This window comes from Leptosomus discolor, chromosome 19 (genome assembly GCF_034619465.1).
Source record: "Leptosomus discolor isolate bLepDis1 chromosome 19, bLepDis1.hap2, whole genome shotgun sequence".
Classification (NCBI taxonomy): Eukaryota; Metazoa; Chordata; class Aves; order Leptosomiformes; family Leptosomidae; genus Leptosomus; species Leptosomus discolor.
In genome coordinates, this window is record NC_141409.1 from 3,672,118 (window position 1) to 3,790,603 (window position 118,486).

General features: G+C 48.9%; 5 protein-coding genes across 5 annotated transcripts; 3 read left to right on the plus strand and 2 right to left on the minus strand.

Moving 5' to 3' along the window:
• The first annotated feature begins 20,843 nt into the window (after positions 1 to 20,843).
• Positions 20,844 to 51,828, plus strand: LOC104341373 (discoidin domain-containing receptor 2). The gene is made up of 16 exons (XM_009956822.2): positions 20,844 to 20,907; positions 25,220 to 25,322; positions 27,509 to 27,737; positions 31,491 to 31,638; positions 31,849 to 31,954; positions 34,645 to 34,831; positions 38,131 to 38,377; positions 39,329 to 39,421; positions 39,942 to 40,099; positions 40,331 to 40,526; positions 41,731 to 41,975; positions 44,393 to 44,514; positions 44,881 to 45,078; positions 47,874 to 48,108; positions 50,304 to 50,453; positions 51,688 to 51,828. The coding sequence occupies exons 1-16, from the start codon at positions 20,844 to 20,846 to the stop codon at positions 51,826 to 51,828; spliced, it is 2,622 nt and encodes an 873-aa protein (XP_009955124.1).
• Positions 51,829 to 55,823: 3,995 nt separating this feature from the next.
• Positions 55,824 to 71,049, plus strand: CIMIP2A (ciliary microtubule inner protein 2A). Its single transcript, XM_086475921.1, has 10 exons — positions 55,824 to 55,879; positions 59,217 to 59,410; positions 59,533 to 59,610; positions 60,021 to 60,162; positions 60,610 to 60,716; positions 62,976 to 63,262; positions 64,815 to 64,932; positions 66,103 to 66,197; positions 68,323 to 68,440; positions 70,961 to 71,049. Exons 1-10 carry the CDS (start codon positions 55,824 to 55,826, stop codon positions 71,047 to 71,049), a joined length of 1,284 nt encoding a protein of 427 aa, XP_086332047.1.
• On the minus strand, positions 71,037 to 73,247 carry TUBB4B (tubulin beta 4B class IVb). Its single transcript, XM_086475804.1, has 4 exons — positions 73,134 to 73,247; positions 72,930 to 73,038; positions 72,742 to 72,852; positions 71,037 to 72,249 (listed from the first exon to the last, which is right to left on the minus strand). Exons 1-4 carry the CDS (start codon positions 73,188 to 73,190, stop codon positions 71,189 to 71,191), a joined length of 1,338 nt encoding a protein of 445 aa, XP_086331930.1. The 5' UTR covers positions 73,191 to 73,247; the 3' UTR covers positions 71,037 to 71,188.
• A 10,423-nt stretch (positions 73,248 to 83,670) lies between these two features.
• Positions 83,671 to 94,938, minus strand: LOC104343424 (ectonucleoside triphosphate diphosphohydrolase 2). Its single transcript, XM_009947315.2, has 9 exons — positions 94,825 to 94,938; positions 92,492 to 92,609; positions 90,677 to 90,827; positions 89,798 to 89,957; positions 88,260 to 88,487; positions 86,911 to 87,183; positions 85,994 to 86,089; positions 84,921 to 85,055; positions 83,671 to 83,901 (listed from the first exon to the last, which is right to left on the minus strand). The coding sequence occupies exons 1-9, from the start codon at positions 94,936 to 94,938 to the stop codon at positions 83,671 to 83,673; spliced, it is 1,506 nt and encodes a 501-aa protein (XP_009945617.1).
• Positions 94,939 to 98,461: 3,523 nt separating this feature from the next.
• Positions 98,462 to 110,939, plus strand: NELFB (negative elongation factor complex member B). The gene is made up of 13 exons (XM_086475698.1): positions 98,462 to 98,563; positions 98,771 to 98,934; positions 99,125 to 99,224; positions 99,923 to 100,153; positions 102,269 to 102,454; positions 103,799 to 103,911; positions 104,588 to 104,690; positions 105,670 to 105,765; positions 107,009 to 107,151; positions 108,124 to 108,230; positions 109,189 to 109,330; positions 110,134 to 110,242; positions 110,496 to 110,939. Exons 1-13 carry the CDS (start codon positions 98,462 to 98,464, stop codon positions 110,631 to 110,633), a joined length of 1,734 nt encoding a protein of 577 aa, XP_086331824.1. The 3' UTR covers positions 110,634 to 110,939.
• Positions 110,940 to 118,486: the final 7,547 nt, after the last annotated feature.

A 118,486-nucleotide genomic window follows, 5' to 3' on the forward strand; every position in this document is an offset into this window, starting at 1 on the left:
CAAATGCAGAGCACGCTGTGTTTGCAGCTCTTCTTTTTCCTTGAAGGATGAGATTCTGGGCATGTTTTTTGTCATGTGTATCATTTGGTAGTGGTATCAATCATTTGTGTTGCCGCCTTATGGAGAGCTAAACTAGCCAAGTGTCAGGTTTTGTTGTCCATCTCTATTACTGCTATATTATTTCACTTGTACTTGTTTGTTTCTGCCTGCCAAAAAGTAAAAAACCAAAACAACCAACCCCCCCCCCCACTGTAGCAGACATAGCTGGAGTACCAGTATTCTCCAGTATGAAAATGGCAGCCTATAATGAGGGCTTTTCACTAAGCTCAGGCTGTTTCTGCTGTTCCTGACAAGCTGTCATATCTTCATGCTGGGTAATGTGCTGTTCCAGGAATGTTTATCTTTCATTTTTGTATTTATAGTGGAGCTGAGCTTGGGGTGCTTGTGAGAACATGTGCAGTGCGAGCCTCCAGTGCCATGTTGTTGTTCGGGATGAGGTGTTGGCCATGTGTGCTATGATTCAGCTGCTGAAGAGAACAAATCAGCAGACTAGCAGAGCCAGCCATGCAGTGAGCTTCCTCACTGTTTCCCTGGACAAGGGTCCCAACGCTGTAAATTCGTCTCATGGACTTTGTTTTTAAGTGCATGTGGTTTGCATTTGTCTGGATTGCGATGGATATTATTCAAATAACCCAACTTCCCAAAGTGTCTTTCCTCTTTCCATCAGTTTGACGCCATCCATCCGCATGCTTAGCTAGCAGCAATCTTGCATTTTCTTTGGTATTCTGAGACAACCTGGATTGGGCTTTACTCTGTGAAAATGAGCTTTGCTGGCCAGTGCCATGTGCAGATACCATGGGTCAGTCCTGGCAGCACCATGGGCAGACCTCTGGGAGGACAATACTAATGGCAGTTTCTCTGGTGGCCAGCGACCCTCTTTCCTCTCAGCAGCTGCTTCCCTGCCACCCTCCAGACAGAGCACCTCATGTAGACATGCTGTCTTCTTCCCAAGGACTGAACCCACCAGTGATTAGATGTGGCTCAGTCTCTGCTGCGGCATTTTTTGGCCTCTTCCCAGCACTGGAAGGACACCAAATAACAGCAGGGCTTCTGAGACCTCCCTAGAGTAAAGACTTACAGTGGGAAATTATTTTTCTAGTTGCTTCTAATGTCTTGAGACGTCTATTGGCTGTCTTACTTTTAACCTGTATTCTTGGAATTATTGCAAGCTTTTGTGTTTGAATACATAGCTGAAGTTAGGTGCCAAAAAGAGATCTCTTATGGCGGGTGTTAATTTGTGCAAGGACAGACTGATGCAGTGTACTGACCCTGCTTGAGACCCATGCAGTACATCAAGGCACGGATACTGGTACTCCAGTAGCCCTGCCAGTACAGAATTGGCTCTGATTGTGCCAGTGCTGACATCTTTGTTAACCAAGCTTTTCATATAGTCTAGAAGCATCTCTTCAGAGAAACTCCATGCAAGTCTTTCATAAAGCTGTTGGCAGTAATTATTCTGCCTCTTCTCATTTGCTGTCACAGAATGATAGAAATACTGGTTGGAAAGGACATCTGGAGGTCTTCAGCCTGACCTCCTGCTTGAAGTGGGACTGTCTCCAGCATGCGATCGCCTCGGCTGTGGCTTTGTCTGGCCAGGTCTTGAAAATGTCTGAGAATGGAGCAGTGTACCATGCTGGATCAGTTCTTGTTTGGTTTTGCTTGAGTGTTGGACCTAGTGAACCACCTTATAGCACGGGTTATGCATTTAGGTCTGAATTACCTCATTCTGCAGGTTTAAAAACAGTTAAGTGAACTGTTAGGAAATGTCCCAGTAGGGCTAATAATGTAATGTGTAATGCATCTGAATCCTTCTGTCTTCTGTGCTAGTATGGGAAATATGAGCAGACCCTAGTGCTGTTTCTGTGGGAAAAGGCAGAGATCCTGTTAGATGGTTTTCTCATGTTTGCACAGGGTATTACAGGTGAAGCAGCGCTTATAGGACATGTCACATTGTTGGAATGAGCACATGGGTGTTTTCCCCTTGGTATTAGCCGTGGTGTTTGCCCGGATACAAGCTGGGCTTGTCAGGAGGCACAGGATGAGCACTGTGAGCATCCTTCACCCTGAGGCTGTGTGGGATTGGTGCCGGCCAGCTGTGTGCCCAGGCGGAGGCCACACATACACAAGGCATGCAGTTGCCTTTCATCTGTTCTTCTCAGCCCCTCACAATGGGAGGAGAAGATTTTCCCTAGAGTCTGCTGCGTTTATTTCAGGAAAAATACCAGGTCATGAGATGAGTGTGCCTGTTGGAGTGCACATTGAAGTTGCCCATCATGGTCCTGAGTATTAATGGGAGCAGAAAGTTCTCTACATCTGGGATGTAAACTTGCCTTCAGAAATGCCACAAGCCTCTGGACGCAGTGGGTGTCCATGAATGGCACGTAGTCAGGCCAGACCAGAGGCCTGCTGCTGCGTCTGGGCTGGGCTGGATTTCTTCAGACAAAACTGCAGATTGCAACACCCTTTTGCTTACTTAGGCCAGGAGGCTTTGCTTGGAAGGGAAATGGCTGAGATGCAAGGAGCTGCTGAGGAGGTGGAAGCTTCCCTAGCCAAAGCCTTGCTGCTAGACTCAAATCTGGCTGCATCCCTGGGCTCTGCATCCCCTCCTGTTAATGGGGAGATTCAGCAATTATGTACGTGCTTCCCTGGCACTGAAAATGAGAGCTGCTGTGGGCTGGTCGTGGTCTTGCTTGGCGCTGCCTTCTGCTCTGGAGGTTCATGTTGCATTCCTGTCAGAGTGCAAACCAGCCATTGCGTCAGATGAGTCTGGTGGTGGGGAGCGAGCAGCGGTGTCCTTGGGTGGGTTACGAATTCTCACTTGTGCCGTGCAGAGGGGCCCTTCGGTATCCTGCCTGTCTGAACTGTGCACCCGAGAGCACCCGCTTGCCTTTTGTTTCCGTAGCAGAGCCAGCCAAAAGGGCTGGGAGCTTCTGCAGTCTTCTGGTTGTTTGAAGATAAGTCCTTGCTGAGGAATCGCAGAAATGTGGTGACTGCTGTTGTCAGCTGCTCTCTGCATGCTAGCTTCAGATGAAAGTGCGGAGGTCAGGTCTGGGGTTGTATGGCCGGAGGGTCCTGGAGCAACAGCTGTACTGTCCCTGACTTCAGGGATGTCAGCTAGAGACTGGCTTTGCCTGATAGCTCTTGTTTTACCACCAGTTCTTCCATGCGCCACTTGTTGTTGCAGGGGTCTGTCTTTGTGTGTTGCAGGCAGAGAGGAGCTGTAATGGCATCACTGTCAGAAGCTGAGCTCTGCCCATTGAGTTGTTCAGTTGGTTCGGTGTTGCTTGCTGGGAAAAGCAAATGGCTGGTGCTGAGTCTCTCCCTTCCCAGGTGCTGTTCCTCCTCACTGAAGCTTATATAGCATTGCTTATAGTTTCCTTTGACTTTCTGCTCATATTCTCTGTGTCTCTGGAATAAAATCTCCAGTGAAGGAAGCTGGTTAGCTTTTCTTTGAGCTGGATTTGGAATATTAATACCCAGACGTTGATCTTCTTGGGTCTCCACAGCTTGTAGTTCTTGGGGTGAAATATGCCAACATGGATTCAGCTGGGAAGCTTCTGGGAGAGAGGAGCAGACTTGGGGAAGTATCACTGCAGGTGAGATGGCAGGGCTTTATCCCCAGCAGTCCTGGGACCTGTGCATCTCTGCTTGTCAGAACTCTCCTTATGCCACCTTCCTTGCTCTAAACTCGTTGCAGGGATGGAAGGCAGAAAGAGCTGGCCTGCTGCATGGTGGGGAAGGAACATGTGAAGGACAGTGCTCAGGACATTAGATACTGTAGTGCTTCAAAAAGAAAGGTCAGCTTTGAAAGGGGCCTTGTCTCCTGAACATATCAACTGCTTCTGGGGATTAGATGTCAAAAGTGCAGAGTGGAGGCTTACTAGATGATGGAGTTGAGCCTTTCCTTGGAGTGCCAGCGATTCTCACCTGCAGTGCTTGCAGGACACCAGAGGGTACCTGGCTTATTGTGCAGATGAGAGCAAGGCAGAGAGGCTGGAGACGTCCTGCTTGGGCTGGTCCCAGTGTCCAGGGATAGGGAGGGATGTCTGTTTGCAGATAATGATTTTCTTGGCCCTGCTCTCACAGTTGTGTCAGCAAAGATGGCCAGGGAGAGTGTTTACAAGTGTGTTCTTGCTGAGCGCTGCTCTATGCCAGGAGTTTACTCCTTATCTGGATGACGTTGTTCACTGGGGCTTTGTCTTAACGAAAACTAAAGCTAAATTGATTTTGCTGCACTTGTTCTGACCTGGAGGTATAAGTATTACTTTCCTTCCCTCTACTCTCATCTCCATCTTTGAGGCAGCCCATGATGTAGAAGCTGGGGACTGTGTTGAAAAGACAGGGCAAATGGGAGACTGGTGCTGTTGGGTCTTTCCTGGTAGTATTAAAGCTCTGAGTGAGATTTTGGGGGCTGGGGGAGTTGTCATTCCTCCATTACCACCTCCCCAGCCATTCTCATCCCTGGGTGAGGGAGCCATGGTGGCAAAGCAGTGCTGAGGGCTCCTCTGCTCCCATGTCCCAGCAGGACAGGGTTTCACTGAGCAGCTGCCCGTGCACCTGGAAACAGGCAGCTTGGCTCAGCTACAGACCTTTATCTGTTGAGCTCATGAGGGTGTGTATCCCGTCATTGGACTAGAGGTTGTGCTTGTTTTGGTGATTTAGGAGGTCACTGAGGGGCAAAGGAGACACCATACTGTTGTGGTATCTGCCCTCTTGAGGACTCTCATCATCAATCTTCACAGCAGGAAAGGCTTCCTCGGCCTGGGGTGTGTGGTGGAGTGTGAGTGCTCCCCTTGTGCCCCATGGTCTCTTACACCACTTAAGGATTTGTCCCACATCAGATATCCACATGCTCTATCTTGTCATCTCTGAGCCTTCTTCCATTACCCTGCAGAATAGCTCTAGTCAGCACCTTGTATGTAAGGGTGGGTTGTCAGTATTTCTTGGAGGGTGTCGCACATGGGTCCCAAATTTGCCCTCCCTGCTGTGCAAAGCTCTGCCCCGCTTCCCTCTCTTCCCAGGTTTATGGCTGGAAGTGGATTTATTTGCAGTGGAAGGATGGATACTAGCAGAGCTAGGCTGAGCAGATGGTTCAGCTGGGGTAGGGTGGGAGTGAACATGCTCTCACACTACTGGTGAGGACAGAAGAGGGCTGTAGGTGTAAACAAAGCGCTTTTACAACAGGCTTCTGTGTTGCATCAAAAGTTCCTGGAAAGGTGAAGGTGGGAGCTGGCTTTCACCACCTCTCACTGAAAGAATAAAGAGCTTGAATGTTGTACAGGTCCGGCCTCCTTAGTGGGACTGTCGCGTGTTCTTTAAGTTCTTTGTCCCTGCTTAGTCCAAGGCCACTCAGGTGATGTCCTGGTTCCTGTCTGACATGAGACACTGGTGCTTACTGGGATCACCGGGCCCTGCTGTGGCCTTTTGTGATAAAGGCAGGTGGGGGTCCTGCCATAGGTGGGCTAGGCAGGCGACTGGAAGGTGAGGAGTACGAGCACCATGGAGCAGAGCCACCGTAGAAGGTGGTCTGGCGGTATTGCTGGAGCAGCCTGTTGTGGTGGTGCTGCTGCTGCAGCAGAGGCCTGGCAGAAAAAGCTTTTTGGCACTGTTCTAGGTAGTGTTTTCCTTATTCTCACTCAGACGTGTATTCCCGTCTCACTGCTGGTAGCTGGGGCAGTTCTCTGGCCACAAGTCACAGGTCTGGTGCATGTCCCTCTTGGCATTCCTTTCTGCAATGAGATTATGTGGCTTTTCCTCTGCAAGGGCCTTGTGCTTGGTACAGAGGAGGGCTCTGCTCAGGTGTTCAAGGCCATCAGTCTGTCTTAAGCTGTTTATCTAGTTGCCTTCACCTTGGTGTTCATTCATTTGTATCTCCCAGTGCCACCTGATCAGGCTGTGGCTTTGGGACAGCAAAAGGCAACTTCATAATTTCAGTGTGAACAGCTCACTAGCTCATCATCCACAAATTTCAAATTTCTGCTTTGCTGCTCAGCATACCAGGTTATTTTTAAGCACTGGAAGAAAAAAAGTACTTTTAAGCCCATTGAAACACTTTCGAGGCATTATTTTCTATTTTGTGAGATCACCTTTTATCTCTTGGAATGCTTCTGAAATGCTTCTGGGATTCACAATACCATATAGATGCCTTAGAAACAGCCAAATTGTCCTGCATCAGCTTTTGCGTCTAAATTTGCCTGTGGAATTTAGTATCTGCTAAGGGGTCTTCATCTGTTAATTGGACTGATCTTTTCCAAAGCCAAACACAGTCTGTTTGGAGAAACTATAAAAATACCAGCCGTGGCCTGAGCCGATTCTGCTCCTTTGCTGTTTGGAAACCTGCTCGTGCTGCAGAAAGCTGTTCTGTGCAAAACCAAAACAGGGTCTGTTGATGTTATTTCTCGTCCTTTGAGAAGATGACTTACTGGTCACATGTGCTGCTGTGAGGTCATTAGGAAGTCTCTCAAATACACAATTTGAGAACTGATGATGCTATTGCGGAAGTATGCTCCCTCCGCGATGTGAGATGCAAAACTCTCAAGTACTTTAGTTTGTAATAATTCTGAGTGGGATCTGTTATTGTGCATATTTGGGCTTATTCCAGTGAAAAAAAAAGGGCTGTTTTCTGCTTTGCTTTATCCCTAGATTGATTAGTGAATGTATACCGCGGGATCAAGTTACATTTCAGAGGGCATCCAGCAGCGAGCCTATTTCTGTGTTGAAGTGCTGAAGGCAACAGTGAGTCTAACTGCAAGATCAGCAGTTTTCTAGCAGTGCTTTGTGCTTCCATGGCACCGTCCTTCCCCAGGGAAAGGAGCTCCTCAGATATGTTTGCGTGTTGGGCCATTGGTCTTCCCGGTACCACAGGGGAATGGGGAGCTTTCTCTAGACCCTTGATGTTGCTTCTGTGATGTGCATCTGCTTTGATGCTTTTATTGATGTCCCTCCTGGACTCCCTGTTCCTGGATGTCCAGAGGTACCTTCTGCCACAAACTGCCCTGTGTCCTCCAAAGGGAATTGTTTTGGTCCCAGCTTACCCCAGGGGCCCGTATCCAGCTTAGTCCCCGTGCCCCATTATGTTGACAGGGCAGACATCCTTATTTTGGCAGGAGAGTGCCTTGTAAGTCTGTTATCTCAATCAGTAATACCCTCTTGGAGTAGAGCTTTCCAAGAAGGAAGGGGTCTCAGCTCTTTCCACCTCCACCCTACTGCTGGTCGTGTGTTTCTGTCCCAAACCATATATGAGCCTTAGGGGTTGTTCCATCTCTCTGAGCTGATTAACACACTCAAACATGGAAAAATTCCCCAGGGGGCGGGGGAGAAGTACATCATTTTCTGTTCCCAGTACAGAATTTGTGGCTGAGGTGGGGTACAGAGGCAGGGAGGAAGATGGGAACTGCACACATATCTTAGAGCTCCAGTTGGGACTTAGTGTGGGCAGTGTGGTTTGTGTCCATTTCCTTTTTTTTCTTTTGAATACCCAAAATACCTGCTGCTTCTGTTCATGCTTTGCTGTGATTCCTGTTTGAAGCCTGGTGTGGCATATGGGAGTCTTTGAAGAATGGGCTGAGTTGCTGCCAGCCCAGCTTCTCAGCCTCCTGCTGTGGCAGCCCCATGAAGGTCACTCCTGTACAACACCAGCATCCCCTTCCCACCCCAGCACTGCTGTTGCAGCCCTGCACTGCTGGCCCCAGGAGGATGCTTCCCCATGCTGGGATGTCTGAACGGGACACCGCAGCGCTTCCCTTGCTGAGCAGCCTCCTTGCAGGAGGCAGGCCAGCACCTGCCTTTCCAACGGGCAAGTCAGCAAAGTACTTCTGCTCTTCATTCTCCTTCTGCTGTTGTGTTCCTTGCTGCTGGTCCCCTGACCGGGGCTTTAGGTGATGTTCTTTTCAGATCCCAGTGGCCTTGTCACCCAGGTGAGTGTGATCCCAGCCTGCTGCAGGCTGCCACACTCCAGGGCTCTCCAGTGGCCGCAGCAGTAGCTTTCCAGCAGAGCCTGGCCATGGGCAGGGGCAGCAGCTGGTGCTGGAGGTGGAAGGGCTTTGCAGGGCTGTGCAGCTGAAGCGTGGTTTCACAGCCCTGTGACTGTGCCCTGTGGTGGTGTCTTACTGGCATGTGTGGGTGGTCTCTGCAGGGTGCCCATAGCCTGCTGGCCCCCGTGGCCGTGTCAGTGGGTCCTGTGGCTCCATCTGCTGTGGTCCTGCTCATCCTGTGACCATGGAGGCTAAGCAATGTCACCTGCCCATGCTGTTCCCCCTGTAACCTTTGGTAATTATCTCCCTCCAAGTGCCACGTTCTGGTATTGAGTTTTTATATTTTCCCTCTATTTCTGTATTTTTAAGTGAGAAGGAAATGAATGTGATGTCACGCAGCTGCCTGACAGCTGCAGTAGTGAACTTCACTCCTGCGGGACCCCAACCTGAGGAAAGCAAACAGGGGTGAGGCCGGTGCAGTGAATGTGTGTTGAGTCCTGATGTCGCTGCTGGTCTCTCCCTCATCCAGGAAAGACTTTGGAAATCCAAATGGCTGAGAAGTGGCCCGCTCTGCTCTTTGGTTGCAATAATCCCATCGGCTGGAACTGCTTAGTAAATGACTAGTTCTGTCTTTGCTTTTTACCTTTCCCCCCCGGACGGCACAGGCTGGTGAGGAGCGAACGCGGGGAGCACGGCATGGCGACGCCCTTGCCGGGGTTTTTCCTGCGAGCAGGCAGCCGTGTTAGACAAGAAGGTGCAAGCTGGCTCTGTGGTGCCGTGCCGGGGCCTGGCTTGCCCCTGGGACTACACGGGCCCTGCTTCCTGAGCAGGAGAGCTGCTTTATGTTGTGGTTTTACTAAATGAATTCAAAGCTTGGCCTTCCTCCAGGCGAAGTCTGGGCCAAGTGCCAGCGGAGCAGCCCCTAGGGAGAGCACTGGAGCAAGGAGGGGCCAACAGCAGGGAAGAGCAGAGGAATCCAAGAAGGCAGATTTGCCTAGAGAACAGCTCTGTTTCCATCTGCTGGGTCAGGAGTTGCTATAGGAACTGGGATGATAGAGGCAGGGCCATCTCCTGGGCCTGTCTCTGTGTGCGGAGGGAGGGAGGAGGGAGGAGTTACTCAAGTTTGAACATATCGTGTGTGCTGGTGGAAAGTTGCAAGGAATGTCGAAACTACAGCCTGGCTCAACCTGTGGAGTTCAAAAGAGACAAGGCTGTTGTTCCCTGTGTGCAGCAGGCCCCGGGCAAGGCAGGTAGGGTCCTTCTAGCTTGACTCCGCTCTCAGCTTGCGATCAGCTCTTCCCCCTGTGCGTTTCTGTCATTGGATAAAGCGCAGATGCCTTTGGAGACTTGCTGGAAGTGGAGGGCGGTTTGTAGAGGTGGCAGCGCCGGGAGGTGAAGGCTTTTCTCCCTGGGCTGGTAGGGAGATGGTGGCTCTTTGCACCCTGTTTTTCTTCCTGCGGCTATGGGAGGGTTCACAGACCACGGGTATTCCTGCAGCATTGCATGTCCGCGGCCCTCTGGGACCCGCGAGAGCTTTTGTTGGGTAGAAATGTGAAGCTGTTTGATTCTCCTGGACAGAAGTGGTTTCGGGGGCCGTGGCTCTCCGGGAAAGCCCATGGTGTTTGAGCTCTCGGACATGCTCGCCTGAAATGTTTCAAGGCTAAGGCTGAGTCAGATATGAAAAAACTGGGGCTGGCAGCAAGTCACTGGTGGATGGTGGGACAGTGGGGGGACACACACTCTCCTGCCCCACGAGTTTTGTGGCTGTGCATTGCCTGTGTTCTCACCTCTTCTCCCAAGGAGATGCAGACCTCCCTGTCCCCTCCTGATGCACCCACTGCAATTTTTGTCACTGTCAAACTTTTTCAGATTCACATTTAGCCTAAAACACAGGAGTACAAACATGCAGGAAGCTGCTCCTGAGAATTCTTGTTGTTAGGGTTAACCATGGGGGCTCTCCAGTAGCAGCCCCTTCAGATAAAATCTGATTATTTCCCCAGTAAACCCATTTTTTTCGGGTGCTGAGAACTTTCTAAAATAGCACTGTTTCCGCTGGAGTGTCCCAGGGTTGTGCACTGTTCCTCAGGTATTTACTTAATAGGTTTGGCTGAAATTTCATCTGCCCTTTTTGTGTTACAGAGGATAATCTCTGCTTAAAAAAAAAAAAAAAGGTGGGTAGTGTTGTTTCTCTTTTTGAGAAACTGCACAATAAGCCGCCAAAAACTGAAATGCGATCTCCATACACAGACGCGAAGCTTGCCAAACTGGATTAGATCACAGCCCACCTACTCAGGCACCCATCTTATCTCAGGCGGCGGCTGCTTGGCACATTGCACATGAAAGCCCAAGAGCCTGAATGCAGACAAATGTGGAATAACCTGCCTGCGTAGGAGATAACTTTCTGGTCACGTTAATTACTGATTTGCTAATGCAGTGGATGAAAATTTATGTCCAGTGTACTCTTTCTTTTATTCTGCTAATGGAATCACAGATGTTCTTATTATGTAGATCCACTTCCAATATTTTATTGAATTACTCCCACATTGCTCTGTGGCAATATGTCCCAGAGGCTTAATGCGCATGGTATGCCTTGGAATTTCATTTCCTCAGTTTTAATTTGTTGTTTTTTAATTTCAGTTCATTTTCAGTACGGAGAAGTAGTAAATGGGATCCTTTTTTTTTTTTTTTTGGTCCAGGTGTCATTATTTTACTTTACTTTTTTCTTTTGCATTCATCTCTCTCGTTTCTCTTGTGTTTGCCTCAAACAATTTCCTACAGCTACCTGCCTTGATAAATCTTATTGTTTCTCTGTGGGCTTCTGTTTTCTGGTCTATCTTGAGAAAATTTGATCAGAATCAGCCATTCTGGCTTTCCATAGATATGAAGTCCTGCTAGAGCTTTTTCAGTGTTCCTGTCTTTTCCTTTGGTTATAAGCAAAACATTTGGTTTGATTGCTTGAAATACATTGTGATAAGCAAAGATCTTCTCTGAACTGTCTGTAGTCATGCTAGGTATTTTGCTGGAATAGTTAGTTAATTGAAATTTCATCTGTATACGTGAGAAGTTAACATTTTATCTTGCACAGTTGTACTCGTAAATGGTGAACCCAGCAGAACGTGGTTAGACCTGCCTGGAAATCCCCACTGGAGTCTCCAGGCTTTTCATGCAGCAATTTCAGCTGATCCACAAGTGTTGCCCCTCACTGCTCCCGTCTTTGCTAGGCACTTCATAAATTAAACTTCAAAACTACTTTTTGTGTAGTAAACAAAGTTTGCTCAAGCAGAATGTATCAGCTGTGTGTACCCAGACTTCACTTTCTTGGTTAGGTGCACTGGGGCACATTCTGCTCAGCCTCTGAAGAAGCGATACCCACGGAGGACACAGCCTGCCTTGTCCCCTCTGCTTCAGGCCAGTGTGCTGTGGGAGGGCAGCAACACTCTGCATTTGCTGCCTTTTGGTATCTGGAGTTATTTCAATCTGTGGAATGCAGTACGTGATGGTAATTTTTGCTTCTTTCTGATATTGGAAAAGCTCCTTCAAGTTTGGTATCTTTTTTTGTAGGTGTCTGGCATGGCTTTTCACATTTATAAACGTTGGTAAGACTACAGCAGAGCCAGTAGTGCTCCTCGAGCTGAGGGCAAGGTCTGTGTGCCAGAGACAGGTGCAATGACCTTCATTTTATGAAGAGACATTTTACAAAACTCATAAAATGTAGCTTTTGGTAGTATCAGCATTTCTGTGGTGGTTCAATGGAAACTAGATGGCCAGCTAAATTAGTAGATGTTCCAAAATACTGTTGCTGGTTTGATTTTTTCACTGAACCATCTCCTAGAGTTTGGCTTCCACCCTTGTAAAAACCAGCAGCTTCACAGCTTGGTGCTGGGTGCTACGTGCTGCTGCACGCAACTTTCTTTGCTTCCCTTCTGGTTTCGCAGAGTCTGTCTCAGTAATCATGTTTTATCTTTTAAAAAGAATCCACTAGGAGCAATTTGCAAAAAATGTTGTAGAATAAGTAGCTGTTACTGTAAAGTAGGTATTTTGGAAAGTAGGCAATTAATAAGGAAAGCTAAAGATAACTGAAGAAGCATAGCAAGTATATCAGGGCAGTGAGAAATAGTTAAATATCTTTATAACAAAATAAATTTCATCCATGGTGTTTGTATTATTGGGAAAGGTTAAAAAAACCTGACTGGTTGCTAGTAACAGTGTCAAGAAGTAAAATGTTTCCCTGTGCTTGCGGAGAAGCTGGATAGTGTACTCTCTTTTATGAGGATATGGAAATACCTTCTGTTCCACTGGTAACAAGGGAGGGCGTTAAACACAAGATAACGTTTTAAAGACTTTGAAACTTGAGCAAGATTGGAACCTGTTTGTTTAAAACAAATTGGCAAAGCAGCTTTCTGAATCCTGGCTGATGATGTGTAATAAATCTGGGAAGAGCGAAGGAGTTCCTGAAATTTGGGAAAACACAAATGTTGTAGCAGTGTTTCAAAACAGAGTGGGAGCAGGTAACCAACAGGCCATTGAGACTAGCCTCCATCCAGAATGAGATCTGGAGAAGCTGGTGCATTTGTAAATCAGTGTCAAATTAAAGAAAGAACACGCTTGCTGATCCCTGTGCTCTGATGGAAAGCAGATCACGTCTGAAAAGTCTTCAGATTGTGGTTTTTAATGAGATTCCTGTACCAATTGCCAAAAGTAACTGTGTTGACATCATATACCTGGATCCTGACTAAGTTCCCTGCTGTTGACCAAACGCTGTTGCTCGCAGGAGGCAGAAGCAGCTCCACTTTGGGAGCAGGAGCGTGTCAGGTCCTTGGGGCAGCTCCTGGGCAGAGTGGTGAAGGCAGGTCCCCCTTGCCCCAGGCAGGGTCTGATCTCTGGCATATCCTTCGTGCTCCCCTAGGGTACCTCACCACTGCTGGTAGCTGGTGGGCTCTGAGCTGAGTAGTTTTGTTGGTATCTGGTCTTTATTTGCTGTTAGTGTAACCAGTCCCTGCCCTCTCGCTGTGCTAAGGTGGCGGTATCTCAGTTTCCATTTTGCCAATCAGTACTGTGTTGAATAAGTTGATTTAGAAAGTGCCACCTGATACCTCTTAAAAATAGTTACCAGTGGGAATGTGATCCATGTGGTGCCTGAACAGAGGGCCATGGAGTGCTCCAGCCGTGCTCTGGCGTCAGTGTGGGACGCAGTCAGTTATTCCCTAGATGCCAATGAAGAAGCCGGTGGGAGTCACAGCAAAATCCAACCAGAGCTGTCCCACTGCCTGGATGGAGCCTTGGTCTAATGAGTGATGACTTGGGAGAAAATATTAAGTAACTTAATACTGAAATTTGGTTCACTGAGGAGGTTGATGGAGCTGGGGTGGTTTAGTCAGGACAAGAGAAGGCTTTGAGATACCTAAGAGCAGATTATCAAGAAGGCAGAAACAGGCTCTTTACTGAGGTATGTAGCAGGAGGGTTAACAGTGCTCATTGACTGAAATTACAGGAGGTTCTCTGCCTTGGCGTAAGGAGAGGTGAACTTTTCCCTTGGACAGTCAAGCAGTGGAAGAGGTTGTCCAGAGAGGTGGGGGAGCCTCTGTCCTTGGAGGTCTTTAAGACCCAGCTGGACAAAGTCCTCTGCAGGCTGCTCTGAAATTGGTGCTAACCCTGCTTTGAGCAGGAGGTGGGATTAGGTGCTCTCCTGAGGATCTCCTCCAGCCCAAATAATTTTGTGACTCAGTAACCTGATCTCTTTCTGAATGCAAGTTTGAGTACAGTTAAGTAAAAGGTTATGGTGGAGCCCCTTGAGAATGGGGAGGGAGGAAGGTGGTTTAGATTGAGTGCTCTTAATACTCCATCTGTCATCTGTGCGGTTAACATGTCATATATATGGTTGCTATGTGAGCCTCTCGCAGTGGAAGATTGTAGGTCTTGAGAGAACTATTGCTAACTTGTACTTGATATGTTTTAAGGATAGTTTGAAAAAAACCTAAGCAACCTCATAAAAAAAGAAAAAAGCCGGAGAGAGATGCCAGTGTAAAGAACAGATTGAAAATGTCAGTGAGCCAAGTGCTGTGTGGTGCTTGTTCTGCATGGGAAGGGAGCTCTGGTGAGGGACAGTCACCACTGCTGCTTGGGCAGGGAGAGAGGAGCTAATCAGAACATCATACAGAAACAGTGATACTGGAGCCTGGAGGCTGCCCCTCAGTTGAGGGCTTGCTGATGTGCATGAGGCTCCCCCTGCCCCTGCCGCTGGCATTAGGGTTCCTGGGGGATGATGTGCATTCATGTCCCATGTATGTCTCAGTGTGCCTGGCGGGTCTGCCTGGGTCATGGGAAGTACCTCCAGGTTCCTCAGCTGAGACGAGCACAGAGTACCCCTGCCCTGGGGTCAGTGGGGAAGGTAGCTGTGGCTTTGGATTAGCTGAGCTAAAATCCACACATTGTTAGTACAATGAATTTGCATTTCCTTATCTTTGGCTTTGCATATCTAGTTTTGGCCTGATTACTTTGATGAATGAAATTACATTTGCTCATTTATCCCTAAGTCTGGTTTTGTGACAAAAGTGCTCTGTGCAGTTTCACAACCTGAGGACACCCTGCTCCTGTGGGGCTGGCCAACAGGCAATGGGAAAATGCTGGAGGATTTGTGGGTCTCTTGACTCTTTCACAAAAATACCAGCATCTTTCTCTGGGCTGTCGGTGAGGCACTCCTTCATGCTTGGGTCCATGGGCTGAATCTTCTCCCAGTGTTAAGTGGCTGTGTCATGGGTGACTGGAATGCTGTTTTTCTCCTAAACATAGCAAGAGGTGTCGCTTTTTTCAAAATAGCCCTATTAGATGTTTGGCTACAATGTGGAAAACGAGGTTCAAACCCTCCTCAGGCTTAGGGTGGTCCTATCGCCCACCCCTCTAGAGGGTGACCACAAAGTACACCCAGACCTCAATGTTCCCATTCTGCCACTGCCTCAGACCCAGCTCTGTGGTGTCCCAGTCCCCACCCCAAGTGCCCCTTCTGAATGTTGTGGTCCTTTGCTTAGCCTCACATGTTCTTATTTTGTGTTTCTTGTGGTGACATGTCTCCTAGTGCCACCTCAAAGATCATGCTGGAGCCTGTTCCTGTCTCACTTTTCCCATTGCTGCGTCTTACTTCTCAAATGCATTTTGAGTAACCCAACCCTTTCATCTAAAATCTGGTTGGTTTTATCTGTCCAGCCTTATCGCTGCTCTGGACATCAGTTTATGGTGTCACTGTTCCTGCCGTAGAGTCCACCACCACATTCCTAACATTGCCATGGGTTTTTTCTTTCTGGCCATCTCTGGTGCTTAAATCTAAGATCTCCTTTTGCAGCCTCGTGCTCCATGCCAGCATCTTGCTGTCCTGGTAACTGGACCCATCCATTCACTCTCCAGTGACTCTGCTGGAGTGGGTGGTCGTCTTCTCAGGCCAGCAGCCCTGCTCTGTTTTTTCCACTCTTATGGCAGTTGGCTTCATTAGAAGATACTGCCTTTCCTTAAGATTGTTGCCCCTCACACTCCTAGCATGATGCTAGCAGAGTTGCAAAGGTAGGATCTTTGTTAATGGTAAATAGGAATGTATAAGGAGGAGATGACTGGGGCTTAAAAGCTGTCTCAAAACCCCAAAATTGGTACCAGCAGCACAAAATATTTGAATTGTAAACTAAGCAAAACGTTTGAAGAAGTGATCATAATCCTTTCTGCTAAGCATTTTTATCAGCAAATTCTGTTTGGTCCAAACTGGAACTGCATGGGCTGTAAATGTGTGCCCCACAGGAGGACTGTTGGGTTTGAGGTGTCTTGGATTAATTCTGAGGCAAAGGGAAATGTTCCACCATCATTCTGGAGCCACAAAAATGGAAATCACACCTTCCAGCTTCTATTTCTCCAGGCTTCAGCTATTGTCCCAATTAGTAGCTTTGCTGCTTCTTCCTTGAATTCCTTTAGGAATGCCAGGAGATACCATCTGGTCCTCCTGACTATTCCTGAACCTCTTCTGAGGATACTTTGGTTTAGGATAGGTCCTGCTGTAATACATACAGAGTGCATCATGCACACAGCTATGAGTCTTGACCATGACCGTGGAGTTTCTTGGCACGGTGCTGGGCATCGGTAATGGGATTCCTGCAGCAAACCCTGAGGTCCCACTCCGAGGTAATGATCTGCGAAGGAACCAGTTAAAACAAATGCCTGTTTCAGTTGGGATCTAGAGAGGCTTGCAAACATGCCAGACCTCCGTAATGGATCTCTGGAGGGAGAACAGTACCTGGAGGAGCACCAAGTCCCACCTTCTTCATGCACATCACTAAAGAATAGCTCCCTCCTGTGCGCACTGTGCTCTTGCTTGAAGGCCTCATGCTGTGCCGGGGACAGCGCTGGGTCACAGCGAGCTGTTTCTCTGTGGAGAGATGGATTGACTTTTTAGACCTGATATCTACTGGGTATATTGGGAAAAACTGCCCTCTTTTGCATTTCTTAGTGAGTTCTTCAGCAAGTAGATTTTTTTTTTCCACTCTCACAATGATTGTAACAGGATTTTATTCTCCTGCAGCCAGCTGTTAGCAATTAGCAACTTGATCCATTCAGTCCTGAGAACAGAGTTTAACACTTTCTTGCCTCTGTGAGGATGTTGCTAATCCTGTTTTTGCTGGTTTCGGGCTTGGGCTGTAGTTTTGGCACTTTCTGTGTGTGTGTGGGCAGGTCAGGAAGAAAGGCGTGAGTCCAGCGAGGGACTCTAATGCAGCTGAAAACGCTGCAAAGAAAAGTATTGAGTCGCCTACCCAGAAAAAATCATTAGGAAGATGATTTCCAAGCAGTTCATACAGAGGCTTGGATTTAGTAGTATATTCCAGTGTGTTCTAGCACTGGGAAATGTGCAAATTTGGGAATCCGATCTACTACTAGCTGAGGTTTAGACTCAGCAGAAATCAACATCAGTAGTTCCTCAAACAGCAATTTCTGGCAGTACGAGCTCCTGAGAGGAGCTGGGGCTCCTCTAAATGACGAGACGGGTGAAAAACACTTTTGGTGACCTTGCTTGAGATAACAAGAGCTGCTGTAGAGCACTAGAAGATGAGAAATGATGCCATTTGCTCCCTGTGTGCATCACCTCTCCCAGGACTCCCAAACATGTACTTCAGTGGTCCAGGACTGGGAACCAAGTGTGATGGGAAGGACAAGCGTGGCACGGCCTGAACCCAGCTGCTGGGGTCTCTGTGTAGGGCTGAACTACTGTAAATATTATTCACTGCCACGTACAAAGGTGAGGATTTTCTTGCCAAACTGTGGCCACCTGGGAATGATGAGGCTAGTCCAGGCCAGCCATTTAGGTTCCCTCTGTCATCAGTGGAGACAAATAATCTCAAGAGGATTTACCCTGCTCATCTTGGATGCTATTTAGGCAAGGGCCGAATTCAAAGCCAGCTTCTGTCAGCACAGAGCTGTAGACAGGAGAGCTCTAGAGCCAGCTTTGAACGTGTTCTTGTCGTTCTTGGAGGCCACGCTGGTCTCTATGGCCACATCTTCCAGTTTTGGCTTGCAGTTCCCCCAAGCCACACCATTTTTGCTTGACCTGCTGAGCTCCATGTGCCCATCAAGTCTTGAGAAACCCCCAGTTCACAGGGTGCTGGCTGCAGCGGGGTGGGACAGACAGCTGTTTGTGCTGCCCCAGCCCATACCTTTCCTCCAGTGCTGGTTGCTGGCTCAGTGGCAGGAGCTGATGTGGTGCTTGGGCATCTCTGTGACTTTCCTTGTCCCCACCTCATTCCCTCTTCCCTCCCGTTATCTTTTGTGTTCTGATCCCTTTATTCAAGGGGGATCATCATTATAAATGATGTGACTGGCTGTGTGGCAGTACAATAGGTGTGATTTAGAACATGGCGTGAGCTTTGCATAAAGCAAATGGGCACTTAAATCAATGTGTACCTGGTCGAATGAGATAATGATGCTGTTTGTGTTACACATCCCATTATTGTATTGCTGTGACGTTGGTGGCCGTTGTCATGACTTGCCTGCACATCCTTTTGAGAGAAGGGCAAACTTAGCACAACTACTCTTTTGTGAAAAGCCAAAGTCCTTAGGCTAAGACTCAGCTCAGTACTTTTCACTCGGGGCGGTAGCCGATCCAAGCTGAGGTGTGAGCTCTGTGCTGATGGCAGAGGATGGGTGCTCCTTCGTGCCTGTGCTCTGCTGCAGACATCTGCCTCCCTGCTGTTGGTCCTTCTTTGCTGGGCTTTTGGATCAATTGGGAAGCCAAGATATTTGAAGGCTTACAGTGATGTCTGGGGTCGCTCTCATTTAATTTTTCTTCAATAGTGGGCTCCGGTCCTCACCTAGCCGTGTACGATTGCTGGTTTGGTGCTCTCTGGCCATCCTTTCACTTAACCCTGGTCAAGTAAGAGGGGAAACTGGAGGGTGTCTTTTGGTGGGAGCTAGCCTGTGCCTTTACAGATGCCTCATCCTCTCCCTGTCTGCCAGGCTCTGTTTCTAGGCCCTGAAGGGTGATGAGGGTGCGGAGTGGAGTGTATGTGTGCTCATCCTCTGCCTCCAGTACAGCTGGCAGCTTTTAAACCTCCAGCTGAGAAGTCACCTAGGAGATGTCCAAGCTCTGTTCAGTAGCTGGTCCAGCATGGGGACCCAGGGGAAGGATCTTCTCTAGCCCAGACTATACCCACATAGCCCAGCTGATCTGGGCAGCCTCCTGGGTCATGGTCAGGGCACCCTGTATACCACCAAACAGCTCTGCTGTGTTTTCCATCACCTCCTCCAGGAAGTTAAAAGCCTTAATGTTCATGAGATTTTCCTTTCTTATGTCCTCTGGGAGGACAGTCCCCTCTAGTGCTGAACTCTCCACAGTTCCTTGCTTTGGAAGCCTCTGGGGCACCCTAGCAAATCACCTGCATAGATTAACGTCCACCAGGTCTGTCTTCAAACTCTGCAGCTAAAATGTCTTTACAGAATCTCCCTCTGCATGGCTACAAGAGGTCTCTGTTCTGTGCTACTTGCAGTCTGCCATGGGATGGTGGGAATTGGTATGTTTGTATCGGAGATCACCCCCCTCCACTTCAGGGGGCAAAGACAACCTTGGAAGTGCACACAGAGTGCTTGGTCAAAACCTCTTTCTGATTGCCAGACCCTCCTGCTGAGATACGGACTGCCTTTTCTTTCCAGCGCTTTGCTTTTGCACACTCACAGCCCAAGATGCCACAAAATCACAGAACCTTGTGGTCACCTTCCTCCCAGCCTTGGCCAGGATGCTCAGCTGGAGCACATGAGGTGGGGTCCTGACAATTTTAAGGTCTTTTTTGATTTGCTTGCATTGTTGTGTGGCCAGGCACAGCACTGCCAGGCAGCATCCACCGATCATTAGTTTCCCCTCCTGCATGCATGTTTGGCTCTTTTCCCAAGAAGGCCCTTAGTTGTTTTTCAGGCTTGGAGCCATCTTTTCTGATGGAATCCAGCAGGGACAATGGCCAGTAGCAAATCCTTAGGAAAGAGAATAAAAACAGGGCAAGCTTCAGTGATTCTAACCCTGATTTAGCTTCTGGGTGTCTAGCAATCTGCAGCTGGGGGATTTCCTGAGCCAAAGGTTTTACCTTCGGATTTAAGAAGCAGTGATGTATCTTTCTGTTGTGAATATATCCAATTGTTTTGGTATCCACGGCAACTCATGGCTGTGACTTGTACAGTTTAATTATGTTGGGTGGAAAAAATACTGCCTTTTGTTACAAATCTCTGAGCTAATGGCATCTGATGTTCTTGCACGCATGCATGCACTGGTATAGTGATGGTCCCTTTTCTGTCCTCTCTTCCTTTACTAACAAATCCTGACATTCAATTCTGCCTTTTTACTACCACTCTGAGGCTTTTTGAGCAAACACCCGCTGATGCTGGCAACTCTTCGTTTATTGATTTGTTCTGTTTTCTTTTCACCTGGTGTTTTGATGTGAGACAGAGCCACTAACCTGCCTTCTGTAAAGCTATCTTCCAGGATGGGAACCTCCTGAGTCTCATTGTAGGACACAAAGAATTCACATAACTGCTGATATAACCTTGTGTTCCTTTAGGTGTTATCATGGCTTTCCACTGAAATTGCCAGCGTTTAAGCCCTTTGCTGCTTTCCTTGTTTCCAAACAGGAAATTAAGTGTGCTCACATGTGTGAGTGCACATGCTCTTTTGGCAGCAATGTGGACATGTTGGGAGAGATTATTCTTGCCCTGTTTTAGACATTTATGTTAAGGTTGTGTGACAAGTTCCAGAGTGCCCACTTGGCTACTTGCAGTAGACAGCTGGTGGAGACAGAGGTGTGCATTGGGTGGATAAGCCCCGCTTGGGGAGCCTGGTTGGACTGTCCAGGTTCATTGTAGATGCAGCTTCAGTACTTGTTAATATAATGAGGAAAGTGAAGAATCAATGGGGGAGGGATTACTTTGCACTGGACCTGTTTAAGAGCAGTTAAGAGAGTATGTCCACACAGTAGTCATGGCAGCTGAGCTCCTAAAAGCCCAATTACATTCGTAGCTTTAGTGATGGTATGGGTAGTCAGGCAATCATTAGTTCTTCACTAAGCCTCTGATCAGGTGATGGGTCAGAGTAGGGCTGAGGTCAAGGCACTCTTGAAGGCATGGAAGATTGCCCACTCATCACGAGGCAATGACAATACAGCAAGTCTGCAGCACAGAGAAGTCCTGTCTTTGGAGGACTCTCATTATCTCTCTTTGCTTTGTCTTTCAGAAATGTAGATGGCAGCTGCTGTCTTTGAAGGAGTCGCACCCATCTGACCCTGCGCAGCGCCTCCGATTGCTACCATGATCTTCTGCATGCTGCTGTTGGCCTCACTGCCTGAGCCATCTGGCACCGAAGTCAACCCTGGTAGGGAGCTGCCAGGCTGGGAAAGGAGTCTGACCTCCCACCTTTCATATGCTCGTTGTCAGCCTTTCTTTGCCTCTCATGGTGTATGCATATGAATGTAACAAAGGCACATAAATACAACCTCTAAGGTAGTTCCTGAATGCCCTCCTCTGGACTGAGGTGGCCAGTCTTCCTTGACAACTGTGCTGGAGTGGGACACCTCTCCTGACAGTCCCAGGAGGGCTCAGGCACATGGTTATACTCCTTTCTCTGCCCACCCAGAGGGTCTGTGCTCTCAGCAGGCCTGTCTTGAGCTCTGATTATCCCTTCGTCACTTCATCCATGTGCCCTGCAGAACAAACCTGGCCCTAGACTGGCTCAGAGATTCTGTGCTCACTGTGGAAAGCAAATGACCAGTTAGCAAAGCATAAGCCACAGCTCTCCAGCCAGCAAGAGGGGTTCTGGAGAGAGAAGTATGGAAGGAAAGGTAGAAAACCCTACCTGGCATGAAGCTAGGGTGGAGACAGGGATATGATTCTAAGAGTCCCTGAGGAGCGTATGACCTCTTATCCTACAGCATTTGGCAAGTCACAGTCGTGATGGAGATGAGTAATATAATGGTGTGCAATATATTGCACAAATCCCTGTAATGAGGTGGTTTGAGCTGGAGACGGTCTGAAATAGATGAGTCTAATCCTTTTCCAGGCTGGCTGAAGGTGTGGTGAGGCAGCAGTGCTGCCCCGAGGGCCTTCGTTTGCTCTGCTGAGTCTGTCTCTGTTTGGAGCCCTTTGACTGTGTCTGGCTCTGGCCTGTGGATCTTTGCAGAGGTTTGAGATTGTGCTGCAACCAGCCAGAAGTGAAGTGAGGCCTGTGGGGGGAGCTCAGCAGGCACTCCTGGGCTCCCCCATTACACAGCCGTTCCCTGCACTGTACACCCCCCTACATGTCCAACTTTGAACTGGGGTTGCCATCTGGTTCTGATGGTTAAAACCTAGTGGAAGAAGAGGGAAGGTGGCAGCTAGAGGGTCAGTCACACGCAGATTCCTTTTGGTGGTGGTAAGTACAGAAGTTAGTGCACACAAAAGTGCAGGAGTAGCTTCCCCACCACCACCACATCCTGGCAGGTGGGGTGGGCTCTCAGCACAGGGCTGTGGTCCCACCCTCCTGCAATAATCTTTTCCACCAAGAAATAAGCATGTAGTTTTGCTCACATTTGCTCTCAGTTCTGCCTGTGACTTCCTCAAGCAGCTTTGCTTCCTCAGCTCCCACAGCTGCTCAGCTGCCTGTCTGCCCCCAGGGACCATGCCCTGTTGTTCCCGCCCAGGCTCCAGCACACCCATAGCCCAGCTGCTGCTCCTCGGCTGTGAAGCTCACAGGCTTCATGGATTATCTGGACCTCCTGATCTGCTCCAGGGGTGGTCTGAAGCACCTCCTGCATTGCCTTCTAAACCAAAGGGGCTGCTTGGTGGATGATTTCAGACCTATGTAGGAAGCATCTCATGTAGGGAGTCCTTTTGCCTAGCATCGGTTGTTTGACCTCAGTAACAGAGGTGGGCTGTGACTCTTCTGAGCCTCTAGGTGTCCTGTCTGCATGGCAGGTGAGTGTGTGTCCCTGAATGCACAGTGAAGGGTTAGTGATATCTCAGCGAGAGCCCTGGTGGCACCTAAACAGGACCCAAGGACAGTTTTGCTGAAGAGGATGTGTGTTTTGGTGAGAGCCGTGGCCACCTGTAGAGCACATCCCTCGATGCCAGGGACATTCAGGCTTCCATCTGCCAGTCATGGCTTTGTGAATGAATGAGTTTTGTTAAGGATTGCAGTAAGTCTCGGTCCCCCAGAGTCCTTCCCGATGAGCTAGCTCTCTGTCTGGCATTGCTGTAGGGTGTGCACTTGACCTTTAAATGAGGTGTGACCGGACAGGACTCCCAGCAGAAGCACAGAAACACTTTCTGCTTTCAGCTGATGTCCCCACCCTTTTGGAAAATCTTCAGATATTTACCCATAGCTCAGTAACATACTAGCTTTCCAGCAATAGATCAGATTGTACTGGTCTGTGGTGGAACAGGGTAAGAGTGAAGAGTCAAGGCTAGTTTGATTTACTAAACTTACTGTTCAGTATCAGAGCGGGGTTAGGGCTCTCAGTTGGCTTTCAGCAACCACAATCCATCATGCTTGATCCCAGCCAGACACCAGCTGCCTCCCAGTGAATTCTTCTGTAAACAGGCCTCTTAAGAAACCTCAGACATACAAATGAATGTTCGGGGTGAGACCAGAGGCCCCTCTGGCTTGGTGTCCTGACTCCAGCAGGGTCCCATCCCTGCTGGTTCTGGAAGAGTGCGCAGATGGGCAAGCACACAGCAGTGCTTTACCCCAGGTTATGGTCTCAGCTCTCTGCAGTCTGCTGCTTAGGAGCTTTCTGAGCTAGCACTTGTGTATTTGGTAGGTGTGAGTTTGTCCAGCTGATTTTTGAACCCATGTGAAACTTTGACATTCGTAGTGTGTAATAGATTAAGGATGTGTGTGTTAGTTTTGAACTCTGCTACCTGATCTTTTGATGCCTCCTGGTTCTGGTGTTTCAAGACAGGGAGTAATTATTCATGATGTAAGTGATCTTTGTCATACTTCACTTCAGTTGTTTCTTTTATAATGATGAGGCTGCTGATCTTTCCATTTGCATCATCTGTGTTACCTTCTCTGCCTTTTGATGGGAGAAGGAAGGAGTAAGAGCTCCATATCTGACTGGCATCTGACCATGACTACAGACGGTGGTGTAATGGTGTTTTTTGGTTTGTTTTGTATGTATCCCCATAATTGCTTTTTTATATATTAAATAATCTGGTACCATCAGCAAACATTGTCACTTCACCACCCATCTCCTTTTTACAAGATTATTTAGGAACATATAGAACATCACACATTCATTGATAGTGCCTGAACACAGCTGCAGGCAAATCGTTTTGAAACAACCTGTTTGCAAACATTTCTATGTTGAAATCTGTCAGGGAGTTATTCAGCCTGTGGCTGTTTATTCTCTGTGGTGGTAATAACATGGGTTTTGTGCCTCTTGTCTCTTCTTGTAGCTTCGGAACCTGATGAACAGCTTTGTCCAGGTTTGGTACAAGGGTAGCAGTCCTGAGATACAAAAATGAGGAAGATGCCCAAGGCAGTGCCCTTGCTGAGGGAAAGGCAGGCAGAACCGCTAATATGGCAGCGGGCAGTGTAGCAGTGAGGATGCCAACCGACACAAATGCCACTCTGGAGTGACTGGAGCATGTGCTGGCACTTGCCTGTGTCACTGCAAATGGGAGGAGCTGGGGCTACTCTGAGCTCAGAAGACAAAGACCAAAAATATATAGGATTTTTTTTCTGGGACTTGCCATTGACTATACTTTTGTCTTCTAGTTGTTTCATGATCTAATCCCATATAGCTTTCTTTTTAATCTGCTGTTGATGTCAGTCTGACAAAAATATCTTCCTTGCTTGTTTTGAATACTGAGCCTTAATGAACACATTAAATTTTTAAGTTTTCTGAAACATCTCTAATATTCCAAGACTTGTTTAAAACTTTGTGTTAGGGGAGAGGGCTTGGCCAGTTTGGATTTTTAAGCTACATCTGCACTGTCTTTGGTGTATTGAGCTGTATTGAGCTTGTAGAGCTCCGTGGCTTGAGCCAGTTGTGCCTGTACTCCCTGAAGGCACCGAGTTTGAGAGTCTTCTCATGCCTGGAGAGAAATGCTTGCTTCACTTGACGCTGGAGGGACCAGAGCAGGATGGGGCAGTGTGGATGGTCAGGGGCTTGTGCTCAAATGTAACCTGCAGTGACATGACATGACAGCGCAGATGTTTCTGTAAGCTAGCCTAGTCATCTGTAATAGAAGCTGTTTAACTTCTCAGTTGTTACTGGGCTGGTGAAAATAATAATTGTTCCTATTTGAATGCAAGTCAAGCATCCACTTTATTCCAGAAGAAGAAAAATCTTTAATAAATGCTTTTTTATGTCGTATCATTATTGATAAATAATTTTTCATTGCAAAATAGGTCTGTGCAACCAGTAACACTAGTACAGTTTTGGATTTCATGTTCTTAAAATGTTTCTTTGGAAAGTTTTTGCCTTGCCAGGACTCTGCTGAGTGATACTAACTGTGAGTGTATTTCATTACTCATAATTTCAGTTTATGGTAATTATGAAGTATTTCATCCTTTTTATTTGCGTTCTCTATTTTATCATTACCATGTTTATTCCGTAGGCATGATAGCCTTTTAATTAAACTTGTCTGGTGATTTAGAAAGAATTGGTACTGTTTTTTTTAACTTGCTTGTGTTCCATTTTCAGCTATATGCCGTTACCCTTTGGGTATGCATGAAGGGACGATACGAGATGAAGACATCACTGCTTCCAGCCAGTGGTATGATTCCACAGGACCCCAGTATGCACGGTAGGTTAATATCTAGCAAAAAAACGTTATCCTTTTTTTCTTCTGGGTATCCAATAAGCGATGGAGGAAGAAGTTCCCTCACCCTTAAAGAAACCTGTTTGCTTAGCTCCTTAACTGCTTCCATATTAAATCTAATCAGTGCATAGTGAAAGACCAAGAGGCAATGGGTTTGGTCACAAGCTGTAATACAGGAAATTCTGATTCAATATTAAGGAAAAAAAAAATCCTTCCCCGTGACAATGAAGTGATGGGACAGGTACCTAGAGAGGTGGTAATGTCTCAGTGTTTGGAGATTTTCAGGACTTGGTTGTATGAGGCCTTAGGCAGCACACTGTCGCTTTGGAGTTAGTCCTGTTCTGAGCAGGAGATTGGACTAGAGACTTCCAGAGGTTGCTTCCGACCCTCATCTTCCTATAATTCTGTGAATAAATCTCTAATGGATTTGCAACTTACAGGTCAGCTAGGGACAGTGCCCCTGGGATTCTTGTAGAGCACTTGAGACTAAATAGGAAATCACTTATGAGGATGAACTTTTCAACAGCATCCTATTGAGGAAATGGGCTGTATCCACTTTGACTCAGAACCTGGAAAATGCAGAGTTAAGGAATTATTAAAAGGCAGCTGAAGGATTTTCTTTCAAGTACTACAGTCTTTCCCATAAGCTTGGCCTTTAATTTTTTTGTAGTTTCATTTCTCTCAAAGCTACTGACTTGCAAAATACTTACACAACTAAGTTTCCTTAGAATTTTTTATAATGATGATATCAAACATTCTTACAGTTTTGGTGCAAGTCAGATATGAATTCCAGTTTAACTATGATACTTATATTTTTATGATGAATTTGGGCAGTCCAAAGTCATAAAATACTCCTAGTGCTTGATTTTTTTTCTTCTTTAGTCTGTGGTAGAACAATCATGTGTTTTAATGGAGTTTGAACAAGCTGTGGGTCTGAAAGCTGGGAGACTTATTTTGTTCTGAGGCATGGCTTATCTCCAGTTCTGCAAATACTTCAGGCATCACTTACCATCTGTTACCATCATCTTTTTGCCAGGGCAGCTGGATGTCCACAGGGTGAAGACATGAAGGCACCCTCTAGCTGACTTCATTTTGTTAGAGGTCATAGCTGCAGATGTCTGTCACTTCAGTCACCCTTCCTACCTTTCTTACAACCTCTTTTACTTGCCACTTCATCATAAAAGTCTTGCACAAACAGCTGACCAACCTGAGACAAAAATCTTCTCCAGCCTGTGCCTTGACCTTCAGTGTCTCCTTCTGGGTATTGCCTTCCTTGATGCACTGGGGTTGACGCTCACCGGTGCCATCAGGTAGAGACGGGATAGCAGTCTGAAAGACAAGACCACTGGAAGGGCTGGCTGTTTGCTAAGAAATCCCTGTTGCTGAAAAGCCCACATGGTCTTTTTGTGCCTGGATACATTTTTCACATTTAAAACTCTCTCACCACCTTGTAGCTGAGCCTACAGAAGCTTGGGTAAGGCAGGGCTTCCTTTAGTGGCTCCACCTGCTGATGGCTACAGCACTCTGCTCAGCATGCAGTGTCCAAGGTTAAAAGCATTAATCTTTGCAGCTGGTGCCATCATATTCAACTTTGGAGATCTTCACATTGTACACCTAGCAGCGTCCTGCACAAGCAGCTCTGATGAATGAAGGAAATGTGAAAGATGTGTTGAGGTGACCCAGAATGATTTGTAGATGGGCAGAGCTTTTCTTTCTAAAATGTGTTTTTAAGATAGCTCCTCTTTGTACTTGTTAGAGCTGTAGGAGGTGGTCAAGCAGAGGTTCAGGCCTTATTGTACGGGGTTTAGGAGGAGTATGCGTGCACTTTACCAGCAACGTGGTAAAAAGCATGCAGTATGCAATTACCTACCGAGTAGCATCGTTGTTTCTGATCAACATGAAAGCGTGTGTCTGGGAAAGAAATTACTTCTAACAGTTAATGCAAGATACCTTCAACTGGGGGAGTTGTTCTGAACAGGGGAAAAGTGACTACAGGACTCCAAGTCTAAATCAACCATCACCCCGAAGGGGAGAGGTATTTGATAGCCAGCTGTCAGGTCTCACTTGCGGATTTGGTTTCTTTCTCCAAGTTTCAAGGTGTTTCCTCAGTTACTGGGAAGGCTAGATCCTTCGAAGTGATGGTTTTTTAATGTGTGTGGTTTTCCCCTTAGGTTACAAAGGGAAGAGGGGGATGGAGCCTGGTGCCCGGCTGGCTTGTTGCAACCAGAAGATGTACAATTCCTTCAAATTGACCTGCACAAGCTCTTTTTCGTCACCTTGATTGGGACTCAGGGACGGCATGCCCGTGCCACAGGCAAAGAATTTGCCCGTGCTTACCGCCTTGACTATAGCCGCAATGGCGAGCGCTGGATCTCCTGGAAAGATCGCCAGGGCAGGAAGGTGAGTGTAGCAGCAACCGAATGGTGGAGCACACAGAAGTCAGGTCAGAGAACTGGACTGTAGAAGGCATGTCCTCTATGTACTGCTTAGTGCATCATACTTTCTCCTGTCAGGCATCCTTTATCTTCTCTGTCAGGCATTAAGTGTCCTTTGCCTTAGTCATGTATTTGCTGTCATGTTGGACTGTTATTCTGCTGACCTGATGCCCCAAATCCCAGCAATTGTTGGGACTGAAAAGTATGGCTCTTCACTACCTCTGTCCATGTTCAAAACATCATGTGAATGTCCCTCTACCAGCCATACACTTGCTTCTAAATTGGAAGCTGCAAAGCAGATGTCTGCTTTGTGATTAAAAAAAGGGAGGGGGTGGCAGGGAATGGAGATGAGTTTCTGGATGTCCGATAGCAGTGTTCAATGTAGGGAGTAATGAGGAGGAAGGAGTTTAGGGGGTAGGAAATGTGCTGAGCACACACACTCAGAGACTTCCCTGCTCACTACAGTTGCCTGCTGCTGTCTCCAGACTTGAGCACACAGCTCAGCACTGGTTGTGCTCTGGTCGTGTTCATAAGCCTTTGTTAAGCTTCCCCTGGGAAGGGATCCCCTTCTCTCGTCTGCAGCTTGTCTGACCTGATCACCCTGCCTCAGGCTGGCTTGTGGAGTCTGAAGACCTAAGCCAGACTAGAAAGGTACTGGGTGCGATGATGTTTTCTTGCACTGGGGGTGCTTTGAAGTCACAGTGGGGTCTGTATTGCAGTATTAGGTAATAGCTTGTAGCTTGTTAATTATTTGCTTGCTCCAACCTTTAATCAGCTGTTTGGCTGTTGCCGTTATCTTGCCCATCCCTCACATTTTGGTGTATGCTACGAATGCTGTGTTTGCAGGATGGGAGGGGAAGTTTAAACTCCATGGGGCTAACTGCTCTCTGTCAGTACTTCCTTAGGTGCAGCCTGAGTTATACCACAACTCAGTTGGTTACGCTGTGTGTGACCAGCTAAAATGCCCCTTATCTCCCACCCCAGTCCTGTGCAGAGCAGTGTTCTCAGGCACTCAGGACTGTGTTAGTGTTGGGTGTTACAATTTAGTATAGGTCAATTTTTGCAAGATCTCTCTCAGGCCATAATGAGGTAACGAGCACGTAATCAGCGGTGTGTGCTGCTATAATTTGAGCCATGCTCTGTTCTGTATATGTGGAAGTCCATATACATTCTGTCAGGGTGTGTACCTGTTCCCCCTTGCAAGAGACCAAAAAGTTTTCCCTGCTGGTGTCCTTAGAGAAGATGGTTCTGCTCCTCTGCTCCTGCTGTTCTGCACATACACAATGGGGTGCAAGTTCTGCCATTTCAGCTCCTCTGAAAAATGACTTTCCATGAAAGTATCTTTCAAAATGTGTTACCAATAAAAGGGGCATGTTCTATCAGTGAATCTGTGTTTCAGAAGCACTGCTGTCTGGTCAAATAATTTGGTTAAAATGTCCTGTGTAATCATTCAGACCTTGGAGTGAGGGTGCAGATGGAGGTGCAAGATCCTAATCTACTTGTTTGTATGTGGTAAGGAGGCCTCTTCCAGTCCTGCAGTTGACAGATGCCCAATCAGTGATATTTCAGTGTGACTGCATGAGCCCATCTTGACATGTCTCTGTCCAAGGGGGTCACACAAATGGTTTCCGTCAAAAAAAACCTCCAAACAAAGCCCTTCACATGCTGCTGGGTTTCAGACATGTAATGCACGCTGCTTCTCACCAGGAAAGTCACATCCAGCTTTAATTTGCTCAGTAAAGGCAGAGTCAAATTGGTGCTCCCTTGTTTCAGACATTAGTTAAGGATGGTCCTCTCCATTGGCATTAATGTTGCATGACGCGGCACTGTTAAGTCCTGATCCCTTGTCAGCTTCTGGTATCGGCCACCTACAGTTGTTTGCCAGCAGCACCACTTCATTCTTGATGTTGGGAACACTGGCATCAGTAGTGGCCAGGACTGGAAACATGCTGACTTTGTTCCACATACAGACACTTTGGGGTTTTTTGGCCCTGAGAAACTGTGTGCTCAATAGCAGCAACCCCACCTTGTGGAGGTGCTACGCAAAATGCGTCTTCTCTTTTGCTTCTCTTAAAAGATGTCTGTCCAGGACAGGCAAAAATGTCAGCTCTTCCACTATGGAGCTGGTGCAAAGGTACTTTTTTCTGAGAGGGATGCCTGAAGCTTTCTTCCTCTTACTCTGTCCAGCACTGTGTCCATCTAGGACTTTTTGGTTTGACTTAGCTGCCACCTCAGAGATTTCCTAACAAATGGTCAACTCCAGAGGATCTGTCCAACTTCTGTGATGAAGATGTGGATATTCTGCCATATGCTGTCTCCTCTTTGGTTTTATCTCCTATCGGCAAGGTCTTGTGGAGCCAGCCTAGGTCTGCTGGAAGCCCATCTGACAGCTGAAAGGGTTAGTCGCTGTCACTTGGTTCCTGAAGACAAGATTTACTTATATGTCCCTGCTTCATTAGAAGAAGTCATGGGTGTTTCTCTTAGGAAGAGAAATATTAAGAAGCTGCAGATTAACGGCCTGTTGAGGAGCTGAAGAGAACGAGGAAGTGAGCTTACCTCTTGGCTTTCCTTCGGTTTTCCGTGGTCAGCTCCTGGGACTGTGCACCTTTGTAGAGCTGTCCAGCCAGGTGCAGGAACCTGTTTCACAGCTCTCCTAGTGCAGTCCAGTAGACCACCAGATGTGGCTGGCTCTTCTTCAGGGAGATACAGTCTTCTGAGTGTTTCTTTCTGTGATACAATAAGGTCTTTCACCTCTCAATGGACTCCTCAGCCACACTCGCTCTCTGGAGATCTTCCCTGCTGCCATGAAGAGGCAGCCACCTTTCTGCTCCCTTGTTGGCCTCCCTCATCTTTTAAATTGCCTGTTCATCAATAATTGCAATCTACATGGTCTTTTGAGTAACCTCAGCCTCTGACTAATCCTTCCCACCAACAGAATCTTTGAACAGGAGCCCTCACACTTCTAATTCAGACTTTTGATATCAAAAATGTTCTTATTTTGTTTCCGTAGGTCCAACTCCTTTAAAAAAAAAAAAAATCTCCTTGGCACTCTGTGTCCACTGCTGGGGGATTGACAGCTTCAGCTGTTTCCACACACTGACTGTCCAGATAAATAGTGGGCTGTTCCCAGAACCATAGTGGAACTGAGGGGAAGGGGAGGGTGAAAGTCCTTGCCATGTCAGCCTGCACTTCAGCAGAATGGGGTCACTGTGGCAATGCTGAACACTGCCGTTCAAGACATCTGCTGTGCAGTTCCTTACACCTTCATTCCTCAAACACTGCAGCACCTCTGGAATTTTGTTGGCTTATGGAGAAAGGACATCGTGACTCTCCACCAGGTAACTAGTGATGAGGGCAGGTGCTCAGTTACCTGTTGTTAGAATGTGCATGGAGACTCACTTGAAAGAGAGGTTATGTGCTAGCAACTGGAGCTCTCTGCAACATGTAGTCCACATGTACACTCATCTCCCACCTGCCTTTCTCCTCTCCCTCAGAGTACTGCCTGGTACGGGTCTGCAGTGGACAGGAGGTGAAATGGCAGCACCCTTCACCCTGTAAGCCATGTACCAGGTAGGAGGAGGGGAGCAGCAGCAGCTGACCCTGTGCAGATACTGTGTGGGAAAGCTTCCTGGTCTCAAATGATAGGGTACAAGTACACCCCTGCACAAATGAACAGCACAACAGGGAGAAGTTGCTGGTAAGCCTCTGTCTTCTCCAGGTGATCCAAGGCAACATCGATACTTATGACGTGGTCTTGAAAGATCTTCGGCCTCCCATCATTGCACGCTTTATCCGGGTGATTCCTGTGACAGAGATGCCGATGACTGTCTGTATGAGGGTGGAGCTCTATGGCTGTGTGTGGTATGGTAAGTAGCAGTTTTCATGCCCGTCACTGGAAAGTAGTCCTTACACAACGCTAACTGGGACTCACCTGCGTCCCCACGTATGCAGAGGGAATCCCAGGCCCATGGAACTGCTTCTGTTGGTCCACATCATAAGTAAAAGGATCATATGGACAGAGATGATGGAAGGCTGCTGCTGCTATATTTCTGAGGTATATGGCCTTCTTTTTTTAGATGGTTTGGCATCCTATAGCATCCCTGAAGGAGGGACAATAGCGGCTCCTGGCTTCCCCATCGTTTATCTGAATGACTCGACCTATGATGGCTACCAGGAGCGCAGGTGGGAGAAGTCGTCCTGTTCTCTCTCGGTCACTGTGCAGTTATCTCTTCTTTCCTACTTACCCTGTCACTAGTGTCTTGTGTCCCAAGCATCATCTTTGAGACCTCCAGAGCTGCAAGCTAGCCTACCAGTTCTCCAAGCATCGTGGCTTCGTTATTCCAGGCCCTTTGACACATTGTTAGTTTTCTTTTAAATGAGGGCATGGGCTCAGGATTTATCAGCTTCATCTCCCCCAGCTGACAAAGGCTGACAGGAAAGAAATAATGTTTTTGTTGTTGGAAGTTGTTGTTGGTTCTCTAAAGAGAAGAGCGTGTCCTTATACAGCTAAGTGCTGTCTTTGTTCTTAGCTTCTATCTGTACATGGCATGATGACACAGTCCTGATGTGTCTGCCTTAAAGCCCTCGTCGTTCTTGGCTCTAACTGTGACTCTATTCATTGCACGGATTTCTTTGTTGGTTCAGGTACAGCCTTAAGCTGTCATTGACACTGCAGATAGTTAGGTGCTTCTACTCTCGTGTTGCCCCAGATTGGAGTGGGAGAGCTGGCTGGACCTTCTACCTGTGCAGTCCCGGTGTCCCTGGAGCAGATGAAGGTCCTTCCCCTCTTCGTTGCCTTTGTTGCTTCTGCAGTTTGATGTCTGAAATGCATTCCCTAGCAGACTGCATCTTAAACTGTTGCAGGAGGTCTCCAGGGTAGACGGGGCGTCCGGGAAAGTGCGCAACACCTGAACTCTAGGCCTGCGCTTGATACCTGTGAGCTTCTGGACAGATTTGAGATAATTGTTTTTGAGAACAAAGCTCTGATGGACTTGAAACAACTTGGAAAACTGCATCACTCCCTGTGAGAGGCTCCAGATCAGCAGAGGCACCACTACCAATGTGGTATGAGAGGAAGTGGCTGATTGCTCACTGTAAAGATTTCTTGGGTATGATGCTTTTCCAATTTGGAGTCAAAAAGCCTAAAGTAACTGGATTTTGACAGCTCGTTACGAGGTCTGTTAATTTTTCACATCGCTGGGTTCAGTTAAGTAGGGTGGCATGTTATTGACATTTTAAGGTGTCTCTGGTTTACTCAATAGTTGACGCTCATGGAAAGAGAGTTCATTAAGAGTCTGTATCTGAAATGTTAAGTAACTGGCTGAACTTTCAGAAACTTAGTGTGACCGCTTTCTTTACAACACACTCAAATCTGTATTTATAGCAATAACTTGAAACCTCAGACAAACTTGGGCATGGGTATCCTCTTGAGGCAGCGTATCCCTGCCTCTGCAGGAATGTGCCTAATAAGTGATCAGACAGTATCTCTTTAGTGACCTGGTGTCATCCATTGACTTAAGGTGCTTTTACTATATGTCCTGTTTCAGTCATTAACTTCCTGAAAATTTTTACTGTTACTTAAAATTTTTTTATGCTTAGAGATTGTTTTTGTAAACTTATTTCTGTTCTACTGTGCTGGAGGTTAAAATAACGGAGTGGAAAGTACATTCTTCATGCTTGTAGGATGTTGCAAGATACTGGGTAACAATGTCTTTTTGCATTAATATCTGATGCTTTTAAGCTGCACTGATAGAGAAGGAATTGGATATTAAAAAAAAAAAAAGGGGGGGATTTATGTGCAGAAAGATGTAGGTGTTGCTTTTGGCTGTCCAGCACTAGCTTAGGAAGCTGGGTCTGCTGGGGAGTGTCAGGGAGCTACAGATGTAGGCACAAAGCTCCACGTGCTAAGCAAGGACTCTTTCATGATACTTAACCTCTAGGTCAGGTGCCTGACTGGCCTGGAGGCAGGAGCCTGCCTCTTCCAGCTGTTAATCCTGCTGTGGAGTTCAAAGGCATGCATACCTGTGCAAATGCTAGTGATGGAGGGCTCACCTGGAATGGACTTGCAGAGCTTCAGTGTATGTAGCAGCCCAGCCTGGGTTACAAAGACTGCCTAGAGGCAGCTGAGTGAAACAGGTCCAGGGAGCAAGTTCAGACACAAATACAGCCAAACTGTTTGCACTTTTCCTGCTATAGGACAAGGTACGTGCCAGGGCTGGCTCCCAGCAGGCGGGGGCTCAGGAGTGTATCACATCTGGCACTTCCTACTCTGGCACAGTGCTGGAAACAGCATAGTGGGCTCTGCACACTCAGCTAGGACGTGGAATGAGGCAGGGTCCTGGGTGAAGAGTCTGATCAGCCTCGGAAATGGAGCCAAGTAACGCTCTCCTCTTGCACAAGGAGCAATGCCAGGAGTGATCCCAGTTAGAACTGGCTGTGGTTGGGTGAGCTGCCCATGGTCTTGCTGCTCTTTTTCCTGCTTTTCTGTGCCAGCCTGCAAAACTTTCCCCGCTGGTTCCCCTAGGACACGCAGCTCCATGGTGAAATGCTGCAATTAAAGCTCTCTGTTTGGAGAGCATACAGTGTCATTTTCTATAGTCTCAGTTTTTGTTCTCAAGAGACTCTGCTCGTAGCTTGGCTTTGCTGTCAATGCAAGAAGTTCTGCCTTTTCCCAAGCAGTGAAAGACTGTAAACACCCAGCCCAAACAAAAGAAAAGTGATGCTGCATAAGAACAGGGAATGAGTTCTTGTCCGGGATGGGTTGAGACTAAATAAACTAATGTTTTCCTGGTACTGGGTGAAGGACCCATGTGCGTTCACATCTGAGCTCTCCCGGCTGGTGTTCTGCCTAACTGTTGGTTCTCTCTTGCTAGGCACTTGTACGGTGGTCTGGGCCAGCTGACGGACGGAGTGCTGGGACTGGATGACTTCACACAGAGCCACCAGTACCGCGTGTGGCCAGGCTATGACTATGTTGGCTGGAAGAATGAGAGCTTCAGCACAGGCTCTGTTGAAATGGAGTTCCAGTTTGACCGACCACGGAACTTCACCTCCATGAAGGTAGTCAGCGTCGTCCCTCTCCAAGCCTGGGGCAGGCTTTTGGGCCTGGGTCTTCCAGATTGCTTCTTTGGGTCCTTTTCCCAAAGCAGCAGGATACAAGGTGCCTGACAGCACAGTCCACCATAGGCAGAATTTGAGCAGATGTCCCAAGTTTGCCAATGTAGAAAGGTGAAGCAGGGGAGCGCTTGCCTCTCCAGAGCTCAGACACTCTCCTTTCAGTATTTGTCTAACCACCTGAAGCAGTGGTTAGGCAGCTGAGATGAATTTAGGATGTAGGCTACCTACTGTCTAGGGGCTGCCTGACCCTTGAAGTAAAGGAATGTGGTTGTGCTTCCATTTTGACCAAAAATTTCTCTGGATGCCTCCAATCTGTGCTTGTGCTGTGGGAAGTTACTTAAACACAGGAGAAGGGTGAGCTGAACTTTGAGTCTGTAGTAAACAGCAGAATCCTTTAAAAAGGATTGGTGGCTTTTCTTGTAGAGGTTTCAAATGAAGGAGAACCCACCACATCCTTAAGTAAATTGTTTTGGTGGTTACTTACCCTAGTTTTATTTTGTCTATTTTTAACTTGCAACCGTTGGCTCTTAGCCTGCGCTCGCTGGCAAAAATCAGAGTCCTGCCTTCTCAGAAATTGTCCTGCTTCTACACTGTGATTAAATCACTCTCTTAATCTTTGCTTCAGTAAACTAAGTTGGCTGAACTTCTCAGTGCCTTCTGTGTGACATCCAGGGTCATTTCTGTAGCTACCTTCCAATCCTTTTTTTTTCGTTGCCAGTACTCTTTTGGAGGTATAGAAACTGGAACTGGATGCGGGCTTTCCATCAAATTGCGTAGAAGAATGGTACCAATTTCCTACTTTTCGACAGTTCTTCTTCGTTTATGAATCTTGTGATCATATTACTCCTCCTAGCCAAGGGATAGGGAGCCCGTGTTCATTAAGACTTTGGTATCATGCTGAAAGTCTGTTCAAAGTTATTAGTGTTCAGGATAAAAGTCCAGTCTACAAAAAGCATCACTTATGTTTTGTTCCCAAGTTCACTACCCTGAAATGAGTCAGTCCTGAAAACTTCAGATTATTTTAGGAAATTTTGATTTGTTATTTTTCCCCTATTTATTTTAGGAAACTTTGATTTATTTTTTCCCCTTATTTAATTTCTTTTATTGCTAGTGATCCTGCTGTCTCTTTCAGATCATTGAAGAAGGTAGCAAATAACCTTGAGCTAGGAATACTTTCCTGTTACAAAAACATTCAGAGAAGGATTTGTGCCTTAAAATTTATAAGACTTACTAGTTGACAATTTTTCATCAGGTTAATATAATTCATGAGTTTGTACTCTGCTAATTGGAGTCAGATGTTATGAGTAAATCAAACGCCTTACAAAAGTCTGTCACGTAAACACAGCCACCCTGATCAACCAAACACATAAGCTCATAAAAATAGCTACTTCTAGTATTTCATTATGAAGCTGTATTGATTAGCATAAATTATTCTTCATTGTTTGTGGAATGTTGCCTGTTTCAGCTTTGCATTTATTTTGTACAGGCTAGGTAGTCTGTAAATATTTTCTTGTATCTTCATACCTGTTAGCTTTATCCCAATCTTCTGAACTTACCCAGTATCCAGGAAAGTATGAAAAATAAATGTTATCAAATACTGCAACTGCATTGCAAATTACTTAGGTTTGCATATAATAAAATTGGAGTTCAGTAGGTGGTGTTTGGAATAGGAAGTGTCTCTGTATCAGTCCAAGATGGAGACATATCCAACTCCTGTCCAAATATGGCACAAATTGTATATTGCAGGCATTGGGCTCTCCTGCCTTGTTATAGATGACTATTCTCCTTATTGAATAATGTTGTCTAAGCTTCATCTGTTCCTAATTATATGCAAATATCCTTCTTTTGTCTTTTTACTGCTCATCAGGCCTGTTGTCCTCATTACTGCTTCAGTGCTATTTACTGCAAGACCTTGCAGAGGCCAAGCAATTAATAGGGTTCAGAGCTGTGCTTGGTTCGGAGACAGTGGCTGTCACAGTCGCTAATAGTCCACAGTCATTAGGAAATAATTTCGAGAGTCGCTAGGGAGGGTCGAACCACCATGCCTATGAAAATGGAGTGGACTGAGGCTTACCAAAGACTTTAAGGGTCACCTTGTTCCTTTTGGTTCCTGGTCGCCAGCCACAGTGCCAAGATACTGTGGTCCAGATCTTCAGGAGTGCATGGCAGAACGTCAGCTGTCAGGTTGGTTTGTTTAAACAGGCGCAGGGCAAGATTTGCATTGAAGACAGACAGTGGAACAGCGTAAGGGATCCTTACAAGCCTTGTCCCTCTTCATGAAGCGTGCTTCCTTGGAAGTGCTGGAGGGCTGGGAGAGTGCCGGGTGTTTGGTGTTGATGGGTCTGCAGTGCCCCAACCCAGGGAGATGGAGATGTCACTTTTGTGCTGGAGCCTCTTGGTTTGGGTGCAGCCCAAGAGCAGTTGGGGGGAAACTTGCCACCAGCTTTTGGGAAGGTGAAACAAACCTCCCAAACACGGAGGTGTGAAGTCAGCCTGAAAGCAGTTTGCAAACCACGTAGTCTGAAAGCGGACTGTGTGGAGCTGAACTCAGAGGTGAGAGGATGCCTTTGTTTTGGTGAGGTGTTAGCTTGGCAGCATAGTGACCGCAGCTTAAAATCCAGCATCGTTAGCTAAACCAGGGGTGCCATTGCAGCAAGGAAACCTGATGATGAGTTGCCAGGAGAGGCTGATGGATGCAGGCTTACATGCTGGTTTTCTTAAAACTTAGTTCCTCAGTTGTCCTCAAGGTGCAACCACAGCAGAAGAGCTGCTGTATGTCAGAGGGTATCTTCTTGAGCTTGTACCATTTTTTTTTTGGAAGAAATTAGCTTAGACTGCAGATGCTGAAGGCTTTCTGAAAGAGGCTAGAGCCCAGGTGTGGTTTTTCTTTTCCCTCTTAGGATATGTGTTCAGGGAGAATTGCTCCAGGAGGCTTTAGATTAGTATAGGCTTGGTTTGATTGATTTTCATATGGGCCTTTTGAAGAGCCTGCCAAAACTTAACCATTAATATAGCTTTTGCATGTAAAGTTAAGAGATGTTTCAGAGTAACTTTTTGCACAAGTGCTCTCATTGCATACTGTACTGAGCTGTACTGGAACAAGTCACCTGTCCTGGGTTAGGAGTATTCATGCAGGGATATCTCAGAAATAGAAAATCTTCATGAACAGAAAATCCCTGAGGCTTAATTTAGGTTTCAGTAAATCTTCCTCCTGTCTGATTGATCTGTTCTCTTCTTCCTAGGTGCATTGTAACAACATGTTTTCCAAGGGGGTGAAGATCTTCCAGAAGGTGGAGTGTCTGTTCAAACCACGCCTGATTGCAGACTGGGAGTCTGAACCTGTTGGGGTGGCAACTGTCTTAGATGACAAAAACCCCAGCGCTAGGTTTGTGACTGTCCCCCTCAATCAGCGTGTAGGTAAAGCCATACTTTGCCGCTTCTACTTTGCTGACACCTGGATGATGATGAGTGAGATTTCCTTCCAGTCGGGTGAGTATTCCTTCAGTCAAGCAGATCTCGCAAAGCACAGAGAGCGAAAGAGATATTGTGGAGGTGCAGGACGTGGGGTCAAAAGGAGTGTAGGGCACTGTGGGGTGGAAGGACAATGCAGGGGCAGGAGGGTCCAGTCTACAGTGGATGCTTTATAGGCTGATACTGATGCACAGGCGTGGAAGCACAACCAGGGCAAACAAAAATGGGACTATAGAGCACTTCTTTTTGAGACAGTTGTCTGCTGGTTATGGGGTTGATTTTTACTTGTGTTTACCAAGTATTTTGTTGTGAATAATTTAAGCATAGCTACAGATGATGATCAAGTTAGCAGATCATGAAAAATAAGAGGCTGACTGTTTTTTTCCTCAAGTCTTAACTATGACACAGAAGTCAGTGCCATGAAGTGCTTTAAAAGGCTCTAGAAGAGAATGGACAAGAGTGAACCACCAGCATTGACAGAGAAATGATCTGGCTATAGCTTCCTAGTCAGCTATAGTGAGAGGACATTCCTGGGAAGGAATGCTCTGATTGCAGCTTGTTGCTCATCTTGCTGATAGCAACCCCTCCTGGCTACCCTCTGTCACATGTGGGATTCGGCAGACTCTTGGTCTAGCCTGGGATGGTGATTCTTATAATCAAGCTAAAATGGAAAAAAAGCTCTTGCTCCAGTCCCCTGTGTCTGGCCAAGCTCAGGAAGTGTCCTAGACCCATGGGCAGTTTGCTGTGGTCAGGGCATACATGCTGCTCAACACGGGGGCTCGTTCCTGCAGGGGTGCTGAGAGGTGCTGAGTGAACAAGTATCTCTGCTCACACCGTTTGTGACCTGCCACGTGGGCCTCAGCCCTGTCCTGCTTGGGAAGGCAGGGGGTGGTGGTTGGGATTGCGCTGACCGCTGGCAGGAGCAGGGAGGCTGGTGGTTGGACTGACAGCTTCGCTTCTGTTCCGCAGACATGGAGAGCGTGAGCCCTAATTTCGTTACGGTAGCCACAAGCACGGCGGATCTCCTGGAAACAGAGTGCAACGTTACTGAGGGAACCTGGGGTAAGGACTGCTGTCACTTAACCATGCCAAGGGTTCAAGTGTTGGGGGATTTCACGGTAACGTCCTGTTTAACGTGGTCTCTCCCTCCATTCCTGGAGTTCCAGCTATGGCCTGGTTATTGCCCTCATGCACAGGGCTGCATCTTACAGTCCTCCGAGCCTCAGCTATTCCTTCTTCCCTCAGCTGGCCAAGGCAGCCTCAGAGCAAGTGGGCTGAAGGTGTGCAGCCAGAGAAACTGAAAACTGCTCTAGTATGGATCCATTGCAGGAATCTCTTCCAATGCTAAGAGCAGCCTTTGACTGCAGAAGTCCTCTGCGCAGTTCTTAGCTGCAGGCCTCCAAAGTGAGAACTTCTGATAAGAGCAAAATGTTGAACACAGCCAGTGTTGATGCTCAAGAAGCTGCCTAAGATCTTTTCTGTTCCAGACTGTGGGAAGGGACGTGCAGGAAGTTCGCCAGCCCAGATAACAACCTGTGCTTTGTTAACTCCCAGATTCTTCTTCATTCCTCTGTGATTGCAGAAACCACATCTTCTGTAACCAGCACCTGGATAGGAGAGAAAGCAGATGACTCCAATACCTCCATCCTCGTGGGCTGCCTTGTGGCTATTATTCTTCTGCTCCTGATGATTATCATCATTATTCTTTGGAAGCAATATGTACAAAAAAGGTTGGAAAAGGTAGTACAGTGGGGCTATTTTATATAGTTCAGTACTAAGCGTTAACCCTTATGTGCTCAGAATTGTGGGAAGCTCGGGGTTTCCGCAGCTCCACAGAGTAGCTAAAACTCTGTTCTCGCAGCAGGGGGGGATACCAGCCCTATCCAAGATGTTACTGGAAATTGCTGCGGTTGCAGCCAATACATTACTTAACAAGTATTGCCTCAGCATTTTTTTCCTTCTCTTTTGCAGGCCCCACGTCGAATCCTGGAGGAGGATGCCACAGTTCGCCTCTCCTTCTACAGCTACACCATTGCCAACAACCAGACCCAGATCCACCAGTCAAATCCCACCTATGAACGTGCTTTCCCACTGGATTTGGAATATCACCAGCCAGCTACCCTGCTCCAGAAGCTTCCAGAGCTCTCCCAAAGTGCAGAGGATTCAGGTAATGTAACCATCAGTCTCTAGAAGTTACGTATTTGTTTTATTAATTCTCTCAGATTTTAAAATGTGCCGCTTCTCAGTGTCTAAGTAATGACTCGTATGCAATGCAATACTAACCCAGAGCCCGAAGACAATACTGTGGAGCTCTAAAACTTTTAAGCATGTAACCTTGGCAGATGGAACACGAGCCCCACTAGAGGGTGGTGGCCTTTTATTGTTCTCTTTGGAGACTGCATTTATACGTTAGCCGGGTCATCTTTTAGGAGCTGGTTTTAGCAATCGCAGCAATTGCACATCGTTTGTCTCATCAGCCTGTTGGCAGTGGAGTCTCTGCCTGCAGCACTCCTGGGCTGTCCAGACTGGCTGCTGGAGACCTTTAGCACCTTTTCTTGCAGCAAGGGCTCTTTGAAATTCCCTTAGAAAAAGCAGAGGGGAATGCAGCAGAGAATCGCCAGTGGTGCCCTGGCTTCCAGGCCCTGGGGAGATTTTGGAAGGGAACATTTCGAACAGTATTTTGTATTCGGTGATGGCAGGGCTGATTAGTGAATGGAAGGGCAGTGCTGCCTTCCTCAAGCACTGACAAGTTGCTGAGATCCAGCATTTCACTACACAAGAAGAGTGATTTGGATTGAGTCAGGATGTGAACCTGAAGCAGAACAAATGTTCTGTGTCATGCTGACCGTACAGGTAGTTAATTATAAGGTGTTATCCCATGATGTTTATGTGAATAAGCCATAAGAGGTAGCAGAGCATGCTAACAGAGAGCATGGAAAATGGGAACCTCGATCAGTTCTTGTTGCAGAAGGGAATCCAGAGCAAGGCTGACATTGCAAACAACGTCCCTGCACCAGGTAAGGGGAACAGATCGTATTTAGGATGAATCAGAAACAGAAAATCACTTCAGACTCATGCCTCCCTGTCTGGGCAGGACCTTCAGCTCTCATAACTGGACAGAGCAGGGCTGTTCAACACGGGTTCGCTGGTACCTCACGGGTGTTCTGGTGTCCGCAGAAGTGTGGCTTGTTCTGGTTTAAGCCCTGGTTAAAACAAAGCAGAGTCTTCCGTCTGGGTGTACCTTGATACAAGGTAGTACGCGTGTAGCTAGGCTGGATTCCCAGAGGTCTGCAGGATTGAGAGGAGTGGAAGCTGGGCCATACTGGTTTTAAGGGAGTGCATGTGTCTGACTGTCTCTGGTATCCCCTTAGTGTGCAGCGGGGACTATGCTGAGCCCGACCTGACCAAGTCCACTCCTCACCAAGGCTTTCAGAACAATGTCCCTCACTACGCTGAAACAGATATCGTCCACCTGCAAGGTGTGACAGGCAACAACATGTATGCAGTGCCAGCCCTCACTGTGGATTCGCTTACCAAGAAGGACATCTCGGTGGGTGAATTCCCGCGGCAGCAGCTACGACTCAAAGAGAAGCTGGGAGAAGGACAGTTTGGAGAGGTACGGCCATTCTCTTCCACTTTTCCTGCAACGGAAAGGAGATGCCTGGCAGAGCTGAATCTTCTGAGCTGCCTCTCTGGCACCACTTTGTACTTGTGGGCTGAGGGTTCTGCTTACCTGTATTGTATTTAATACAGGTCTTTGCTGTTGGGGAAAGCTGGTGTCCCTTAGGATGGGCTTCAGGGAGCCCCATTCTGCACCTGTGAGGCTGCTGCTTGGTACCACCCGAGTCTTTCTCAACAGATGAACTTCGCAAACTTCTACTGTTCACTGCCTTTATCCCTGTTTATGACCTTATAGACAAGGCCTAGGGGTGGGAATTCAAACTGTTTCATGGTCTTCCATGGACAGCTCATGGCTTTCACCTGCCTTTAGGCCGTGTGAGTTTGAAAACTCTAGCAGTGACTCCAGCCAGGACAGATTGATCCTAGCTGTAAGAACAGCTTTCCATTGACAGATGGAGGTTCTGGTGGTGCTCTGCATGCTGACCCAAGCAAAGACAGACATTTCCCAAGGACTGTGATGCCCTCATGTAGTCTCTAGGATTGCTGCTTGCTCAAGCCCCAGTTTGTGTCAGAAGCCTCAGGCAGCATGATACATACATCTGTCATCTGTCTCTTTTGTTCTTCCCAGCTTTTGCTCACTCGCAGCCTTAAATTCTACCTGTCTACTACATTTTGGCAAAGTGCAGCCCTTCACTGGCTGCCTCCTCCTCTGTGATGTGCCCATCTTTATAGTCCCTTGCTTCTGACAGCACACCTTGGCTACCTCAGTGCCTTCCTTGTCCCCCTCACTTCTTTCTGGATCACTCTGTGTACTGGGAAGGTGCTGACATGCTCAGCCTCTTCACCTGGCTATCAATTAACCCCCTTCTGCTGTTGCCTGGATCCTGCCCTCTCTTGAGGTGTGCTCCAACAGTGAAACAGAGAGGCTTTTTTCTCATTGTTTTGCTTCTGGTTTCTCATTCCTGTCCTTCTAATAACTGTCAAAGCTCTCTCCTCCTCCTTTGTGTTGTCAAACAGCAGCAGCCAGGCGCTCTCATCTCCTCCATTTTCCTTGGAGATTGATTCAGAGCCTGGTCCTTTCCTCCCATCACAGGCTCTTCCCCTCACTTTTGCAAATGTGCTGCATCGCATTCTCCCATCTCACCTTCTCACCGCCTTAGTCTTTGCCAAACTGGTCATCATCATATGCTCTGCTCCTCTGCTCTGGCTTAGTGTGCAGTCTTGCTTCTAGAAATATGGCTCACTGCTTTTTTCACCCCTCCACTCAGAGCTTCCTTCCTTTTCAATCTTTTTCCTTCCTTTCTCCTAACCATCCACTCCCTGGACTCAGTGACACATTGCCTGTGCTTATAATACATGTGCTTGGTCCTGTGGCTCCCGTTGCTATTCCTCGTCCTCATGACTGTACTTTCACCACAGCGGGTTTCGTTCTCCGTGTAGCTGCAGCAGCACCTTTGTACTTCTGTTTCTGTTCTGTGGATTTGTGCTGTTTTCTATGCTGTCTCCTTTTTCTCCTCACCATGCTTGTGACACAAGTTCTTGCTGCTTTCTTCATATAAAATTCATTAAGCTCCCATTACATTCCCCTCACTGCTGCAAGTCTTTGACTGACACATCCAGTCTGCTCCCTTCCTCCAGTCCTTTTTTCCTTTCCCACCCCAGCATCTCTTGCCCAGTTCTCCATTTGAATATGCATTCAGATAACTTCTTAAGCAAGTGCCTTGTCACCCCTTCTTATACCTGGCAGTAATTTTATGTCTTCATTCATTTATTTATCTAAAGAAACTTGGAATTCTGTGCACTCATCACAGTATTCGTCTCTGGGTATATTCACAGCTGAGGTGTTCACATAACACTCACATGGACACACACATGCACATGCACACTTTTTTTTTCTAGAATTAGAAGACTTTGGATAGCTGTCTGTCATTCCTGGATGCTCCTCAGTGGTGACCCAAGCCAGGCTGCAGGACAGTTCTGGACTTGTACGGCTGGTGCGATGTGCTGTACTTGCCAGCCCTGCTGCAGCCGTGCCGTTTGCATGCCCGAGCAGAGTGCAGCAGACAGCTCCAGGCACAGTACCCTTCCTGCACATCTCCAGTACTTGCTGGGTGAATTGGACTGCCCTGGTAGGCTGCTACACCCGTCTGCAGGCGTGCAGTAAATTCGGTGTGTTGGGGACACGTCAGGCTGCCACCCACGGCCTGAGCTGTGGTGTATGTACACGTGTTGCCCAGTATCTAGGGCCAGCCTATGGGCTATTTCTGATCGGAACAGTGTCACCTTCATTAGATCGTTCACTGGGTCATTCTGCCAGCAGTGACCAAACTGGTGACCTCCATGTGACATCGTTTTACTCTGGTTTTCTGCCTGTGTATGCTCTCATCGTTGCCTCTGCCTTCTGCCCTGCAGGTGCACCTTTGTGAAGCCGATGGCCTGCTGGAATTCCTGGGAGTCTCATCTACAGAATTCACTCACCAGCCGGTTCTCGTAGCAGTGAAAATGCTGAGATCAGATGTCAACAAAACGGCCAGGTAAGCGGATCCGCGATGCCGACCATCTGGGAAGGAAAGCAAATACTCTCCAAGCAAGTTTCACATAGGTTAACCCTGGTGACTTCTGTAAGTGCGTGTCGTGTCTCTGGTGTATGTTCTGTGTGTTCATGTAAGGAACAGGACACAAGCTTGGAGTGGGGGATAGGAACAGAGATAAAGTCAAACTGAAGTGCTGTGTTAATCCTGTTTGCTGGGGAAGGGGTCAACGTTGAACACAAACACATCAAACTTTCTGTGTGCAGAAATGTAAATGTCTCTGAACTGAGATTTTCTTACGTGACATTTCTGCTTTCCTTGGACAAAGGAATGGCTTAGGGCTTGAACCTGTGTTTTCTGTTTTACAAGAAATGATTTCCTGAAGGAGATCAAGATCATGTCACGGCTGAAGAACCCAAATATCATCCGGCTTCTGGGGGTGTGTGTGCGTGATGACCCACTGTGCATGATAACAGAGTACATGGAAAATGGAGACCTCAATCAGTTCCTGTCACAGAGGGAGATCTACAGCAAATTTGCCATTTCAAACAATATTCCCTGTGTCAGGTAAGAGGAGCTGCCCATCTTTGGGACAAATCAACAATACAGAGCTACCAGTTTCATCTGCCCTGCCTTCCAGGCAGTGACCTTCCTCCAGCCTGGCCATTGCAACGGCAGATGTGTGGACACTAGTCCTGCTTTGCGTGGGAGGTTGTTCTTGAGGCCTCTGGAGGTCTGTGTTCCCGTGAAGTGTCCCTGACTGTGGGCTGTTCTGGTCATGGTGACCATCTTGGATGTATTGTTTACTGATGTGACCATCTGTTTGTGTTCGTGGGCTTGCATCAGATACTCCATTAGTATGGGAAGCCAGTTGCATTTCAGCAAGGATTTTGGGATGAAAATCAAGAATGTCTCTTAGGCTTTTAAGAAGGTTCATATGTTCTCTGGATGGCTAAAAAATATTACATGGGGGAAGTTGAATGTGAAGCTTCACTAAGGATAGATTTCAGCAGCCAACAGAAAGAGAATATTTGGCAAAGGAAACCATTTTGTATCAGTGGTGGCACCTACCTCTCTCCTCTATGAAAGGATTAAATCTAATGTAAAAGCATCTCTACCATTGCAGAAATCCTTTCCTCAGAGGGGAGTTGTGTGTAGGACTGACATATTCTGCTCGATAAACCTGCAGTGGTCAGAAGTTGCTGCATTGCTCAGCCTTTGGCATATACCTCCCTAAAGGATTAGATTTATTTGTAGTTCAAGAGCTAGGCAGTTAGGCAGAGCCAGTTCTGTTGATGGACTGGACAGGAGATGGCTGGATCTTACCAAGTCAAGACAACACCAGTGTTTCTGCCAGTAGCTGGCAGTGGTCAGTAGTCCTGTCAGGGATTGTTAAACTGGCATCCTGTGGTCACGGCACACTAGGAACTGTAGGATGGGAGAGGATTTGCATCTGAGAAGAAACACATTCCAGCTCTCTCCAGTCTCCTGCTCTTCCTGCAGCTTTCACCTTTAGACTTGTGGCTTTTTTTTCCTGGCCAAAGCCTCAAACTGTCCTTTCTTCTTTGTCTCTTCCTCACCTCTCGTCTGACTTCAGCACTGTCACTCATGTTATTCTTGCTTGGTTTCCATTACTTGGCTCTACCTCTAGTTTTTCTTTCTCTCCAGCTGATCCTTCAGCCTCTCCTTTTGTCCCTTCCAGCCAGATGCAGTTTCCCATGAAAGGCAGCCGGTATGACTAGCTCACGTATCTGTCTATATGGGAGTTGTTTGCTGAGAGTGAAATGAACCCCCTGCCAAAGAGCGCAGCTTCTCTCTGCCAGTGCCTGGGGGTGTCTCATTGACGTGACAAGGCCCAACCATCCCACCTGTCTCAGGCCCAGTGTTTGGTGCACCAAAGGTGGTGACCAGCCCTTTCCTGCAGAGGTCACACGTTTTTAAATCCTTATGGCTCTTTGGTGTTTAAAATGCATCTCCCTGCTGTCTCGCTGGCTATCTAGCAAATTATCAAGATGTCTGCTGAGAAGTGTCTGAGAAGCGTCCTACCCTTCTGTATGCAGAGCTGCACCGTTGAGCCCTGCAGAGCTTGCTGAGCAGAGGGGCAGGGAGCCAAAAGGTAGCTGCTGGCGGGACCCTGCTGGGGTGCAGGTGGGACAGGAGAGACTGGGCTTCTTGAATGGGAAGAGCAACGGCCCCAGACAGGGATGTACCTGCGGCGGGGGGAAGGGAGAGCGCAGGATCGTGGAGGCTGTGCCCAGTCCTGTGCGAAAAGCCAACCACCAGGTTAACAGTGAGTGGCGGAGTTCCTTCTCTGTGGGCACAGCAGGTCCTCCCAGGTCAGGAGAAGCATCGAGCTGACTGTGGGACTGGGCCAAGTGTCACCGAGCGGAGTTCCGCTCGCCGTGCTGAAAGGCTGGGAGGGAAGTGGTGCCCAGCCCCTCCTGCCAGTGCTCTGCCGGGGTGAGGGGCTGCCTCCGAGTCACGGCAGTGATAGCTGAGCTGTTGATTAGAATGGATAGGTTGGATCTGTTATTGTTAGATGTGTTACGTTATTGTAATTTAGATGACATGGTAGTGCTTTGCTCCTTGCCACCAGAACACAACGAGGAGGAGACTTAAGACTTTCTTTTTCTGACCTTTATCAGAGAAATGCTGACTGCAAACAGGTTATTAGATTTCTTGTGATAGATGCTTGGTCGTGTGAAGCATTTGAGCATGCACAGCGGGAAACAAGCCGAGCATCACAGAACAGTAGTGTGTGAAGAATACTGAAAGTCAGATGGTCCAAACTGTGTGTCATGCAGCTTGATTAATATTATCTTCATTTTGCTAATGGGGGAATTTAAATTATTAGATGGAAAACACATCTATTTGTATTCTCAGTAATATTAAATGTATGTAAAAACAAAGTAAGCTCTCTTGAATGTTAAGTGACTTGCTTATATTAATGTAGTGGCAGTGTTTGAAATCCCCAGCTAAGTGGTTTTTAAGATAGGAAGTTCTGAGATTGTACAGCTTAATTTTTCATATGTCTCTGCAAAAAGTTGGTGCTTGGATGCATAAACTCTTTGAAAATCTTGAGACTAACGCTTGATATGAAAAACCTAAGGATGTCAAATTCTAAGGGCCCTGAATTTCATGGACGGCTTGTCTGTTCTTGCTTCATCAGCTCAGGAGCTTGGCTTAGCCTGCCAGGTGGGGGTGTTAGTGCCCTGAAACTAGACAGTTTAGTTTCACTGATATGGCAGAAAATAAAACAGGTCACTTTTAACACATCAAATGCAAGAAAAAGTTGAGTGTGGGGAACTCTATTGATTTTTTTTTTTTTCCTTCCCCTTCTGTTATGCTGTCTTTTCATGCAGCTACTCTAACCTGCTGTACATGGCCACCCAGATTGCCTCGGGAATGAAGTATTTAGCATCTCTGAATTTTGTGCACAGAGATCTGGCAACTCGCAACTGCTTGGTGGGGAACAACCACACCATCAAGATTGCAGACTTTGGCATGAGCAGGAATCTTTACAGTGGCGATTACTACCGTATCCAGGGAAGAGCCGTGCTGCCCATTCGTTGGATGGCCTGGGAAAGCATCCTCCTGGTAGGGACTGAACGAAACCATTGTCTCTCCATTCCTCTGAGTGCCCCCAAAACAGTAACACGTGTGTGTGTAAAGGTCCTTCTAGCATCAAAATGTGTGCTACAGGTGGCCCCCGGTGAGAAGGTCATTAGGATGCGTTGGACATAACTCATATCCTGGGAAAGGAGGGTGTTCTTGCAAATACAGTACAAGTCATGGCAACATAGTCGTTTGGGTGGGAAGGGACCTTTAAAGGTCATGTAGTCCAACCCCCCTGCGATGAGCAGGGACATCTTCAACTAGATCAGCTTGCTCTGAGCCCTGTCCAACCTGGCCTTGAATGTTCCCAGGGATGGGGCATCTGCCACCTCTTTGGGCAGCCAGTGTTGCACCACCCTCATAAAAAACGTCTTCCTTGTATCTAGTCTGAATGTACCACGTTTGAGTTTAAAACTGTTACCCCTTGTCCTACCGCTGCCCTCCCTGACAGTCCCTCCCCACCTTCCCTGCAGCCCCCTTTCAGCACTGAAGGCCGCTCTAAGGTCTCCCCGGAGCCTTCTCTTCTCCAGGCTGAACAACCCCAACTCTCCCAGCCTGTCCTCACAGGGGAGCTGCTCCATCCGTCTGATCATTTTTGTGGCCTCCTCTGGACCCGCTCGAGCAGGTCCATGTCCTTCTTATGCTGAGGGCCCCAGAGCTGGACGCAGCCCTGCAGGTGGGGTCTGAGCAGAGCAGAGGGGCAGAATCCCCTCCCTCGCCCTGCTGGCCACGCTGCTCCTGATGCAGCCCAGGATGTGGTTGGCTTTCTGGGCTGTGAGCGCACGTTGCCAGCTCTTATCACCACGTACCCCAAGTCCCTCTCGGCAGGGCTGCTCTCAATCCCTTCATCCCCAGCCTGTATCGATACCAGGGGTTGCCCTGACCCAGGTTCAGGGCCTTGCACTTGGCCTTGTTGAACCTCATGAAGGTCACATGGGACCACTTCTCGAGTTTGTCCAGGTCACATCCCCCCGGATGGCATCTGGGGCCTGATTTCTGTTCTGTGCCTGGCATTCAGGATTCCTGCTGGAGTTCTAAGGAAGTCGCCTTTCTGTCTTATTTCACCAGCTGGGAAGCTGAGAGGGGCAGGGACAAAACTTCACGAGTTTCAAGTGCCAAGTCTGGTTTTGAGGTTGGGGTTTTGTTTTGTGTTTAAGGGTCCTGCTGTCTTGCCTTAGGAGATAGTTCAACAGCCCAAACACATCCAGTCTGGAGGCAGTTCCTTAATATTCAGCCCAATATTTCTTTCTCAAACTAGTTGGTGAGATCACCTGGTTATACTTCCTTACAACATGCTCTCTGCATACCCAGAAAAATTGTAATTACCTCTCCTATAAAGGCTGATATAAAGGCTAAATTCACCCTGTCTTCCTGGTTACAACTGCATCTAAACCATAAGTCACTGCCATGTCCCTTGTGTGAACATCTTCCAAACATTGACAGACTGCTAGGGTTGCCAGATAAGCCGGGGCAATCCGAGTCTTGGATATTTTCTGCCCACACAGGCCCTCCAGCCCCAAATTGTTTTCTGTTATTTTCTGAGCAATCTTTAGCTGCTTTTTACTTCAGAGACACATTGTTCCAAACATGGCCAGTTTGGGCGCATTTTTTGAAGACAGAAAACAGGGACAGCAAGCAGACTGTCACCAACTTCTTACATGTGCAAAGATCAAAATTAATCTTGGCCTTTCTCTAAGTCTGGAGTCTGCTTCAGCTCTGCTTTCACCCCGAGGGCTTTGCTTCCTGTTCAAAGGCTTTTCTGTGTTGCACTGCTAAATTTCTGGTGGAGGTAGGCAGCAGCTATCAGCCCCCCTGCCACAGTCCATTTTCCTGCTGCTGCAAATACAGACTTTCTCAGGGGGTACAATAGTCTCTGGCTTTCTCTGAGACTTGCTCCCTGTTTCCAGAGGTTTGCCCCAGTGAAAACTGCACCTTCTTAGAGCTGTCCCCTGGGTCCCACAGACGTGCTGCTCCTGCCCCACAAAGCAGCCGTGTCAGACCTCAGTCCTTCTGTGCCTGCTGAGAGCAGGTCACCTGCTCTGCTGGCTCTTTGAGACCATTTTCCCAGGTATGAATTCTGCGTCCTTGTGTTGAGCTGCGGAGGGTGTAGACTGAAAGGGTTTTTGCTGAATGTGCACCGTGAGCCCCCGGGCTTACAACATCCTTTCTGTTCACAGGGCAAGTTCACCACAGCCAGTGATGTCTGGGCATTTGGGGTCACCCTCTGGGAGATGTTCATACTGTGTAAGGAGCAACCTTACAGCCTCCTTTCAGATGAGCAAGTCATCGAGAACACAGGAGAGTTCTTCCGGAGCCAGGGCAGGCAGGTAAGAAAGCAAAGGTGACCCCTCCGTCCTTCACTTGACCTGGTCACATCCAGGTGGATCTCCCCAGGGCCTTTCTGCTGCCCTTAGATTGTCTGCAGAACTCTCTGCTTCTGTTACTCATCTTCTCAAGTGTGTCCCACCTCTCTTCCCCTTTATCTAGGCTCGTGGCACTGGCTTTCCTCTCTTGGAGTCCCACTGGAAGAATCTCTTGGCCCTGTCTAGTGCTTCTTCCTCATTATGAACCACTTTTATTTCAATCTCCCCTGTCCTCCTTAGCTGTTCTGGGCTCTCCTACACAATCCTTTTGCTCTTTTCCTTTGTCAGATCTCTCCCACTGGTGTTTTTTCTGCAAGACAAAGCAGCACTTACTGAGGTGGGGAAGGAGGAGTTGGTAGTTCCCAGGGATACGATACTGCCTGTAATGTCACCGCCATGTATGCCGAGAAGCCTTGGGCCATCTCTAGTTGCTGAAGGACTTTTCTGTGTCATTCTGCCCTCTCTTGCTAACTCCCAGGCAGGACTGTGCCCTCTGCTCCTGCTGCCTTCAATAGCTACCAGGGATGATGCAGGACAATCCAGTTCCTCAGTACTGAGGATTGCTATACCCAGAAAAGTGGAGTGCCAGTTCAGAAACAGTTTGCTGTTCTCCCAAAATTCACCTTTAGCACCAAACAAGTGGAAGGATTAAGGGATGTAAAATGATGGGAGGTTTTACTCACTGTCTCCCAAATACTAATGATTAAGTGAAGAGCCTGAAAGATGTGTATTGAAATGAGAGGGGGAAAAAAATTCTGCCAAGCTGTTGTAGATAAGCTCTAAAAGGTGTTTTTTCTGTCTCTGCTAACAAGCTGTCACGATGCTTAGAAAGCCTCATGGGTTGTCTACGGTGAGTGAAAGTATTTGGATTTTATTGTGGTAAATTTTGGTTTTGGTTTGTGTTTCGCTGTCACTTGGAAGACAAATCTCTTTGAAGCATTTGTGTTTCCTGGGGGACAAAGGACTGTTTGTGACCAGCTCATCAAACAAGTTGGCAAAGTGTCCGCAGCGCCATTTGAGATGGCGTCAAAGCTCCATCCAGACCTCGCTGCCAGACTCACGCTTAACGGGTTTCAAACACTGCATGATGGCTGTGTCTTGTAAACCTGGAATGAAACTGTCCTGTTGGCGTTAATTTAGTAAAGGTTCGGTTCTTTTATGAAAAAACACTGAGTAGTTGTAACTTTCTTCCTTTCAGATCTATCTCTCCCAGACTCCTCTGTGTCCTAACCCTGTGTTTGACCTGATGCTGAAATGTTGGAGCAGGGATATAAAAGATCGTCCCACTTTTGACATGATTCACCACTTCCTGCTAGAACAAATGGAATCGAACATTTGACTCCAGAGAGAGAGACAAACTGTTGAGAACAGAGTGACTTTGGTGTCTCTTTGCCTGTACCTCACGGGAAGATGGTCAGGCCACCTTGCTCTCCTCCCTTGACTGTACCGTATTTAAGTTGAGACGTCCATGGCAGCTGCTCATTCTATTGGCCATGGTCTGACACACAGGACCAGAGGATCTCATTTGGTTGAAAAATCATCTCCTCTTCTGAATCGTTTCCTGGGAATACTGTGAGAGGGGTTTTATCATTTACCCGTACAGCTTTGGGCAAAACAAATGAGTAAAACTTTGAGGGACTTGGAGCTCTCTCCTGGGTGGAATAGAAAGCTGCCCGTCGGTGAGAGCGCTGCCCCTCCAGTACAGACTTCAGTCTTCTAACACTATTCCATTACATCAGATGGAAGTCTTGTGCACATTAGCAAGTGTTTCCGTATGCTCTTGCTGTGGGCGATAGGTGTAGTGAGAGACTAGAAATGTCTAGAGGTAGGAAATGGTTTAATGGACTTGAGAAGTGACGGAGCATTTAGCAACCCTTTGGAAGTGATGCTGCCAGGGTCTACGGAGGATGCTGATACAAGAGTCCAAGATCATGTTCTTTTTTCCTGTGGTTGTTAAGCACTGCTTTTGTTATATATGTGCGTTTTCCCCACACTGGATTTTTTTTTTCTAGAAGAAAAATTTTTGAGAATGAATGTTAAAGGTCATAGGAAGGTCACTGCGGTAGAAGATCTTCTTTTGACCTACAAATTAAGGCTAGGGTAGGGATTTTGTATTGAAAAGTAGCTGATACTGTACTACTGTCACTATGTAGATTTATTAGCCTAATGAACTTGTAGCCACAATGGACTGATGTGCAATTAATCCTGTATAAGTACCCATTAATATGAGATCTCTAAGTCAATGCTGTTACATGTGCAGAGGGAACTTGGGTTTGGTGAAACCGGATGGCTGAGAGCAGAACCGGCTGTGTCACTTGTCGTAGCTCCCGCGCGAGGAAAAGGAGCGGAGTACGGGTCGTCCCCCGGCACGCGCGTGTGCCCGTGCGCCCAGGTCAGGTACCCACGTCCGGCATCGGCGGCTCCTCTCGGGGTCTGCAGCGGCGCTCAGGCTGTCGGCCAGGCAGATGCACTTCGGCCCACCCTCCTTTGTCGCTGGGCTCAGCTCTGGCATGGGGAGGTGGGGCTGGCTGATCCCCGTGGTTGGGGTGTAGTTGGGATGCTCCCTGCACAGCGTGAGACCGTTTACTCATTGGACTTGGGGTTGGTTTTTTATTTGCCGTGTCACAAACGGCTCGTTCTCTGGAGGGTTTTAGAGGGCTCTGAAATCCATTTGGAATGAGTTGGAGAATTCAGCTTGTTTCTACAATAAATCCTCTGAGGATATACCAGGTGCCTGGGGAATACTCTGCTATTCCCTCTCTAATTGTTTAGTAAGATACTTAGGACCAAACCAAATATTTCATAAGCTGGGAGAAGATGAAAGCTCAGCACTTGGCTTTTTTTTTAAAACAGCATCCAGCATAACATGTATTTCCAGTAAAGATTATAAAGATAATTTTTATCTTAGCCACAAGCGTAGTATGAATGGCTGTCTGTGCTGTGAGCTCTGCAAGAGGGCACTGCTGGGAGAGGGAATGTCAGAACAGTGACAATACGAGGATAACTTATGTCGAAAGAAAGAGCATGTTTCTGAACTGGCAGCTGCCAGGGCGGAGTGTGGTGTGGCCGCATCTGCTCCCCAGGCAGAACAAACTCTGTCGTGAAGTTCCCCCGTGGCAGCTCCCTTGATAGGGCCGAGCCCAGCTCGTCCCGCTGCAGGCCCGGCGTGGGGTTCCCCTGGCTGCGTGGAGGCATCTCCATCTGAGCTGGTCCTCTGAGCCCCTTTACGTGTCCAGGAGCCGGGGGATCCAAGTCATCTCATCTCCCTGCGACAGCTACGTGGGCTCAGGTGAATCTCACCCCCGATTAGGTGTGGGGTTTTTTTTCTCCCCTTTGACTAGAGGGGCCCAGGGTGAGCTGCCGTCACACGTGTGCACCGTCTGTCTGGAGCTGGGCAGGGGGAGTCAAAACCAGCGTGGTCCCTGCTGCAGCCTGTCGGGCACTGGTGGCTGGCAAAGCACACATCGATTGTGTTTCTGGAGTATTTCTATCCTGTCCCAGAAAATGTACCCAAGTCATACGCAGCCGTGTGCGTGATCTCCTGTACTTTGGAGTTCAGAGATGCCAGAGCGCTGTAACGTCTGGACGGGCCTTGTACTTCTGTTATGTCAGGATGTGCTGTTCCTCCGTTGACATGTTGACATACGAAGTTTCTCTCGTATCAATAAATTCTAATGATAACCTTGACAAAAGTGAATTTCTGCTTTTTTACCCAGCTGTCTGCACTGAGGACCTATCTTTTGGTCTGATTATTCGGTAGCTCTTTGGTAAGCGCATGACGCCCAGGTTTGGAAGGAGCAGCCACTGGCTATGGCTGTTTAAAGGAGTGAGCTTTGAGGGGAGTGTCTGAAAATGTGGGGAAGATGCTGGCCTGAGCCTCCTCAGGTGCCAAGGAGTCTGATGGGACCTGGAACAGCCTGGGATCGTTGTTCCGTGCTGCGAATACAGTGCTGCATTTCAGTAAGCAGGTTGTGTCTCCTGTTCATATTAAACTCAGAGGAAGATCTAGGCTGGGAGGGACCTTTGTAGGTCTCTCATCAAACTGTCTGCTAAAAGCTGAGCTAACTTCAAAGCTGCATTGGGGTGCTCTGGGTGTTCCCCAGCTGAGGGGGAAGATCTCCAAGAACGGAGATGCCACCATGTGCCAGGGCTGTGCCTTTCCCGGGGGGGAAGAATTTTCTCCTTGCATCCAGTGGGCCTTGCCCTTGTTGCATCTTGTTCCTGTTACTTCCTGGTTTTCACTGCGTGCCCCTGAGAAGAGCTGTCGTACACCTCGCAGACCCATCCACCCTGCAGACTTGGGGTTGCTGGAGAGGTAGGTCCCTGATCAGAGTTCAGGTATTTGGACAAATTCAAATGTATTTGTAAAGGCTGGAAGTTCCATATCTCCCAAAGTGTTCAAGGGCAAGAGTCAAAGCAGTGTTTTTATCTCTTCAGATACAGCTTTGGGTGGAGTTACAGATACCCAAACAGATGAGAACAATCGTTGAATGCTCTGTGATTTCTGGTTAGTATCTTTGAAGTATCTTGCAGTATCTGCCAGCCATTTGGATGAGCTCTTCAAGGCCATAGAGGGACTTTGGCAGTGAAGCAGGCTTGCTGCTGGTATTGTTGGTGGAAACTATGCTGGTACTAACAGGCGTAGTGGTCTTTGACTTGAGGACATAGTGGCCACAGTGGCTGTTCAGTACCCAGGAGGCCTGCCTTCAACTGGAGAGGGGTGAAACCCACCCCACACAAGACAGCACGACGGTACAGTGTTGGGAACAGGAGCAGCCTTTATCCTGTGTGAAGCAAGGCAGCGGGGGACTGCAGCCAGACCAGGAGGGCAACAAGGAGCAGGGAGGGGAGGGTTAAGCCTTCCACTGCAGCGCAGCGAATCCCTAACCCCTGCCTTGGGGTTTCCTCGACAGAAAGGTGGGCACGTGGTCGTGTGTGTGCAGACAGCGCCGGCCCGGCTGTGCGTGGGCTGCACCGGTGACCGCGGCACACGCAGCCACGCTGTCCCGCGTTGTGAGTGTTGGACGTCAACCGCAGCGTGTGAACACGTCCTTGTGCTGGGGCTGCTCAGGGGGAACATCTGGCACTACTGTCCCAAGGGCTACGAGCCTTCCGGTAATGTGACAAATGCTATAAAATCTCTGTGTTCATCCAAAATGTCCAGGTGGGGGGAGGAAAAAAGACACATCCAGAAAAACCTGACAAGCTGTGTGCTGCAGCTGGAAGGGCTGTCGGTGCCGGCATCGCTCCCGGCAGCATCACAGAGGTTTCCCGGGCGACTGCGTCGTGCTGCATCTCCTTCCTCCCACACCCACCGAGAGCTGCCACATTGCCATGGCAGCCCCGAAGGAAAATAGCCTCTTCCCTCCCAGTCCCTACTATATCCCTGGGTAAGTTCTGAAGTTCATCCAAAACGTTCATTTCCAATGCAAGTAGCTCCAGTTGGGATCACGTAGTATTTGTGATTCATGATATTTTGGGTGTTTTTAAAGACACTATTGAATATTCCATGTGACAGGGCTCCAGGATAAGAAGCACGACCTTAGAACAGGGTATCATTCAAGACCATGCCATAGCACACTGAGGATACAGTCAAAATTTGGCTTTTTCCCCCCATTTTTTTCATTGTTTTAAGCTGCCAAATGTTACCAGGGCTGCTGTGCTGGCTTCCAAACTGTCATAACTTTTGCATCAATGATGTTCGAAGATCTTTGAATAGATATTTGCATAGATGTGATACACTCCTGTCAAATTGGTTGAAGCACAGTCCTGCTGCCACATCCGAGCTCTTTGAAGAAGTCAGTGACTGTGGATGCCAGTGATCTGGTTGATACGTAGTTAGATTTTTTTCCAAAGCTTTTTTGCGATGTTCTCTTCTAAAGGCTTGGAAAAAAGAAACCTAGTTGTCATGGGTAAGAGGTAATGAATTATTGGTTAAAAGGCAAGGCACAAACGGCAGAAATAAATGGATAAGCTTCATGGTGAAGTAGAGAAGTTGTACGTGGGGTCCCCTGGTGATGTGTGCTGGGAGATGTGGTCCATGACACATGTAGGTGGGCTGGGAAGGGCTGGATGGCCATCGAGGGAAAACAAGCTGCTTCTGGTACAGAATCGCTTGGATTAGTCTGGCCTGAGGGTAACTCTGAGGGGTGTCAGGACGATCTCCCAAGGTGGAGGGGCTGGTGATGGACCAGGCTGCAAACTGGTGCAGAGAAAACCAGCTGTGTCCCGCAGGGCTGCAGGTGCAGCACAGGTATGGGCAGAGGTGGGCAGATCCCAAGCTGCAGATAAAGGGTGGAGCACATTTCCTTCTGTAATGATGCTCCTGTGGTGGTGATCAGATCAGTCCTTCCCATTACAGCAACATGCAGGTTTTTTCCATTACTGATCTCCGTATCTTCCCAACTTACATAAGCTCTGGAGTTGGGGGTTTTTAAACACGTTTTGCATTGCTGTGGTTGTCTGAACGATGTGATGTGTTACTCTGTGCGCGCTGTCACCCTGTCAACTGACAGCGGCCTGGGAAAGACGAGTAACAATGAGGAGGGAGCTGTGGCTGGGCTTTGCACCTCCCAAAGCCTCAAAACTTACCCTTGCTGGCTCCTGCCTGTAGACAGCCCCGCCAGAAGCAGCTTTGAGCCCGGATATCGACACAGCAGCTGGGGCTGCTCCTCTCCGGGCTCGTGCTTCGGCCGCTGGAGGCAGGAGAAGGAACCAAATTCTGCTACTGCGTTTTGCAATGCTGTGCAGGCTCGTGGCATCGCCCTGAGCCCCAGAGGAAGCCCCCGTGGGTGGTGAGGGTGCTGCTTTGCATCTGGTTTGGGTGGCTGAGCACAAGGAGGAGCTGCCTGAAGGGCATCGCTGGAGCTCAGGCTCTGCTGCTGGCAGATGGTGCACCCTGAGCTGAGATGCTGGCGGGAGGAGGAGGAGGAAGATGCCGCATCACAGCATCTCAGCAGTTGTCCATGTGCCGTACCTAGCCGTCCCTGTGAACCCCCAAACACGAGGGCATCAAAACTGCTTGCTGTCACTTGGGCAACGATCATGGCCAGGGCTTTGAAAATGCCACCGCAGCGCTCGAGCAGTGGGAATCCAAACCCAACGTGTGGGATGGTTTGGGAAGGACCTGGCTCACAGAGAAGGGGTAAATCCGTGAATCCCAGGCACCAGGCACAGCCCTGCCTGCCCCATCCAGGCTTGGCAGAGCTGGGAAGGGTGTGGAGCAGAGCGAGTCCAGGGAGTGGTGATCGAAGAGATAGGGCTGAGTAAGAGGAAAGTGAAATGGGGCTCAGCCTTGGGAAAGCAGGTTACTCACTGCTCACCAGCGAGGTTTGAGATCAGCGGCTGCAGTACTTCAGCATGATCTACAGAAACAGGGGATCTCTCTGGTTTCTTAATCAAAAAGCCAAGCAAGAGAAGGACGAACAGCCCTGCTGGGACTGGTCTCTTCCCCAAGCACCAAGGCTTTTAGCAGCAGCGCTTGTAATTCACTCTGTGGCAGATCCCTTCTCCATAAGCTCAGGCTGATTCGACCGAGCTCGTAGGATTACCTCGCTTTTAATTGCTTATGAATCGAATCCTTTCTCAGCCCTACCATTATTTTGTTCATGATCAAAATCCCTCTGGCCATCCTGTAATTATTCAGGCTATGTCATTTGTGCTCTTGCTCAGCTTTATCGTCTTGGCGTAGCTTCCCGGTGTTGCAAGACTCATTGAAAATCAGTGGGGACGAGCCACCGAGCTCCTCCGGCAGCTGCTGGTGAGAGATCCTGCATGCAAAGTGGGAAAACTTGCCAAGTATAAATGCACAGCTCTGCTCACTGTTGTTTGAAGTATTTGGAAGGGAAAGTACTTACTCATCATCTTATGATCCTCGTGCATCATCCAGCTTTATCCCCAGCTACGCAATGGGCTCATTGATTGAATATTTCTGTCTGTACGTTGCAGCTGGCAGCTCTACCTTTCTTCCTCAGCAGACATCACCGTTAGGAAATTTGATACTGGGAATAGCTAAAGCTTCTGATCCGTACTGGTGGACTTGGGATCAGAGCCAGAGCTCCAGCACCTGCCCTACCCTGAGCCTCCAGGAAGTCAGACCGCCCATCCCAGGCCAGGGGGAGCGGAGAAGCAGCGTGTCACTACACACCCCACACAAAGGCCCTGAAAAAATCAAGTGATGTGCATTACTGGGGCTGAGCAGCCACGTGCCTGCGCCTCTCCTGTGCAGTGCGGTGCCTGGGTGGGTCCGCACAAGGGTACGGAGCAGAGGTTTGGTGGGTACAAGCAAGCAATTTTTCTGATTTTTGAGTTTCAATATTGAACAAGGGACGCTGGGAAATTCCCAGTAACTCACTGTGTTTTAGAACAGAGAGGGCTTGTAAAATTTAAAACTGAAGCATGTTTAACTGAAAATACTATTTTAACCCACCTGTAAATCTATGAGCCTGTTACCTTGCTCACACGTGCAAACACAGACGCACCCACCCGGCTCCACGCGTAGCCACACACGTCCTCTCGGTGCTCCCTCCCGCTGCCGCTCCAGCAGCATAAACTCCTTCAGGCTCGCAGGCACATCCCTGTGCAGTCACCTTCCCTGGGCTCATGCACTCCAGAGCCGTGTGAGCTCCTGGCCGTGGCCTTTGCAGCGTACGAAAGCTCTAAAGCAGGTTGTCCTGCCAGTGGACACCTTCCGATGCCACCTCCCTTCTTTTTTGGTTTCCTCCTCAGCTACCAGGGCTTCGTCCCTCAGTACAACTATCAGTTTGGAGACACTTTTGGCAAAACCACGTACCGCCTGCTGACGGATCCTGGTGTTAGGAAGAGCCCTCACTCCTTGCTGGCGCCGCTGCACAAGCAGAAGATCGTCGAGGACTTCAGCAGGACGAACCAGGGTGTCCAGTGTCATCTTCCTGGGCCTCCAGGTGAGCAGACCCTGGCCCTCATCCCTTTGCCAGGATGGGCTCTGCTAGCGAGCACAGGGTCAGTCACGGGCAGCGGGTCTGTGACCATCCTCTTGGGGCGATCTGGGATATTTTCCATGAAGCAATCACAGCTCTGGTGCGGGAGCATGGACACCCGGAGAGCAGCACCAGCGCGGAGCTGGAGCACTCGGCCTCGGCTGGTGAGCGCGGGGCTTCTCACACGGGTACCTGATGGTGTGGAGAGGAGAATTTTAGTTCCCAGGTTGACTTCAGTTGGATGAACATAAGTGATTTTATGGCATATTATGAACTCCTCAATTCTTCCATATTTCTGTTGTGGTTTAACCCCAGCCAGCAACTAAGCACCACCTGGCCGGTCACCCCTCCCCATGGGGTGAGGGGGAGAATCAGAAGGTAAAAAGTGAGAAAACTTGTGGGTTGAGATAAAAACAGTTTAATAATTAAAAAGAATTTTTTTAAAAAAAAGGAAAAAAAGAACAAAGAGAGAGGAAAATAAGGGAAACAAGCAATGCAGATGAAAACGGTTGCCCACCACCAACTGACCGATGCCCAGCCAGTCCCTGAGCAGTGACCCCCGCTGCCCCCCCAGCCCCGCCAACCTCCAGCCCCAGTTTGGCTGCTGAGCACGAGGCCGTACGGTCTGGAACATCCCTCTGGCCAGTTGGGTTCAGCTGTCCCAGCCGTGTCCCCTCCCAGCTCCCTGTGCACCCCCAGCCCATCGCTGGTGGGGGGTGAGAGGCAGGAGAGGCCTGGACGCAGTGTCAGCACCGCTCGGCGGCCGCGAACCCATCCCGGTGTTACCAGCGCTGTTCTCAGCACGCAGCCCCGTGCTAGCTACTGTGAAGAAAATTAACTTTATCCCAGCCAAAACCAGCACAATTCCACAGGCTAAAATCCATCTCTTAGGGGAAGGTCGGCTCTGGCCCTTTCCCGGCTGACCCGCCTAGTGCAGAGCTTGTCCTGCTCAGAGCTCTGACAGCCTGTGGTTCACTTTGCATCTCGCCGCTCCTACCTCAGCTCAGCAGAAGGGCTCGTGTGCCCTTCCCCTCCCAATGGGCCCCATCTCCTCCATCAGACACTGGGACATGCTCATGTAGCTTCCCAGCACTGGGAATTTGCAGGAATCTCCTACCGAGTCCCAGCCCTTCCAGATGAAGTCCCTGGTCCCTGTTGAGCAGACCCAAATCGGGCCAGAGCAGCCACACCCTGATCCTGTGCCAGTCTCTCTCAGGGGACGTCTCCTTTGGCGACTCATGTGCCACGTACCATACCACGTGTCTAACCCGTAGCTGTTGCGGACGCCCTGTTCCATGGGAGCAAGTCCTCTCCAGGCTTAATGCAGGGGTAACGTGCCTGGCTGGGATCCAGGTCTTCGTTTCCCTGGGGATGGTCGTGCCAAAGCGATGTTTTCCCATTTCACACTGGGAATTCATGCTGTGTAGCTTCTTGCAAACTTTTGGCCCTTCTGTTCCTCCTAGCCCTGTTTTCCAGACTCCAGGTCTCCCCTACACAGGTGGTGTTTGCAAGCTTCATTCCTGGACATTTAAATTTGCATTTCCTGGGACTAAAATGTAGTTTGGATGGACCCAACCAACCAGTTGACCTAGTTGTGCTCTCTCATTATCCCATCCTCATTCTTGTTCTCTCCTCACCAACCTTCACATCACCTGCCAACGTTTGCAGCTGGGAGCTCATGTTTGCTGCTCGTTGGTGAAATGCTGAAGAATGTGGCCCCAGGGAGCACATGCTGATAACTCTTCATCGACAGCTCCTGCTGTTGAGCTGTTGGTGAGTGACCCCTAAAACCCTTCACTGCAAACTGCCTTAGCCTGGCATCTGTCTGGGTATTTTACGTGATGGAAATCCAAGAGCTCACAGCAGTGTTGGATTGTGTGGTCGCCTTTAGCAAACTCAGTCTGAAGACTTTTTCTCGAGATCTGTTTTCGATACAGACTTGTTGATGGGCACCAAGTACCTTGCTGGTTTCTACCAGTTGAATCCCATGTTGTTTTTTTCCTGGAAGTGAGATCAGGCTCTATTGGTCGTGGGTATCAGCCAGGGTTATGCTGGACCTCCAGAGGTGGCTGTGTTGGCATTGAGGGGGTCATGGCATGGGTCACACATGCAGGCGCCTGCTCCCCAAGAACCTGGGCTGAAACCACGTGGATATTTGCTCAAATCAAATGCACTCTGCTCTCCTGGCTTTTCATTTAGCACCCTACTGTGCAACCTTCCTGAATCGGTAAGTTTGCAACACTCAGGGTCATAAAAAAGAGCTTGTATGGATTTCTCAAGCACAAAACAACTTCATTTTCCCCTTTGGTTTGCAAGATAAAAAGAAAAGAGTAGATGCAATATTTTCTTTGATAATGAAGGAAATACTAAGACAAATGTGCTTTAAAATTTGCCCACTGGATTGAAAAATCACTTTCATTAAGGATTTGTCTTTATTTTGTGGCTAGCCTGGACAACACTTGGCAGTTCAGTTATATAGGGTATATGCACTTTACAGAGTTCTATGCAATATATATACTTTATAAAAGAATTATAAGCAGATTGCAAAACGAAATGCCCATCAGAACACTCTTGCAGAAAAGGGGCAAATTTTGCTCTGTGCTGTTTGAACAGGGACAGGTTGACATTCCCGGGATTCTGCAGGTGATCCTTCGCTGGAAGGCAGTGTCTCGTCCGTGGGGCTTTGCACTGCGATGCAGATGTCCACCAAGCATGAGCAGGCTGGGGGAACGCAGTAGTGACCAGAGGCCTGAAAAAAAATGACCTACGAGAACAAAAATGGAAGGAATTTTGTTTGCTTTAAAAAAAAAAAAAAAAGACTGACATAGTAACAGTCTTGCAATAAGTAAAAGGCTGTTGTGGGGCATAAGAGCAACCACCCTCTGTAACCACCGAGGACGGAGAAATCGGCTTCGCTCCCGGCACACAGCCCGAGGAAGCACCCGCGCTGGAGGTGTCGTTCGGGGCCGGGGCAGCCCAGGGAGCCACGTCATAGGTTATTTTTAAGGGAAAGTCAGACAAAAGTTGCCAAGTTCAGCTGTCCCTGTGGAGTCTCAAGCCGCAGGGCTCTGTCCCTAGCTCACAGTGGAGATATTTAGCGTACGCTGGATGTAAGATATTTTTTTTTCCAGCCAGCGTTACAGCAGATGCTTTCCTTGATGAATAGTAATGATGTCAGTGCAAGAACTGGGATGTGCTGATGCAGCCACGTGAAGAAAAAGGATATGGTTGGGGTTTTCTCCTCTTAATCTTTATGGCTTGGCTGGTGATATTTTACAGTCCAAGTGTTACTTAGAATAAATTTTAAGTTATTGAACTTCCATTTGGGCAGCTTTTCTGTGCAGGCCGGTTTACTGGATGGGGCTGATGGCCCTTGCAGGATGCAGTCGCAGCCCGCGGGATGCTGTTGACCTCCAGGCTCTTTCCCTTCACTACAGAGGGGCAGGCAGGGGCTGATGTCCAAGCACGATGGGAGCCCCTCTTCCTCGTTAAGCCACTCCTTTCCCTTAACTCAGTGTCTGTCCCACAGGGTACTTTCCCTATGAGAACGCTGAGGCTTCAACAAGCTTTCCTGAACCAGTCCTTGGGCCAAAACCTTCTCCACCAGGGCTGGCAGAGGAAGAGATGATGATGATGCACATGGACCCTGTGCCCCAGCACCACCCTGATGAGTACATCCCGAGGACACAACTGGCTCAGGGGTACCCACAGGAGTTTTCCCTCCATCCTGCCTCCGAGGAGCGAGAGTTGAAAGTGCCCAAGCTAACCCCAGCTTGTGGAAAGGGGCTCAGCGCTGCCTTGGCACGAAGCAAACTGGTAAGTGGTCTTGGGTGGGAGAGATGCATGATGAGGGATGCTACTGTGGGGGTGAAGCCGAGAAAATTCACTAACAACACCGTGTTATCCAGCGGGGATTCTTTACTGCGGCACCGGGCAGCACGGAGGATGACTCCTACCATACGTGCGCACCCAAGCGTTAGGGTTCTTGCCTTATATTTACAGCTTTCATGTCTATTCATTACATTTCTAAGAAAAGGTTGGGTTCTTCTAATTATTTCATTGACACAAGTTCCTCCCATAGTCCCGCCTCAGTCCGCCCAAGTTACGCCCCCTGTCGGGGTCCTTGGTGGTCGTTGGGGATGAAGGTCCGAGTCTTCCTCAGGGTTGAACTTTTGAACTTGTCCTGTGGCGCCTGCCCTGTACCATCCTGGGGCTTTTCCAAACCGCAGAACCAGCTCTTGCTCGCTGCCCTCCCTGTCTCTCCTGCTCAGTCTTCTGTATTCCTTGAGCCCCACAGTCTGACTGGAGGATTCCACCTGGTGTCCTTTGCTTGCCGGATTCTGCTTCATTCTTATCTTTAAAGTGTTTGTTAGTCCACAATGGATAGATGCATAAGGGTTAGTACCAATCAGCCTCCCTCCCTATCTCTAAAGGCTGGTCAGCAGCACTTTTCTAAAAGCCAGTTTTCTAAAAACTAGTTAGCCGTTCTTTATTACAGGGGGATGGGGGTTTGGGGTGGGATGGGCATGGAAGGGAATGCCGCAGTCCAGAGGTGTGAAGAGGGAATTTCATACGGGCATGGATGGCAAGGACAGTCAGATCAGAGTGTCGTGTAGAGAAATCAGAAAGTCTTAACTTCTCATTTGGTTGAGTTTTAGCTTCAAATCCCAGTTATTAGATTTTGTGTTATGCTGTGCTATGCAGCCAGGCTTGTGTTTCCTTTGGGTGAGCTGGGAGCCCTGCCGCTGCCGCCCTCCTCCTCCTCCTCCCGAAAAGAGAGCACTCCTGGCACCTTTGATTACGTGCTGGGTTTCTGACCCCTTAACTGCTCCCAACTGAGTTTCCCACCATCGTTATCCCTCACTGAAACACAACCACTGGGATTTTCCTGTGGCACTGGGTGCTGCTTTGCACGGCACAGCCGGTGTCACTCGGGACCAACGTGTTTGAGCCTCTTATTTCTTCTGGAGCCAGAGATGGCGTTTGTCACGTCACAGCCAGCCAGGGCTCTGCAAATCCTCTGAAGGCAGAGATTAGAGATTTGACGTACCGAGTCAAAAGCTGGCTTGGACGTAAATCCCAAGAAGGGGCATTCCTGCTCCTTGCTCTGAGAAACAGATTTGCAAAGGAGCTCAGTGCCCAAAGCTCCCCTTGTTCTCCCCGGGGATTTTGCAAAACCTTTGCGTACAGGGAGCTCATCGAGTAATTTGACTTTACCAGAAATTCTTGGAGTAGCTCTTGGTGTAAAGCTGGGAAGAAATGGAAATGGCAATTGCCATTCACAGGTTCTGGCAGTGATTTAAGCAACGGAGCCAAAGGAAGAAGCAGATTTTACTGATGTTTGTTTTATTTCTGCTTTCATTTCGAGCCTGTAAAAATTGAAGGTGTGACTGTGCCAGGAGTGGCTCAAACCGGAGATGTGGAGCAGGATAATCTGTTACCAAAACTGGAGGTACCAAATGCGATCCAACAGAAAGTCATTCCAGGTAAAAAGGAGAGAGGTCAGGCCAGCATGAGTCCACCTCAGAAGAAATCCTGTTACCTTTCTCCTCCTGGGAAAATCTCAGAGACATTGGCCAGTCGCTCCAGCCCCTTTCAACACTTTGGGTTGGAAAGTGCCCCTGCTCCTCTCCATGCAAGGGCGTGTGTTTGGGAAGCTGTCACCCCTGTGGCTCTCACGCTGAGGGAGATGTGCCCATGGGCAGGTAGAAGGGATGCAGGAGCCACCTCAGTTCCCCACAGCGGTGGGGCCGGGCTAGAAAATGCTCCAGAAAGCACAGAGAGATGGGTCACGGGCTCTGCATCAACTCCAGCACCTTGATGAGTATCTGTTGCTGTTGGGGTAGTTATTTCTTTTCTAGAAATAAGTTGCTTTTCTGGATCCTCAAATCAGCACACAGTGGTGTATTGCGCCATCATAAATGTATAAACCTCTGTCTTACAAGGAGTTACACTCTGTAACTTCTCCACTTGCACGGGAAGAGTGTTCCTCTGCAAGCAGGAGAGTTGCAAAGGGCAATGCACTGAACTCCCCCTAAAGGGTATGACACCAGCAGGAGGGATGCTTTGCTCTGCAGCGAACCATAGAGAACACAGGAGTTCCATGTCCAAATATTTCAGACTCAGTGAAAGAGCATCGGTGTTTTATGCAGAAGACAAATTTCGCTCTCTCCAAAGCATCCCTTTGGGAAGAGGGAGTTCTGGCTGCTTTTAGGTTGTACCTCTGTCACTGTTTTATGTACTTTTAGACTTCATATAGTTTTTGTCTTACAATTGGTGAAAACTTGTTGGATGGGCAGGACAAGTGAGGAATAATGGTTGGACACCTGGGTGTTAGCCCCTGAACGTGTATTAAACTGGGAAAGAGAACGGCAGAGCTGTTGGTGTAAAGAAAAGAGTGGAAGAGAATGAAACGTCTCTTCAGTACCTCATGGAGACCAACAAAGATCAGTTCAGCTCACTGATTTTTCCTTGGGAGTCATAAAAAAGACTCTTTCAGAAGATACTTCACACGTAAGAGTTAATTTTACAATTTAAATGGATGAACTTTTCCTTCCTATGATCTGCCAAGGTTTTGTATTTATCCCAGTCTTTTCCACTTCCAGACTGGTTGATCCTTATATGATATATATGTTCTCTCTTGTGTTCATCCGAAGGGTACACTGGATTCATCCCCCGCCTCACCTGGATTAATGGCGTGAACTATAGCCAGGGTGTGAAGGAAGCAATGAATGAGTTTGACCAATATCAGGTAGATTATGTGCACAAATCTTATTTCAACAATATAATGTTGGTGTTGATTCATCTGCAACACCAAAAGTGGTTTCATTTACAGTAGCTGTGTTAGAGCTGGGGTTACAAGTACAAACAAAATAAAATGCTCTTAGGTAACATGTTGAAAAAATCAAGAGCGATTAAATTCTGTAACTTGTTTCCTTGGGATATTAAGGGAGGACAAATGAGTTCATAAAAGGATTAAGCAAATCTACTGAGGGCTGGGTCAAGGGTGGCTATTAAAAATCTTGCTCTGAGTACAGAAACACAGGATACAACTATCTGCGCTTCCCTTATGCATTAGATCTGCTCTGCCTGGATGGCAGTGCTGGACGGCTTCCTGGGCTGCTTGGGTGGATGTTTCTCCCTTTTACTTGGTTGGAAGGCTTTTCCCTTTACTAACATAATTTGTCTTAGAGGGATCTAGGCTTTCTTTCTCCTGCTTTTGGGAAGGATGCAGAAATATCACTACTGAAAAAATTGTTTTGTCCCTTTGCTGTAAGATCTCCGATATAATCCTCCTACATGGGAAAATGAGATCCCTCCCACAGAAATGAATAGTTTGCTTTCAAAGCTACGCATTTCTTCCTGCTATCAGGATGGAGTGAGATCCCTGGGATGCAGCTGTCTTGCTGATCCAGCGCTGGCGAGGGCCGATGAGCTCAGTGACACAGCTCACAACAGTTCTAGCCCTTTCTGGTCACGGGGATTCACCTCAGTGCCTTCATCCAGAGTGTATGGGTCTGATGTCGAAAAAAGTCCAAGACCGAGGATCCCCAGCTCACAGAAACTCAGCTGGGAAGAGATGACTCAGCGGGGAGAGCAGCAGGGTTGACAGCGCTCGTGGCAGCCTGGTGCTTCGGCTGCGATGGATTTCCCTGTGCTGGCTCCCTTACCCTTTCCTTCTGCTGTTAATAGGAATTGCAAGGAAGCAGACAGAATGAAACCCAGGCATTATCAAAATGAAATGTGCTGTTTGCAGAGCCTTTCTGCCCCTGATTTCTTAAGAAGCGCCTGCCATGTAGCAAATCAGCAAGGGAGGCGTTTCTCCATCACAGGATTCAGCAGCATCCAGTCTCGCAGAGGTGCAGCACAACAGGCGCTGGAGGAACACAAGCGTGCTGAAAAAAAAAAAAACAACCCACACCACGTTTCTATCTAAGATGGCTTCTGACTTCAAGCCACTAATCTTCTGCCCTAAATCTCTGTTGCCCTAGGTTACATACTGGGATGTGCCATGGATCATTGCTTACTGTCAGCATCAGGCAAAATAATGCAATCCTCTCGCTTCAGCGCTGCGCTTGAGGAGTTGCAGCCATTGCTCCATCATCAGGCACAAAAGGGTTTGGTGGCCCCGCGGTTTGCTCGGCTCCATGAACCACCGAGCAGGGTGCGCGCCGAGGAGGGCGGCGCAGCTTTTGTGACACCGTTAGGGGGTTTGCTGCTGCAGGGGCGTGCAGAGCCGTGAGATCCACCCACCAGCACAGCCCCTTGTCTGGGCCCGACCTCGGAGGGCAGGGGCAGGTCCAGGAGATGATTTACACTCTCCCTTCAGTTAACGCTCCCTAAGCTTTCCTGTTCCTCCTCGCTTGGAAATTACTGGCTAATCACTGTCGTGGAAAACCAGACCCAGTTGAAGGGGTCAACCCAAACCCCAGATGTGCCGTCACAGCACAGGAGCAGACCAGGCACATACCCAGCTCCAGCAGACGCTGCTGGCTCACAGCCTGTCAACTCGAGGAGCACAAGGCGTTCGGGACTTGCGGACGATGCCCAAAGGCGGCGACCGCAGTCCAGTCTGCAGAGATCCTGAAGACAACACCTAGGCCAGGAGCTGCTCTGCGCACCTGCGGGCACGGGATAGCGGAGGTAGCGCGGGCGAGGGCCCCTGCCAGCGCCTGGCGGGAGCAAAGCTTACAGGGTGGAAAAAAGGAAGATGTGGTGTAGCTCCTAATGGGATAGAAGAAAACAGAACTGGAAAGATAATTGCTTTACATTGGCTTAAATACCTTCTTTAATGCAGCGTGACTTTAGTAAAAATATGTTTTAAAACTAACTGTACTGTGTGGTGGTTGTTGGTTTTTTTTTTTTTTATTTTCCAGTTTTTGCAGAGGAACCCAGCTTGCAGCTTTGGCAAGAGATTTCCCCAAACATACTGGCCTGCCAACAGAATTTACACCAGTGCTGGACTGATACCTTCCTACACTGGCTTTGTACCATGTAAGTTTATCAGCTGAGTGAAAATGAAAGTCACTAATACTAATTACTGTCATTAAGTAGCACTGTATTAGCTGTAGTGTCATAGAAGTGAACAATTACTGAAATGTTCCACACGGGTAGTAGTTTTTTTTCCAGTCTGTGCCAAGGTGCTGGAGCTGGGCCATGCCCTGCCTTTCTGCAGGAGAGCCCATCGTCCTCGCTGCCAGCCTGGACTTGTGCAGAACCAGAACGTTCCTCTGGTTTCCAGCCACCAACCTCCTGCTAAAGCAGAGGAGGCTCAGTGACACCCCAGCCATTACACGGGTGCGTTACAATTTCTTCTTCAGGAAAGTGATTCTGTTCCAAAAAGCTTGAAGTCTGACAAAAAGCGAAAGGTAGATGATACAAAGGGGGTGAGAAAGCACAAAAATCCCAGTGAAATGGTATTAGCCATCAGATAGGCAGTGGCTACCCCGTACTATCTGCCTGATCCTTGTCGGTTACCGGTGTGGCCTAAAAGGAGAGGTCTGAGTTGAAGACTGAAGACAATAATTTTGTGCATGTTAAGAGGAAGGTCTGCCCACGCACCTGAAAGCATTAAGGCATCAGTCAAAAAATTTCAACAAATCAGCAACTACTGTTGCTATCTCTGGCCACAGCAGAGTCAAGAGCCCACAGGTCAGTGCTGTGGGATGGGAAACGACGGAGATGACAAGCTCACAGCTTGTGCTTAATGCAATGCAGAGGAGGAGAATGGCAGGAGACGCGAAATGCGGTAGAAATGAAAGCAGAGTGGGAAAATGGCTGTCCTGGCAGGGTTGGACGGTAGCTGATACCGAGGTTGAGGCCAGAGAGGAGGATGTTGAGGCAGCGAGTGTGGCTTTAGCAAGGCTGGCATCAGGGGTGGGGGAAAGCCACGCAGAAAAAGCAAAGCTTAACACACGGCCAGTCAGCAGGAGCCCGAGGGATGGTCTGAGGGGAAGGAAGGAAGCTTTACACACTGATGGCGAAAGGTGAGGCTGGACAGGCCTTCTGATCAAAGACGAGGAGCAATAACATCTGGTTTGGCCTCTGCCACCCCACTGCTGCTCCAGCAGCTGCTGTCCCCGGGGTATTACACTCACGCGTCCCCTTCCTGCGCGTGGCAGCTCGGGGGTGTCTCATGGCAAAGCCCCGACTGTTCCAGGTGCCCCTTTACTCTGAGCTGGATCGCTCCGAGGGCTGCGGTCACGCTCAAGCCCCCTGGAGAAAAGCCGTCATGAACCCAAGGGTAAAGTGGGCTCCAGGGTTAATCCTTACCCGTGTGTCCCGAGCCTGCAGAAAGCAGGGGGAGAGCAGCCGGAGCTCCTCAGGGGAGGGTGACTGATGTAGCTCTGCCCAACAGCGCGCTGGGGGGACAACGCTGTCCTGCCCTCGGTAACTGGCAGGCCAGGGGACACACCAGCTTCGGTGGAATGAGGAGGAGGAAGAAAAAACCCACCCTAAAATGAAGGACAAAACCCAACTGCTTAAAGGGTTACCTCACGCTTTAAAAATCTGGTGCCATCTTTTCACCTACAGCAGTGTTCTCCCGTGTGGGTTTGAAACCTGTTTCCATACATGGACCCATTTCCACTGCCCCAAGAGCCATCAGCCAGGGCAATTTTAACCGCTCCAACCAGTTTGACTCTAGGAGAAACTTATAAGACAGAAAAAAATGAACCCAAAATCACTTATCACCAACACCGAACAGTTTCCTCAGCAGGAAAGCAGCCTGCTTTCTCCTGTCCAGCTCCTCAGAGCAACAGGTTTGTCACTGTAGGTAACACAGAACATGTTACCTGTTTTCATAGTAAAAATTTGCTAACGCAGGGTTTGCATGAGATGAAATAGTGTAATTTGGTATCAGGTGTTCAGCTCGCTTTAGAGGCGGAGGCTGCAAATAACACCTGATGGACTGTTTTAAAACCTCTACATACTGACTTTTTATTATTTTTTTTTAAATTGACTCCAGCAAGGCTGCCCCCACAGGAGCTCTTCAGCGTCGTTTGTCCTCAGCAGTAGGTGCAGCACAGCCTGTCACAGCTGTCCCCAGTGCTCTCGTGCCTGGCCACGGCTGCCTAGTGAGCAGCCAGACTGCCTAGCAGCTGGGGTGAGGCCACCAACACCCACCTGTACCGCAAAGGCAACTTGCCCGCACCATTTTGTTGCCCAGGCAGCCAGGGGAAGCTGTAGGTCAGACACCTCCCTCTGAAGCTACGCCTCCACTGGGGCCAGGAGAGCAAAGCCTGTAACAGGAGGAGCCCCAGGCAGGTACCTAAATTTAGACACAGCTTGGCGCTGAATTTCATCCCCTGTGTGAAACGCTCCCCCTGCACCGCCAGCACCCTTGGTTGGTTATAAAGCCGTACCAGAGTTTCTTCAATTCCCACACCACCAGGAGCAAGCAGCACTGCCACCACAAGCAACAGGCGTCTGCCCCGCTGGAAGGCAGGGAGAGAAGTGTGGTTGCGCTGGGCAAGGTGGCAGGGCTCACCCCGAGTCTATATTTGTCTTTTCCAGACCTCCGGGACACCTACGCGCTTACTTTCAGCAACAGCACCCGAAAAGCTTACCAAAAGGAACAAAGGAGACGAGCTTGTGCACTGTGAAAAATGCTTTAATGGTGCCTGTACAGCATCTGAAGTGACTTTGAAACAGGAAGAACAACACAACACAAACAGAGAAGTTTTGAATGAAAGAGTTCATACAGCTTTAAACAAAATTTACAGGTGTTCATCTGCATAGCTTTTACTCTGCCTCCTCCTCAGCCTCCTCCTCAAACTCCCCCTCCTCCTCAGCTGTAGCATCCTGGTACTGCTGATACTCAGACACCAGGTCGTTCATGTTGCTCTCAGCCTCTGTGAACTCCATCTCGTCCATGCCCTCGCCAGTGTACCAGTGCAGGAAAGCCTTTCGGCGGAACATGGCAGTGAACTGCTCAGAAATGCGTTTGAACAGCTCCTGGATGGCTGTGCTGTTACCAATGAAGGTGGCAGACATTTTCAGGCCACGAGGTGGAATGTCACAGACCGCTGTTTTAACATTATTAGGAATCCATTCGACAAAATAGCTGCTATTTTTGTTCTGAACGTTCAGCATTTGCTCATCGACTTCTTTCATTGACATACGGCCTCTAAAAACAGCAGCTACGGTCAGATAGCGGCCGTGACGTGGGTCACACGCAGCCATCATATTCTTTGCATCAAACATCTGCTGCGTTAGCTCTGGCACAGTTAAAGCACGGTACTGCTGGCTCCCACGGCTCGTGAGCGGGGCAAAACCAGGCATAAAAAAGTGCAAACGGGGAAAGGGAACCATGTTCACTGCCAGCTTCCGCAGGTCGGCGTTAAGCTGGCCCGGGAACCGCAGGCAGGTGGTGACACCGCTCATGGTTGCTGACACCAAATGGTTCAGATCACCGTATGTTGGAGTAGTTAACTTCAGTGTTCTGAAGCATATGTCATAGAGGGCTTCATTATCAATACAGTATGTTTCATCCGTGTTCTCCACAAGCTGGTGCACTGAGAGTGTGGCATTGTAGGGCTCTACTACGGTATCTGACACTTTAGGGGAGGGTACAACACTGAAAGTATTCATAATTCGGTCAGGGTACTCTTCACGAATTTTGCTGATGAGGAGGGTACCCATGCCAGAGCCTGTGCCGCCACCGAGAGAGTGAGTAAGCTGAAAGCCCTGGAGACAATCACAGCTTTCTGCCTCCTTTCTTACAACATCTAACACAGAATCAACTAATTCAGCACCTTCCGTATAATGGCCCTTTGCCCAGTTGTTTCCTGCTCCGCTCTGACCTGGAAGAGAGCCATTTTCGTATTAGATTACGGTCACTGCTTCCTGCTTATTGCTCGCAAGCAAAGCTCAGGAGCATCAGGCTACAGAGAAACCCCACAAAAGCTTTCATTTTATCGAGCGCAGAGCTGTGGTTTCACGTAAGCACCTCTGAAATGGCTCGGCAGACACACGGGAAACATCCATTATCAATGATACAGCAGCCATTTAATCTCTGCTGATAGCACGGAGGAGGTAATGAGAATCGGAAGAGCAACGACCTCTTGTGCCTTCTCGGACCTGCTCTCCCAGCAGCTGCCATCACGCACCAGCCGCAGCTCCCCGCTCTTTCACGCCCGTCACGCAGCGCCAGGATTAACCCCCCTCCCGGGGCCGCACTCGCCTCGGGAGCATGTGCGGCGGGGAACCCGCAGTGCAGCGTCCCTGCCCGGCCCGCCCCACCCCACCCCAGCCGGTTACCCGACAGGTCCCTCCCCCGCTCCCGGCGCACTCACCGAACACGAAGTTGTCCGGCCTGAATATCTGCCCGAAGGGCCCGGAGCGCACCGAGTCCATGGTGCCGGGCTCCAGGTCCACCAGCACGGCGCGGGGCACGTACTTGCCACCTGCAAGACAGGGAGGAGCCGTGACTGCGGCGGCGGGGGCGGCCCGGGGCGGGGGCGGGCGGCGCGGCGGGCCCTACCTGTCGCCTCGTTGTAGTAGACGTTAATGCGCTCCAGCTGCAGGTCACTGTCTCCGTGGTAGGTGCCCGTCGGGTCGATGCCATGTTCGTCGCTGATCACCTCCCAGAACTGCCGGAGAAAATCGCGTCAGGGGCGGCTGGGCCGAGCGCGCCCCCCTCCTCCCGCCTCTCCTCCCCCCGCCGCCCCCTGCCCGCCGCCCGCACCTTGGCCCCGATCTGGTTGCCGCACTGCCCGGCCTGCAGGTGCACGATCTCCCTCATGATGGCGGCGGCGAAGCTCACTCTCACTAACACCCACTCTTCCCCCAACCGACTCTGGCTGAGCGAGCCAACCGCCAAGCTTTATATAGCAGCGGAATGCGCGCGCAGCCTCCTTTTCCCCTCCCAGGCGGCCAGCCGCAGCAGCTACTGGCTACTCATAACGAGGCTCTACAAATGAGGAAACTTGGTTGGCGGGGGCGCTGTCATTCAAGTCATTGGCTCCCGTTTGCTCCGCCCGCCTGTCTGTTGATTTTTACTGTTAGGCAACCGGCGCCCGCGAGCGCCCGCCCTACTCGCTCGGGACACTCCTGATTGGCTTAATTGAATGATTGATGTCGAGCGTGATTGGCTGCCGACCTCAGCGATGAGCTAACGTCATTTGATTGGATGAAAACAAAGTGTCCTAGTAACCGTCGCAATGACTCCGCAGCAGGCCCTGGGCGGTGGCCCGCGCAGTCGCCTATTCCCGAAGCTGTGTGCGCACTTTGCGCAGCGTAGGCGGCGGCTCCTCCTTACTGCGGGAGAAGGGGAGGGCGGTTTCCGGGGAAACCCGGCCGGGCCGCTTCCCCCGCGGGTTCCGCGCACCCCCCTGCCTCTCGCCTCCGCTCCTCCGCGAGGGCCTCCCTCGCCCGTCCCCGCGGCCACCCCCCGCCTTTCCCCCGCCACCCCCGCTATTCCCCCGCCCTCCGTTGGCGCTGCGGCGGCGCCGTGGGGGCAGGGAGCGCGTCTGCGCAGGCGCGGGCTGCAGCGCCTTTCTAGCACTTTCTGGCGCGCAGCCGCCTGAGGCAGCGGGGCCGGGCGGGCGTTGTTATGGCAACCGCGCCGGGCGGCGGGAAGGGGTTAGGCCGGGGCACGGCCTGCGGCAGCGGTGGGGGCCTGCGCTGCTTCGGTGGTGCGAGGTGGTGCCCGCCTGGGAGGGGGCCTGTGCGAGGTGGTGTCTTCTCGGGGGACGCGGGGTGGGCGGAGGGTTCACCGAGCGTTGAAGCCGAGAAAACTCACTAACAACTCCGTGTTATCCAGCGGGGATTCTTTACTGCGGCGCCGGGCAGCACGGAGGATGACTCCTACCATACGTGCGCGCCCAAGCGTTAGGACTCTTGCCTTATATTTACAGCTTTCATGTCTATTCATTACATTTCTAAGAAAAGGTTGGGTTCTTCTAATTATTTCATTGACATAAGTTCCTCCCATAGTCCCGCCTCAGTCCGCCCAAGTTACGCCCCCTGTCGGGGTCCTTGGTGGTCGTTGGGGATGAAGGTCCGAGTCTTCCTCAGGGTTGAACTTTTGAACTTGTCCTGTGGCGCCTGCCCTGTACCATCCTGGGGCTTTTCCAAACCGCAGAACCAGCTCTTGCTCGCTGCCCTCCCTGTCTCTCCTGCTCAGTCTTCTGTATTCCTTGAGCCCCACAGTCTGACTGGAGGATTCCACCTGGTGTCCTTCGCTTGGCGGATTCTGCTTCATTCTTATCTTTAAAGTGTTTGTTAGTCCACAATGGATAGATGCATAAGGGTTAGTACCAATCAGCCTCCCTCCCTATCTCTAAAGGCTGGTCAGCAGCACTTTTCTAAAAGCCAGTTTTCTAAAAGCTAGTTAGCCGTTCTTTATTACAGCCTTCCCTCGGGCAAGCAGAGCGGCGCTGTGCTCAGTGATGCCTCCGCCCGTGTGGCAGCTGAGTGTCCCAAGCTGGATAAATGTCTCCCGCGCTTACCTTTTCTCTGTGTCGTGTTAGGCCGTGCTGTTCCCTTCTACTATCCAACTTTGTTAGCACATTCTTGCATGGGCAGTTCATCTATTGGTCATGGCTTCTGCTGAGCGTACTTTGGTGGTTGTTTTAGCAGAGTCTTTTTATGATTGTACATATTCATGAGGATGCCAGCAAGGTCTACAAGTCCTAGCATCTCTTCTTCTTTCATAACGTAGCTAACACTTGAAAGAGGCTCCTAATTGGGTTCTCCAAACCTAGCTAGTCTCAAACTGCTGCCTTGATGTGGAGGTGGACTGAGGCAAAAGCAGCAGGTGACCTCAATTCTTTCCCCACAAACAGAGCACGTTGGGCCGGCACTCTGTGTCATTCAGGAGACAGAGGTACATTATGGCTTGTAAACATATTGTGATCTATGCTTGGATAACAATAATCCAACTGCTTCTGTGACTAGGTCAGGTGAGGAGATGGGCAGGAGAAGAACAGCACTGTGAAGACTTCTGCTGGAGATCAAATAGCCTCTGATAGTTGGCTTAATCCAAAGGTTACAGTGATTGATGTTTCTGGCGAGTAAACAGCATGTTGCCCCAGAGATGCTGGAAGGAGCCCAGGTGCACTTGGAGCAGCCCCAGAGACCCTGGGAGGAGCCCCAGAGCATCAGGAGTGAGCAGAGAAGATCCTGCGAGAGACCTTCGGCAGCCCCAGAGGTGCCCAGACACGACTAGGAAGGCACACATATGGCTCGTCCTCCACATTCAAAGCCAGAATGCAGGAGGTTTATGCAGTTCCTTTGAGATGGCTGAGTAATGCAGAGGCGTGAGAGTCCACATTGATTTGAAGAGCTAACTCTGGGCTGCGTTCACCCAGAGTCAGTGGAGAGGGGACGGCTCACCCCGCTCCAGCTCTGAATAGCCCTCTGACCACACTTTTTGTTCTCTGTAAAGGTGTTTGAGGTGGCCAAATCCAAAATCTCAGGATCATTTCAGTATCAGAAGCAGCTGGGATGAATCCGGATCAGACTTGCTTAAGATTTTATACAAGGCTGTAATAATCAGTAAAGGCAGCTTTTTCTCCAGGATGTGATGCCATCTCCTCAGAGTAACACAAAAAATGAATACTGCCTTCTTTCTGATTAAAAAGAGAGAATGTACCATGTCTTGCCTGTGGTCTGCTGTCTAGGAAAGTACATTCAGTATAAATTCTCATCAAAGCGTACTCAGAACAGCATTAGCAAGCTTCAGCGCTCCTGAAGCCCTAGAAAACCATCCCTAAAATGGAGCAGGAGGAGCCACTGCAGGGCTAGTAGGAGGTTTGCTGGTACAAGTGCTGCTGTATTTAATGCAGATACAGGGTTTTTTTCAGCCAGGGCCAGAAAGCGAAGGGCTGCACATCAGCAACAGAGATCTCTTTCCTCACTCGGTTAGAAATCAGGAGCCTTTGTAGCTGGTGCTTCTCGCAGCTTGTGCTTCAGCCCGCACGGCCTTTAGTGTTTGGGAAGCTGTTCTGTAATGCGCAGAGTGCCAAGGGGTTGCCACCCCCAGCGTTCTTAGTGGCAGCGAAAAAGCGGAGATACGCTGCTCCGTTAAAACTTCCCATATCTGTCTCCACAGCGCTAGCAGGATTGTACCCAGCGGAGCAGGGGGTAGTGCCCGCTGGGGTAGCTAAAAGTTTACTCCTGTGATTGAGCCTCCAGAGGTTTCCCTGGGAAATTCATCTGCCTGAAGACCTTTAGGGGGCCTTTCAAATTATTCATGCAGCATTTATTTTTGCTATTCTGTGGCAGTCAGGTAGTACTTCTGTTCTTAGCTACGTGCAGATCCACAGGAAATGACAATTCTATTTTAAATATTTTTTTTGCATTTTTTAAATTAAAGTAAAAAGCTAGCACTCGTAGGCTCTCTGTGAGGAGGAACAGATTAAACAGTCTCCATGGAGAGCTGCTGGAGCTGCCGACCATCTTAGCCCTGCGACTTCCAATGCTGTGGCAGCCCAGCAACCTAATTAGCGCCTACCAGAAGGTGAGCTGGCAAGTAACGAGGCAGGTTTCTGCCAGAACCCTGTCTCACCCGAAGCATTCCTTCAAAGGCAAACCTCTGCAGCACGAAACACCGACAACTGGGCAAATCCTGGGAGAAAAAAATTGCGCCTGCCACGGTCCTGCCTGTGTGAAATGCTTAAGTGCGTTTCTGATTGTTGGTTTGGTGGACAGCCTGCAGGGAGGTGCAGATTCCCGGGGCAGGGGAGCGGGGGGCAGCTGGAAAGCAATTGGGATAACAAGAAGGGAAGAGCTCGACCAGGGTGGGGAGGTACATGGCTCCCACACCATGTTTTGGTGGAAGACATCTGTTTTAGCTGGTATTTGATTTCTTTGAAAGCTCTCCGCAAACCTGCTGCAAGTGACAAGCAAGGAAGTTTCACCTCGTTTAGGTGCTTCTGAGTTTCCTGTCTGTAGTTCGCTGTGTCCATTAACGGCTGTAACAGGGATCCTAGAAAACGTTAGGGGCCAGTATTATGGGGCCAAAGTCCCTGGGTGTAACCAAAGAAAGACACGGTAGAGAAGTTAAAACTAAGTTGGAAATTGCATTTCTGTTTTGTTGGACTATATATTAGTTATTTTTAAACTTTTTTGTAATTGTTGGGGGGGGGGGGTTAACTCTACTGGTTTCGGCATGGAAACAGATTTTACTGTGAATACAGTTGGTTTGAGCAGAGTGGGGAGATACTTTCTTTAACTTTTGAGTATTGCATTTTGTGGAACCAGTGTTCTTTGTGTGCTATGGGGTGTATAGAGATGATCCCTCCGCTTGGCAGGCAGGCAGACAACAGCTATAATTCTTCTCTTGATGCTTAACCAGCGAGATAGCAGTCTGTGTCTCTGAAATAGCATCCTAGTCTAAACTGAGCCTAGTACCTGGGGCTGGGATGATGTTAGGGCTGGCAGGAGCCCAAACAGAAATCACAGAACTAACTCTGTTTATATAGGTAAAAATCTGAAGCCCTGAGTTCAAGTGAGGGACACTGCAGAACGAACGTGGGTGGACGCCTGCCTCCAGAACTGAGAAACTTTTGGGTTTGGGGTCCTTCCAGGTCTATGGGAACACTGAAGTATGACATGGGTACGTGCAGACCTGTTGTCATTCTAGTCTTTCTGGTTGTTACTTCTAAGGGTAAACAGTACTTTGTTTTCTAGAGATTGTTGCTCCTGGAAACTGAAGTTATTGAAGGTGGGGGGCTGCTTCCAGAGACTGGTGGGTGAGTTGTGCTGTTGTGGGATTCCTGCTTGAGAGAAATAGGAGCAGCTGAATGAGATCAAGGCACAGGTCCATCCAGGCCAGGATCATGTCTCTAATGATCAGCAGCAGTTGCCAAAGAACAGGGCAAACATACAAGGATGTGGCAAGTGGCTGAGGCAATTCTTTAGCCACAAACAAGTAACTTTTCATTTAGTAGCCCCAATGGATTATTATAAATTTATCTAATCACCTTTTGCAGCCATGTAAACTTTTGGCATAAACAACCTCCTGTCATGAAGAGTCCCACAGTTTAACCGCAAGCTCTGTGGAAGAAGAGCTCCTTCCATTTGCTTTGGTGATTTCCACTGAGCTCCTCAGTTCAGGCGGCTGTGAGCCTGCCACTTCAAAGCTTGCACTCAAAGAGAGTCTTAAATGTTGTCAGTGATTACCATGAAACAGAAGGTAATGCTCAACCAGCTTTTACTTGACATAAGGTTCAGCAGTAGTTGGCAGTTTTCACCTCCATGTTTAAAACCAGTGAACTTTGAACACTGCTCTCGTAGTTTCCCTCATTCGGTTCCGCAGCTCTGCTGCTGTGCGTTGTCCAGCGATAAGCCCTATAGGTATCACCTTCTTTCACTTAGGAGATCTGTTTCTCTGGAGAATCTCCACCAAGAAGCAGTGACTAATTCAGTCATGAGGTGCGCATATGGTGACACCTCCTGCTGTGAACAAAAATAAGCTTTCCTTCACACAAAAGATGATTTTATCATTCCTCTGTCTCTCTCAAACCTCCTCTTCATGCCCAGTACAGTCCTCTTCCTATTAGGGATTATTCTTTCTCCCTCTTGATTCCAAAAAAGCTTTCATCCATACTCCATACTAGTGCCCATCTCCCTGCATAGAGGCCTTCTTCCACTAATGCTCTGGCTTCTTGAATCACTCATTAGAGCTGCTTTCACATCCCACACACAGAGAGCTTCCATGCTGCAGTGTGTCTTTCATCTGTGTCCACACCAGGAGGCTTCTTGACAAGTTTCCAGACAAGCCTGCTTGCTAATTGATTTGAGGGGGGACCAGCTAGTAGCTGTGTTGGAGGTTTCCTAAGGCGCTGCTCTGCCAGCCTCCCTCTGGTGACTGATCCCTGTCATTGCACACTCGGGGGAGCAGCAGCTTACCTTCTGCCCTTACCTGCCCTGAACAGGGGATCTAAAAGCACCCTACTGCAAGAAGGCTCTGAATATCTCATGTCGAGGGCACGGTGGAAACCAGGCCAAAGACAACTCTTCTGCCTGGTCTCCGCTGTGAACGAGTACACTGGGATGTTTGCACTTGCACGACATCAAACCAAACGCCTGGGTTTGACGGCATGATGGAAGGACTTGTATATTAAGCGAGCTGTAGCAAAAATGGGGGGTTTACTGATCCCAGTATTCATTCGGGCTTGTTCTTCTGACAGCATTTCCATCTACTTCGGTGTGTTCTGAATTAGCTCTTGAAGTAGGAGTGACAGTCCATGAGGTAGGATATAAACATCATATGGCTTCCTGCTTCTCTGGAAGATATTCAGATACGTGATCATCGGCATGGTCTAAGAACAAAATTAAAATGTACTGATTGATCTCTAACTCCAGCCATCCTGAAAGGCGTTCCTGTCATGTTCTGCTGGATTTGCTCCACCAGTGATTGTGGATTTCAAGTTATTTTATTATTGTGCATTGTAACAGCCCCAAGTAGCTGAAATGAGTGCAAGTACTGCAGTGTCTGTTGCTGTACATTGTTTCTGCACTGGCTATTCCAGAGGCCTTCCCTTAACCACTGAACTGGATGTCTCCACAGGCAGGACAGTATCTCGAGGAGAGGAGGAGCTACAGTCACTGCTTTACTCATGGGAAGCTGCAGCCCCGCCATAGGACAAGATTGACAAAGTCCTTGAAGCATGCATGACCTTCTCACGACTTGCCAAGATGACCCAGGAAGCCTGTGACAGCACCTGGTAGAGAGTCCACCTCTGGTCACATGGTGGTGAACTTCATCCCACGGAATGGGACTGCAGGTAATAAATGGTTATTTCTCTCCATTTTCGTGGGAATTCATCGGTACAACCCAGATGGGATGTACTGGTTGGGAATCCATGATACTTTGGACATGGTATAAACTGGAAGAAAGACAGGAGCTAATATACTCCTACAAACACTCCTAAATGAAATGTAGCCACTCTAGCTAGCAGCAGGTGAGCTAAGCTGTTGTGTTTCTGCAGCTAAAACAGACAAAGTGCTTTCTGGTGTCGATGATTGTATCTAATACTTTTGATTTCATTCTTACTGGTACTTGCTGACAGCAGCAGAACTGCAATTACATGTGAGCAGACATTATCTGCCAGCAGAGCTCTCCTGAGTTCAGCCTGAGTGAGAAGAGGGGGAGATATGCATAAAGATAAAGAATTTATGGACAGTTAGAAAATCCTCATTATTAATCATTTCCACAATTGCATTGTAAACAAAGGGCTGCAAGCATCTTCATTTCAAAGTGAGTGAGTTAATCCAAAATCTCCTTTTAAGTAGATTTCTGCTATCCAGGTAATCTGGGGATTAATTCTGCAAACTTACGTAGTGCTGACATGAAGGAGCTGCCTCTATAGGGAGCTGGGAGAAAGGAATATGTGACTTTTATTAGTTTCCATTCTTCTCATAGGTTCCAAATTTTGTTATTTTTTGCCTTTTTTGTGACTAAAAACACACTTTGGGGCTTTTAAAATACCAATCTAGCTCATCAACTAGTAAATACATTTATAAGTGTGTTTTTTTCTGCCTGATAGAAAGAGAATGATATGCACTGTCAATGCTGCCCGCTCCAAGCCCAGTTCACTTGGTAACTCTGGCTGCTGGAGGCTGCAGCTTGGGATGGCAGCACAGTCATTATATTATATATATGCCTGCCCCTGCCTGCCCCCAGGACCTCTGCGGGAGAAGGCAGCAGTGGCAGTATTTGGGAGGAGTGATGGGAAAGGAGGGAGCGAAGCTGCTGCCTGCAGTGCGCGAACCACCGGGGGAAGAACTTCAGCCATGGGAATGTCTCACCGTGCCTTTGGTGAGAACAGCAGCTCTTCGCTCAAAAGTTTAGGATCTGTTCTAAACTAAGGGGTTGGGGGTTGTCTTTGCATTGCAGAGCGGTGGCTCAATGACAAATGGTGGCTCAAGTGTCATGGGTTTAACGGGGCAAGTTAGGCCACCTGTACGTGCCACCGCTCAGTACAGCTTGGTGGCATCTGTGAGGCAAAAGGAAGTGTCAGAAGTACGTGCTGAGTTTCTTGCCTAATTGCTCACTTATTATCTGCGTGGAAGTCCCACAGCTTCTAAATATGAGCTTGGGGAAGTTCCAGCCAATGTCCTTTTCTCTTGGACCCTGTGATCTAGTATTCAAAATCAAGAAGCCGTAATGACTGAGCAGGCCAGAACACCTGGAGTCCTGGGGTTCCTGGCATCTCACTGGCTTATTTCCACTTCTGACAGTGGTAGGATTCTTTTGGGGCACGTTGCAAATCTCAGCCAGGAATCCCACAGTTCTCCTTTGTGCTGACAGGTCACAGCGCCAGAGCTCTGTTTAATGATTGCATTTCCAAATGCGGGTGGAATCAAGTCTCAGGAATTTCTCCAATATCGCTGACTCCCTGGTAACCTCTTGGGTTTTTTTCTGTGGAGGCTTGCTTGAATCCCTCTTACCTCCTTCAGATGGTTTGAGCAAAGAACACATCAAAGATGTAGACATGTCTCTCATCAACTAAACACCAGCAGCCAGGTTATCTGAAGTTATTTTCTGCCTGCCTGCCACTGGGAAGAAAGTGCCTTCAGGGGTTCTCATCATGTACCCCGAAAGTACACAGCATAACAGCTCTTGAGTAAACAGAGGCAAAATCAGCATCCCCCATCCTCTTCACTGAAACACTCTGTATTCACAATAAAACCCCCGCTTTGATCTCTTTCCAAGAATAACACAGACAGTCTACTAAAACATCTTTAATAACATGATATAATTAAAAATATCTAATGTGCAACTCAAAGAAATGAATAATGAAGCTTGTTTAAATCCGTTTCCACACCCCTCCAAACTTGACTGACAGGTTCCAAGCCTTCATTAATTGGCCTGAAAATTTATGAATACCCCAATATTATGGGGGAGGGGGTGTCCTATATATGAGTTGGGAGCACAAGCGATTAATAATCAGATTTGAAAGGATTTGTGTGCCGTGGTAGCTTTAAAAATCCTGCAAGGCACATCACTGCATCTGTGAACATTTAAATTTCTGTTTAAAGTGGTCTGAAATGAGTTTGAGACAGTCGTCCCTTAGGCTTTTAACAGCCTGTGTGTTTAAGTCTCTGAAGCAATCCAAGAAGCAAACTCTAAATGCTTTAATCATAGAACAGTGTTTGTCTGAATCAATCCCTTTTCTTCACAATAACACAGAGAATTTGTACAGCATCTCATCTTTTAGACGAGCAGAGCAGACCAGAGGAGCTAGAATGACTGCCAAGTCCCAGAGGAATCCTGAGTATTGAATTATAAAGTAACTCTGGCCACAGTCTGATATGAAAGTCATCGGACTGACAGTTAGGAAAGCTTCTGTTCCTGGGTCTGCTTTTGTCTAAAGGACAGCGTTAGATGAGGTAACTTCACTTGCGGAGACAGTGAGACAAGCAGCTCAGTGCAAATGAACAAACTGGTGGACCTCAGCCCAGCATGCACCCTGTTTTAGCCGATGTGAAATTAAATGCGTTAAGTCCTGGTTAAAGAGTTTAAATTGACAATTTTAACCCTGAGTTCCATGACTCAGCTGAGAAAGAGGAACTCAGCTGTGTGTCTATGCTCTTTGCTTCTCCTTTGATGCCCTGCACATTTTGTAGAGACCAAGACTAAAAAGCATTGCTTTTGAAGGATTCTCAGGCAGCAGGAGCATTTGCTGGGAGGGATGCATGGATACCGTCACTGAGATGGAAGAACAGACAGATCAGTCGTAGCAGGCAGAAAACACACGCTTTTTCCCTAGAACATGGAAGCAAGTTGGCTGTTATATTCTGACTATATTTTAATGCTGTTCAAGTCTTCACTAGTGGCAATACTGCAGGTATCGTCTCTCTTGTGGACACAGAAGAGGACAGAGCACTTTTTTCAGACACCACTTCTCCTGATTAGACAGGATTATTCAATATTAACTTTACAATAGCTCAGGGCCTGCCTGCTCAGAGGCATCGTTTCATTAGGTCGACATGAGCAATCTGAGCTGCAGCCCAAGCAAGATCTGTGCAGGCTGCTCTTATTTGGAGAACACATAGCTTGCCATCCAGCAGGAATCACAGGTTTCCTGCAGAGCAGGATCCGTTGTCTCAAAGTACAGTAGTGCAAGTGCTATTGAGTTGAAACAAGACACTGAGGCTCTGGGAGTCCTGCAGGAAAATCACTTGCATCCTCCAGTGACTGACACTGTGTGGTTTCCATATGTACCCTCTTAACTGCCCTCTGGCCAGAGTATCGAGTCCCGGGATAACTGTCAGTTGTCATCAAAAACACTGCTGTTCCTGTTGCTGAAGCTGTTTTCCCTGACCATCACTCGGTATGAGATGCGCATGAAGGAGCCAGTGAGCAGCACGACAAAGAGGATAAGGAGCAAAGACCAGACCCCTGGTTCAATCCCCTTGAGGAAGCTTGGGCTGTCCTGGGGGACGGTGTTGGTCAGACTCAGCAGGTACCCAAGAGTCCAGCCAGATGATGTGTCACCCATCTATTGAAATAAAAAGGAGAGGTCAGAAGAGGAGACAGTCGGGACCCCGTCTGTGTGTCTGGTATATGTTATTTAAGACTGATCCAAGGATTAGGCTTGAAATGGAGAGCTCTCCCACTCTCAGTGCCCTGAGTGCACTAATAGGCTGTAATTGCCCTGACCAGTCTCACCTGACACTTCCACCCACCCTGTCTGCCCATGGGCCTGGGAGCTCCATTTAAGCTCTGGCCTGGGCCACCCCCTTGTTCCTGAGCTGTGGGTGTGTGCTGTTCCTTCTGCTTACTGGCTGGTTTTCCCAGGTGGACCTTGGGTCTATATTGAGGGTAGTTCTGTCTCTGGGCCTGTTGCCTGGTTGAGCCTCAGATCTGTGTTGTAGGTTGCTTGTCTCTGGCTTTCCAGGCTGTGCTCCCTGGATGGACCAAGACCTACCTCATTCCCTTGCCTTGGTCTGGTGATCACCACGTGGCTGACTGAACTGCTGTTGCTGATGTGGCCCTGCTCAGTGGGAGCATGCCTTGCTGGTGAGTTGTGAAGAGGTCTGGGAATAGGCTTTCTTTTCTTTGGTGAGGGGGAGGACCTGAATCAACTCCTCCTTTCCTCAGAGGCTTCAGATCCTGAAGCAGTTTCAGACCTTGTAAGCCAGTTATAAACCCTCACTTGTATAAAAGTGATTGCAAAGAGGTAGAGAGGCATCTTTTGGCTCAAGAAATATTATCAGCAGTTTGTTCTGAACATTAAGTGGTGATCAAGCCATACTTCCTTCTGTGTTGGGCATAGACTCTTAAAGAAGTGATTGCTCCAGATAAGGTTTTTGACTCATCTGTTTTTCAGTGGAAACAAGTGCAATCTCTAGCTCTCTGACACTGGTTTTCTTGCTCATTGCAATTGTGAATTTATTTTGCAAAAACATCTTGCTGGAGAAACCTAGCTGGGTAGAGCTTGTAAGAGTGGGGACAGGCTGGCTTTACTGAAACCAGCCCTTCCCCATAACTGGAAATATCCCACTGTAGGCAACTGACCTTCTTCTGGAATGCAGTCCAAACAGACCTGTCAAAGTCAAGCGTGTACCCTTTTGTGCCGAGATGAAAGATAAAGGCAGACACAGCGCAGTAATCAGCAAGTGTATCCAGGCTTGTTTGGGACTCCTTAACCAGCTGGTGTCATTTCCAAAAGAAGATCAGGAAAAAATAGAAGTAAATATTCAGTAGCTGAATTTCAGGCCTGCTATAATCTCTCCTTTCCTGCTCTGGGACTGACTGTGGGTCTGGTGGAGGGATTTGTGTCCTGTGCAGACTGCAACCATATTTCTTGTACTCACTGGGCTGCGGTCTGGGAACCAGTGTCATCCCTTAGTGCCTCTGTTCCTATGTTATCAAAGACCAGCCAGTTCCAAGAGCAGCAGGTTGGGCAGCCAGGTCTCCTATAGTTGCCTTGCAGGTAAACTGCTTGGTATGATTCTCTGCTAATTGGGTTGGGCTAATGCTGCAGCCGTTCTCTCAACAGAAACAGTAACAAGATCTTTCTTGTCTGTCTGGAAGAGAAAGCTTTAGGGAACTGCTTATGGGCTTTGCTACCCCGTTAGCAAACCCTGTAGAAATTGCCCAATTTGAATGTTACTGTGGATGCTCGGTCAGCATAGGTGCAAATGAAGGTGGCCTCATAAGCCACTAAGTGAGGGAAAGAACTTACAAATTCTCCCTGGCTTGGTCTCTGTGGGCCCAGGTGAAATGGGAAAGCCCCTGGAGTCTGAGTGGATAAGTTCCTTGCACTTAAGGAGAGGAAGACCAAGGTGATGTACAGGAGTGAGTAGACAGCCTTCCTGTTTACTCCTCAATATGCAGTAAAAGGTACTTGTGACTTTTCATTTAATTAAGTCCAGGTGTTAACAGCAGCAGCTGGGACTTGAGGAAGGAAAATAAGTGGAACCTGTTTCCTCAAAGTGAAAAAACCAAAAACCAGGCAAATCCAAGTTTTTCCGTGAGGGAGCCAGTAAGCTATGGCTCTGTCAGTCTGAGCCCCATGGGCTTTTACAACAGACTGTTCCTTGTTTCCCACCCCACTCTCCCTGCACACTAAGTTATTCCGCACTTACCTCTTTGACAGACATCCCACAAAGTTGGTTGACTGCCTGACCCAAGTCAGGAGAAGGTACAGTCTCTCTCATGAAGTCCATGGCCTCAGAAATCACCTACAACAGCAGCAGAAATAGTCATCAGGTGGGACTGTACTCTGCATTGCAGTGCTTATGGGAGAGTAAGTGGCAGTAGCTGTGGTGTGCATTGCCAGGGTACCCTTCTGTGTGCCTGTGTGGTGGTTACGGTGCCTCTGATGCGTATGAGGAAGACGAGCAGACCAGTAACTATCTGGAGATGGAAACAGGACTGTTTCTAGCTTGCATGCAGCAGCCTTCCTGGCCCTGCCTGGATAAGTAGACTAGTCCTTATGTTCCTTGGCACCATGTCCATGGGAGGCTCTCAGGAGCAGGGAGTGAGGAAATTCCTGTAATTCCTCCCTCTGAAATGCACTCAGTTTGACCTAGGGTCTTGAGCTGGTCCTGGCTTAACAACCCGATGACTTCAGACGCGGGATCTGTGGTCTCGGATATTGGCATGCTTGTGGTGGCGCATGCCCACGTGTTTGCTAAGGGGGTGGCAGAGGAACTTCAGCTTTACCACGGACTTTGTGAGGGGAAGACCTCAGCACGCAGCGCCTGGCTGGCCTATCCCTGCTGGCTCTGTGGAGCCCCAAAGTTTGTCTCACAACCAGACGTTGCTGAGACACGCAGCAAGCCCTACCGCAGTCACTGGTGGGAGGCCTGTGGTGCATATTTGAACAGCTGTGTGCCAGTGATGGAGAGGGCATGTGTACTGCATTAGCCAGAGCACTGGCTCCCTTGGCTAGCAGAGGGCGCAGCGTGGCTGTTCCCATTGTATTTATTAATGATCAAACTGGTCCCATTTAATGGGTTCTCCGTACCAGTTGCCTACCCCAGTGTAAATGAGAACTCACCAGAAACCTGGTCCGGAGGGGCTTGAAAACACTGCTGAGGGATTGCTTGAAGAAGGTGCAGGAAGAGGAGGAGTTGAGCAGGCTTTGCACAAGTCTCATGCAGGCGGTGGGATTGCTGGAGCCGGTGATGTTGAAGACCTCCTCAGGGCCAGGGATGTCCGATGTGTCATCATTGACAGCACAAGGCCCAGCATGCACTGATTGCCACTGCACTTCCTGGGAGTAGGCGAGGGGCCAGCAGGGATTAGACACAGTTTTAGCACTTCTCTGATCCTAGAAGCAGAATAGAACAAGGACAGAGGTAGCAAGAGAGGAGTTTGGCATCCCAGGGCTTCAGAAAGGGAGACAAAATGTAACACAGTGAAGAACAGTTTTCCCCTGGCACTGCAGTGTTGGAATCCAGCAGGCAGGCTGCAAATGGTTTGCCAAACCTTACCTCAGCTAGCCAACTGCAAAGCCCAGACTGATGCAGCAGGCTCCCAGCTCCTGCAGGATTCAGGGCAAGCTGCAATGACTGGACCTGGTGTGGGAGGCTGAGGAGTCCCAGCCCTGCCTGCTCTCCCTTAGACCAGAAATACAACTTCAATGAATCCCGTATGCTTTCTGGTTGCAAGGAAGAGGCTGCTCTGGTCTGCCTGCCGAATAGCTCAGCCCCTCAAGAATCAGTGGGGCTGATCATTATCTGTAGGAATTCCCCAATATAACTGTGGGGAAATGGGTCTCCATGTGGGACATTCAGGGGAGTTGTGGTTTACAGGGAGGCAGGTGGATGGGCAATGAGTAGTTTTCCTGAAAAATTCAGTTTAGATTAAAATGATTCCTGAGTTTGCATCAGATCCTGCCCCTCCTCCAAGTGAAATAAAGTTTGGAAGAACCAAAACACCTGCATGTTTTCAAAATGGAATATTGCTCTTTTAAAGATGCTTCAGGGTTAAAGTCAGCAAAAGAAATACTCCAAATGGAAGGTCCCAGTTGGTTGTTTAGGCTCCCCTTCTAGGATGGAGGAGCAGTTCAGAGGAGCCAAGGGAAGTCTTTGTCTCTCTTTGCTGTGAAGGTGATCTTAGCACCTCTGGAGAGCAATTTCATGCTCATGTGTGAAGTAAGGAGCCAAACAGAGCCTGCGAGTAGGAAATTCTTGAATGGGTGCCTGTGTGTCTGCTTGGAGGGCATTGATTCAGGCATAGAGAGTATGTTTTACAAATGCACTGGGCTTTTTTAGATGTATGCAAATGCCCTCTATTAAAGACAGCAATGGATGTTTTGCCTATTAGAAGCTACACCTTGTGCAACTGTCACTTAGCGATGTTGTATCCAGGGACCTTGCAAATGCCCTTCTGGCAGATACTCACTTGAATGAGCATGGAGAGCAGCCTGCTGCGGAGCTGGTCTGTGCCATGGCAGGGGCACTGACGAGTGTACACGTGGTGTGTCTGCCCATACAGCTGCAGCCTCACTCCCTCTTTTGGTGCCCGGTTCTCTTCTTCCACCTTGAAAGTGAGCTGTGTTGAGGTTCCTCCCACGGACAGGACTCCTGCCATCCCCTTCCCAGAGGGGACCAACTGTCCTCGCCAGTCATACTGACACAAAAAGAACCAGAGAGGTCACTTCTTAAGAATTCTACATCTGGGTTGCAGCAGATGCAAGCATTAGTGCACAGAGAAAGCAGCTTTCTAGTGCAGGACAGCCTAACTTTTTTTTTCCCCACAGGACATAAGGATGCTGAGCTGGTGGCTTTGGAGGGAACAGAGGAGCCATTTTACAAGCACTTCCATCTGCACAGAGAGCTCTCCACAGCCAGCAAGAGCAAACGGGGCTCACCACCCTGGATAGCTGTTCAGGGCAGTGGTTTTAGCAAGTAGGAGCAGGGAAGAGAGGAGAGGGTGGTGGTGGTGAGGAATGGGAGGGAGGTTTCTAGGTGGGCAGGTGTGGGCTTCAAGTGCTGCCTTGATGCTAAAGTGATCATCCTCCTGTCAGAAGAACCCTGCGGTTTAATCTACAGTCTTGCAGAACTGATTTTGGCAATGCTGAAGTTAGCAGTACAGGCAGGGAAGTTGACGTGGGTGTAAGCACTCTGTCCCTGTCTGGGGGAGGCTGGTTGCTGCCAGCAGGGCTAGCAATTTCCTAACCAGTGCATGCTTGCTGCTGGTTATCAGAACTGCCTTTCACTTCCCTGATGTGCAATAACGTGGTCTAATCCCCCTTTCTCTTGCCCTTTGAGTACTTCTTGAGACCCTTTGGCTTGAGAAGCCATGGGTAGAGCAAGGAAGCTTAAATGCATTCTTTTTGTTTAGCGAGTGCATTTTGAATGCAGACAAGGCCCCTGTGCTGGGGACACCCAGCAATGCTCTCACAGGCAGCTCAATGAGAGGAAATTTGATAGGCTTTTGCTTCGGCAGCAAAAGACTGCTTCTCTGTCCACCAGCCCCAGGGTGTCCCATGGGACAGCTGGACTCCAGTGACAATCCCACAGCACCCCGCAGACAGCAGCAATGCCTGTTTGACAGTGGTGCTGAGCTAGAGCTGCAGGGACTCAGAGCAGTGGAATTCTCACTGACATGCCAGGGCCAGCCTGTGTAAGGTCATCTGTGTGAGCATCCTGGATGTGCTGTCCAGAAAGCCTCACATCTGTTGGGGCAACTGCATGAACGTGTCCATGAAAGGCTGTATTAGTGGTTTGGTCTTCAACCTAGTTATATCCATCTCGCATTATGTCCCCAGCCTGCTGGTGCTGGATATGGCCTGCCTCTTCTGAAAGGCAGTGGAAGTTGTGCTTAAGTATTGTTTAAAGTACAGAGCTTTAACAGTTCCTCCATGTGTCTCTGTGGCTGTTTGTTAACGGGAGTTGCTCAGCTCTGTTCTGTACTCCCCAGGCAGGATCGTCCTTTACCTTGAAGAAGTTCTCCAGGATATAGTTAACAGCAACCCAGTTGAATGCTTCCTCATCTGGACTGGACAGGATTTGTGCCCCCTGAAAGTCGAAGGGGGATGACTTTAGGGCCACAGTCAGGGCTGCAAGGAGACTGTCAGCAAGGATGGGATGGGTGAGGCTAAACAGAAAAGAAAAAAAGGCACATTTGTTGTTACAGCACCCTGCCAGGAGCAGCCTGCAGTGGGGGCACAGCTGCAAGGCTTCTGCTGTGCTCTGCACTTTCAATAGTAGCACGGAGACCCAATGACAATCCCGCTCCTGCTGCTACTTCCCTCTCCCCTCACACAGCAGAGGGATGATTTGAGCAGTTGTGCCACCATTCAAGAATTTGGCAGTTTAGTACCCTCTGCCACTGAGGAAACCCTGTGGCATTGCCCCACTGACCTGGTCCCCTCCAGACCTTATTCTTCCCCAGTATCTAAAAGGAAACGGTCCCAGTAATGAGGTGACTTGAGAACAGGGTCCACAAAAGCATGAATGATAAGGTGTATCTTCCCACCACTGTTCCCAACCTGAGGCACCCCTGCAAGCCCATGTGGGTTGTCACATAAACTGGAAACGCTTTAGCTTCCAGGCTGATGGGTGTTTTCCCAAGCAGTAATTGTGAAGGAGACTTTACATGGACTGGTAGCAGTAGCAAGACTGTCATCCTTATGGCTGCTTGGGGGGACAGTATGGAGACACAGCCATACCATACATCAGGACCTGGAGAAGGTTTACCTGACTAGCAGATTAGGGATGAAACACACTGCAGAGCAGACAGGGTGAGATGCATTTACAGAACGATCCGTATGACGTGTGCTGATCTCTGGGTGTGGGTTTGCAACATTCACTCACTTCAGCTGCCTCATGCTGGTGGTTGCTCCCAAGTAGAGGGGGGTTTGGCTGTGCTGCTCTGCCGGGATCTCTTTCTGGGCCCAGTTCAAACATGGCTCCAAGCTCTTCCCTACTTTCTGAGGGGAATCCGAGTAGCTGGAGACTCCTGGACCTGAGGACCAGGGGAAAGAATTAAATTTTCTAAGGAAAGATATGGGAGAAGTGTGAGAGTTGTTACCCAAGAGGTTGCTGTCCTAGGGCATGGTTAAAGACAGGATCTGTCACAGGCGGAATGAAGGAGTTCCTCCAGCTAGCTGTCCTGCTAAAATATTGTACTGGGAGCAAAACACATGTGCATGTAAATCCCAAATCACACTAAGAGAACCCTAGTTCTGCTGCTGAGACATCCTGTTAATGGCCATGTATCAGCCACGTGACTGCTGTGACAGCTGAGGCGCTCTCAGCCCACAGAGGAAGAAACGTGGCTTTAGCCACTATGAAAGATAAGCAGAAGGACGCATCGCCATGCAGACAGAGCTGACGCTGTGTCACCTCTCTCCTCCAGCCACTTTCTCTTGTGTTGGTGGAGGTGGCTTCTGAGCAAGCAAGACACCTCTACTCTAGAGGAGGCTGGTGCTGTGCAGAGACAAGCTGTGTGCAAGCCTTGATTCATCCTTCAGCAAGTTTCTATGGGGTCTTAAATGCTGGGTTTGAACTATTACCCAGAAGGAGCCTCACTTCCCCATCCCCTGGCCTGCTTGTCTTCCTGCTGTGTGACTCCTCCCTCACCACACACTCCGCTCTCCTGAGCCCTGTATAGGGCTTGAGCTACAGGTTGCCTAGGGCTCCTCAAAGGCTGTGACTGCGCTGCCATGCAGACAGAGGATGACTATTCACATCTGGGTGAGACCTGCCTGGACCTCTTGTTGCTGCTGCTGACAAATGGTTGCACTGAGCTACAGTTGCTGGTTTTAACCTCACCAGTGAACATGGCAGTAGTCAAGGGACATGTAGAAGGTTTCATGGAGCCCTTATTGCATCTTCTGTATGTGGTTTGTATTGCTTATAGTCTGCAAGGGCGCAAACCCTCTTCCCTGCTTGTTGTGCAGCTGCCCTCCCACAGCACACTGCTACTCAGAGTTCAGGGTTTCCCAGCATCCTGCTATAATCAGGCTCCAACATCAAAGTGAGATTGAGAGACAGGGAAGGAAATCCCCAAGCATTAATACATGAAACCCTTTCAGCTGGCTTTGTCATAGCCAAATGGATTCAAACGAGTGAGGAAGACCCCAATATTCTCCAAAATGTGACACCTAAACCCAAGCTGAACCCATGCTTGTGCTGTCAAACCCCACATAAGGGGTTGGAGTCTTTGTGTCTCTTTTCCTGGAACTACACCACTTACTGCCCAGAGTACAGTCAGGAGGAGGCAGAAAATACCAGGAGTCACCCTGCAGCCAGATTTGCTCTGTTGCTGCTCACTGTCTCAACTGGGTGAGAAGCTCAGCAACCTTGGCTCTGCCACTGATCCACGTGGACATCAGGATGAGCCCCATCCTCTCTGTGTGCTCCTCTGCCTGCAGCAGGCCGAAAAACCTGTCGCCTACTACTTGCAAGTGCTCTGATGTCCAGCTGTGTATGGCTAAATCTGCCCACGTTGAGAAGACCCATGCTGAAAAAAAGTCGCTTGTGCTCCACCACCACAACTATTTCAGTGTACAGCTGGATGATACAGGAGCCAAGGAAATTGTGGCGATAGTCTGTGCACAGATCTCTGGGTTTTCATCCATCCCATGCCAGTCCCACAGACCACTGTGTGTGTATTTGGCACCTTACCTTGCACAGTGCAGGAACTACATTCCCTGATCACCCCGGTCTTGTTTGCCTTGGTGGTGGTCCACTCGTAGATGAACAGGATAGTGCGGGATGGGCCAGCATCCAGAACAACGCCATACTGGAAAACGCCAAAAACATTCCAGATAAACACCGCTGAATGCATGCTGCTTTGTTACTGGAGGGTTACACAGGTGTTCTGGGCTACCCATGGGCCAGCACTGTGTATTTGAGTTAGCTTTTCACATTCAAAGAAAGGGCGAAGTCAGGTGATGATGTGCATTTGCAGGGAGCCACCTGCATTCCCGAATATAGATGAGGAGCAGCAGGAGTGGAGAGACACCCAGAAATACATCAGACCTACAGCGGCATGCTCTGTAGCTGTTCCCAAAACCAGGCACAGGGCTTCCACTAAGAGCTGAGCCACCTGGAGCTCAGGAAAAACAGGTCCTAAAGCAGTGGGAGAAGGCACTATACAGGCTCTTCACTGATTCTGGGACTCAAACTGCTGCTGGGTTGGTTCGCTAAGGCTTTCGTACAGGAACCGGAGAGCTGTGGATTGCTCCTACTTCTGAGGAACCTGAGACTCACGTGCTTGTTTGATGCCCCACTGCAGAGATGGTGTGACACGAGCTGGGTTTGCCCCATGCCAGACCTGTAGGAGCTGCAGCACACTGGGACCAACCAGCACATATGCTGTCCAACGCACCAGCCCCACAGAGACCGAGATAATGTCTTGGCAGAAACAGCAGCAGTGAACGTGAGATTTCTCAACACCTTGTCCACTGACAGTTCTCCTGTTGCCCAACAGTGAGGCCGAGGGCTTTCTTAGTCTCTTTGCAGCCCAGCGTCTGGTCTATTTGCTGCTGACTGAGCCTGGCTGAGCTACACCTCATACGTGAGGGTTAGGAAATGACAGTCCACTGGAGTGCCCTGCAACACAGCCCTGCGGCTGTTCTGGATGTCTCCACACTCAAAATAGTCCTGGTGCTAGCCTAGGGTCTCCTCCTCTCTGCCCTATTACATGATCCCAAACTGGGACATCTCCTACATAGATGGGAAAAGAAACTCTTGAGAACTGGGAGGTACATGGTGGTGCATGGTCTAAGCTGTATCTTGCACAGAAATAGTCATAGCTGTGACTGAGTGGGAGGAGAAACCTCCTGGGAGATTGATGTTAACACCATCAGAAGGGTTTTAGCATAAGACAGAGCCTGGCTGCAGCCTCCAAGCAAAGCTGGCTGCCTGCTGCCTTCCTGGGAGCTCCCAGCTGCACCAGACACAGCGCCTGGGCCAGGAGCTGGTGGGACTGGAGCTGGAGCAGAAATGCGGAAGGAGGATGGAGTTCCCTGCCCGAGCCTGCTGGTATCCTCCCACATGAGTGACAGCTCGTATTTCTCGCAGGGAGATGTTGGCTGCCACAGAAGAGGAAGAAGTGCATGGTATTGGTGGAGAAACCTGAAATTTTTTCCTCCTTCACAAAATGAGAAGCTGCTCCTGGGAGCACAAGGGAGTTGAAGGGATCACTGAATTTCTGCCCCAGCTCAACACCAAGGAAGGACAGAGCATGGAGCAATAAGGGTTTTTTTAACCCAATTTTGTTTCTTAGAGGAGTGTGGAGGAGGGGGAGTATCTCTAAACACGCAGGTTAACCTACTTCTGCTCCATTAAACCATAGCATGCCGCTGATCTCGCCTCAGCAGTGGGCGCATCAAGAGGCAGAGCGGATGGGCATTAACCCCCTGGTCACCGGGCAGGTCTAACCCTGCTGCGTAGAGCAGGTTGGCTCTTTGGTTAAAATCAAGAGAGGACAGAAGAGGAGAAGGCACAGAAGGTCTTTTTTTTTTTTAAAGACAGAAGCAGCAGTTCAGGGCCAAATTCCTATTGGCTTTCAAGAGGGACCTAGCTCTTTCCCTCCACTGACACCACTGCTCCCTTGCTGCTCTGGGGTACCTCCTGACATGGGCTGTCTCTCCTCAGCCTGCAGTGAGCATCTCTGCTGGTCCAGGGACCATATCCAGCCTGTATTTCCCTGACCAGCCAAAGGGGTTGGCTTGTTTTCTGTTTGAAAAGCTGCAGCATGTTGAAGGAGGCCAACCTGTCCTCACAGTCTTGTTCTAGTCCCATCCTCTGTTTGTTGTTTCGGGCTAGCAAATAACTCAGTAGCGCAACGAATGTACAAAGCAACAAAACACACCCGTTAAGTGCCCAGCTTGCACAAAGGAACGGGCAGGTTCTCCTTAAGAAGCAGCTCCACAGACAAGGAGAAGGTCTTCTGCTTATGGCCCCACTTGACCCGCGACTTGGCCGCCCCTTGGGCAGGCGGACGCCCTTACCTTGGTCCTGAGAGGGGTGACGGGCACATCTTTAGTGGAGACGCAAAGCAGCACGATGCCCGTCAGTCCCGCTATGATCACCAGCCAGGGGGGAAGGAGTTCACGCCAAGACATGAAGTGCTTTCTCCTTTCACGGAGAGTCGAAAGAGGAAGCGGCAGAGCAGGAAACTGACAGTGGCAGCTTTTTACAACCTTTAAAAAGAGGAGAAAGGCGGAGCCAGGGCCAGGCTCTGACTGCAGCCCAGCCCCAAGCCACGAGGACCACAGGGAGCACATGGGCCAAGCTGCGATGCGTCAGGCAGTTCTCCCTCCCATCGTTCCACACAATAAATAAAACGGCGGCTTCGTGCCCGTCTCAGCGCTGGCTTTGCAAAGGCATTGGTGCAACCTCGAAACTGCCCCAGGCGACGGGGCTGAGGTAAACAGAAATGTGGGGTTTACTCAGCTGTGTAATAAGCAGAAAGCAGGCAAAACTCATCGGTTTGGTATTCTGTGCCTGGCAGTGCTAGCTGCCAAAATTAGAAGTGGGAAAACTCCTTGTTGCTGGGTTTTCTTTATATCTGAGGGCTCCAGGGTGGACCTGGGGTGCCTCCCCACAAGCACGTGTCCATCTGGTTGAGGCAGTGTGTGGGCACTCTGCCTGGTTCCTTCAGACTGCTCCTGCCTCCTTGTTCACTCTCAGGTGGCACCTGGGACAGGAAAACATCTGCATGTTTGGCTTTCCACCCACAGGAGACTCTGGCTGGTTTGGTCTCTGCTGTGCGTAGGAGATGGTGGGGGCTGCTTGGGTCTTTTGCCCCCAGAAGACCAGTGTCAGCATAGGCACCTGTACACCCCTTCCTGACAGCCTCCCCATGAAAGGTGACCAACGCCTAGACTTTACAAAACACGTGCCTGCTTTCTCCTTTCTGGTGCCATGAACATATGTCCCTGAAACCATAATTTCTGAAGAAAAATGTATTAGTCCTAGGAGAGGTGCTTCTTTCAGGCTGTCCCCATCTGTTTCATGATGACTGGGTCTACGAATAAAGTGCAACTCCTTCGAAGAAAAGTTTTAGTTAGTGTGAGCTGGACCATTTATTGGCAAGTCCATCTTGTCCGCACCAGAGGACTTCACCAGGCAGGCCTCTGTCTGCGGAACTAAGGAATGACACCTTCTTGGTCTTGCAGGGTTGTTTGGAGATGCGTCTCTCCATCCTAGAGTCATTTTAAGGGAAGTGCCAGAACTCCTTCATCTTCCTGTAGGCTTTAGACTCCAGTCCAGATTTTGCTGGTCAGCAACTAGAATGCATCTGCAGATGTTTTGTACTGACAGGACAAGGGGCAACAGTGTTAAACTGAAAGAGAGTAGGTTTAGATTGCACATAAGGAAGAAATTTTTTATGATGAGGGTGGCGAGACCCTGGAACAGGCTGCCCAGAGAAGCTGTGGATGCCCCATCATTGAAAGTATTCAAGGTTGGGTTGGACAGGGCTTGGAGCAACCTGGTGTAGTGCAAGAAGTCCCTGCCCATGGCAGGGGGATTGGACTGGGTGATCTTCAAGGTCCCTTCCTGTGGGGGTTCTCAGCTGGACTGAGGCCCCTGAGCAGGATGGCTTCGACCTTGGGAGGATTCTGGTCTACTCATGAGAGAACAGACAGGAGTAAGAAGAGCTGCAGCTGCAAGATAAGCAAGCCCTGAGAAAGTGTCGACTACAAGACAAAGCATGCATGTTTTTTGGCAGAAGGGATGAGTTATAATGAACTATACAAATAACAAATGATGAGATTGTATAACAATTCTGAACCAATTAGAAGGAGACACCTCTGAAAAAGATAAGGGGAAAGAGAGTGTAAATGTACAGGCAATAAAGGCTTTTGTGCTACCAGGCTTTCAAAAACATTTGTTGTCTTGTTGCTTTGTCCGTCTCAACCGCGACACCTTCCAACCCAAACCAGTCTGTGATTCTTTGTTTTGCTTACACTTGGGCTGACAATGCTCTACTTTGCCATGGGGACAGGGATCAAATGGCCAGAGTGCTGACAGCCCTTCTCCCCCTGCTCTCATGTCACGCCCAGGAAGGCAGGCAGGCTTTCGCGCGCTTTGCTGGTGAGGATTTGTGCGGCAGTTCAGCTTGCTGCAGGGCCACAAACCAAACAGGTGCCCCGGGCGTCCTCCTGTCTCAAGGAAAAGCTGCACATGGGATGTGTGGAGCAGCTGCTCGCGCTGTGGCGGCTGGCTGACTGCTCGTGCCCATGGGCTGGTCGTGGTAGTTTATACCAATATCCCGACATATCATCAGCACCTCAGGATATCCAGCAGCTGAGGAGCTGCCAGATCCTGCCGTGGTCAGGCCAGTCCTGCTTCGCTCCCGCAGAAACCACCTGCCAGCAGAGCAGCGTGCACCTCAAACCGTGCAGGGGTTGCTTTTGCAGCTGGGACACGGAAAGGGGAAATGAGGGACCTGAGGCTGTTGCAGCAGCTCATGGCTGGGAATAGAGGAGCACATCTGTTCTGTCATCTCGATGTTGGGGTTCATGGGTCTGACAACAGACCCGAGTGGTTTGGGGGGCTCCAAATCACATAGGCTTTACCTTGACAGTTATAGTAACTGGTGGGCAGACACCAAAGGGGTTTCTGCAATGGGTTGGACTGATGCAGCTCTATACAGTCCTGGTGCCTGGCTGCGGGTCTCATGAAGGACAAATCAGGATTTTTTTCCCCACACTGTAGCAGTTATCCTGAAAGTGTGGGCCTGTAAAGGTCAAACCATGAACGGGGAAAGGCCACTTCTCCTTTGTGAGGCCGGTTTTGCTGCATTTCCCGTTTTTATTGCTGTTTGCCAGGAATCGGCCAAGAAGTCGCAGCCGCCCCGCTGGGATGGATGCCTCATTGTCCTGGTTTGGCTGGGACAGAATCCCAGCCCAGCCATGCCAGGCAGGCCATTAGCAGTTTGGAGCCAGCCAGGGCAGCTGGCCTGAGTGAGCTACAGGTGTAGCCCAAACCATAATGTCATGGTCTTTATAAAGGGGGAAGGTTTGCTGAGGAAGGGAGCGCTTGTGGGGTTCCTGCTAGGGTTCCTCCTGCTCCTCCTCTGGCTTCTCCTGAGGACTGCTCTCCTTTCAGCTGTGGTGGCTGCACATCCATTTGGCCGAGTATATCTGCGTTGGTATCGGTGGGGTTTCATTGAATCTGTTTCACTTCTGCCCCCCGGGTCTGCTCTCCTTTTCCCGATTCCCTTCCCTCCCCCGGCTGATGAGGGGCCAGCGGTATCGTTTAGCCCCGGGTGCAGGCCGAAGGTAGACACTCAGGCACCCCCGGGAACCCCGGCACTAGCCGTCGCGCTCCCGCGTTGCCGTTACCCGGAGCAGGGTGCTCGAACGCCCGTCCCCCCGTCCCCCCCCCCCCCCCGAGCGCTCGGCCCGCAGCGGCCTCCCCGGCACGGCGGGCGCTGCGCCCCGGTGTCGGTGCCAGCGGGGACCGCGAGCGCTCCACGGCAGCAGCGGCGGAACCTTCGTGCTGTGGAGCGGGTTCCGCGGGGCGGGGAAGAGCGCGGGACCGCGCGGCGCCGGGGGACCGGAGAGCGGGGCGGCTCGCGGAGCCGGGCGGGGGAAAGCGGTGGCGGGAACGGGCCCGCCGGGGCCCGGCCAGGCCGCCATGTACGCGGGGCTGCAGGAGCTGGGGGTGGCCAACGGCGAGGACCTGAAGGAGACGCTGACCAACTGCACGGAGCCGCTGAAGGCCATCGAGCAGTTCCAGGTGGGGCGGGGCGCTGGGGAGGGGGCCGCCCGTGAGGGGCCGGAGCTGGAGGGGGGAAAGGCCCGAAGTGGGATCTGGTTTGTGGGGGGGTTCCACCTTTTTTTAAACCAGTGTGTCTTTAGCAGTCCCTGCTCTCGCTTGCTGGCTAGCGGAGCCGGCTAACCCCCGCCCCCCCGCTCCGTCCCTGTCCGGTGTTTGTGTTGGCAGACAGAAAATGGAGTGCTCCTGCCCTCGCTGCAGTCGGCCCTGCCCTTCCTGGACCTGCACGGCACCCCCCGGCTGGAGTTCCACCAGTCGGTTTTCGACGAGCTGAGGGAGAAGCTGCTGGAGAGGGTCTCCGCCATCGCTTTGGAAGGGAAAGTTGAGGAGAGGTTAGTCGGCAGTGTTAGTTATTTGGAGTGAGCGGGAAAATTTATGTGAAAAGAGAGTTGCAGTGGACAAGTGACTGCTGCCAAGGAGAGTTAGGTTCTTGGGGGATCGAGTTCCAGTGGCTTTGAGATGAGCTGCTTGGGTTCTTTACTGTAACATGGTACTTAGTCTCTTGCTCTTATGTGTTTTCAGATACAAGAAGCTGGAAGATCTCCTGGAGAAGAGCTTTTCCCTGGTCAAGATGCCTTCTATACAGCCTGTGGTAATGTGTGTCATGAAGCACTTGCCCAAGGTAAAACTACCCTGTCAGCCGCCCTGTTCCTGCGTCTCCATTGTATAGCTTCTCCTAGCTGTGCTGTCAGCTGGGCTGTGTGCTCCATCTGCAGACCTTTTGTAAGTGTTAGGAACCGATGGAAGATGTACTTCATTCTTGTATCTGGTAGCAACTCAGTAGGCTAATTAAGCATTTTGCATTTTCGTAATCAGATGAGACTGTTTCCTTATTTTATTCAATATATGTGGCTTCCTAAAAGTAGTCAAGTTCACTGATAGATGAATTTTTCTACAGCTGATTTAAAAATCTATGACAAGTGGAAAATGAGATTTGCAGAATGCAACTAGAAGTAGACAGGAGTGAGATTCAGGCCTGTGAAACAAAAATCTCTAGGAGTAGCCTTATTAGAAGCATATTTAAGGTAATGGATTCAAAACTGCTACTAGAACTTTTATAAGTTGCTGAGTTTTGAAACATCACCCCAAATCTTAGCATCACAGATTTAAAGGAAGTCTTAAGTGTCTTAGAGCTGGCTTAGAGAAGTAGGGAAGGCAAAAGATGAGTCTGTGATACTGCCTGTTGTTTAGTTGTGTTGTGTAAGTTACCAGACTGCCTGAGATGATGATTTAGGCATCTTCTGTAGTCAGTTACTTATTCCTTGCACGGTCAGGCAGGTAAGATGCTCTGCACTTTGGTAACTGCTCTGTTGATCACAGGTCCCCGAAAAGAAGCTGAAGTTAGTAATGGCTGATAAGGATTTGTATAAAGCGTGTGCAGTGGAGGTGAAGCGCCAGATTTGGCAGGATAACCAGGCTCTGTTTGGTGATGAGGTATCTCCACTGCTGAAGCAGTATATCCTGGAGAAAGAAAATATTCTGTTCAGCAATGATATTTCTGTCTTGCACAACTTCTTCAGTCCCTCTCCCAAAACAAGACGTCAAGGAGAGGTAAGGACACGGACACTCTGTTACTTGATAAGGATGGCTGACAGCTGATTAATTCCATTCACAAGCGTGTTGTAAGAGGTTTCCAGTATGTTGTAAGAGGTTTCCATTTCACCCACCCGACTTCACTACTAAAGTTATTTGGCTAAACAAAGTATTTGCAAGAAATACCAGGCTGTTTTCTCCTACGTACCTTGATGAAAGCAGCAGGAGTTATTTTAAGTTGCTCAGTGCTGTGTAACAATTGATTAATGTTCTAAACTGCTTATGAGCTTTTAAAAAAACCCAGCAAGGCTGAACTTTTTCCTTTGTTGCTCAGTCTGGCTTTAATACCCCTCAGCTGTTCTGAGTGCTGGGCATCTCTATCAAATCAGTTTGAGTATCTTAAATGTCTTTTCTTAGGACTTTTTTTTTTTTTTTAGCAGGATGAAGCCCAACAAAAGCTCTTTTTTTCATGCCCCCCCCCCCCCCCCCCCCCCCCCCCTTTTTGTAAAAAACGAAGGGGACACTGAAAGTTGTAGCTAAGCTGGCATTCAGAAAAGTTGCTCTTTGATTGCAGTTACATGCAGTGGCTGAGCTGATCCAACACTCAGCCCCAGGAAGGGCAGGTGCTGCTCCTCTCCTCCCTGCCTGTAGCTCTGGTGATTATTAGGCCCTTCCATGAACTAATTCAGCTCAGTAATTGCTACAGAAACTCTAGGAAATAAAACCAGTAAGTAGTTTTCCAAAGACAGTGAGTTGGGTGTGCTCAAGGAAGAGGTCGTCTGGCACCGAAGCCATTGCAAGGAGGTGGGCTGGATCACACGGGCAGGCTTGGTGTGGGAGGGAGCAGTGGCATCGACACTGGGAGGAGTGGGTCTCCTCTCTTCGTGGCAACAGCAAGCCGTTTCAGTGGTTCAGCTCTCATGTGCTACTTTACCTCAGGGAGCTTTTGCTCCGGAAGGGAAATGTCAGAGTTTCTGTAAGGACCTTGCTGTCGAGAACGCTAAGAATTGCAGCGATAAGGCAGTGTAAACCTTTAATTTCAGAGAGGGTAGCACGCCTGTTACACGGAGGGTTTGGGTTGGATCTGTTTTGCTTTCAAAAGCCTGTTTAGTGTAAGTGCTCACATGCAGTTTACTTCAGGTTTACACTGCAGGCTTGTGGTTTAACCCCAGCCAGCAACTAAGCACCACACATCGGCTTGCTCACCACCCCCTGGTGTGATGGTGGGGAAAATGGGAAGGGTAAAAGAAGGAAACTTGTGGGCTGAGATAAAAACAGGTTAATAATTAAAAAGAAATTTGAAAAAAAATAAGGGAAAAAAGAACAAAGAGAGAGGAAAATAAGGGAAACAAGCAATGCAGATGAAAACGGTTGCCCACCACCAACTGACCGATGCCCAGCCAGTCCCTGAGCAGTGACCCCCGCTGCCCCCCCAGCCCCGCCAACCTCCAGCCCCAGTTTGGCTGCCGAGCACGAGGCCGTACGGTCTGGAACATCCCTCTGGCCAGTTGGGTTCAGCTGTCCCAGCCGTGTCCCCTCCCAGCTCCCTGTGCACCCCCAGCCCATCGCTGGTGGGGGGTGAGAGGCAGGAGAGGCCTGGACGCAGTGTCAGCACCGCTCGGCGGCCGCGAACCCATCCCGGTGTTACCAGCGCTGTTCTCAGCACGCAGCCCCGTGCTAGCTACTGTGAAGAAAATTAACTTTATCCCAGCCAGAACAGTAGAAGCCTCCACCTTCATTCTCATGCCCGTAGGTAGAAATACAAAAAGACTTCCAAAGAAAAGTGAGTTTTGTTCATGTTACAATAATTATAAATTATATTCCTCAGTAACAGGTGCTGCTTCTTACTGGGTTGGTCTTTTTTGCACCTTATTTTACAAATGCTTCAGTTTCCTTTTGCAAGAGAGCCTTTTCTTGACGTTCTTTGTTCTTTCTTTATGGCTATGAAAGATTTGGTGCATGTGTCTTGAACAAATGCTCTTGGAAACTTTGGTATAACCTTTTCAGGAACTCATGTCAATGTGAATGTTTCACTCTTGATAAATCGTGTAAAATAATTAATTTACATTTTGTGTGTGTGAAGTAACCGTATCTTTTGGTACTGAGCGCACGTTTTTTCCGCTTTGAGTTTAGGTGGTTCAAAAGCTGACCCAGATGATTGGGAAGAATGTGAAGCTCTATGATATGGTGTTGCAGTTTCTGAGGACCTTGTTCCTTCGGACAAGGAATGTGCATTACTGCACGCTACGGGCAGAGCTCCTGATGTCGCTGCATGACCTGGAAATCAGTGAAATCTGCACCGTTGACCCCTGTCATAAGGTATTAATCATGTGGGGCAGATAGGAGTATTACTGGAGAATTTTGTGTTTCGCCCACTCCTGTGCATACCTGCTGCCCTGCAGGACTTCAGCCCAGAGAAGGTGACTCCTCTCTGTGAATAGAGTTCAGACCTTGAATCCAAAAGTCATCTTATATTCCTTGGAGCCTCAGGTGAAAATTTCATCTTGGTTAACCAGCAGCTTGCTTTCACTTCATAACCTGTAGATCATTCAAATTTATGGTGCTCATGCAGCGTTAAATCTGTGTGTAATCTGACCTAGGTAGATGCTGCAAAAAATAACTACAAACATTAGCAAGCCCCAGGTTCTTAACCGAATCTTGCTTCCCTCCCTGTTGTGCCTGGTGTGATATGCTCCATCTGTCAGTCAGCTGTGTGTGTAATGGTAAATACCTTGGATCTTGAATGATAAGAAAATACTAAATTAATGAAGTATTGGGGGTGACAGATGTGATGTTAATGTCACACCAGGATCTTGTTACTGGCCCTTTGTCTGTGGCCAGCATCACTCTGATCTAGAACAAAGCTTTTTCTCTGAAGATTTTTGTGTATTCATCTTATAGAAAATATGTCCTAGAGTGATGATGTTACTGCATGTCTTTAATGTCTTCTGGTCAAGTGTCACAAGATCAGTATACAGACAGTGACTGAGTAAAAAAGAGCAGTTCTTGGTCAAGTTGCAGATCATTTTCAGTGACCTCGTTTTGCTGCTGCAAAATGCAGTGGCTGCTGTAAGGAAAGGAAGGCACGATGAAAGCATTTCAGAAAATTCAGCAAGTTGGCCTTTTTTGACAGCTGAAATGTTGAGGGGAAATATGTGTTTTCTGAAAGGGGAAAAAAGCCCTCAATTTTTAGGTCAGGTAAAGCATTTCACTTAACTGCCTTTTTCCATTTTGATGATACACCTCAAGAGCAGAAGCACTTCCACTGTTAATGTCCCCTGCTTAGAGGGTGGGAGTGCTGTTGCAATGGCTAAACCATCCCATAGTACTGTTGCTAAGTGATGCTGCTGCTTTGTCAGCCTCCTGTGTGTCAGTCCCCGTTGATCAGGTGTGCTGGGCAGTGGTCTGTGTTACACCTGCCTCTTCCCCGACTGCCAGGGAATGCCTTTCTCAGGAGGGGAGGAAGTCTCCCCAGGTTAACTCGCATCGAGACCTCTGACCTCCTCTGTATTTGTGACCAGCTTGCTACCACATCAAAGTATATCAAGTTATTAATTCCAGATATTTGGAGGTCACTAGAGCCTGTTTTCTCTGGCATTGTGTATTTTATTGCTGGTTTACTGAGTTGCTGTCACTCATAAAGCTTTCTTCTTTTTGTAACAGTTCACCTGGTGCCTTGATGCTTGCATTCGGGAGAAGTTTGTGGACAACAAGAGAGCTCGGGAGTTGCAAGGGTTTCTGGATGGAGTGAAGAAAGGACAAGAACAAGTGTTGGGGTGAGGCACTTGGGCTGTTGATTGAGAAACTGAAAATGGGTGACCTGCAGTCACAACATCTGACAGGTATTGTAGGGGTTAATTCTTCCCTAGAGCCAGCTAACAGCCAGAAGCTCTTCTGTGTGGTCAAATCCAGTAGGTTTGTGAGCATTAATGCACTAGGGCGTAGCCAGGCACGTTCTGGTGACATAGCTTGTACCGCTCATGTTACCACCCTCGAGTCTCCCCTGTGGCCTGGTAACTGGCTGTGGGAGATCTCCTGCTTGATTTCAGTGCAGAACACCTTTAGTAATCATTTCAGACAACATGCTTTTTCAAGTTGAAAAGGTGACATTCAAGGTGGTTTTACAAGGTGGGAGAAGGACCATCAGGTGGACACTTGCAGGTAACAAAAGCCAAATTCAGGTTTTTACATTATCTTAGTAAGGGTGTTGTTACAGTACTTGCCCTGTGTCTACCTCTCTTCTTAAGCACAGCAGTGTGTGTGTGTTCCCAACAACACAGTGTACACATGCACACACTACTCTGTTACATATGGTAGTTGACAGGATGGCAACAAAGAATGGGCTCAAACATCTTACTCTAGTGAAACATGCTGGTGTCCTACAGCTGGATATGGAACTGTACGGTGGGGTGGGTTGTTATGTATGATGTGATTTGATTTTTTGCTTCTCAGGGACTTATCAATGATCCTGTGTGACCCCTTTGCCATTAACACCTTAGCCTTGAGTACCATAAGGCACCTGCAAGACCTGGTTGGGCAAGACACCTTACCCAGGGTGAGTGGTGCAGCTTGTGTACCTAACCTGAACTATAGCCTTAACTGAACAGCATTCCTCCACGAAGGGCTGGCCCTGCAGAAGAGCATGATTACGTTCTCAAAGGCACGTGTAAGTTGAAATACAGGACATGCGATGCTGCCTATCCATCCGCAGCACGTCCCTTAGAGCTCTGCAGGAGCGCTGTCTGGAGATGGGCATTTTGGAGCTCTCCAAACTGACAATGGATTCTCTGCATGGCTCGTTCTATCCGAACAGCTGGGTGTGTGTGGATCGCCTATAGAGTATGTGCCTCCCTGCTTTGTCCTTCCAACCATTTGCCGGACAGCAGCGGCCTTTTGTCCCTCTCGCGGTCAATGTGATGGATTAGTTCACACTGCTCCGGTCTGTTGGCTGCGATATAATCCAGTTCCTGCAGGTCGTGTCTGCAGGAGGTGCTTAGGTGCTGAAGGAGGGTAGCCTTACAGGTGTCTGAACGGTGTGAGGCATTTGCTGGTTTGATCCCCGAGTTGTTAAATTTTATTGTTAGATTGAGTAACTTCCTCATGACAGTTTAAGATTGAAAATTGTTTGGGTTTCAGGGCACAATATAAATGAAAACCGTTGTCATCCTTACACATGCTTTCTCTTTCTTCTGTTGAGGTGACTTTCTTTGCCCTGTCACACGTTATGTTTCAGCATGCTAATTTGGCTGGACATGTTTAAAAACAGTGTTGTGATCAGATCAGCTGCATGCTTCTTGATGCATTAGAAAATGTAATGAAAACCCACAAACCCTCAGGTGTGTCTTTTTATTTAATTCCCATTTGAGGAATTGCTTGCCAATTAAATTGGAGAACTGAATTCCTCTAGCAGTCTTTGATAAAGCTGCTAATCCAGGAGGTCTTTGAATGTAAACCACTACTTTTAATTGAAAATCTATATGTGCAACTTGTGGAAGATCAAAATAGCTGTTTTTCTCCTCCCCTTAAAACTCGAGGAAAGCCCGGATCTGCTGCTGCTCCTTAGGATGCTGTCTTTGGGACAGGGGGCCTGGGACATGATTGACAGTCAAGTCTTCAAGGAACCAAAAATGGTGAGTCATTTTGATGCATGTAATTTAACACAATTAAACGAATTTAGGCTTGTTCATTTTATTGCATCCCTGATTGAATGTTCATTCTGGATACTTCTCATCGTGATTTTCCTAGAAAACACATGTAAGTGGTCGCAGAGCAGCAGCTCAAGTGGACAAGCTGTAAGCTTCATTTGCCTGCTTTTTTATTTACACCAGTGCCTGGCCCTTGCTGTTTTAAAGTGAAACTGTACCTCTGTTAAATCTGTCCTGGTTGCTCATTGTTCCTGGGAACTTGTACACCACTAATGAGTTTGTAAGACAGATCTTGTGTGAGGAAAGCAGAGGCTGGTCTGAAGTGCTGGTAGCAGTGTAGCAGCTTTTTGTTGACATGAAAAATATTTTCCCTTCCAGGTTGCAGCAGTTTTGTGTAGTGCCACAGTCAGCTGATAGGCAGCCCTAGTGTAGTTTGGGAGCAGGTATGTACAGCCATGGTGTTGCACAGTGAAGAGAAATTTGCTGTTTCTGTTCTGAACTGTAAAGCAGCAATTGCCTACACAGAGGGACATCGGAAGTCTCCAAAATCTATATTACTGGCTGATTGCACGCTTAAATCTGCCCCAGGAAGCGTGTGCGTTAATGCTGAGATTGAAAGTGAGGGTGACCAGAACTCCCAGGAGTAGCACCATGATTTGACTTGCAGAGGTGCTGTCATGAAAGGAACTGAACGCTTTTCCTAAAGGGAGTCTCCAAATCTGAATTTAAAATCTGTTTTCTTTGTGATTGCGACAAGCTGTAACCTCCCTCTCCATGAATCTGATACAGCATAGGTTGGTCAGCCTTGTGCGAGGAGATGCTCTTTGTTGCTGTTCTGGCAATGTGTTGATGCCTGTCGGTTTAGGGGATGAACAAAATCATTTGTAATCCTTGATAAAAGCAGTTTGGTGCCATCCTGAACATGCAGTGCTTGCAGGAGCATTGGAAAAGATCTCTCAGAAGAAATGCTACGCGATTGTCAAAAAGACAGGATCTGAGCAGGAGTGTTTCTGTAGAGGAGATGAAGTACAATTTTCCAGTGGAACATGGGGAAGTGAATTAGTCAAGAATTTTGACTGGAAGTGGGTGCCTGAAAGCTTGTGTTCTGAAGTGCAGGATGGGGCTCGTGTTGCCTCGCTGTTCGTTACAGGGCTCTAGGACCATTGCATGGCTTGAGCTGATTGATGAAAGCGTTGTTCTTTTCCCTCTGTTCTTCCCTCCCTCTAAGGAAGCAGAGTTGATCACAAAGTTCTTGCCTATGCTGATGTCTTTTGTGGTGGATGACCACACGTTCAACGTAGATCAGAAGCTGCCCTCGGAGGAGAAGGGGCCAATTCCCTACCCAAGCACCATTCCTGAAGCTTTCACCAAGTACGTGACCTGCCTCACCAGCTTGTACGTGTAGTCTTGGTACCAGCGTAAAACACCAAGGAGCCAGCCAATACTGACAGGAAAAAACACTGCATGTGGTAAAATGAAGGCTTTCTTGGAGTGAGGCTTTAGTCCTGGTTAATCAAGCCAGAAGTGTTTCTTCAGCAGAAAAGATTTCCCTCATGATTCCTCAAATAAAATTTATCTAAAAAAAATAAATTACTATTTCTAATGACCATTCTTTTGGCAGATTTAATATGAAAGTTTTTGCTGTTGCTGCTTTGAAATATGCTGCTTCTGTAGCTTCCCAAGCAGCAAATGCTGAGTGTTTGAGTGATATTTGGGTGCAGCTGGACGAGTGCCTGTGCTGGACTCTGAAGAGTGCTATTGTAAGTTGTAGAGCTGGCATTTTTGTCACACAGACACTCATTCTCTGTTGATAACCCATCGCTCCAGGGACGTCAAAAAGATAAATAAAACTTGTGTGTGCTATGTTGTATTCAGATCTTGCACTAATTTCCAGCACAATCCTTATTTGTGTGCCAGAATCTGGAGTGCTGTATCCTGGTAGTTGTAATCTCCTCTGACAGTTTTGATATTTGACCTTTGGGAAGGTAAAACAAAACCATATTGGGCTTTGTATCATTTCTGAGTATTTGGCCTTCTTCTAAAACCTGTCTTGAATGAGCACTTTTATCACTGATGCTATTATAAATGTTCACTATCAAACTCAGCTGTTTTGACTGTGAGACAGTGCAATGTCTGCTGAATGGCCATTTTTCCTGGAGCGGGGTAGTGAACATGGTGACGATCATCTACTCAGTCACTGAGCTGCTGCTCTTCAGTGGGTTTGAGGTTAGCCACTGCTGTAACTGCTTGATTGCTATCCAACGGTATTTTAAACCCTCTTTAAAAAAAAAAAAAAAAGTCTGTTTTAGCTTTATTAAGAGACTTTTGCTTCTGCCATAACAGATTCTTGCAGGAGAACAGAATAGCTTGTGAGATTGGGCTGTATTACATCCTTCACATCACGAAACAGAGGAACAGGAATGCTTTCCTTAGGCTCCTGCCAGCACTAGGTAAGTTTTTGTCTCGTCTTGTATTCCATAGCTGTTTGCCTTGTACTGGACACCCAGGAGGCAAGTAAACCTGGAGTGGAAGTGGCTTCAGAGTCAAAGATATAATGTTCTGCCTTTGCCTCTTCTGGTCACTTAGTTGTAAGGCCCTGTGGAGGTGTTTGGTTTCGTCTGCGTTTGGGATACTTTCCTGCTCATCCCAGAATTTGGGGCCAGTGGCTGAAGGCTGGCAGTTCCTTAGATCAAAGGCTGTATTAACAATGAGATCAGTTGAGAACTGTTTGGAGTGAATCTGAAAGGTAAAAGAGCAGGTGGCTTAATTCTGCCACTGCTCATAGTAATTGCAGGTGCCCAGAAATTCTTGGGGCTTGGCTTTGTGTGGTGAAAAAACCTGTGACAACACAGGGCTGAACGCAGCCTTAAATTCTCCCCGGGGATTACCTTCTGCCCTGGCTTCTCTGGGGTGAGTTGCATGAGAGCTCTGAAGCAATCTTAGGAGTTGCAGCTCCCGGGAACGGTGGCAGGGGTTCAGGCAGGGGTTCACTTCCCTCTCCCTCACCCCAGCTGTGGTGTTCTTGGAAGCCGTGGCTGAACTGTTAGCTCTGGGTGAGTTTTCCACTGGTGAGGGACTTGTGTCTGCTGACTACGGGGTCTGAGGAGTGCAAGGAGGTGGGTGTGACCGTGCACAGAGGATGGTGAAGGATAGTAGGGGACTTTGTGATTTTGGGCAGGAGCGAGCTACTCCGTGACTTCAGCCTTGGTGGAAGCAGGGGCTTTCTACATGTTGTTCTCACCCCTCTGCTCCTCGTCTTTTATGTCTGAAAGATCAAAGCCACCTGCCTGGGCTACCTGTTTGAAAAGGAAATCTCACTGCAAAGTCTTCGGCAGGAACATCTGCTGGGTAGTCAGGTTGCGGCACATCCTTGTCAGTCTCAGTCTCTTTCCTTTTCATGTTGTGTAGTTGAGACGTTCAGTGACTTGGCCTTCAGTGATATTTTTCTGCATCTGCTTACTGGTAACCTCACGCTGCTGAGTGACGAATTTGCGCTCGAGGAGTTCTGCGCCAGTCTCTTTGATGGCTTCTTTCTCACTGCCTGCTCAAGGTAAATCTGGTACTCCTCAAGGGAAAGTAAGTTTATGGGATACCAGGTTATACCACTTCAAACTACAGTTCAATAGTTCAGCAAACTCTTCCCATACAGTGGAAATAATAGCCTGGTGCTGGTTTTCTGTAAGGAAAGGCTTATGTTTTGTGGTCAAGTTTTTATCAGCAAAGTTAAGTGTTGCCCATGAATTATTACCTAAATTGGAATTCATTATTCATAAGTTGGGATTGCAAAAGACAATATCCTTCATGCTTTGCAGTAGCTCTGAATGTGAAGAGCTCGCTTAGCTCTGCAGTGTCAGCTGCACACAGAGAATCTGCTTGTATCTGTTAATGTGGTTAAGTCCGTGTGGTTCAACTGGTGAGAGCAGATCTCACCTCCAGGAGGCTTCCCCAGAAGTGACTAGAACTGCTGTTCAGACGTGGCAGCGTGTGCTGCTGCTGCTGCTGCCACTTCCTCCCCGTATGGAGGCACAAACATCCTTCTGCATGGGCGTGTGGCCTGTCCAACAGAGACCAGCTGCTGCCACGTGCTGTGCTCTGTGCTTAAAATCTCCCCCTCCTTCCTCCTGGCTGCTGCACTTAGTCCACTCCTGTTGAATAATTACATGAATTACTTGAAAGTTTAAGGCAGGGTTAGCACTCTGTAGCTGGCAGGCTACAATTCTCAGGTGTTTTGGGAAATCATAACAAAGCTGCCAGCCTGTGGGGGTGTGAATTATTCTGGCGCTGTTGCTAGAGCCTTCTTGTTCTCTCTGTGTGTGTTTGTCAGTTACTCTGCTTTAAAATTGCTTTTTGCAGAAAGGAGAACGTACATAGACATGTGCTAAGGCTGCTGCTTCACCTGCATCACAAAGTGGCGCCTGCCAAATTGGAGTCTCTCCAGAAGGCTTTGGAACCCACCAAGCAGGTGAGAAGGGAAGCGTGAGAAAGGGCAAATGCATTGCAAACGGAAGCAACTGCCTTTCCAGACAGTGCCTAAGGGAACATGAGCGGTGCTTTCCGAGTGTACCAAGCTGTGGCTCGGTTACCTTGTAACTTCCTTTCTGCGTTGGCCTGTGTTAACACACGCAGGGTCATGGCCTGCTTAGTGTGCTGGCTGGGAGCAGCGGGGATGAAGTGTGACTCTCCTGCTTCTCCCCTCCCTCATTCTCATTCTGCAGAGTGGGGAAGCTGTGAAGGAGCTTTATAACCAACTCACTGAGAAACTGGAGCTTCGCAAGCCAAGTCCAGCCGAAGTGACTGAGACTCCCTCCATGGAACTGCCCTTGCCCACTGTGCCCACACCAGCCTCACGCTGAGCTACGTCTGCAGCGCAGGAGTGGGACAGAACTAACCTCGTGCTCCGCAGCTGCAGCGTGAAGGCACTGTGCTGCCTTTCAGGTGTCTCTGCCTACAGGGTGGAAACAAACAACAACAAAAAAACCCCACTGAAGCTCTTTCAGGAAAGTTTACCCAACTCACTGGCTCTTGCTGGTTAGAAAACTCTGTATGCGGTGCATTGCAAAAGTTGACTTTTCTTAAAGATAGCAGTGTCATCTTGTAGATCCACTTAAAATCTGACTGTACGTTTTTGGTTTTTTCAAAAAGAAAATGCATATTTTTAAGCTTGGCATCTTGTGTTTTTAAACCGTACTTTAAAAACTGATGAATGAGTGTTGAACTCCATTATGGTTGAGCAGGCGCTGTGAAGACCTGAGGGCTGACCTTGGTTCAGCTGTTAGTTTGCTCCTCTGGGTCTTTGGAGAAGGTGCTCAACAGAAGGAAATGTCAGAAGAGATAAGCTCCACTGATACAATTTCCTGTTTGAGGTTCTTCTGGTACGTGGTAAGACGCGCTGCGTTAGTAAGAGATGTCCACCACTGCCACGAGACCAAGCAGCAGTCAACAGCCATCTCTGGTAGGCTCTTACAAAGAAGGGCAGAAACTGGATCATTCTTTCCCCTTTTCTCCCTACTTTTCTCCAGAGGAGTAGCTTGAAATGAGTAATGGAGGCAGTGAAAAAAACCAAGACTAGCATATTCCCCAGTGACAATAGGGCTTGAGTGTAGGTGGAGGGAAATTCTGTCTTTGAAAAACAGCCTGTTCTTCATGGCTCGGTGGTGTCGCTGTCTGTGCTGCTACAGTCAGTTCCTGCTCTGCTCTCATTGCTGCCTCGTGTAGAGTGTGCAGGAAGGTGGGCATGGGAGAAGGATGAGTTGTGTGGGTCTACAATGGACTGTGCTGATTTTGGCAGGTACAATATGCCTGAAAAGAATCTTGCCAGTCCCCTGCCAGCGGGAGGCTGCCTACGTGAATTACTCCGACTTGCAGAATAGTCAGGGTAGTGAGGCACTCTGGGGGTCAGGGGTCCACCCCCCGCTGCAGAGCAGGACCAGCCTCGGTGAGGTTGCTCAAGAGCAGGGCTCTGTAGGTACCTTTGAGTCCTGTGTGGCTTCTGCCGGGCCGTTTCTCCCGCCGGTGGAGGGGGGTCCCCTTGAACAGCGCCCTGCCCCGCGTACCGGCTGTGCCCACACCTGGGTATCGCTTGCAGACTTGCCGAGGGCCTGTTCTGGCTGCAGGTGGTGAGCAGAGGCATTAAACACCACTGGGCCAAGCAGTGACCCCTGAGGAGTGCCCTAAGTAACGGGCTGCCAGCTGGACCTCGTGCTGTTGGCCACAACCCTCTGAGCCCGGTGTCCCGCCGGGTTTCTGTGCAGCTGTCTGAACCGTATCGGACGGTTGTGCCAAAAACTGTTTCAAGGTAACTGCCCACTGCGCTCCCCCCATCCCCCAAGCCAGGTGTGTCTTCGTAGAAGGTTCTTGGGTTTGTCAGGCACAATTAACCCTTGGAATTTACCCATCCGTGCCGGCCATGCCGGTAGCTTTCTTGTCTGTCATGTTGCTGGATATGATGGGGGGTTTTTCCACACCATCCCTTATTTCCTGGGACTCGGCACTCCCAGTGCCAAGTCATGCCAATGAGGCTTTGCTGTTTCCTGAAGCTGTGTCAGCAAAAAAACAACCAAAAAAAGGAATGGGCACTAGTTAAGCAGAGGGTGAAATCCCTCCCCAAAGCTGCTGACTCTCTCTTTACGTGGTTTTCTTCCTCCCGAGTTCTCAAGAGCTACATGGGGAAAGTGGGTGTCACTTCTCCTCGTCACTTGGGTGCTTTATCGCTCCTTTTATGCAGCGGCTTGTCTGTAGCTTTGTGGGAGAACTGGAAAGGTGGGTTGGGTTTGTGTATGAGACAGGGCGCTGTCCTCTAGGCCATGCTGCCTTTGTGCACCCTCGTCTGCCTTCCAGCTCCTGGGGTGAGTGTTGCCTTTGGCAGGTCTCAGCACTTCTGGCATCAGGCTTGTTGGAAACAGGAACTGGGTATAACAACAGGGTCTTTCTTGCAGAGTTTTGTTTTCAAACTGTTTAAGCTGTCATGGTAACTTAAGCAGAACATCCCGTGCTGCTGGCGAACCTTTCACAAAGAACCTACTCGGGCCCATGCTCTGCTCAGACTCAAAGGTTACTTTAGGTTTGTGTTGGGGATTCTCTCTGTCGCTAAAGGTTTCCCTTATACCACACGCTGACTTGGTGCTCTCCTGCAGCACAAACTCCTTTTAATCCCGGCTGACTGGGATTTACTACTTGGTAGAAAAACCTCTTGTGTCTCAGCCTGTACCCACGGTACTGAGATGCACGCTGGTGATTTTTCGCCAGGTTTTTAAAGCCACAAAGAAATTGAATCCCGGAGCACAAACTGGCCATGACCTGTGCTGGTGGCTGCTCCAGCCGAGGAGGGGAGATCGGCGGGCAGCAGAGTGGACGGGCTGCCAGGCTGTGCTCTCCTGGCCTGCCTTCCGCACGAAGGTGCGATAAGTGGAGATGCTTTTCAGAAAACACTGTTTCAGTACTGAACAGCTTGGTCTGTTTCCGTTCTTTGAGAGGAGAACGGCCTCGCTCCGGTGCCAGGAATTGCACAGGCTCCTGTGGGATGAGAACCTGCGGCAGGAGCTGGCCGGAGCTGCTCGCTTTCCGCCTGCTCCAGGGCCAGCGCATCCCCGTCCCGCTCCGGGGTTCCCACTCGGAGGAGCTCGCTGTGCTGCTCCTCCGGGTGCCCTGGTGTCGGATGGCGGTGTCCTGCGGCACAGCTGCCGGGTGAAGTACAGCTGGACTTTGTAAGAGAATTCTGTCTTTTTTAATCCGTTTTTTTAGTGCTGTCTCTACGCAGCTCTGTGCGCACGATCCCAGCAGCGTGCGCTGCCGCGGGCGCACACTAGAGGGTGGTGCACCCCTGCCCGCCCTGCCCGCAACCCGCTGCGGCTGGCATCCTCCCGTCTGGCAGGGCACGGCGACCTGGAATCGCTCCTTCTTTACGCTTCTGTCACAGTTTGTCTGTACAACAGGGGGGGGTGATACCTGCGGTACGAAAAAAATGTGTATTCTCTCCAAACCTGCCGCGCCTGACTGGGGAGTGAGTTTTTACAATGAATTCTAATTACCTTGAGCAATCTGGTCCTCTCTGTGTGCTTTTCCTGAGAGATCAGAGTAAAGAATAGTCCAGAGGGGTTCTTCAGGCTTTTTGGATGGCTAACATTAAACTGAAATTTTATGTTGAGCTGTGAAATAAATTGGGTTATGTTGGAAGATTGATGGAGCACTGTAACTCCGATAGTCGATGGAAGTGGCCAGTTACCGAGGCCTGAGCTAGCAGAGGAACCAGATCTTGTATGAAATAGTGGAAAAGACGATTACTATAGTGAAACACTATCTACTGCTAAACTACCTGACACCCAAAGCATGCCTGGCATCATTTCAAAGCACAGACAGATTCCACTTGACATTGATTTGATGTAGAATAGCTATTTTGTGAACCAGACAAATCTCCTCGGCCAGCAAGAATACAAAGACCCCCTCAGCTATTTCGAGTCTTCTCTGTCTTACCAGGAACTGTTCTGGTTTTTAGGTGATTCCTGGCCTTCTTTCTGTATAGCAGTGTAAAGGAAACTGCAGTGGGTTTAACTGTGCAGATGAATGAATTGGTTAATGTGTACGTGCAGTACTGACTAGCCTGCTTCCTGCTGAAGGCGGCAGTGTGTTTGGTTCAGAAGTCTGCCTGCAGTTTGCTGTGCTGGTCTGGGGTATCTGCTCTGTTGGGAGCGTGGTACTGGAGGTTTTCTTGATGTGTGAGAACATCAGTTCCCAAAGGAAGGTGATGGGTTGGACTGAAGTTCCAGCTCTGGGATATTGGGGATTTACTATCTTGACTCCCTTGCAAGCACTTTAAGACAGGAAATGTCTGAAATCTGGAGGAATTGTTCCCAATTTCTCTGCATTTGACTGCAATCCACAGCAGTGGAATTTCTCAACCAACAGGGCAAAGAAAGGTTGGTCAATCCAACCTCAGAAATAGCTACGGCTTGAATCGAGAGACCAGGAATGAGAGAGATCTTGGAGGTTTCTCCCCCAAACCAAAAGAGGATTCCAGCAGCTAGTACGGCATGGGGAGGAAGTGTGCAGGGTATGTTCTGCCAAGACCCGCTTGATTCCTGTGCTGAAGTGGTCGGGGTTGGGAAGGTGCATCGCCTCCACGTCTGCCTTGTCCTCTTGCAGAGGTGAGCACTAAACTGGCGTTGTCATGAACTTCCTTCACCCTGAGGTCGCTGTGCGCCTGGCTCCGGAGCACAGGCCCAAGCAGGCCAGGGCTGGGATGGATGAACCCGTCGCTGCTGCCAGCTCCCTCGCCGCTCCTTAGGCGATGTGGCTCTGCCTCGCCGGCGGAGCAGCCGGTTCTTTGCAGATGGAGAGTTGTCAGCAGTTGCCAGGACCAGCTTTCACCTTCCAAGGCTGGGCAGGCCTTGGCATAGCCCTGCGCAGAGGAAAAGATGCTTTGCAGTCGTCTCCGCTTGCCTGAAACTTGGCTGTAGCGCTTGGGCCCACTGTGTTTTTAACCTGAAATGCTAAGAGCAGCTATCAGTCCCGTCTTGTTCCTGATTTTATGGCTTGGCCCACTGTGCTGCCTCAAGTAAAGCTCGGCTTTTGGCCAAAGCAAGTAGCAGGGCATCAGGCTTACAAGTGATTGTACCTCCTCCCCAGCAGGACTCTGGAGCAGCAGAGGTGGGTTCCTGGAGGGATTCAGCAGGTACAGGAGCGCAGAGAAGCACCCGTGGTGTTGCTTGGTGGGTTTCTCCAGGAGGAAAGAGAAGAGGAGCAGTGGAACAGCAGCACACTTCTTGCCTGCAGAGCCACACCGCAACCTGGCAGTTGGAAAGAAGACACTGGTATGGTTCTCGCTGATGCTATTCAGTGCCTTGGTGACATCTACCCAGGTCCTGCTTGGCTGGAACGTGCTCAAAAAGAACATGAACGTTTTACCTTAAGAAAAATGAAAAGGTATTTTAGTACTTCCCTACTGCTTAGGTGCCTGATTTCCCAGTGAGATCCATCCAATTTAGGCATTTAAACCCTGGCCTTTTGACAAGGGACCACGTGTGTCCACCCAGTGCCTTGGGAAGTCTCAGAGATTTAGACATTTTAGCTCTCGCACTTCCTTTGCTCTGAAGCAGTGGAAGGACAACAAGAAAACTGGGTCAGGCAGGGTATAGCTGCTGCTATAACAGGGTCTTCAGAAGTCTGTCTTTTGAAGAACCCTTCAGTTGTGCGGTGGGTTCAGTAGGAGCTTTCAGTGTCCAGCGAGAAACTTCGTGGCACCAGTTTCCACTTATAAGAGGAAGCCTCATGTTCGAAAAGAGGGCTGGATTCTGACAGCCTGCAACTCCTGTGCTTCTCTGGATTAAACCTGAATTGGTGGAAAAGAATAGCCATGAAATTGCCCTCCTGGAGAGCACTGGTTGCCAACTTCTGGTTTCCAGCCCACTGCCTATTTCCCAAACAGTCCCACAAAAGCCACAGCTGAGACCCTTGTAAGGGCCAGCCCTGTTAGGCTGTGACTTCAAGGGTAATGAGAGATGGGGACCCAGCAATTGGAAGGCGTTACCATGCATCTTCACAGGTCTGAATGCTCAAAAGCATCTGCTTGTTGGCAGAGCACCCTGTTGTCCTTAGTGCTGTGGGCAGTGGATCCATTGGAAAAGCGGTCGGGAACAATGGGTTGTGATGCAGATGGCTGGAGGGAAGATGGACATCTGAAAGGAGTGTCTAACAAAGCCTGGAGCAGATGCTGCACAGTAGAAAATGGAGTTATCACTCTCTAAGATACTTTTCTGGTGGAGTTACTATATGGTTCAGGCTTTATGGTCACCTTTAGGTGAATTCTGAGTTGTGTGTGGTGGGAGTCTTGGTATGTGACTCCCCCTGTAAGGGAGGATCCCCTTATCCAGCTTCCCTTGAGATGAATGCCTCGCTTTGACTCTGGAAGGGTTGGATCTAGCCCAGAAAACGAAGTGACGTGAAAAATCTTGTTTATTCCTTTTTCAGAATAGTTCAGCTATTTGAGGGTGGAGAACAACACGGATTTTGCTTGTGGGTGTATGTAAAGGTACTTCCAGCTGCTCTAAATTCCGTTAGATCTCTGTACGCTGGGGTTGTGTCTCGGTCAAAGCGAGGCGGTGACTGGAGATGACCAGCAGTGGGGCTGTGTGGGGCAGGAGCTGTGCTGCAGCCTGTACTCGAGTGCTCCGAGTCTTCCCCAGAAGCAGAGAGACCAAACAACACAGGGCGATTTAGAGAGTTTCTGTCCTTTATTGCAATTTTGATGGATGACACACAGATGCTGTTTTATGTTTTCTTTTGTACAGCAGTAAGAAGCCTGTCCTGGCATACAAATGCCATTATTAGTACAGCTGTCCCTCTGGAGAAATGTCTTGATAGAGCAGCTTTTCAGGAGGAGTGAGTATTTCTGCAATTATCTTTGCAGCTCTGAGAGATCCCACTGTGACCACAGAGCTCTCTGCATTCTCCAGCTTGCTTTCTCACCTTCATTTCCCCTTCAGGCTGTTATAAGGACTGAGCCCAGCAGGGCTCTGGACTGGTCCAAGCTTCATCTCCATGGCTCTGAACCCACAGACATACTGTGGGTATCCTTGCCAGCACTCTCCCTCCACCAGAGCCAGGCTCAGCATTAAAAACAAGGGGCAAGTCAGCTTCTTGGACCTTCAGGTGGATGTAAGCCGTGGATTAAGGGCAGCCCCGCCCCAGCGCAGGTCACTCTGTGTTGAGGACACCTCAGACAGGGTTTCAGCTCTATGATTCCTCTGGGCTTTGCCATTCCTGGGCATCCTCTGCATTCGCTGCTCTTTCCCAGGTCCCTTCTCTGCTTCTTGCCCTGGGGCACCTGGCACTTACTGCCACTATCTTCAGCTCCATTGTCTCCTCTGCTGTTGCCTGCTCTCCCTTATGTGATCCCAGCAGACCAGGCAGCGTGGATGGCAGAGACCTTCCCCACGTCGGTGAGGGCAGGCGCCTTAGCCCTTTCCTCCAGCCGGCTGCCCGAGGAGGCTGACACACGGTGCTTTGGTGGCCACGACGCTCAGCCAGGCCCTGCGTGGGCAGCTTGGCTGGGCTGAGGGAGCTGATGGGTGCCTGGGTGTGCTCCAGCCCCAACTCCATTTGCAGCTTGGGGGCCTCTGCGTGGGGGCAAAGCACAGCTCTGCTTGGGCTGTTAAGGGACCTGGGGCTCACGCGTGTGGTGTGCAGCCTGTACTTGCCTATTGTCAGTCTTCTGTGCTGGGAATTCACTTACAAACTGCCTCTGGTTTTGTGCAGGTGTAGATGTCAGCCCCTAATAGTAGGATTTTTCTGGCAGGAGACGCTGATATTGGAAAGTTTCTTGCTTTCTAGGGGAATCGGATTTTAAACCTGGCTAATACCATCCTCTGTAGCATCAGCTATAGATGGAGGAGTCTCCATTAGCATGTAGAGGCCATACTGAAGATAACGAGGTCAGTCCAGCCTGATGGATAACTTCACAGAAAGCACCTAAATCATCTGTGTGGGTGGATTTTGGCCTGCTGGACCTGCAAGGGGAGTTTGAGAAGGACAAAGCTGAAGAACTGGATGCAGTGAAACCAGCTTCCTTTTCTTGCAAAACAATTGCACAAGGGGCAAAGGTATCTCACCTGGGTTTATAGACTGCTACGCTGAGGTGGGTCCGTGTCACCCCTGCTCCTGATGAGCAAGGCCTGTGCTCAGGAAAGAGGAAAAGCATCAGTATCAGACCAAG

Coding starts and splice junctions, on each gene's coding strand:
- LOC104343424 (XM_009947315.2), bottom strand. CDS start 94,938: ATGTCTTGGCGTGAACTCCTTCCCCCCTGGCTGGTGATCATAGCGGGA. Junction 90,828..92,491: donor TAGTTCCTGCACTGTGCAAG/GTAAGGTGCCAA, acceptor CCTGGTCCTCAG/GTCCAGGAGTCTCCAGCTAC. Junction 85,056..85,993: donor GTGGGATGTCTGTCAAAGAG/GTAAGTGCGGAA, acceptor AAATGACACCAG/CTGGTTAAGGAGTCCCAAAC.
- LOC104341373 (XM_009956822.2), top strand. CDS start 20,844: ATGATCTTCTGCATGCTGCTGTTGGCCTCACTGCCTGAGCCATCTGGC. Junction 20,908..25,219: donor TGGCACCGAAGTCAACCCTG/GTAGGGAGCTGC, acceptor TTCCATTTTCAG/CTATATGCCGTTACCCTTTG. Junction 27,738..31,490: donor AAGATCGCCAGGGCAGGAAG/GTGAGTGTAGCA, acceptor TGTCTTCTCCAG/GTGATCCAAGGCAACATCGA.
- TUBB4B (XM_086475804.1), bottom strand. CDS start 73,190: ATGAGGGAGATCGTGCACCTGCAGGCCGGGCAGTGCGGCAACCAGATC. Junction 72,853..72,929: donor CTACTACAACGAGGCGACAG/GTAGGGCCCGCC, acceptor CCTGTCTTGCAG/GTGGCAAGTACGTGCCCCGC. Junction 72,250..72,741: donor GCCGGACAACTTCGTGTTCG/GTGAGTGCGCCG, acceptor GCTCTCTTCCAG/GTCAGAGCGGAGCAGGAAAC.
- CIMIP2A (XM_086475921.1), top strand. CDS start 55,824: ATGGCAGCCCCGAAGGAAAATAGCCTCTTCCCTCCCAGTCCCTACTAT. Junction 60,163..60,609: donor CAGCCCATCGCTGGTGGGGG/GTGAGAGGCAGG, acceptor CCTGTTGAGCAG/ACCCAAATCGGGCCAGAGCA. Junction 66,198..68,322: donor ATGAGTTTGACCAATATCAG/GTAGATTATGTG, acceptor TTTATTTTCCAG/TTTTTGCAGAGGAACCCAGC.
- NELFB (XM_086475698.1), top strand. CDS start 98,462: ATGTACGCGGGGCTGCAGGAGCTGGGGGTGGCCAACGGCGAGGACCTG. Junction 109,331..110,133: donor TTTCTCACTGCCTGCTCAAG/GTAAATCTGGTA, acceptor TGCTTTTTGCAG/AAAGGAGAACGTACATAGAC. Junction 110,243..110,495: donor CTTTGGAACCCACCAAGCAG/GTGAGAAGGGAA, acceptor CTCATTCTGCAG/AGTGGGGAAGCTGTGAAGGA.